Source organism: Ranitomeya variabilis, chromosome 6, assembly GCF_051348905.1.
Source record: "Ranitomeya variabilis isolate aRanVar5 chromosome 6, aRanVar5.hap1, whole genome shotgun sequence".
NCBI classification, from domain to species: domain Eukaryota; kingdom Metazoa; phylum Chordata; class Amphibia; order Anura; family Dendrobatidae; genus Ranitomeya; species Ranitomeya variabilis.
The window spans coordinates 386,881,087-387,025,265 of NC_135237.1; the positions used below are offsets into that span (position 1 = coordinate 386,881,087).

The following is a 144,179-nucleotide window of genomic DNA, read 5'->3' on the forward strand; positions in this document are numbered from 1 at the left end:
CTTCTAGTTGTGCGGTAGGTTTAGTTCATGGTCAGTACAGTTCCCATCTTCCAAGAGCTTGTTCCTATATAGGCTTATGCTATGTTCTCTAGCCATGGAGATCATGACAGTTAGGGTTGCAATTAGGGTTAGGGTTGCAATTAGGGTTAGGGTTAGAATTAGAGTTAGGGTTGCAATTAGAACTAGGCTTAGGTTGCAATTAGGGTTAGGGTTAGAATTAGGGTTAGGGTTGCAATTAGGGTTAGGGTTGCAATTAGGGTTAGGGTTGCAATTAGGGTTAGAATTAGGGTTAGGGTTGCAATTAGGGTTAGGGTTAGAATTAGGGTTAGGGTTAGAATTAGGCTATGTGCACACGGTGCAGATTTGGTTGCGGATCCGCAGCGGATTGGCCGCTGCGGATTCGTAGCAGTTTTCCATCACTTTTACAGTAACATGTAGACCTATGGAAAACCAAATCCGCTGTGCCCATGGTGCGGAAAATACCACGCAGAAACGCTGCATTTTATATTCCGCAGCATGACAATTATTTATGCGAATTCCGCAGCGTTTTAACCTGTTCCTCAATAGGAATCCGCAGGTGAAATCCGCACAAAAAATCTGTGGTAAATTGAAATCTGTGGTAAATCTGCATGTAAAACGCAGTGTTTAGGCACATCAGGGGCTCTGCAAATGCAACTTGACGCCAGCAGACCATTCCATCAAAGTCTGCATTTCAAAACGTCACTACTTCCCTTCCGAGCCCCGACGTGTGCCCAAACAGTGGTTTACCCCCACATATGGGGTATCAGCGTACTCAGGACAAACTGGACAACAAATTTTGTGGTCCAATTTCTCCTGTTACCCTTGTGAAAATAAAACATTGCGGGCTAAAAAATAATTTTTGAGGAAAGAAAAATTATTTTTTTATTTTCACGGCTCTGCGTTATAAACGTCTGTGAAGCACTTGGGGGTTCAAAGTTCTCACCGCACATCTAGATTAGTTCCTTGGGAGGTCTAGTTTCCAAAATGCGGTCACTTGTGGGGGAGCTCCAATGTTTAGGGACACAGGGGCTCTCCAAACGCGACATGGGTGTATGGGTGGATGACAAACTCATATTCAGTGGCCAGTGTCAGGCAGCTGCTACAAAGGCAAATAAAATAATGGGATGCATTAAAAGAGGCATAGATGCTCATGAGGAGAACATAATTTTACCTCTATACAAGTCACTAGTTCGACCACACTTAGAATACTGTGTACAGTTCTGGTCTCCGGTGTATAAGAAAGACGTAGCTGAACTAGAGCAGGTGCAGAGAAGAGCGACCAAAGTTATTAGAGGACTGGGGGGTCTGCAATACCAAGATAGGTTAGTACACTTGGGGCTATTTAGTTTGGAAAAACGAAGGCTAAGGGGTGATCTTATGTTAATGTATAAATATATGAGGGGACAGTACAAAGACCTTTCTGATGATCTTTTTAATCATAGACCGGTGACAGGGACAAGGGGGCATCCTCTACGTCTGGAGGAAAGAAGGTTTAAGCATAATAACAGACGCGGATTCTTTACTGTAAGAGCAGTGAGACTATGGAACTCTCTGCCGTATGATGTTGTAATGAGTGATTCATTACTTAAATTTAAGAGGGGACTGGATGCCTTTCTTGAAAAGTATAATGTTACAGGGTATATATATTAGATTCCGTGATAGGGCGTTGATCCAGGGAACTAGTCTGATTGCCGTATGTGGAGTCGGGAAGGAATTTTTTTCCCCAATGTGGAGCTTACTCTTTGCCACATGGTTTTTTTTTTTGCCTTCCTCTAGATCAACATGTTGGGGCATGTTAGGTTAGGCTATGGGTTGAACTAGATGGACTTAAAGTCTTCCTTCAACCTTAATAACTATGTAACTATGGTGTCCGCTAACGATTGGAGCTTATTTTTCATTCAAAAAGCCAAATGGCGCTCCTTCCCTTCTGAGCTCTGCCGTGTGCCCAAACAGTGGTTTACCCCCAAATGTGAGGTATCAGTCTACTCAGGAGAAATTGCCCAACAAATTTTAGGATCCATTTTATCCTGTTGCCCATGTGAAAATGAAAAAATTGAGGCTAAGAGAAATGTTTTGTGAAAAAAAGTGCTTTTTCTTTTTTACAGATCAATTTGTGAAGCACCTGGAGGTTCAAAGTGCTCAGTATGCATCTAGATAAGTTCCTTGGGGGGTCTAGTTTCCAAAATAGGGTCACTTGTAGGGGAGCTCCGATGTTTAGGCACAAAGGAGCTCTCCAAACGCGACATGGTGTTCGCTAATGATTGGAGCTAATTTTTCATTCAAAAGTCAAATGGCGCTTCTTCCCTTCCGAGCCTTGCCGTATGCCCAAACAGTGGTTTACCCCCACATGTAAGGTTTTGGTGTACTCAGGAGAAATTGCCCAACAAAATTTAGGATCCATTTTATCCTGTTGCCCATGAGAAAATGAAAAAGATTGAGGCTAAAAGAAATTTTTTGTGAAAAAAAAGTACTTTTTCATTTTTACGGATCAATTTGTGAAGCACCTGGGGGATTAAAGTGCTCACTATGCATCTAAGTAAGTACATTGGGGGGTCTAGCTTCCAAAATGGGGTCACTTGTGGTGGAGCTTCAATGTTTAGGCACACAGGGGCTCTCCAAACGCGACATGGTGTCCGCTAACGATTGGAGTTAATTTTTCATTCAAAAGTCAAATTGCACTCCTTCCATTCCGAGCCTTGCAGTGTGCCCAAACAGTGGTTTACCCCACATGTGAGGTATCACTGTACTCAGGAGAAATTGCCCAACAAATTTTAGGATCCATTTTATCCTGTTGCCCATGTGAAAATGAAAAAATTGAGGCTAAGAGAAATGTTTTGTGAAAAAAAGTGCTTTTTCTTTTTTACAGATCAATTTGTGAAGCACCTGGGGGTTCACAGTGCTCACTATGCATCTAAAAAAGTTCCTTGTGGAGTCTAGTTTTCAAAATGGGGTCACTTGTGGAGGAGCTCCAATCTTTAGGCACACAGGGGCTCTCCAAACGCGACATGGGGTCCGCTAAAGATTAGAGCCAATTTTTCATTCAAAAAGTCAAATGGCGCTTTTTCCCTTCCAAGCCCGATCTTGCGCCCAAACAGTGGTTCCCCCCACATATGGGATATCAGCGTACTCAGGACAAATTGTGCAATAACATTTGTGGTCCAGTTTCTCCTTTTACCCTTGGGAAAATAAAAAAAAAATGTTGCTAAAATATCATTTTTGTGACTAAAAAGTTAAATGTTGATTTTTTCCTTCCATGTTGCTTCTGCTGCTGTGAAGCACGTGAAGGGTTAATAAACTTCTTGAATGTGGTTTTGAGCACCTTGAGGGGAGCAGTTTTTAGAATGGTGTCAATGTTTTGGGTATTTTCAGCCAAATAGACCCCTCAAACTGACTTCAAATGTGAGATGGTCCCTAAAAAAATGGTTTTGTAAATTTTGTTGTAAAAATGAGAAATCGCTGGTCAAATTTTAACCCTTATAACTTCCTAACAAAAAAAATTGTTTCCAAAATTGTGCTTATGTAAAGTAGACATGTGGGTAATGTTATTTATTAACTATTTTGTGTCACATAGCTCTCTCATTTAACAGAATAAAAATTCACATTTTGAAAATTGCCAAGTTTTCACAATTTTTGCCACATTTCCATTTTTTTCACAAATAAACACAAAAATTATCGACCTAAATTTTCCACTAACATCAAGCCCAATATGTCATGAAAAAACAGTCTCAGAACCGCTAGGTTCCGTTGAAGTCACAAGTACATATAGCCTCCGAATAGTGTGCGCCTATTGGGCTGCTTCTGTGAAGGAGCATACCACATAGATCGCTGTTTGCCCATGGGGTGCTCCATATCCTGCTCACTATTTGAGGCATTTTTATTTGCTTCCTCGAATGGGTTGTCATGAACGTTTCTAAGGGGGCACATATTATCCATTACCTCAATGACTTCTGATGCCTAGGCCCAGAAGATTCGCCACAGTGTGAATACACGCAGTAGTCCACCTGTGAGAAGGAGAGAGCTGGAGGGAGAGCGGACACCCCAGAGCCGAGAGGTTAGATTGAGAAAGGAAGAAGGCGGTGTAGCCTGCTTCATGGGTGGGGTACTCTGATGAGTAGCAGAAACTGCTACTAGGCCCAAAAGGATTTCCTGGGCTAGATGTAGTTAAAAATTAGTAATTAGATAAACAGGTGGTGTAGCTTGCTTCATGGGTGGGTACTCTGCTGAATAGCACAAAATGCTACTAGGCCCAAAATGATTTCCTGGGCTAAATGCAGTTAAAAATTATTAATTAGATAAACAGGCGGTGTAGCTTGCTTCATGGGTGGGCTACTCTTCTGACTAGCAGACACTGAAGCTTTGGAGCAGACCTCTGAATCCCAGGCCATAGTATGAGTAAACAGCTCTACAGACTCAACCATCTGTGTTACCCCAAGCCATAGTGTATATAATTTCTAAAGGTTAAAAGGGGGGGCGACCCACACCACTTAAGTGGCATCAATTTCGCCAGAGTTTCTTTAAATGGTTGGTGAGGTGATTTTCAAAAATCATCAAGCTTTTGGTCCTTGTGGATCCAGGATTTGTTCATCTTGATGAACTTTAGTCTGGCTACATTGTCACTGGACAGTCGCGTGCGCTTATCTGTCAGCACACCACCAGCAGCGCTGAACACACGTTCAGAGAGAATGCTGGCTGCGGGGCACGACAAGATCTCCAAGGCCTGAGTGGCAAGCTCAGGCCGTTTTTTCTGATTGGAAGCCCAAAATGAGCAAGGGTCCAGTATCACAGTCATGGCATCGATGTTAACTTGGAGATATTCCTGTACCATCTTCTCTAGGCGTTGGCTATGCGTCAGACTTCTTGTCTCCTGTGGCCTTGCAAAGGATGGTCTAAAAAATTCTTGAAATGATTGGAAAAAATTGCTGTTACCACCAGATACGATGTTACTGTTACGGTTTGAGTGATGACTCGACAGTCACACAGTTGGCAAGTTAGAACTCAGAGATTTACTACGTGCACCACTGGTGTTTTGTGGAAAAGCAGATGTAAGATTCTGTAACAGTCTCTGCTGATACTCCTGCATGCGTGAATCCCTTTCCATGGCAGGAATTATTTTACCAAATGTACTTTTGTACCAGGGATCTAAGAGTGTGGCAACCCTGTAGTCGGCATTACTTCGGATTCTAACAATCCGAGGGTCATGTTGCAGGTAGTGCAGCAAGAAGACACTCATGTGTCTTGCGCATCCAGGAGAACCAAGTCCTTGTTGTCTTGGTGGCGGTGAGGTGAGAATCATGCTTCCTTCCTCTGCCCTCTCCCCCCAACGTCGCACAACAGAAATTTGATCAAAGTCTCACTCATCTGATGAATCTTCCATGCCCAGCACCAGTTCGTCCTCCACTTCTTCCTCGGCTCCTGCACCTTCCTCAACAGTTTGGCTGCTACCATGCGCCCTTGGTAATCCCTCTCCCCCACCCTCCAATGCCAGCAGCCTTGGTACTGCTGACCGTCTGGACCTTGGAGATATTATCCCTAGTGTTGAGCATTCCGATACCACAAGTATCGGGTATCGGCCGATATTTGCGGTATCGGAATTCCGATACCGAGTTCCGATATTTTTGCTATATCGGGAATTGGGATCGGAATGCATATTCATGTGTAAAATAAAGAATAAAAATAAAAAATAGGGATATACTCACCCTCTGACGCGCCCTTGTTGTAACCGCTGCAACCGGCAGCCTCCGTTCCTAAGAATGAGCGAGTGAAGGACCTGCGATGACGTCGCGGTCTTGTGATTGGTCGCGTGAGTGGTCACATGAGCGGTCACGCGACCAATCACAAGCCGCCACATCATCGAAGGTCCTTCACTCGCTCATTCTTAGGAACGGAGGCTGCCGGTTAACACCGCTAGGTCCAGGGTCCGCCGGAGGGGTGAGTATATCCATATTTTTATTTTTATTCTTTATTTTTTACATGAATATGGATTCCAGGGCTTGAAGGAGAGTTTCCTCTCCTTCAGACCCTGGGAACCATCCAGGATAGCTTCCGATACTTGTGTCCCATTGACTTGTATTGGTATCGGGTATCGGTATCGGTGATATCTGATATTTTTTGGATGTCGGCCAATACTATCCGATACCGATACTTTCAAGTATCGGAAGGTATCGCTCAACACTAATTATCCCTTCCACATACAACTCCTCCTGTTCCTCCTCCTCATCTTGTCCCACCACCTGACTCCGAATACTGTTTAAGGTGTGCTCCAGCATGTAAATGACCAGAATAGTCATGCTGATAATGGCATCGTCAGCACTAAACATCTTAGTTGCTATTTCAAAACTGTGCACAAGGGTGCATAGGTCCCTGATCTGAGACCACTCCTGCAGCGTGATTTGCCCCACCTCTGGATCTCGTTGGCCCAGGCTATACGTCATAATGTATTGCACCAGGGCTCGTCGGTGCTGCCAAAGTCGCTGCAACATGTGCAGAGTTGAATTCCACCGTGTGGGCACATCGCATTTCAGCCAGTGAACTGGCAGGCCCAACGACTTCTGTAGAGATGTAAGTCGTTGAGCTGCGAGATGCAAACAGGGGAAGTAAGCACACAGTGACCGTGCCCTCTGCAGAAGCCCATCTAGTCTGGGATAGTGGGATAAAAATTGCTGGACAACCAGCTTCAAACCGTGAGCCATACAAGGCACATGTGTGACATTGCCCCGGCGAAGGGCCGCACCCAGGTTTGCAGCATTGTTGCACACGGCCTTCCCTGGCTGCAGGTTCAGTGGAGACAACCATTGATGGAACTCGGTCTCCAGAGCTGACCACAACTCCTCCACTGTGTGACTCACATTTCCCAGACATTTCAAGGTAAACACCACCTGATGCCATTGAGCCCTGGTGACAGCATAGTAAGGAGGTATGCAGGATTCCTTCTACGCAGTTAGAACGCGGGTAGCATTACCAGACAGGGTTTGGGTGCAGGTGGAGGACCGAGAGGAGGTTGAGGAGGCAGAAGCAGTGGAGGAACTTAGAGATACAGAGGATCGACGCGCAACTCATGGGGACAGCAAGACTTGGACAGCAGCCCCTTCTCCTGATGACTCCATAGTTACACAGTGGCCAGTCACCGACATGTAACGCCCCTGTCCATGTCTACCCGTCCAAGTGTCTGCGGTGAAATGCACCCTGTCACACACAGAGTTTCTCAAGGAAGCGGTGATGTTGTGTGCGACATGCTGGTGTAGCGCAGGCACAGCTTTCTTTGAGAGGTAGTGGTAACTGGGCATCTGGTACTTGGGCACTGCGATGGACATAAGGTCTCAAAAATCCTCTGTGTCCACCAGGCGGAAAGGCAGCATTTCTGTAGCCAACAGCTTGCAGATGGTGAAATTCAACCTCTTAGCTTTGTCATGGCTAGGAGGAAATGGTCTTTTACTTGTCCACATCTGAGGGACCGAGGGCTGGCTGCCGTGCTTAGACAGGGTTGAGTAGGGTGTCCCCAGCAAACTGCTGGTCTGTGAGGAAGGTGCAGGCAGAGATATTATGTTGCTTTGATCAAAATGTGGTGGTCTCGATGTTGGAGAGCGCTCAACACTAGCAGGTGTTTCCACTTGCAAATTTACTGACGACCTGCCAATCACACTAGCTGTTGCGGGTAAAGAGGTGGAAGGTCTGCGTCCAAAATCATGTGCGACTGCTGTCCCCACAGTCACAGAGGATGAAGAGGCCGTGGATGCACTTGATGGGACAGACGGTGGTTGGCCCAGCCCACTAGGCTGCATTGTAGCACAGTGAGCTTCCCACTGCAACTTATGCCTTATATCCATGTGACAGTTCATGCATGAAGTACTCAAACTATTCATTTTTTGGCCTCTACTGAGATTTTGGTGACAAATCTTACAGACAACATGAGTTGGGTCATCCTTTGCAATCTCAAAAAATGCCCAGGCTGTGCAAGGCTGAGAGCCCATGCGACCTGAAGAGCCACCACGACTTGTGCTCAGAGGCACAGTTGTGGTTGAGGATGCAGTTGTTGACATGCTTCCAGCACTCTGTCTCTGTCCAGGAAGGCGCAACCTAACCTCGTCGTCAGACTCGTCACTAGCATCCTCCTCCACCTCCTCTGCTGATCTCATGGACTAGCGGACTCTGGGTTGACAGTAAGTGGGGTCTCCAACCTCATCATCATTACCCTGTGTGTTCTCACACCAGTCGTCCTCAGAGCCAACCTCTTCCTGCCCTGACCGAAAAGTCAAGTTTTCGTTCTAATCAGGTATCTCAGTCTCATCATCATCTTCCTCATTGTCTCCACCAACAGGAGTTACAGTTTGGGAACGAGGGTCTACATTATGCTCAGAACCTTCTTCATCTGGGCCTGGATCTGACTCACAAAGATTCTGGGCATCAGTGCAGATCATTTCCTCGTCTGGATTCACAGAAGCTCTGGAGCAGACCTCTGATTCCCAGGCTATAGTATGAGTAAACAGCTCTGCAGACTCAACCATCTGTGTTACACTATACTCAGACGGGCAGCTGGAGACTTGGGAGCTGTGAGGAAGCAAGTGCGATTGGGGTGACACCTCTGAGGACTGGAGTATTTGTGATGTTAAAGTTGAGGTGGAGGAGAGCCCACTTGAATGAGCACTTGATATCCGTTCAAGCACCTGCTGTTTTTGTGCCTCATCTGGAATTTGTAGTGATGCTCGTAGCGATGGTCATAAGAAAGGGATCATATCAGATTGTCCACGAAAAGAAGTAGACATCTTACTTTGGCTGGAAGATGGTCTTTCTTCTGCAGATGTTACTGTTGCTTTACCACCTACCCCACAGACACAACCTTTTTTCCCTTTCTAACATGCCTATTCCCCTTTCCACCAGCAGCAGGCCTTTTGCCACTCGTTTTGGTGCTTTACTAATTGGCAACTCTGTAGTTGTTGGCACAAAAAACGATGGATGGAAACTGAGCAGATCTCAGTGGCCAAACTGTGGTACTAGGCTCAAAACAATTTACTGGGATAGATCTAGTAAAAATTTGGATTCACAGGCGGTGTAGTTAGCCTCACAGGCAGGCTACTCCACTGACGTGCAGACACTGCTACTAAGCCTAACACGATTTACTGGGTTAGATGCAGTAAAAATTTAGATACACAGGCAGTGTAGTTAGTTTCACAGGCGGGCTACTCTGCTGACGTGCAGACACTGCTCCTAGGCCCAAAACAATTTACTTGGCTAGATGCAGTAAAAATTTAGATACACAGGCGGTGTAGTTAGCTTCACAGGCGGGCTACTCCGCTGTTGTGCAGACACTGCTCCTAGGCCCAAAACAATTTACCTGGTTAGATGCAGTAGAAACTTAGATACACAGGCGGTGTAGCTTCACAGGCGGGCTACTCCGCTGATGTGCAGACACTGCTACTAAGCCCAAAACAATTTACTGGGTTAGATGCAGTAAAAATTTAGATACACAGGCGGTGTAGCTAGCTTCACAGGCGGGCTACTCCGCTGACGTACAGACACTGCTCCTAGGCCCAAAATGATTTACTGGGTTAGATGCAGTAAAAATGTAGATACACAGGCGGTGTAACTTCACAGGCGGGCTACTCGGCTGACGTGCAGACACTGCTACTAAGCCCAAAACGATTTACTGGGTTAGATGCAGTAAAAATTTAGATACACAGGCGGTGTAGCTAGCTTCACAGGTGGGCTACTCCGCTGATGTGCAGACACTGCTCCTAGGCCCAAAACGTTTTACTGGGTTAGATGCAGTAAAAATGTAGATATACAGGTGGTGTAGTTAGCCTCACAGGTAGGCTACTCCACTGACGTGCAGACACTACTACTAAGCCTAAAACGATTTACTGTGTAAGATGCAGTAAAAATTTAGATACATAGGCGGTGTAGCTAGCTTCACAGGTGGGCTACTCCGATGATGTGCAGAGACTGCTCCTAGGACCAAAATGATTTACTCGGTTAGATGCAGTAAAAATTTAGATACACAGGCGGTGTAGTTAGTTTCACAGGCGGGCTACTCTGCTGACGTGCAGACACTGCTCCTAGGCCCAAAACAATTTACTTGGCTAGATGCAGTAAAAATGTAGATATACAGGTGGTGTAGTTAGCCTCACAGGCAGGCTACTCCACTGACGTGCAGACACTACTACTAAGCCTAAAACGATTTACTGTGTAAGATGCAGTAAAAATTTAGATACATAGGCGGTGTAGCTAGCTTCACAGGTGGGCTACTCCGATGACGTGCAGAGACTGCTCCTAGGACCAAAATGATTTACTCAGTTAGATGCAGTAAAAATTTAGATACACAGGCGGTGTAGTTAGTTTCACAGGCGGGCTACTCTGCTGACGTGCAGACACTGCTCCTAGGCCCAAAACAATTTACTTGGCTAGATGCAGTAAAAATTTAGATACACAGGTGGTGTAGCTTCACAGGCGGGCTACTCCGCTGATGTGCAGACACTGCTACTAAGCCCAAAACAATTTACTGGGTTAGATGCAGTAAAAATTTAGATACACAGGCGGTGTAGCTAGCTTCACAGGCGGGCTACTCCGCTGACGTGCAGACACTGCTCCTAGGCCCAAAATGATTTACTGGGTTAGATGCAGTAAAAATGTAGATACACAGGCGGTGTAACTTCACAGGCGGGCTACTCGGCTGACGTGCAGACACTGCTACTAAGCCCAAAACGATTTACTGGGTTAGATGCAGTAAAAATTTAGATACACAGGCGGTGTAGCTAGCTTCACAGGCGGGCTACTCCGCTGATGTGCAGACACTGCTCCTAGGCCCAAAACGTTTTACTGGGTTAGATGCAGTAAAAATGTAGATATACAGGTGGTGTAGTTAGCCTCACAGGTAGGCTACTCCACTGACGTGCAGACACTACTACTAAGCCTAAAACGATTTACTGTGTAAGATGCAGTAAAAATTTAGATACATAGGCGGTGTAGCTAGCTTCACAGGTGGGCTACTCCGATGACGTGCAGAGACTGCTCCTAGGACCAAAATGATTTACTCGGTTAGATGCAGTAAAAATTTAGATACACAGGCGGTGTAGTTAGTTTCACAGGCGGGCTACTCTGCTGACGTGCAGACACTGCTCCTAGGCCCAAAACAATTTACTTGGCTAGATGCAGTAAAAATTTAGATACACAGGTGGTGTAGCTTTACAGGCGGGCTACTCCGCTGACGTGCAGACACTGCTACTAAGCGCAACATGATTTACTGGGTTAGATGCAGTAAAAATGTAGATACACAGGTGGTGTAGCTAGCTTCACAGTTGGGCTACTCCACTGATGTGCAGACACTGCTACTAAGCCCAAAACGATTTACTGGGTTAGATGCAGTTAAAATTTAGATACACAGGCAGTGTAGCTAGTTTCACAGACGGGCTACTCAGATGACTACCAGACAATGCTATTAGCCCAAAAGGATTGGCTGAGCTAGATTACACCAAATGCTGTGACAAACACTTGCACAGCAGTGGCACAGACCTGCCTGGCAAAAAGTGCTATGAACTGCTGTAACCTACCCTGAAAAGGGCTGATATTACAACTAGTCCGGTCTCCCAACTCCCTAAACCTATCTCTCAGAAAATTCGCTCACAAAAAAGATTCTTAGGCCGGCGTCACACTGGCGTGTTTTACAGACATATGAGAGGTGCAGAAAATACGGATTGCATACGGTACAATGATTCTCTATGGCCCAGCTCCTATCTGCCGTATTATTCGTATTATACGGTCTTGTACGGCTGTAGAAAATCGCAGCATGCTGCATTTGTCGGCGTATTGCGCAAAAAATCCACCAATGAAAGTCTATGGGGGTGAGAAAATTATGGATTACACACGGACCATGCGTGTGACTTGCGAGAAATACGCAGCGGTGTTCTCTAGAAAAGCCAGCAATTCAGTGCGGTGTACAGTAAAATCACACTGACAGAATAGAATAGAATGGGTAGAATAAATGTGTACACATAGAATAGGTATATATATATATATATATATATATATATATATATATATATATATATATATATATATACACTCACCGGCCACTTTATTAGGTACACCATGCTAGTAACGGGTTGGACCCCCTTTTGCCTTCAGAACTGCCTCAATTCTTCGTGGCATAGATTCAACAAGGTGCTGGAAGCATTCCTCAGAGATTTTGGTCCATATTGACATGATGGCATCACACAGTTGCCGCAGATTTGTCGGCTGCACATCCCAAAGATGCTCCATACAAGGCAGGATGGATCCATGCTTTCATGTTGTTTACGCCAAATTCTGACCCTACCATCCGAATGTCGCAGCAGAAATCGAGACTCATCAGACCAAGCAACGTTTTTCCAATCTTCTACTGTCCAATTTCGATGAGCTTGTACAAATTGTAGCCTCAGTTTCCTGTTCTTAGCTGAAAGGAGTGGTACCCGGTGTGGTCTTCTGCTGCTGTAGCCCATCTGCCTCAAAGTTCGACGCACTGTGCGTTCAGAGATGCTCTTAGGCCTACCTTGGTTGTAACGGGTGGCGATTTGAGTCACTGTTGCCTTTCTATCAGCTCGAACCAGTCTGCCCATTCTCCTCTGACCTCTGGCATCAACAAGGCATTTCCGCCCACAGAACTGCCGCTCACTGGATTTTTTTTCTTTTTCGGACCATTCTCTGTAAACCCTAGAGATGGTTGTGCGCGAAAATCCCAGTAGATCAGCAGTTTCTGAAATACTCAGACCAGCCCTTCTGGCACCAACAACCATGCCACGTTCAAAGGCACTCAAATCACCTTTCTTCCCCATACTGATGCTCGGTTTGAACTGCAGGAGATTGTCTTGACCATGTCTACATGCCTAAATGCACTGAGTTGCCGCCATGTGATTGGCTGATTAGAAATTAAGTGTTAACAAGAAGTTGGACAGGTGTACCTAATAAAGTGGCCAGTGAGTGTATATATATATATATATATATATATATATATATATATATATATATATATATATATATACGTATATATATATATATATACTGTACATATATATGTCAGTGAGACACACACACATATATATATATATATATATATATATATATATATATATATATATTTATATTTCATATAGTTCTAGATAGCATAAAAGCCGGTAATTCAATTGCCGGCTTTTGCTATCTCCTTCACAAACCCAAAAGGATATGAGACATGGTTTACATACAGTAAACCATGTCATATCCCTTCTTTTATTACATATTCCTCTTTACTAATGTAACAAGTGTCTCTGTGTAAAATTTGGGGTCTCTAGCTATTAAATTAACCCCTTAAGCTCCGAGGGTGGTTTGCACATTAATGACCGGGCCAATTTTTACAATTCTGACCACTGTCCCTTTATGAGGTTATAACTCTGGAACGCTTCAACTGATCTTAGCCATTCTGACATTGTTTTCTTGAGACATATTGTTCTTCATGATAGTGGTAACATTTTTTCGATATAACTTGCATTTATTTGTGAAAAAAATGGAAATTTGGTGAAAATTTTGAAAATTTTGCAATTTTCCAACTTTGAATTTTTATGCTCTTAAATCACAGAGATATGTCACACAAAATACTTAATAAGTAACATTTCCCAAATGTCTACTTTACATCAGCACAATTTTGGAACCAAAATTTTTTGTTAGGGAGTTATAAGGGTTAAAAGTTGATCAGAAATTTCTAATTTTTACAACACCGTTTTTTTTAGGGACCACATCTCATTTGAAGTCATTTTGAGGGGTCTATATGATAAAAAATACCCAAGTGTGACACCATTCTAAAACCTGCACCCCTGAAGGTGCTCAAAACCACATTCGAGAAGTTTATTAACCCTTCAGGTGTTTCACAGGAATTTTTGGAATGTTTAAATAAACATGAACATTTAACTTTTTTTCACACAAAATTTATTTCAGCTCCAATTAGTTTTTTTTTACCAAGGGTAACAGGAGAAAGTGGACCACAAAAGTTGTTGTAGAATTTGTCCTAAGTATGCTGATACCCCCCATGTGGGTGTGAACCACTGTTTGGGTGCATGGTAGAGCTCGGAATGGAAGGAGCGCCATTTGACTTTTCAATGCAAAATTGACTGGAATTGAGATGGGACGCCATGTTGGGTTTGGAGAGCCCCTAATGTGCCTAAACATTGAAACCCTCCACAAGTGCCACCATTTTGGAAAGTAGACCCCTTAAGGAACTTATCTAGATGTGTGGTGAGCACTTTGACGCAACAAGTGCTTCACAGAAGTTTATAATGCAAAGCCGTAAAAATAAAAAATCATATTTTTTCACAAAAATGATATTTTCGCCCCCAATTTTTTATTTTCCCAAGGGTAAGAGAAGAAATTGGACCCCAAAAGTTGTTGTGCAATTTGTCCTGAGTACGCTGATACTCGATATGTGGGGGTAAACTACTGTTTAGGCGCATGGCAGAGCTCGGAAGGGAAGGAGTGGCGTTTGACTTTTCAATGCAAAATTGACTTGAATTGAGATGGGACACCATGTCGCGTTTGGAGAGCCCCTGATGTGCCTAAATATTAAAACCCCCGACAAGTGACACCATTTTGGAAAGTAGACCCCCTATGGAACTTATCTAGTTGTGTTTTGAGAGCTTTAAACCCCCAAGTGTTTCACTAGTTTATAAAGCAGAGCCGTGAAAATATATATATTTTTTTCACAAAAATGATTTTTTAGCCCCCAGTTTTGTATTTTATCAAGGGTAACAGCAGAAATTGGACCCCAAAAGTTGTTTTCCAATTTGTCCTGAGTACGCTGATACCCCAAATGTGAGGGGGAACCACTGTTTGGGTGCATGGCAGAGCTCGGAAGGGAAGGAGCGTCATTTGGAATGCAGACTTAGATGGATTGGTCTGCAGGCGTCACGTTGCATTTGCAGAGCCCCTGATGTACCCAAACAGTAGAAACCCCCCACAAGTGACCCCATATTGGAAACTAGACCTCCCAAGGAACTTATCTAGATGTGTTGTGAGTACTTTGAACCCCAGGTGTTTCACTACAGTTTATAACGCAGAGCCGTGAAAATAATTTTTTTTTTTTGCAAAAATGATTTTTTAGCCCCAGTTTTGTATTTTCACAAGGGTAACAAAATAAATTGGACCCCAAAAGTTGTTGTCCAATTTGTCCTGAGTACGCTGATACCCCATATGTGGGGGTAAACCACTGTTTGGGCACATGGCAGAGCTCGGAAATGAAGGAGCGCCATTTGGAATGCAGACTTAGATGGATTGGTCTGCCTAAACATTAAAACCCCCGACAAGTGACACCATTTTGGAAAGTAGACCCCCTATGGAACTTATCTAGTTGTGTTTTGAGAGCTTTAAACCCCCAAGTGTTTCACTAGTTTATAAAGCAGAGCCGTGAAAATATATATATTTTTTTCACAAAAATGATTTTTTAGCCCCCAGTTTTGTATTTTATCAAGGGTAACAGCAGAAATTGGACCCCAAAAGTTGTTTTCCAATTTGTCCTGAGTACGCTGATACCCCATATGTGAGGGGGAACCACTGTTTGGGTGCATGGCAGAGCTCGGAAGGGAAGGAGCGTCATTTGGAATGCAGACTTAGATGGATTGGTCTGCAGGCGTCACGTTGCATTTTCAGAGCCCCTGATGAACCCAAACAGTAGAAACCCCCCACAAGTGACCCCATATTGGAAACTAGACCTCCCAAGGAACTTATTTAGATGTGTTGTGAGAACTTTGAACCCCAAGTGTTTCACTACAGTTTACAACGCAGAGCCCTGAAAATAAAAAAAAAAATGTTCCCACAAAAATAATTTTTAGCCCCCTAAATTTTAATTTTCCCAAGGATAACAAGAGAACTTGGACCCCAAAAGTTGTTGTCCAATTTGTCCCGAGTACGCTGATACCCATGTTGGGGTAAACCCCTGTTTGGGCGCACGGGAGAGCTCGGAAGGGAAGGAGCACTGTTTTACTTTTTCAACGCAGAATTGGCTGGAATAGAGATCGGACGCCATGTCGAGTTTGGAAAGCCCCTGATGTGCCTGAACAGTGGAAACTCCCCAATTCTACCTGAAACCCTAATCCAAGCGCACCCCTAACCCTAAACCCAATGGTAACCCTAACCACACCCCTAACCCTGACACACCCCTAACTCTAATCCCAACCCTAGTCCCAACCGTAAATGTAATCCAAACCCTAACTTTAGCCCCAACCCTAACTTTAGCCCCAACCCTAACCCTAACTTTAGCCCTAACCCGAACTTTAGCTCCAACCCTAGCCCCAACCCTAACCCTAGCCCTAACTCTAACCCTAGCCCTAGCCCTAACCCTAGCCCTAACCCTAGCCCTAACACTAACCCTAAACCTAACCCTAGCCCTAACCCTAACCCTAGCCCTAACCCTAATGGGAAAATGGAAATAAATACATTTTTTAAATTTTATTATTTTTCCCTAACTAAGGGGGTGATGAAGTGGGGTTTGATTTACTTTTATAGCGTTTTTTATAGCGGATTTTTATGATTGGCAGCTGTCACACACTAAAAGACGCTTTTTATAGGAAAAACGTTTTTGCGTCTCCACATTTTGAGACCTATAATTTTTCCATATTTTGGTCCACAGAGTCATGTGTGTCATGGTTCCCAATGGCAGGGGAACGTCAGGACACATAAATAACGAACGAGCTCTTGGGTGATGGAATCTCGAGCTGACCGTGAGCTAAACCTACCACACAACTAGTAGTGGCCGGGGGGCGTGCCTACGTTTTATCCCTAGACGTCTCTCGCCAGCCGGAGAACTAACTTACCCTAGTAGAGGAAAAAACAGACCTGGCTTACCTCTAGGGAAATTCCCCCAAAAAGGAGACAGAAGCCCCCCACATATATTGACGGTGAGTTCAGAGGAAAAGACATACGCAGTATGAAGGTAGGTTCAGCAAAGCGAGGTCCGCTTACTAGATAGTAGAAAGATACAAAAGGGAACTGCACGGTCAGCTGAAAACCCTTTTAAAATACCATCCTGAAATTACTTTAAAACTCATGTGTCAACTCATGACACCGGAGTGGTAATTTCAGCCCACAAGAGCTTCCAGCTACAGAGAAAGACTTAACTGTAAACTGGAACAAAAATGCAAACAAACTTAGGACTAAGAGTCCAACTTAGCTGATCAGTAGTCTAGGAGCAGGAACATGCAACAGAAAGGCTCTGGTTACATTGATGGCCGGCAAGGCAATGACTGAAGAGCAGGAATAAATAGGAACTCCCCACTACTGATGAAAACAGGTGAACTGAGAAAGAAAACACACCCGAGTCACCAGTACCACTAGCCACCACCAGAAGGAGCCCAAAAGCAGATTCACAACAGTACCCCCCCCCTCAAGGAGGGGGCACCGAACCCTCACAAGAACCACCAGGGCGATCCGGATGAGCCCTATGAAAGGCACAAACCAAATCAGAGGCGTGAACATCAGAAGCAGTTACCCAAGAATTATCTTCTTGACCATAACCCTTCCACTTAACCAGATATTGTAGTCTCCGTCTGGAAATACGGGAGTCCAAAATTTTCTCCACAACATACTCCAATTCACCCTCAACCAGCACAGGAGCAGGAGGCTCGGTAGAAGGAACAACCGGCACCTCATACCTCCGCAACAACGACCGATGGAAGACATTATGGATAGCGAAAGAGGCCGGAAGGTCTAAACGAAAGGATACAGGGTTAAGAATCTCCAAAATCCTATAAGGACCGATGAACCGAGGCTTAAACTTGGGAGAAGAAACCCTCATAGGGACAAAACGGGAAGACAACCACACCAAGTCCCCAACACGAAGACGAGGACCAACACGATGACGGCGGTTGGCAAAATGCTGAGTCTTCTCCTGGGACAACTTCAAATTGTCCACCACCTGTCCCCAAATCCGATGCAACCTATCCACCATAGTATCCACTCCAGGACAATCCGAAGACTCCACCTGACCGGAAGAACAACGAGGGTGAAACCCCGAATTGCAAAAGAAAGGAGAAACCAAAGTGGCAGAACTAGCCCGATTATTGAGGGCAAACTCTGCCAACGGCAAAAAGGCAACCCAGTCATCCTGATCCGCAGACACAAAACACCTCAAATAAGTCTCCAAGGTCTGATTAGTTCGCTCCGTCTGGCCATTAGTCTGAGGATGGAACGCAGACGAAAAAGACAAATCAATGCCCATCCTAGCACAGAATGCCCGCCAAAATCTAGACACGAACTGGGTCCCCCTGTCAGAAACGATATTTTCCGGAATACCATGCAAGCGAACCACATTTTGAAAAAACAGAGGAACCAATTCGGATGAGGAAGGCAACTTAGGCAAAGGCACCAAATGAACCATCTTTGAAAAACGGTCACACACCACCCAGATGACAGACATTTTCTGAGAAACAGAGAGATCAGAAATAAAATCCATAGAGATGTGAGTCCAAGGCCTCTTCGGAATAGGCAAGGATAACAACAATCCGCTAGCCCGAGAACAACAAGGCTTGGCCCGAGCACAAACATCACAAGACTGCACAAAAACTCGTACGTCTCGAGACAGGGAAGGCCACCAGAAGGACCTAGCCACCAAATCCCTAGTACCAAAGATTCCAGGATGACCTGCCAACGCAGAAGAATGAACTTTTGGAACTTGGAACTTTTGGAAGTGCATCTGAACAGCAAGGTGGATTGCTGTTGAGGGGTGATAGAGAAAAAAAAAAAAAAAAATCTATAAATCTTCAGCACAGCGAGTGTGAGCGAGCTGAGTGTGACCTGAGCGTAAGTGTGAACGGCGGTAAGTGTGTGACTTGTGATTCAGTGACTTTGGAATCAGGGAGTTTCCAAGGGAGGAATTGCTTCTGTTTTTTTTTTTTTTTTGGTTTAATTAATACTTTGTATTTATTTTTAATTAACGTTTCTGTGTGGTGCAATCCCCATTAGGAAATGTGCTCCACAATTGTTAATGCCATCCAGTGTACATCTTGCCACATGTATGCAGTCCTTGACCAGCCGGTCGAGGGTGCATACTGCTGTGCGAGATGTGAGCACATTGTGCATTTGGAAACCCAGATACTGGATCTAAATGTGCAGCTGGCAACACTGAGATCCATAGACAATATGGAGAGGAGTCTTCTGCTCACAGAGCAGACGCTCAATGGGATAGATGAGGAGGGGGATGGTAGGATGGAGCTGCAGGACAGTGTGGCAGTTAGCTGGGTGACAGATAGAAGGCGGGGTAGAGGGAAGAGTGCCAGGGAGGCTAGTCCTGATCTGGCACACCCCAATAAGTTTGCTAAGTTGGCAGATGAGGGGGGTGCCAGTACAGGGGTAGCACTGCTGCAGCCAGGCATGTCCTCTGAAAGCCGGAGGAGTGACTGCTCCAGTAAGGAGGGAAAAAGGAGAGCAGGGCAGGCCAGACAGGTGCTGGTAGTGGGGGACTCAATTATTAGGGGAACAGATAGGGCAATCTGTCACAAAGACAGGGATCGTCGGACGGTGTGCTGCCTACCTGGCGCTCGAGTCCGACACATCGCTGATCAGGTGGACAGATTACTGGGAGGGGCTGGTGAGGACCCAGCGGTCATGGTGCACATTGGCACAAATGACAAAGTTAGAGGTAGGTGGAAGGTCCTTAAAGATGATTTCAGGGAATTAGGCTGCAAGCAGAAAGCAAGGACCTCCAACGTGGTATTTTCCGAAATACTGCCTGTACCACGTGCCACGCCAGAGAGACAACGGGAGATTAGGGAGGTTAATAAGTGGCTCAAGAATTGGTGTAGGAAGGAGGGGTTTGGGTTCCTGCAGAACTGGGCCGACTTCTCAGTTGGCTACAGGCTCTACGCTAGGGACGGGCTGCACCTCAATGGGGAAGGTGCAGCTGTGCTGGGGGAGAAAATGGTTAGAAGGTTGGAGGAGTGTTTAAACTAGGGATTGGGGGGGAGGGTATTCATTTTATAGGAGGGGAAGATAGTGCAGATAGAGACCTGGGCACAAATAAGGAAACTGGGGGTGGCGGTGGCATGGGGGGTGGGGTTAGAACAGTTAGTAATTTAAGAAAGAATAGAGGTACAGAGAGTAACATCAAGTGCATGTATACTAATGCCAGAAGCCTCGCCAACAAAATGGATGAATTAGAACTAATGTTGTTGGAGCATAATTATGACATGGTGGGGATATCTGAGACGTGGCTGGATGCGAGCCATGACTGGGCTGTTAACTTGCAGGGCTATAGCCTGTTCAGAAATGACCGTACAGATAAGCGAGGGGGTGGGGTGTGTCTGTATGTAAAATCGACCTTAAAACCCATCCTGCGTGATAATATAGGTGAATCTAATGAAAATGTAGAGTCTCTGTGGGTGGAGATAAGGGGAGGGGGAAAAAATAATAAATTACTGATAGGGGTTTGTTATAAATCTCCAAAACTAATGGAAGCAATGGAGAATATCCTCGTAAAGCAAATAGATGAAGCTGCGACTCAAGGAGAAGTCATTATTATGGGGGACTTCAACTACCCTGAAATAGATTGGGGAACAGAAACCTGCAGTTCCAGCAAAGGTAATCGGTTTTTGACAACTATGAGAGACAATTACCTTTCACAACTGGTTCAGGACCCAACAAGGAGGGGGGCACTGCTAGACCTAATATTAACCAACAGGCCAGACCGCATATCAAATATAAGGGTTGGGGGTCACTTGGGGAATAGTGATCACAAAATAATAAGTTTTCATGTAACCTTTAATAAGATGGGTAGTAGGGGGGTGACAAGGACACTAAACTTCAGGAGGGCAAATTTCCAACGGATGAGAGAGGATCTTGGTGCAATTAACTGGGATGATATCCTGAGACACAAAAATACACAAAGAAAATGGGAGACATTTATTAGCATCCTGGATAGGACCTGTGCACAGTATATACCGTATGGGAATAAACATACTAGAAATAGGAGGAAACCAATATGGCTAAATAGAGCTGTAAGGGGCGCAATAAGGGACAAAAAGAAAGCATTTAGAGAATTAAAGGAAGTAGGTAGTGAGGAGGCATTAAATAAATACAGAAAATTAAATACATTCTGTAAAAAGCAAATCAAGGCAGCAAAGATTGAGACAGAGAGACTCATTGCCAGAGAGAGTAAAAATAATCCCAAAATATTCTTTAACTATATAAATAGTAAGAAACTAAAAAATGACAGTGTTGGCCCCCTTAAAAATAGTCTGGGTGAAATGGTGGATGAGGATGAGGAAAAAGCCAATATGCTAAATGACTTTTTTTCATCAGTATTTACAAAAGAAAATCCCATGGCAGACAAAATGACTAGTGATAAAAATTCCCCATTAAATGTCACCTGCTTAACCCAGCAGGAAGTACAGCGGCGTCTAAAAATAACTAAAATTGACAAATCTCCGGGCCCGGATGGGATACACCCCCGAGTACTGCAGGAACTAAGTACAGTCATTGATAGACCATTATTTTTAATCTTTAAAGACTCCATAATAACAGGGTCTGTACCACAGGACTGGCGTATAGCAAATGTGGTGCCAATATTCAAAAAAGGGGCAAAAACTGAACTCGGTAATTATAGGCCAGTAAGTTTAACCTCTACTGTGGGTAAAATCCTGGAGGGCATTCTAAGGGATGCTATGCTGGAGTATCTGAAGAGGAATAACCTCATGACCCAGTATCAGCACGGGTTTACTAGGGACCGTTCATGTCAGACTAATTTGATCAGCTTCTATGAAGAGGTAAGTTCAGGACTGGACCAAGGGAACTCAGTGGACGTAGTATATATGGACTTTTCCAAAGCTTTTGATACGGTGCCACACAAAAGGTTGTTACATAAAATGAGAGTAATGGGGATAGGGGAAAATATGTGTAAGTGGGTTGAGAGCTGGCTCAGGGATAGAAAACAAAGGGTGGTTATTAATGGAGCACACTCGGACTGGGTCACGGTTAGCAGTGGGGTACCACAGGGGTCAGTATTGGGCCCTCTTCTTTTTAACATATTTATTAATGACCTTGTAGGGGGCATTCAGAGTAGAATTTCAATATTTGCAGATGACACTAAACTCTGCAGGGTAATCAATACAGGGGAGGACAATTTTATATTACAGGATGATTTATGTAAACTAGAAGCTTGGGCTGATAAATGGCAAATGAGCTTTAATGGGGATAAATGTAAGGTCATGCACTTGGGTAGAAGTAATAAGATGTATAACTATGTGCTTAATTCTAAAACTCTGGGCAAAACCGTCAATGAAAAAGACCTGGGTGTATGGGTGGATGACAAACTCATATTCAGTGGCCAGTGTCAGGCAGCTGCTACAAAGGCAAATAAAATAATGGGATGTATTAAAAGAGGCATAGATGCTCATGAGGAGAACATAATTTTACCTCTATACAAGTCACTAGTTCGACCACACTTAGAATACTGTGCACAGTTCTGGTCTCCGGTGTATAAGAAAGACATAGCTGAACTGGAGCGGGTGCAGAGAAGAGCGACCAAGGTTATTAGAGGACTGGGGGGTCTGCAATACCAAGATAGGTTATTACACTTGGGGCTATTTAGTTTGGAAAAACGAAGACTAAGGGGTGATCTTATGTTAATGTATAAATATATGAGGGGACAGTACAAAGACCTTTCTGATGATCTTTTTAATCATAGACCTGAGACAGGGACAAGGGGGCATCCTCTACGTCTGGAGGAAAGAAGGTTTAAGCATAATAACAGACGCGGATTCTTTACTGTAAGAGCAGTGAGACTATGGAACTCTCTGCCGTATGATGTTGTAATGAGTGATTCATTAATTAAATTTAAGAGGGGACTGGATACATTTCTGGAAAAGTATAATGTTACAGGGTATATACACTAGATTCCTTGATAAGGCGTTGATCCAGGGAACTAGTCTGATTGCCGTATGTGGAGTCGGGAAGGAATTTTTTTCCCCATGGTGGAGTTACTCTTTGCCACATGGGGTTTTTTTGCCTTCCCCTGGATCAACATGTTAGGGCATGTTAGGTTAGGCTATGGGTTGAACTAGATGGACTTACAGTCTTCCTTCAACCTTAATAACTATGTAACTATGTAACCTCCGAGATGACTCTACTGGTCCAATCATCAGGAACAAACAGTCTACCAGGCGGGCAACGATCAGGTCTATCCGCCTGAAACTCCTGCAAAGCCCGTCGCAGGTCTGGGGAAACAGCAGATAATATCACCCCATCCTTAAGGATACCTGTAGGTTCAGAATCACCAGGGGAATCAGGCTCAAAACTCCTAGAAAGGGCATCTGCCTTCACATTTTTAGAACCTGGTAGGTATGAGACCACAAAATTAAACCGAGAGAAAAACAACGACCAGCGCGCCTGTCTAGGATTCAGGCGCTTGGCAGACTCAAGATAAATCAGATTCTTGTGATCAGTCAATACCACCACCTGATGTCTAGCCCCCTCAAGCCAATGACGCCACTCCTCAAAAGCCCACTTCATAGCCAAAAGCTCCCGATTACCAATATCATAGTTTCGCTCGGCGGGCGAAAATTTTCGAGAAAAGAACGCACAAGGTCTCATCACGGAGCAGTCGGAACTTTTCTGCGACAAAACCGCCCCAGCTCTGATCTCGGAAGCGTCGACCTCAACCTGAAAAGGAAGAGCAACATCAGGCTGACGCAACACAGGAGCAAAAGAAAAGCGGCGCTTAAGCTCCCTAAAGGCCTCCACAGCAGCAGGGGACCAATCAGCAACATCAGCACCCTTTTTTGTCAAATCAGTCAAAGGTTTAGCAACATCCGAAAAACCAGTTATAAATCGACGATAAAAATTAGCAAAGCCCAAGAATTTCTGAAGGCTCTTAAGAGAAGTAGGTTGCGTCCAATCACAAATAGCCCGAACCTTGACAGGATCCATCTCAATGGAAGAAGGGGAAAAAATGTACCCCAAAAAAGAAATCTTTTGAACCCCAAAAATACACTTAGAACCCTTCACACACAAGGAATTAGCCCGCAAAACCTGAAAAACCTTCCTGACTTGTTGGACATGAGAGTCCCAGTCATCCGAAAAAATCAAAATATCATCCAGATACACAATCATAAATTTATCCAAATATTCACGGAAAATGTTATGCATAAAGGACTGAAAGACTGAAGGGGCATTTGAAAGACCAAAAGGCATTACTAAATACTCAAAATGGCCCTCGGGCGTATTAAATGCGGTTTTCCACTCATCCCCCTGCTTAATTCGCACCAAATTATACGCCCCACGAAGATCAATCTTAGAGAACCACTTAGCCCCCTCTATTCGAGCAAACAAATCAGTCAGCAGTGGCAAAGGATACTGATATTTGACTGTAATTTTATTCAAGAGTCGATAATCAATACACGGCCTCAAAGAGCCATCTTTTTTAGACACAAAGAAAAAACCGGCTCCTAAGGGAGATGAAGAAGGACGAATATGTCCCTTTTCCAGGGACTCCTTAATATACTCTCGCATAGCAACATGTTCAGGTACGGATAAACTAAACAAACGACCCTTTGGAAATTTACTGCCTGGAATCAGATCTATTGTACAATCGCAATCTCTGTGAGGAGGGAGTGAACCAAGCTTAGGCTCCTCAAAAACATCACGATAATCAGACAAAAATGCCGGAATCTCAGAGGGAATAGATGATGAAATGGAAACCAAAGGTACGTCCCCATGAGCCCCCTGACATCCCCAGCTTAACACAGACATTGCTTTCCAGTCAAGGACTGGATTATGAGATTGTAACCATGGCAATCCGAGCACCAAAACATCATGTAGATTGTACAACACAAAGAAGCGAATCACCTCCTGATGATCTGGAGTCATACGCATAGTCACTTGTGTCCAGTATTGTGGTTTATTACTAGCCAATGGCGTAGAATCAATACCCTTCAGAGGTATAGGGACTTCCAGAGGCTCTAGATTAAACCCACAGCGCCTGGCAAAGGACCAATCCATAAGACTCAAAGCGGCTCCAGAGTCGACATAAGCATCCGCGGTAATTGACGATAATGAACAAATCAAGGTCACAGATAGAATAAACTTAGACTGTAAAGTGCCAATTGAAACAGACTTATCAACCTTCTTTGTGCGTCTAGAGCATGCTGATATAACATGAGTTGAATCACCACAATAGAAGCACAACCCATTTTTTCGCCTAAAATTCTGCCGTTCGCTTCTGGACAGAATTCTATCACATTGCATATTCTCTGGCGCCTTCTCAGAAGACACCGCCAAATGGTGCACAGGTTTACGCTCCCGCAAACGCCGATCAATCTGAATAGCCATTGTCATGGACTCATTCAGACCTGTAGGCGCAGGGAACCCCACCATAACATCCTTAATGGCATCAGAGAGACCCTCTCTGAAATTCGCCGCCAAAGCGCACTCATTCCACTGAGTAAGCACAGACCATTTACGAAATTTTTGGCAGTATATTTCAGCTTCATCTTGCCCTTGAGACAGGGCCATCAAGGCTTTTTCAGCCTGAATCTCTAAATTAGGTTCCTCATAAAGTAACCCCAAAGCCAGAAAAAACGCATCCACATTGAGCAACGCAGGATCCCCTGGTGCCAATGCAAATGCCCAATCTTGAGGGTCACCTCACAGCAAGGAAATTACAATCTTAACCTGCTGTGCGGGATCTCCAGCGGAGCGAGGTCTCAGAGAAAGAAATAATTTACAATTATATTTGAAATTCAAAAAACGAGATCTATCTCCGGAGAAAAATTCTGGTATAGGAATTCTAGGTTCAGATATAGGAGCATGTATAACAAAATCCTGTAAATCTTGAGCTTTTGTGGCAAGATTATTCAAACCTGTAGCCAAACTCTGAGGATCCATTTTAAGCAGGTGAGATCAGAGCCATTCAAGGGTTAGAAGGAGAGGGAAACAAAGACTGCAATTAGAGCTGAAATGCAACTGATTCAACTATAGAGCAAGCACCAAGGGAAAAAAAAAAAAAAAAAATTTGCAGACTTCTTTTTCTCTCCTTTCTTCTGCCAACAGTTTTAACACTTGGCCGGCCATACTGTCATGGTTCCCAATAGCAGGGGAACGTCAGGACACATAAATAACGAATGAGCTCTTGGGTGATGGAATCTCGAGCTGACCGTGAGCTAAACCTACCACACAACTAGTAGTGGCCGGGGGGCGTGCCTACGTTTTATCCCTAGACGTCTCTCGCCAGCCGGAGAACTAACTTACCCTAGTAGAGGAAAAAACAGACCTGGCTTACCTCTAGGGAAATTCCCCCAAAAAGGAGACAGAAGCCCCCCACATATATTGACGGTGAGTTCAGAGGAAAAGACATACGCAGTATGAAGGTAGGTTCAGCAAAGCGAGGTCCGCTTACTAGATAGTAGAAAGATACAAAAGGGAACTGCACGGTCAGCTGAAAACCCTTTTAAAATACCATCCTGAAATTACTTTAAAACTCATGTGTCAACTCATGACACCGGAGTGGTAATTTCAGCCCACAAGAGCTTCCAGCTACAGAGAAAGACTTAACTGTAAACTGGAACAAAAATGCAAACAAACTTAGGACTAAGAGTCCAACTTAGCTGATCAGTAGTCTAGGAGCAGGAACATGCAACAGAAAGGCTCTGGTTACATTGATGGCCGGCAAGGCAATGACTGAAGAGCAGGAATAAATAGGAACTCCCCACTACTGATGAAAACAGGTGAACTGAGAAAGAAAACACACCCGAGTCACCAGTACCACTAGCCACCACCAGAAGGAGCCCAAAAGCAGATTCACAACACATGTGGGTCTTGTTTTTCGCGGGACGAGTTTTTATTGGTAACATTTTCGGACACGTGACAGTTTTCGATCGCTTTTTATTCCGATTTTTGTGAGGCAGAATGACCAAAAACCAGCTGTTCATGAATTTCTTTTGGGGGAGGCATTTATACCGTTCCACGTTTGGTAAAATTGATAAAGCAGTTTTATTCTTCCGGTCAGTACGATTACAGCGATATCTCATTTAAACAATTTTTTTATGTTTTGGCGCTTTTATGCGATAAAAGCTATTTTATAGAAAAAATAATTATTTTGGCATGGCTTTATTCTGAGGACTATAATTTTTTTATTTTTTTTCTGATGATGCTGTATGGCAGCTCGTTTTTTGCAGGACAAGATGACGTTTTCAGCGGTACCATGGTAATTTATATCTGTCTTTTTGATCGCGTGTTATTCCAGTTTTTGTTCGGCGGTATGATAATAAAGCGTTTTTTGCCTCATTTTTTTTTTTTTACGGTGTTCACTGAAGGGGTTAACTAGTGGGACAGTTTTATAGGTTGGGTCGTTACGGACACGGCGATAGTAAATATGTGTACTTTTATTGTTTTTTTTAATTTAAAGAAATTTATTTATGGGAATAATATATATATTTTTTTCTTTATTTAGGATTTTTTTTTTTAAAGTTCCCAGGCTCGAGTTCATATGAGTTCATCCAGCAGAGGGCGCATCACCACGACTCGAGGTAACTGCAGGACATTCCCCTGCATTCCATTCATTCACAAAGTTTTACAGACAGGAGCACAGCTGCATTAGCAGAGCTCCTGGGTGTAAAATGATTTAACCCCTTCAGATGGATTTACAGCGTGGGACAAGACTGAACGACGGAAGGTATGGAATATTGTTGTTTGTTTTGTTTAACATTATTTCAGGTGGCAAGGGTCTTCAGGTGGATTAAGAGTATAATAAAATATTAAAACACCATGTGTCTTTATTTCATTAAAATACTTTTTAATAATGTGTGTGTGTTTTATTAACCATTTCATTCTATTGGATTAATAATGGATAGGTGTCATAATTGACACCTCTCCATTATTAACCTGGCTTAATGTCACCTTACAATAGCAAGGTGACATTAACCCTTCATTACCCCATATCCCACCGCTACACATGAGTGGGAAGAGAGAGGCTAAGTGCCAGAATAGGCGCATCTTCCTGCCTTTTCTGGGGTGGCTGGGGGCAGATGTTTTTAGCCAGGGGGGTCCTATAACCATGATCTCTCTCTAGGCTATTAATATTTGCCTTCAGTCACTGGCTTTCCCACTCTGGAGGAGAAAATTGTGCGGGAGCCCATGCCAATTTTTTCCGGGATTTAATCCTTTAATTTAATAGCTAGAGACCCCAAATTTTACACAGAGACATTTGTTACATTAGTAAAGAGGAATATGTAATACTAGATGGCAGCCCGATTCTAAAGAATCGGGAGTCTAGAATCCATATATACTTTATTTATTCAAATGTAAGAATAATACAATTAATAAATAATAGCAAGAAAGAACAAAAAATGGCTGCACTCACCAGCTCTTGACAATTCTTGACAGTACAGCACATTTCTGATTGGTCGCTCGCGGCAGGCGGCAACCAATCAGAAAAGTGCCGCACACCACGAAGGCATATATCTTTGTCCACCCTGAGCGGGTGTAGGACGCTGGTGACGTCACTTATCTCCGGACATTATCTCCGGACAAAGCCACGGAAGTTGGCACAAATTGTCGGAAGTAGTATTCTAGGCAATTATATATTAGATTTTAATGTTATCAGTGTTTACCTTTGAACGTTTATATTGTATTGTCCTGTCACCAGCCATGTGTACGATTATCGGCCGAAAGCCTCTCTGGAACCAATAATCACCCCATGTAAAGGTATCTTTACAAGTTAAAGATTCAGAATACTATGACTTTTATCATATCCTGAACAGTCAAGTTTTTTATGAACCGTTAAGGTTTTCTGGTTGAAGTAAAAAAAACTGAGTGTTTACAGTTTGAAACCATAAAATGTTGAAAAATTATGTCATTCTTGAGTATATCACTCAATGGTGCTCATAAACGTGTCAAATTTGATCTATAATATACTTTAATATATGTTACTTTAATCTTTAATATACTTAAGAAGAGGGCCCCAGACATCACACAGGGGGTCTGAAACACCGCACAGTGGTCCAAAATATCGCTGTGCTCTGCCTGGGGCCCCATATGCTGCCTGGGGCCCCTGTGCTCTGCCTGGGGCCCCATATGCTGCCTGGGGCCCCTGTGCTCTGCCTGGGGCCCCTGTGCTCTGCCTGGGGCCCCATGTTCTGCCTGGGGCCCCTGTGCTCTGCCTGGGGCCACTGTGCTCTGCCTGGGGCCCCATATGCTGCCTGGGGCCCCTGTGCTCTGCCTGGGGCCCCATATGCTGCCTGGGGCCCCTGTGCTCTGCCTGGGGCCCCATAGGCTGCCTGGGGCCCCTGTGCTCTGCCTGGGGCCCCATAGGCTGCCTGGGGCCCCTGTGCTCTGCCTGGGACCACTGTGCTCTGCCTGGGGCCCCATATGCTGCCTGGGGCCCCTGTGCTCTGCCTGGGGCCACTGTGCTCTGCCTGGGGCCCCATATGCTGCCTGGGGCCCCTGTGCTCTGCCTGGGGCCCCATATGCTGCCTGGGGCCCCTGTGCTCTGCCTGGGGCCCCTGTGCTCTGGCTGGGGCCCCATGTTCTGCCTGGGGCCCCTGTGCTCTGCCTGGGGCCACTGTGCACTGCCTGGGGCCCCATGTTCTGCCTGGGGCCACTGTGCTCTGCCTGGGGCCCCATAAGCTGCCTGGGGCCCCTGTGCTCTGCCTGGGACCACTGTGCTCTGCCTGGGGCCCCATATGCTGCCTGGGGCCCCTGTGCTCTGCCTGGGGCCACTGTGCTCTGCCTGGGGCCCCATATGCTGCCTGGGGCCACTGTGCTCTGCCTGGGGCCCCATATGCTGCCTGGGGCCCCTGTGCTCTGCCTGGGACCCCATATGCTGCCTGGGGCCCCTGTGCTCTGCCTGGGGCCCCTGTGCTCTGCCTGGGGCCCATGTTCTGCCTGGGGCCCCTGTGCTCTGCCTGGGGCCCCATATGCTGCCTGGGGCCCCTGTGATCTGCCTCGGGCATCATATGCTGCCTGGGGCCCCTGTGCTCTGCCTGGGGCCCCTGTGCTCTGCCTGGGGCCCCATATGCTGCCTGGGGCCCCATATGCTGCCTGGGGCCCCTGTGGTCTGCCTGGGGCCCCATGTTCTGCCTGGGGCCCCTGTGCTCTGCCTGGGGCCACTGTGCTCTGCCTGGGGCCCCATATGCTGCCTGGGGCCCCTGTGCTCTGCCTGGGGCCCCATATGCTGCCTGGGGCCCCTGTGCTCTGCCTGGGGCCACTGTGCTCTGCCTGGGGCCCCATAGGCTGCCTGGGGCCCCTGTGCTCTGCCTGGGACCACTGTGCTCTGCCTGGGGCCCCATATGCTGCCTGGGGCCCCTGTGCTCTGCCTGGGGCCACTGTGCTCTGCCTGGGGCCCCATATGCTGCCTGGGGCCCCTGTGCTCTGCCTGGGTGTAGGACACTGGTGACGTCACTTATCTCCGGACATTAGCTCCGGACATTAGCTCCGGACATTATCTCCGGACATGAGCTCCGGACATTATCTCCGGACATTAGCTCCGGACAAAGCCACGGAAGTTGGCACAAATTGCAGGAAGTAGTATTCTAGGCAATTATATATTAGATGGGCATTTCCTGAAGGAAATACATGGTGCTTGAACAGCGCTACCAGATTTACAGCAGCACTTTTCACACACGGGACTGGGGGGCGCGCTTACTTTTGCACCCGGGGCCGGGGGCGCGCTTACTTTTGCACCCGGGGGCGCACTTACTTTTGCACCCGGAGGCGCACTTACTTTTGCACACGGGGGCGCACTTACTTTTGCACCCGGAGGCGCACTTACTTTTGCACCCGGGGGCGCACTTACTTTTGCACCCGGGGGCGCACTTACTTTTGCACCCGGGGGTGCACTTACTTTTGGGGCCGCACTTACTTTTGGTGGGCGGGGCTCCTCGGCCTCCGATTTGGTTGGTGGGGCCCCTCGTCCTCCGATTTGGTGGGTGGGGACCCTCGGCCTCCGATTTGGTGGGCGGGGACCCTCGGCCTCCGATTTGGTGGGCGGGGACCCTCGACCTCTGATTTGGTGGGCGGGGACCCTCGGCCTCCGCTTTGGTGGGCGGGGACCCTCGGCCTCCGCTTTGGTTGGCGGGGCCCCACGGCCTCTGATTTGGTGGGCGGGGTCCCTCTGCCTCCGCTTTGGTGGGCAGGGCCGCTCGACCTTCGATTTGGTGGGCGGGGCTCCTCGGCCTCCGATTTGGTTGGTGGGGCCCCTCGGCCTCCGATGTGGTAGGCGGGGCCCCTCGGCCTCCGCTTTGGTGGGCGGGGCCGGGCCTCTCAGCCTCCGCTTTGGTGGGCGGGGCCGCTCGGCCTTCGATTTGGAGGGCGGGGCTCCTCGGCTTCCGATTTGGTTGGCGGGGCCCCTCGGCCTCCGATTTGGTTGGCGGGGCCCCTCGGCCTCCGATTTGGTGGGCGGGGACTCTTGGCCTCCGATTTGGTGGGCGGGGACCCTCGGCCTCCGATTTGGTGGGCGGGGACTCGGCCTCCGATTTGGTGGGCGGGGACCCTCGGCCTCCGATTTGGTGGGCGGGGCCCCTCGGCCTCCGATTTGGTGGGCGGGGCCCCTCGGCCTCCGATGTGGTGGTCGTGGGCCCCTTGGCATCCGCTTTGGTGGGCGGGGCCGGGCCCCTCGGCCTCCGCTTTGGTGGGTGGGGCCGCTCGGCCTTCCATTTGGTGGGCGGGGCTCCTCGGCCTCCGATTTGGTTGGCGGGGCCCCTCGGCCTCCGATTTGGTTGGCGGGGCCCCTCGGCCTCCGATTTGGTGGGCGGGGACTCTCGGCCTCCGATTTGGTGGGCGGGGACCCTCGGCCTCCGATTTGGTGGGCGGGGACCCTCGGCCTCTGATTTGGTGGGCAGGGACCCTCGGCCTCCGATTTGGTGGTCGGGGATCCTCGGCCTCCGCTTTGGTGGGCGGGGCCCCTCGGCCCCCGATTTGGTGGGCGGGGTCCCTCTGCCTCCGATTTGGTGTGCGGGGACCCTCGGCCTCCGATTTGGTTGGCGGGGCCCCTCGGCCTCCGATTTGGTGGGCGGGGACTCTCGGCCTCCGATTTGGTGGGCGGGGACCCTCGGCCTTCGATTTGGTGGGCGGGGCTCCTCGGCCTCCGATTTGGTTGGCGGGGCCCCTCGGCCTCCGATTTGGTTGGCGGGGCCCCTCGGCCTCCGATTTGGTGGGCGGGGACTCTCGGCCTCCGATTTGGTGGGCGGGGACCCTCGGCCTCCGATTTGGTGGGCGGGGACCCTCGGCCTCCGATTTGGTGGGCAGGGACCCTCGGCCTCCGATTTGGTGGTCGGGGATCCTCGGCCTCCGCTTTGGTGGGCGGGGCCCCTCGGCCCCCGATTTGGTGGGCGGGGTCCCTCTGCCTCCGATTTGGTGTGCGGGGACCCTCGGCCTCCGATTTGGTGTGCGGGGACCCTCGGCCTCCGCTTTGGTGGGCGGGGCCCCTCGGCCTCCGATTTGGTGGGCAGGGACCCTCGGCCTCCGCTTTGGTGGGCGGGGCCCCTCGGCCCCCGATTTGGTGGGCGGGGTCCCTCTGCCTCCGATTTGGTGTGCGGGGACCCTCGGCCTCCGCTTTGGTGGGCGGGGCCCCTCGGCCTCCGATTTGGTTGGTGTGGACCCTCGGCCTCCGATTTGGTGGGCGGGGACCCTCGGCCTCCGATTTGGTGGGCGGGGACCCTTGGCCTCCGATTTGGTGGGCGGGGACCCTCGGCCTCCGATTTGGTGGGCGGGGCCCATCGGCCTCCGATGTGGTGGGAGGGGCCCCTCGGCCTCCGATTTGGTGGGCGGGGACCCCCGGCCTCCGATTTGGTGGGCGAGGCCCCTCGGCCTCCGATTTGATGGGCGGGGACCCTCGGCCTCCGATTTGGTGGTCGGGGATCCTCGGCCTCCGCTTTGGTGGGCGGGGCCCCTCGGCCCCCGATTTGGTGGGCGGGGTCCCTCTGCCTCCGATTTGGTGTGCGGGGACCCTCGGCCTCCGCTTTGGTGGGCGGCGACCCTCGGCCTTCGATTTGGTGGGCGGGGCCCCTCGGCCTCCGATTTGGTTGGTGTGGACCCTCGGCCTCCGATTTGGTGGGCGGGGATCCTCGGCCTCCGATTTGGTGGGCGGGGACCCTTGGCCTCCGATTTGTTGGGCGGGGACCCTCGGCCTCCGATTTGGTGGGCGGGGCCCATCGGCCTCCGATGTGGTGGGAGGGGCCCCTCGGCCTCCGATTTGGTGGGCGAGGCCCCTCGGCCTCCGATTTGATGGGCGGGGACCCTCGGCCTTCGATTTGGTGGGCGGGGACCCTCGGCCTCCGATTTGGTAGGCGGGGCCCCTCGGCCTCCAATTTGGTGGGCGGGGACCCTCGGCCTCCGATTTGGTGGGCGGGGACCCTCGGCCTCCGATGTGGTGGGCGGGGACCCTCGGCCTCCGATGTGGTGGGCGGGGACCCTCGGCCTCCGCTTTGGTGGGCAGGGCCGGGCCCCTCGGCCTCCGCTTTGGTGGGCGGGGCCGCTCGGCCTTCGATTTGTTGGGCGGGGCTCCTCGGCCTCCGATTTGGTTGGCGGGGCCCCTCGGCCTCCGATTTGGTTGGCGAAGCCCCTCGGCCTCCGATTTGGTTGTTGGGGCCCCTCGGCCTCCAATTTGGTGGGCGGGGACTCTCGGCCTCCGATTTGGTGGGCGGGGACCCTCGGCCTCCGATTTGGTGGGCGGGGACCCTCGGCCTCCTATTTGGTGGGCAGGGACCCTCGGCCTCCGATTTGGTGGGCAGGGACCCTCGGCCTCCGCTTTGGTGGGCGGGGCCCCTTGGCCTCCGATTTGGTGGGTGGTGTCCCTCTGCCTCCGATTTGGTGTGCGGGGACCCTCGGCCTCCGCTTTCGTGGGTGGGGCCCCTCGACCTTCGATTTGGTGGGTGGGGCTCCTCGGCCTCCGATTTGGTTGGTGGGGCCCCTCGGCCTCCAATTTGGTGGGCGGGGACCCTCGGCCTCCAATTTGGTGGGCGGGGACCCTCGGCCTCCGATTTGGTGGGCGGGGACCCTCGGCCTCCGCTTTGGTGGGTGGGGCCCGTCGGCCTCCGATTTGGTGGGCGGGGCCCCTCGGCCTCCGATTTGGATGGTGTGGACCCTCGGCCTCCGATTTGGTGGGTGGGGACCCTCGGCCTCCGATTTGATGGGCGGGGACCCTCGGCCTCCGATTTGGTGGGCGGGGCCCCTCGGCCTCCGATGTGGTGGGCGGGGCCCCTCGGCCTCCGATTTGGAGGGCGGGGACCCCCGGCCTCCGATTTGGTGGGCGGGGACCCTCAGCCTCCGATTTGGTGGGCGGGGACCCTCGGCCTCCGATTTGGTGGGCGGGGACCCTCGGCCTCCGATTTGGTGGGCGGGGACCCTCGGCCTCCGATTTGGTGGGCGGGGACCCTCGGCCTCCGATTTGGTGGGCGGGGACCCTCGGCCTCCGATTTGGTGGGCGGGGACCCTCGGCCTCCGATGTGGTGGTCGGGGCCCCTCGGCCTCCGCTTTGGTGGGCGGGGCCGGGCCCCTCGGCCTCCGCTTTGGTGGGCGGGGCCACTCGGCCTTCGATTTGGTGGGCGGGGCTCCTCGGCCTCCGATTTGGTTGGCTGGGCCCCTCGGCCTCCGATTTGGTGTGTGCTCTGCCTGGGGCCACTGTGCTCTGCCTGGGGCCCCATATGCTGCCTGGGGCCCCTGTGCTCTGCCTGGGGCCCCATATGCTGCCTGGGGCCCCTGTGCTCTGCCTGGGGCCCCTGTGCTCTGCCTGGGGCCTCATGTTCTGCCTGGGGCCCCTGTGCTCTGCCTGGGGCCACTGTGCTCTGCCTGGGTGTAGGACACTGGTGACGTCACTTATCTCCGGACATTAGCTCCGGACATTAGCTCCGGACATTATCTCCGGACATTAGCTCCGGACATTATCTCCGGACATTAGCTCCGGACAAAGCCACGGAAGTTGGCACAAATTGCAGGAAGTAGTATTCTAGGCAATTATATATTAGAAAAGAAGGGATATGACATGGTTTTCTGTATGTAAACCATGTCTCATATCCTGTCGGGTTTGTGAAGGAGATAGCCGGCAATTGAATTACCGCCCTTTATGCTATCTAGCGCTATATGAAATATAAATATATATATATATATATATATATATATATGTGTCTCACCGACATATTTATATATATATATATATATATATATATATATATATATATATATATATAGACTGTATATATGTTTTTAAGAATATTTGATCCATGATATGTCCATTTTGCAAGCCTGTGCAAAAAAATCGCCGTACGGAAGCCTTACGGATGCCATACGGATGACACACAGATAAATTTGTGCATAAAAATCACATCCTCGCATTGAATACGGAACAGTGTTTTGGGACAATTACTGCGTATTACGGCCGTAAAAAAACGGACCGTATTTTAATACGCTGAGTGTGACGCCGGCATTAGACTGTATAGCGCCCACAGCAGCAGCTTTGCTGTCTAACACTAAGCTGCAGCAGTGAGGAAATGGTGGCGATGGGGAAAATGGCTGGTTCTTATAGGGCAAGGACATTATTTCAGCACAGCTCTATCCCCCGCCCACTATACACTGAAACAGTCTATTAACATTGATAAGCAGTTTTAGTCTGAAAATCAAGTTAGGCTTTTGGTGAACGAACAGTTATCGAACAGAAACTCGAACAGCCGAATTTTAAGCAAACCTTTCGAGTTCGTCGAACGACTCGAACACCGCCCAAAACAGCTGGAATTAAAAAATGGCGAACAGTTCGACTCGAACACTGCTCATCTTTAGGAAGGAGCACCGTTTTACTTTTCAATGCAAAATTGGCTGGAATTGAGATTGGACGCCATGTCACATTTGGAGAGCCCCTGATGTGCCTAAGCAGTGGAAACTACCCACAAGTGACCCCCTAAAGAACTTATCTAGATGTGTCATGAGCACTTTGAACAAACAAGTGCTTCACAGAAGTTTTCACCCTCAATTTTTTATTTTCTCAAGGGTAACAAAAGAAATTTGACCCCAAAAGTTGTTGTGCAGTTTATCCTTAGTATACTGATACCCCATATGTGGGAGTAAACCACTGTTTGGGCGCATGGCAGAACTCGGAAGGGAAGGAGCACCGTTTGACTTTTTCAACACAGAATTGTCTGGAATTGAGATCAGACGCCATATTGCGTTTGGAGAGCCCCTGATGTGCCTAAACAGTGGAAAAACCCCACATATGACCCCATTTTGAAAACTATACTACCTAAGGAACTTATCTAGATGTGTGGTGTGCAGTTTGAACCCCAAACTGTTTCACTAAAGTTTATAATGTAGAGCCATGAAAATTAAAAAATCATTTTTTTTCTACAAAAATGATCTTTTAGCCCACACTTTTAAATTTTCCCAAGGGTATCCGGAGAAATTGGACCCCAAAAGTTGTTTTTCAATTTGTCCTGAGTACGCTGATGCCCCAAATGTGGGGGGACCACCGTTTGAGCGCATGGCAGAGCTCGGAAAGGAAGGAGCGCCGTTTTGGAATGCAGACTTTGATGGAATAGTCTGCGGGCGTCATGTTGCGTTTGCAGAGCCCTTGATGTGCCTAAACAGTAGAAACCCCCCACAAGTGACCCCATATTGGAAACTAGACCCCCCCCAAGAACTTATCTAGATGTGTTGTGAGAACTTTGAACCTCCAAGTGTTTCACTAAAGATTATAATGCAGAGCCGCAATACTAAATATGTGTACTCTTATTGCTTTGTTTTTTATTTACATAAAGAAATGTATTTATTGGAACAACATTTTTTTTCTTTATTTAGGAATTTAAAAAAAATATATTTTTAGACAGTAAAAAATGTATTTTTTTAACTTTTTTACATTGTCACAGGGTGGGCATCACTGTATAAAGTCAGATCGCTGATCTGACACTTTGCACAGCGCTATGTCAGATCACCGATCTGACAGGCAGAGGAGGCTTGCCGCTGTCTGCTCTCAGCAGGCACTGAGAAGCCACCTCCCTGCAGGACCTGGAATCACCCCGAGGCCACATTGGATCTGGAGGCCTGCAGGGAGTAGACCCTCGGAACAACACGATCACATCACGTTGTTCTGAGGGTCTCAGGGAAGAATGCAGGGAGCCCCCTCCCTGCGCAATGCTTCTCTATGCCACCAGAACGCTGCAATCTTGTTTGATCGCAGTGTATCGGGGGTTAAAAGTGCCTGGTGTCAGCTGTGATAATCAGCTGACACCCGGCCGCGATCATCCGCGCTTCCCACGGGAGCGCGGCTGATCGCGTGTGACATACTATTCCATTCATGGGAATTAGGACCCTGGTCACATGGACAGAATAGTACGTCCAATGGCAGAAAGGGGTTAAAAATGGAATTGTCAAATGCATGTTATATATGCAAATATTATCCACTTCATATACAATTCTTAACTGTATATCACTCATGCATTATACATAGCAAACAACAATCAGATTCAATCTGCTTGTACTAATAGAATCAAGGACGGATATACTATGAAAAATACATCAGGCACTTCTTTCATTAGGGAAGTAGTCACAACATGAGGATGTATAGAAATATACAAGTAAGTGTGTGTGTGTAAGAAAGAGTAAAAGCTCTCCCCGTGCAATGCATCATAATAATGTCCTCTACGAGCTGGAACCTCCCATTCAAGTCACAATTATTCAACACAGTTGTACCTTGCAATGCCTTTGTTTGCAAGGGAAAATAAAATTATGATTTGTATGCTGAGAACCTTTCTGTGAATACATCTCCAAGACCAGAGCTCATTGAGTACAATTTAAATAAAATATCTAGATGCACTGATGCACAAATACACCAAGGAATACGCCTTATTTGGTTCGAGTTTTCCTTGCAAAATCGCCTTGCTACATCTACTTCAAGATGTTTTCTTTAGAAACCATTAATCCATGCAAATTGATGCCGAGTTAGACATTATCCATCCATGAAACATGTCTGCGTGATCACATCAAAAATCCCCCAGGGAATCCTATAGGACGTTTCCATGAAAACCAATTGTCAGGAGGCCAGTGAAATATCATCACACAGGTACATACTGTAATAAAACCAAGTTGACATCTCATCCAGCTATGCATGGCTTTATCGGATTTATTGTAAATGTTTTCAATGTGTCTTTTTCAAAGTGTCCCATATGAGGTAAGAATGTCATGAAGAATCTACCCATTAAATGTCACTGTATGTTGCATCAGAAAAGTGACTGAAAGCTTTCATTTCTTATTTAGCATCTTCAAATGAGATGTGCTGCACTGTATACACAATACCAAAGAAACCTAATGTATCTTGTGTACTTTTTATTCACAATACCGGCACTGAAGACCTCAGGGAATTAAAGAAACTCATATTGCAGGATTTTGAGGTGCCCATAAATTCTGTTATAGTCTGTGAAAACAGGACACTTTTTCTAGTATTCCAAGAATTTGATGTGTCCCTGATATTTTGAAGCTTGAGTAGTACAACTTATTGTGATTCTTGTTATCATCATTTAAAATTTGATTGTAAATATCTCAAGCTATAGATAAACATAACTCAAAATCTTTATGATTGGCTATGGATCACCAATGTGTTTGCAAGAAAGTTTTGGTCTATTCCTGATTTGTTAGTGAGTTGTCTAAAAACAAGGTGATTTCAGGTTACCTACTCTATCATACTGTTGGAACAAAGTGAATACAATGCAAAATATAATCTTACACATTCTATAGGTAGAAATATTTTAAAAGGTTTTCCGGAATTTTTTTATTTTTTTACTGTAGGACTAAGAACTATCAGGCAGATAGCCTGACAGCCTAATTCCCTGAATGTCCTAGCCATCACTAGCTCAGAGTGGTCACAGACCACTCCTGCTGGCAATTCTGCAGCTTCACGTCAACAGAGCTGCTCTTTGGGGCTACACTGTAGATGGGGCATGACTGCCGATGTCATGCTGATTGATAGCCAGCTGAGGCAGGATACAATCAGTTGTCAATCAGCATGACGTCAGCAGTCACATCCCTTCAACAGAGCTGCTGTTCGGGGCTGCACTGTAGATGGGGCATGACTGCTGATGTCACGCTGATTGACAGCCAGCTTAGGCAGGAGACAATCAGTTGTCAATCAGCATGACGTCAGCAGTCACACCACGTCAACAGAGATGCTGTTTGGGGCTGCGCTGTAGACGGGGCATGACTGCTGATGTCATGCTGATTGATAGCCAGCTGAGGCAGGAGGCAATCAGTTGTCAATCAGCATGATGTCAGCAGTCACATCCTGTCAACAGAGCTGCTGTTTGGGGCTGCGCTGTAGATGGGGCATGACTGCCGATGTCATGCTGATTGATAGCCAGCTTAGGCAGGAGACAATCAGTTGTCAATCAGCATGACATCAGCAGTCACACCCCATCAACAGAGCAGAGCGGTGGAGTAGCTGATGCTCCTTCGCCATGAAATCACTGTAAACCGCAGAATCACTGTAAGGAGTGGTCTATGACCGCTCTAACCCGGCAGAGATTGGCTGTGGGCAGAATAGGTAAGTAGTTGGCAACTACCTGCCCCTAAGTTCTTAGGCCCATAGTACAAAAACAAAATATTCCTGGGTAACTCCTTTAATATTAAAGAGACTGTAAAGGGCACAATACAAATTAGACTAATCTTGGCAGACACCTCCTATATCGACGGGTCTAATGTGTTTGAGGACCCCCTCGCCTCTCCTGATAGATGATTTCATACTGACAATCCTCTTTCTTCTATGACTGATAATGCAGAAGCGAGAGAACAGAAGAGACAACATAGGAGTGAGAGAACAGAATAGAGGACACAAGATGACCCAGTGCTCCTGTGAATGGGAGAGTTGGGATGGTATCTGCTGACATTCATCTGAAGTGTGTGGGTGACTCTTCTGATCTCACTAATTAGGATTGGTTCATGCAGTGTTCCCCAATAGGGTTGAGCGACTTTCATTTTTTTAAGATCGAGTCGGGTTTTGCGAAACCCGACTTTGTCCAGAGTTGAGTCGAGTGCAGTCGGCCGATTATCGCTAAAAGTCGGGGATGGACCGAAACACGAAACCCAATGCAAGTCAATGGGGAAGCATAGTCGACAGTGAGTGGAGGCCAGGAAAACACCTACAGTGCCCATTTTAATGCCCAAAACATCCATTCTTGTTTCTGAAGCTAGTCAATCTTAATTAACTTTATAATAATAGTTGGGCATTGGAAATTGGGGGTCATTTGGCAAAAGTTGTGGGGGGTAGGGCTGGTTCAAGGTTTTAGTGGGCCCAGGAAACGTGGACTACGTCACGGCGGTGGAGCAGTGAGAGGTAAGTTTGCAAGTGCTGTGATCCTAAGCAAGCAGGGGGGGCCCACTCGTTGGTATTGGCACTGGCACAGGGCCCCTCAAAGTACAGCGGTGTGTTTGCACGGCGGGGGCGCCTCCCACCAGCAGCAACACTTTTGCGTACCCTGAGGGGCCCTGTGCCAGTGACGTCGCCAACGAGTATGCCCCCCCACCTGATGAAGGAACCTGCACTTTCATCTGCACCTTCCTCTTTGTCCCTGTGTAAGGTGGTATAACATGCGGGAAGGGGAACCTTTCAGCAGGGTCAGATTCTGGATGTGTAGAGTGCAAGGGGAATGTAGTGGTCTAGGTCAATGTACCAGCAGACTCATCTAGCAGTGGCTGGGCAATGGGCAGGATGAGGAGGAAACACAGATATAGGGCCAAAGAATAAAGCAGGCTAAAGGCAGTTCAAAATTGGTAACAGGACTAAACAGGCGGCATTGCTTTGTTCAGTGGAGTAGCAAACCCAGGAGCAGCAGACACTGTTTTAAGGGCCCAACCACACTAGTAGGCCAAATGCAGTTTAATATCTGCTACTATAGGCCAAAAGCCTAAAGACTGAAGCTCAGCTTTATACAGTGGAGGACAACACCAGGGAGCGGCAGACCCCGTTAGTAGGCCGTAACCACCAAGCTTTTTAAAAACAGCACTTAATGAGAGCCAGAAGGTTGAAGCTCAGCTTTATACAGTTGAGGACAAACACCAGGGAGCGGCAGACACCGTTAGTAGGCCCTAACCACCAATTTTTTTAAAAACAGCACTTAATGAGAGCCAGAAGGTTGAAGCTCAGCTTTATACAGTTAAGGACAAACACCAGGGAGCGGCAGACACCGTTAGTAGGCCCTAACCACCAATTTAAAAAAAAAACAGCACTTAATGAGAGCCAGAAGGTTGAAGCTCAGGTTTATACAGTTGAGGACAAACACCAGGGAGGGGCAGACACCGTTAGTAGGCCCTAACCAAAGTTGAAGGCCAAATGCAGTTTAATATCTGATACTATAGGCCGAAAGCCAGAAGGTTGAAGCTCAGCTTTATTCAGTTGAGGACAAACACCAGGGAGGGGCAGACACCGTTAGTAGGCCCTAACCACCAAATTTTTTAAAAAACAGCACTTAATGAGAGCCAGAAGGTTGAAGCTCAGATTTATTCAGTTGAGGACAAACACCAGGGAGGGGCAGACACCGTTAATAGGCCCTAACCAAAGGCCTAAAATAACAAAAGATAGGCTCATGGCAGTTTTAAATCGGTTACATGGATACACAGGCAGCATTGTGGTCAGTGGAGGAGTATTGCAAGGAGGGACCGCAGACAGGCTAACGAAGGCCTAAAATAACAAAAGATAGGCTCATGGCAGTTTTAAATCGGTTACATGGATACACAGGCAGCATTGTGGTCAGTGGAGGAGTATTGCAAGGAGGGACCGCAGACAGGCTAACGAAGGCCTAAAATAACAAAAGATAGGCTCATGGCAGTTTTAAATCGGTTACATGGATACACAGGCAGCATTGTGGTCAGTGGAGGAGTATTGCAAGGAGGGACCGCAGACAGGCTAATGTAGGCCCGCAGACAGGCTAACGAAGGCCTAAAATAACAAAAGATAGGCTCATGGCAGTTTTAAATCGGTTACATGGATACACAGGCAGCATTGTGGTCAGTGGAGGAGTATTGCAAGGAGGGACCGCAGACAGGCTAACGAAGGCCTAAAATAACAAAAGATAGGCTCATGGCAGTTTTAAATCGGTTACATGGATACACAGGCAGCATTGTGGTCAGTGGAGGAGTATTGCAAGGAGGGACCGCAGACAGGCTAACGAAGGCCTAAAATAACAAAAGATAGGCTCATGGCAGTTTTAAATCGGTTACATGGATACACAGGCAGCATTGTGGTCAGTGGAGGAGTATTGCAAGGAGGGACCGCAGACAGGCTAACGAAGGCCTAAAATAACAAAAGATAGGCTCATGGCAGTTTTAAATCGGTTACATGGATACACAGGCAGCATTGTGGTCAGTGGAGGAGTATTGCAAGGAGGGACCGCAGACAGGCTAATGTAGGCCCGCAGACAGGCTAACGAAGGCCTAAAATAACAAAAGATAGGCTCATGGCAGTTTTAAATCGGTTACATGGATACACAGGCAGCATTGTGGTCAGTGGAGGAGTATTGCAAGGAGGGACCGCAGACAGGCTAACGAAGGCCTAAAATAACAAAAGATAGGCTCATGGCAGTTTTAAATCGGTTACATGGATACACAGGCAGCATTGTGGTCAGTGGAGGAGTATTGCAAGGAGGGACCGCAGACAGGCTAACGAAGGCCTAAAATAACAAAAGATAGGCTCATGGCAGTTTTAAATCGGTTACATGGATACACAGGCAGCATTGTGGTCAGTGGAGGAGTATTGCAAGGAGGGACCGCAGACAGGCTAATGTAGGCCCGCAGACAGGCTAACGAAGGCCTAAAATAACAAAAGATAGGCTCATGGCAGTTTTAAATCGGTTACATGGATACACAGGCAGCATTGTGGTCAGTGGAGGAGTATTGCAAGGAGGGACCGCAGACAGGCTAACGAAGGCCTAAAATAACAAAAGATAGGCTCATGGCAGTTTTAAATCGGTTACATGGATACACAGGCAGCATTGTGGTCAGTGGAGGAGTATTGCAAGGAGGGACCGCAGACAGGCTAACGAAGGCCTAAAATAACAAAAGATAGGCTCATGGCAGTTTTAAATCGGTTACATGGATACACAGGCAGCATTGTGGTCAGTGGAGGAGTATTGCAAGGAGGGACCGCAGACAGGCTAACGAAGGCCTAAAATAACAAAAGATAGGCTCATGGCAGTTTTAAATCGGTTACATGGATACACAGGCAGCATTGTGGTCAGTGGAGGAGTATTGCAAGGAGGGACCGCAGACAGGCTAATGTAGGCCCGCAGACAGGCTAACGAAGGCCTAAAATAACAAAAGATAGGCTCATGGCAGTTTTAAATCGGTTACATGGATACACAGGCAGCATTGTGGTCAGTGGAGGAGTATTGCAAGGAGGGACCGCAGACAGGCTAACGAAGGCCTAAAATAACAAAAGATAGGCTCATGGCAGTTTTAAATCGGTTACATGGATACACAGACAGCATTGTGGTCAGTGGAGGAGTATTGCAAGGAGTGACCGCAGACAGGCTAACGAAGGCCTAAAATAACAAAAGATAGGCTCATGGCAGTTTTAAATCGGTTACATGGATACACAGGCAGCATTGTGGTCAGTGGAGGAGTATTGCAAGGAGGGACAGCAGACAGGCTAATGAAGGCCCGCAGACATGCTAACGAAGGCCTAAAATAACAAAAGATAGGCTCATGGCAGTTTTAAATCAGTTACATGGATACACAGGCAGCATTGTGGTCAGTGGAGGAGTATTGCAAGGAGGGCCCGCAGACAGGCTAACGAAGGCCTAAAATAACAAAAGATAGGCTCATGGCAGTTTTAAATCGGTTACATGGATACACAGGCAGCATTGCGGTCAGCGGAGGAGGATTGCAAGGAGTGTCTGACACAGTTAGTACTCACTCACAAAAAATAAATAGATGTTAATGTCTCGCAAAACAACAACAAAAAAAGTGTGGCATACTTAGGTACAGGAGTGGGCTCATCTGCTGAGTTTCTGACAAAGTAATTTGGCAGTAAGTATTTACTGGTGTCAATATAGGACACTGACCCAGACTACTTTAACTAGCATCATAGATGTCAACAAATTGGTATTGTCAGTGCCAGGCATTGAATGATATCAGCGCATAGACTAAACATTGGTGGAGCTGTGCGAGATAATTTTGCATGCGTTAGAGCACAGTTTGAGCTGGGGGGGTGAACTCTCTTGTGGCCGGCGGTACCGTCCCAGGGCCCCTCATGTTACAACGGTGTGTCTGACGTTGGGTGCCCACCGCCAGAGACACTTCATTGTACTATGAGGGACCCAGTGCCAGTGCCGTCGACCAAAAGCGGGCACACCCACCTCTTCAGACAAACAGCACTGTAACGGGTGCTTGCGCCAAGTGGCGAGACCACGGCCCCGTGGGGGGAATTTTCCCATTGAGGGAGGTGTAAACATGTCATATGCTGGATAAACAGCTGCTGCAAATTAAGAGATTGGAATACTCAGTAAGACCAGTCCACAAGCAAGACCTTTTTATAGGAAAGCTAGGTGTCAGCCGGGAAAGGTGGGGCAAAATAATTTGAAATCCAGGAGTGGTTCATTTTAATGAAGGTGAGATCATATACATTTTGGGTAGCCAGACGATTCCTTTTTTCGGTTAATATTGAACCAGCAGCACTGAATATTCTTTCTGATAGCAGACTAGCTGCTGGGCAAGCAAGCTCCTGCAATGCATATTCTGCCAATTCAGGCCAGGTGTCTAATTTGGATGCCCAGTAATCAAATGGGAATGACGCTTGAGGGAGAACATCGATAAGGGATGAAAAATAGTTAGTAACCATACTGGACAAATGTTGTCTCCTGTCACTTTGAATAGATGCTGCAGTACCTGTCCTGTCTGCGGTCATTGCGAAATCACTCCACAACCTGGTCAGAAAACCCCTCTGTCCAACGCCACTTCTGATCTGTGCACCTCTAACACCTCTGCCCTGTAGCCCCCTGCAGCTCGTGTGAGAACCATCACCGGCGCTGTGTGCTGGGAATGCCTGAATCAAACGGTCTACAAGAGTTGCTTGTTTGGTTGCTAATATTTGTTCGAGGTTCTCATGTGGCATAATATTTTGCAATTTGCCTTTAGAGCGAGGGTCAAGGATGCAGGCCAACCAGTAATCGTCATCGGTCATCATTTTAATAATGCGTGGGTCCCTTTTGAGGATACGTAAGGCATAATCCGCCATGTGGGCCAAAGTTCCAGTTGTCAAATCTGCGGTTGTGCTGGTTTGAGGGGCAGTTACAGGCAAATCTACGTCACTTGTCTCCCTTAAAAAAACAGAACCCGGCCTTGCAATGCCACTAATTTCTGTTGGCCCAGGAGAAGCTTCCTCATTAAAAAAGTACTCATCCCCATCATCCTCCTCGTCCTCCTCATCCTCTTCGCCCGCTACCGCGTCCTCTACACGGCCCTGACCAGACAATGGCTGACTGTCATCAAGGCTTTCCTCTTCCTCGGCTGCAGACGCCTGCTCCTTTATGTGCGTCAAACTTTGCATCAGCAGACGCATTAGGGGGATGCTCATGCTTATTATGGCGTTGTCTGCACTAACCAGCCGTGTGCATTCCTCAAAACACCGAAGGACTTGACACAGGTCTTGTAGCTTCGACCACTGCACACCTGACAACTCCATGTCTGCCATCCAACTGCCTGCCCGTGTATCCTCCCACAAATACATAACAGCACGCCTCTGTTCGCACACTCTCTGAAGCATGTGCAGTGTGGAGTTCCACCTTGTTGCAACATCGATGATTAGGCGATGCTGAGGAAGATTCAAAGAACGCTGATAGTTCTGCAAACGGCTGGAGTGTACGGGCGAACGGCGGATATGCGAGCAAAGTCTGCGCACTTTGAGGAGCAGGTCGGGTAACCCCGGATAACTTTTCAGGAAGCACTGCACCACCAGGTTTAAGGTGTGAGCCAGGCAAGGAATGTGTTTCAGTTGGGAAAGGGCTATGGCAGCCATGAAATTCCTTCCGTTATCACTCACTACCTTGCCTGCCTCAAGATGTGCAGTGCCCAGCCATGACTGAGTTTCTTTCTGCAAGAACTCGGACAGAACTTCCGTGGTGTGTCTGTTGTCGCCCAAACACTTCATTGCCAATACAGCCTGCTGACGCTTGCCACTAGCTGTCCCATAATGGCACACCTGGTGTGCAACAGTGGCAGCTGCAGATGGAGTGGATGTGCGACTGCGGTCCGTGGACGAGCTCTCGCTTCTGCAGGAGGAGGAGGAAGAGGAGGAGGGGGGGCGAACGCCTACAGCCAACTCTTTCCTTGACCATGGGCTAGGCAGAACGGTCCCAATATTGCTGTCCCCTGTGGACCCTGTATCCACCACATTCACCCAGTGTGCCGTGATGGACACGTAACGTGCCTGGCCATGCCTACTGGTCCATGCATCTGTTGTCAGGTGCACCTTTGTAGTCACAGACTGCCTGAGTGCATGGACGATGCGATCTTTAACATGCTGTTGGAGGGCTGGGATAGCTTTTCTAGAAAAGAAGTGTCGACTGGGTAGCTCGTAGCGTGGTACAGCGTAGTCCATCAGCGCTTTGAAAGCTTCGCTTTCAACTAACCGGTAGGGCATCATCTCTAATGAGATTAGTCTAGCAATGTGGGCATTCAAACCCTGTGTACGCGGATGCGAGGATGAGTACTTCCTTTTCCTAACAAGAGTCTCATGTAGGGTGAGCTGGACTGGAGAGCTGGAGATCGTGGAACTAGCGGCGGTGCCGGTGAACATGGGTGACTGAGAGAGGGTTGGAGATGGAATTCTTGCCGGTGCCCTACATGCAGTGTTTCCTACTGCAAACCTGGTGATTCCCTGACTGCTTTGGCCTGGCGACGAAAGCTGCACAGATACTGCAGGTGGTGCGGGAAATGGTGGGTTTACAGTGAGGGAAGGGATGTAGCGTTGCTGACTAGCTTCATTGGCCGAGGGTGCTGCAACCTTTAGGGACGTTTGGTAGTTAGTCCAGGCTTGCAAATGCATGGTGGATAAGTGTCTATGCATGCAACTTGTATTTAGACTTTTAAGATTCTGACCTCTGCTTAAGGTAGTTGAACATTTTTGACAGATGACTTTGCGCTGATCATTTGGATGTTGTTTAAAAAAATGCCAGACTGCACTCTTTCTACTATCGGATACCTTTTCAGGCATTGCAGACTGAGCTTCTTTAACCGGATGGCCACACTGTCCTCCAACTGGTTTTGGTTTTGCCACGCGTTTTTGGCCAGATACGGGCCCGGCAGATGGAACCTGTTGTGATGTTGATGCCTGCTGTGGCTCCTCCTCCTCCGCTTCAGAACTACTGCCGCCTGCACCCTGTTCCCCCAATGGCTGCCAATCGGGGTCAACAACTGGGTCATCTATGACCTCCTCTTCTATGTCGTGTGCAACTTCGTCTGTGTCACCGTGTAAGCCGGTGGTATAGCGTTCGTGACGGGGCACCATAGTCTCCGCTGGGTTTGATTCTGCCTCAGTACACTGCGAGGGCAATGTTCTAGTCTGAGTCAAAGGAACAGCATAGTAATCTGGCTGTGGCTGTGCATCTGTGCACTCCATGTCCGATTCAACTTCTAATGGGCATGGCCTGTTAACTGTTTCACTGTCTAACCCAGGAATGGTATGTGTAAAGAGCTCCATGGAGTAACCTGTTCTGTCGACTGACGCATCCTTCACTGTTGTTCTGGGTGAAGGACACAAGGAAGCGACTTGCTCCTGACCGGGAGCATCCACTGACGATGCACTGCTCTGACATTTGGCACTTTCCGAGGAGGAGGCGAAAGAGCTAGAGGCAGAGTCAGCAATGAAAGCCAATACTTGTTCCTCCTGCTCCGGCTTCAAAAGTGGTTTTCCTACTCCCAGAAAAGAGAGCGTTCGAGGCCTTGTGTAGCCAGACAACGAACCTGGCTCAACAACTCGAGACTTAGGTGCTGTACTGCTTTTACCACGACCACCTGATGCTCCACCACCACTACCATCATTACCAGCTGACAATGACCGCCCACGGCCACGACCTCTTCCACTAGACTTCCTCATTGTTTGCAAAATGTAACCAAAGTAACGGTATTTGTTACTGTAAAACAACTTATAAGGTGAACTCAAACTTCTGTTGGATTTATATATACCTTTATAGGTGCCTGACACTGAAAGGAAAATCAGGCCCAATGTTACACACTAGGTTTTCTGTGCCCCAATAATTTGAGACAGATGGCACACACAGGACCAGCACTCAAGCAGAAATGCCAATCTTAATCTCCCACTATTTTTTTTTTTATGGGAGAATTTAAAAAAAAAAAAAAAAAACAATATTACACACTAGGTTTTCGGTGGCACACAATGAGAGACAGATGCCACACACAGGACTGGCACAGAGGCAGACTTGCCAATCTTTATCTCCCAGACTCCCACTACTATTTTTTTTTTTACAGGGAGAATTTACCCCCCCCAAAAAAAAGGCCCAGTATTACACAGTGGTTTTCGGTGGCACACAATGAGAGACAGATGCCACACACAGCAATGGCACAGAGGCAGACTTGCCAATCTTTATCTCCCACTAATTTTTTTTTTTTCAGGGAGAATTTACCCCCCCCCAAAAAATGGCCCAGTATTACACAGTGGTTTTCGGTGGCACACAATGAGAGACAGATGCCACACACGGGACTGGCACAGAGGCAGACTTGCCAATCTTTATCTCCCACTAATTATTTTTTTTTTTTACAGGGAGAATTTACCCCCAAAAAATAAATGGCCAAGTATTACACAGTGGTTTTTGGTGGCACACAATGAGAGACAGATGCCACACACAGCAATGGCACAGAGGCAGACTTGCCAATCTTTATCTCCCACTAATTATTTTTTTTTCCTGGGAGAATTTTAAAAAAATATATATATATATATATTACACACTAGGTTTTCTGTGGCACACAATGAGAGACAGATGCCACACACAGGACTGGCACAGAGGCAGACTTGCCAATCTTTATCTCCCACTAACAATTTTTTTTTTTACAGGGAGAATTTACCCCCCCCCAAAAAAAATGGCCAAGTATTACACAGTGGTTTTCAGTGGCACACAATGAGAGACAGATGCCACACACAGGACTGGCACAGAGGCAGACTTGCCAATCTTTATCTCCCACTAATTATTTTTTTTAAAAGGTAGAATTTACCCCCCCCAAAAAATGGCCCACTATTACACAGTGGTTTTCGGTGGCACACAATGAGAGACAGATGCCACACACAGGACTGGCACAGCGGCAGACTTGCCAATCTTTATCTCCCACTAATTATTTTTTTTACAGGGAGAATTTACCCCCCCCCAAAAAAAGGCCCAGTATTACACAGTGGTTTTCAGTGGCACACAATGAGAGACAGATGCCACACACAGCTATGGCACAGAGGCAGACTTGCCAATCTTTATCTCCCACTAATTTTTATTTTTTTTTACAGGGAGAATTTACCCCCAAAAAATAAATGGCCAAGTATTACACAGTGGTTTTCGGTGGCACACAATGAGAGACATATGCCACACACAGCAATGGCACAGAGGCCAACTTGCCAATCTTTATCTCCCACTAATTTTTTTTTTTACAGGGAGAATTTACCCCCCCCCCAAAAAAAATAGCCCAGTATTACACAGTGGTTTTCGGTGGCACACAATGAGAGACAGATGCCACACACAGGACTGGCACAGAGGCAGACTTGCCAATCTTTATCTCCCACTAATTATTTTTTTTTTTACAGGGAGAATTTACCCCCAAAAAATAAATGGCCAAGTATTACACAGTGGTTTTCGGTGGCACACAATGAGAGACAGATGCCACACACAGCAATGGCACAGAGGCAGACTTGTCAATCTTTATCTCCCACTAATTATTTTTTTTTTACAGGGAGAATTTACCCAAAAAAATAAATGGCCAAGTATTACACAGTGGTTTTCGGTGGCACACAATAAGAGACAGATGCCACACACAGGACTGGCACAGAGGCAGACTTGCCAATATTTATCTCCCACTAATTATTTTTTTTTTACAGGGAGAATTTACCCCAAAAAAATAAATGGCCAAGTATTACACAGTGGTTTTCGGTGGCACACAATGAGAGACAGATGCCACAAACAGCAATGGCACAGAGGCAGACTTGCCAATCTTTATCTCCCACTAATAATTTTTTTTTTTACAGGGAGGATTTACCCCCCCAAAAAAATGGCCAAGTATTACACAGTGGTTTTCGGTGGCACACAATGAGAGACAGATGCCACACACAGGACTGGCACAGCGGCAGACTTGCCAATCTTTATCTCCCACTAATTATTTTTTTTTTAAAAGGGAGAATTTAGAAAAAAAAAAAAAAGGCCCAGTATTACACAGTGGTTTTCGGTGGCACACAATGAGAGACAGATGCCACACACAGGACTGGCACAGAGGCAGACTTGCCAATCTTTATCTCCCTGCAGTAATCTCAGGAAAGTATGGCAGGCAGCTATAAAAAGGACAGCTGCACACAAAAGTGTGGACAAACACACAAGATAGCTGTGCAGAAAGGAAGGAACAACAGGATTTGTGCTTTGAAAAAAGCAGTTGGTTTGCACAGCGGCGTACACAGAAAGCAACGCAGCTATCAGGGAACCTTCTAGGGCAGCCCAATGAGCTACAGCGCTGAGGAAAAAAAAATGTAGCTTCCAATGTCCCTGCAAACAAAAGGTGGTGTTGGATAGTGGAAATCGCTACAGCACAAGCGGTTTGTGGCTTTATGTACCCTGCCTAACGCTCTCCCTGCTTCTGAAGAAGCGGCAGCAACCTCTCCCTATGCTCAGATCAGCAGCAGTAAGATGGCGGTCGGCGGGAACGCCCCTGTATAGCCCCTGTGACGCCGCAGAAAGCAAGCCAATCACTGCAATGCCCTTCTCTAAGATGGTGGGGACTAAGATCTATGTCATCATGCTGCCCACACTCTGCGTCCACCTTCATTGGCTGAGAAATGGCGCTTTTAGCATCATTGAAACGCGACTTTGGCGTGAAAGTCGCGTACCGCATGGCAGACCCCACACAGGGATCGGGTCGGTTTCATGAGACGCCGACTTTGCCAAAAGTCGGCGACTTATGAAAATGAACGATCCGTTTCGCTCAACCCTATTCCCCAACTCTGGTCCTCAAGAGCCACCAACAGGTCATGTTTTGAGGATATCCTTAGTATTACACAGGTGATTGAATGCTTGCCTGTCCATGTGATGCAATTATCACCAGTGCAATACTAAGGAAATCCTGAAAACATGACCTGTTGGTGGCTCTTGAGGACCGGAGTTGGGGAACACTGGGTTAGAGAGATAAAAGGTGATTATTGATAAGATATGGGCTCTCAATACATCGTTTTAAGGGGAATATTTTTTATGTAATGTTTCCACTGAAGTCCAATGTTTAGCATTTATCTGAATGTTGGGGCAGTGCAACAGTTAATTCAGAATGGAGAATGGCTTTTACATGAAGTGGTATGATAATTGAAAACATGATTTAAAGATGAATGCTTTGATGAAAATGTTCTTCAGATCATGGCCAAATCTTTGTGTCTATGTCACCTTTAGGCTCTGCCTGTATTCTCCTATTTCCTCTTGTTTGACGATGTCTGCAGTAGGTAATAAATGTGCTGAGGATTCTGTGAATAGAACTGCTGGCGTATTTATTCAAGGACTCTCTCCTACGTTTGTTTTTCCAGCTCTTAAATACTTAAGGACATTATAGGCTCCAACTCATTTAGCACAGGGCAATGATACATCCCGCTGTGGTGGGTGAAACTTGCAGACATTTATAACTGATGATAGGGCTGACTGCAGCATACATCATCATGGCAGCGATGAAGCTATAGGCTCTGTTCGCATTGGGGAAAAGACTTAATTAAGGATTAGAACTTCCCCACTCAAAACACCAAGAGGCATATTTAACTCTAACTGCCAATTCCTAACACTAGATGTCGCCACTAAACCATCAATGAGTGAGCCTTACACAGCTTTTCCATTTAATTGGGAAGTAACAGAAGGTTCAATAGTCTTGATAAATAAGTCATTTGCCAAAACGAACAATGAAGCATTGTGCTCGAACGATAACAGTTCCATATTCAGCATTCTTCATACATTGCCAAAAATAGAAAACAGAAGACATTTCCACTGCACTGATTATCAATGCCTATAATTGCCCTGACCTATTACTTGATAACTGCTAGGGTCAGCAGTGCGGCCATAACATATTATTTGTGTCTTGTGGAAGATTATTATTGTTTGTATGCTGTGCCTACCATAGACATTGCTTCTGAAACCGACAGGATTTCCCCTAGTGATCTCTTTATAGATAATAATAAGTGACCATGTGAATATCAGGAGGATAATATGTGCAAAGCTGCAAAAAAAAAGGCATGAACTCCATAAGGGGGAAAGAGTGGGAGAGGAAATGACAGCTATGTAAAGTAAGTGAAGGGAGGGAGAGGGAGATCTGGAGGCAGAGGAGGGAGATGGAGACTATTAGCAATGGGCGGGCGAGAATGAGGAGACTCCTGTTTTGCTGTGTGTTTGCCAGCACAGCCCCAGCTCGTTGTCGCTAAGCCATACAAGTTCATAGGCAAGCTAGCAGCCAGCCTGATTGCCACTGGCACACAATGGACCTTCCAGGTAACACTTTTCTTCATTGTATCACTGGCCAGTGTGAATGCTGTCATTTGGGCTTGTATGGGTAGCCTTAAAGTTCAGGATGTGACTTGTTAAGGGTGTCATACAGCTAGCCAGCTTTCTTTCAGCTTCACAGATAGATTCCATTAGAGGAAAATTGATTTGTTTTAGTTTTTGACAGTGATTATTTCGAGTTTATTGATTTTCTTCCTGGGCATATACAGCAAAAGGAGAACTGGCCTTTAAATCAGGTCATAAGAGGAAGGTGATGAAAAGTTTATCAGCCAGGGGAAGGTCTGGGTCATCCATGGAGACATTTACCATGAGTGTACAGATCCTCTAAGCCCATGGAAGCTGTAGTGTGCTGGCATTGACCAGGCAGCCAGAGAGTGATGGTGTTACCTGCACATGACAAGCAATAGTATAGAGACAGTCTCCTCTTAGATCCAGATACGAAGCAGCTGAAAAGCTAACAGGCTTCCAGTAATTCAATTGTACTTTTATTCAAAGGTTCAGCACAACGAGCAAACTGAGCAAGAGAAGCCAAGCAAGGGGCTACAGGCGACCGAAGACTACCAAGAGCATCTTGTGGAGTGCCAGGCTGCCAGCTCAGTGCTGTGGCAGGATGGATCTATGGGGCAATGCTGCAGGTGACAGGAGAGCTGCCGTGAAGCCTTTGAAGTGGGAGCAGAGCTTCCCGAGAGTTGCTAAAGTGCTGCTGTCCATGGTGCTAATGCTGCAGGCGCCACCTACAGTCAGTGCTCAGAATGACACAGAGCCCATCGTGCTGGAAGGAAAGTGCCTGGTGGTCTGTGATTCCAACCCGTCGTCAGATGGAGCAATTACATCGTCTTTGGGTATATCAGTGCGTTCCGGGAGTGCCAAAGTGGCTTTCTCTGCTATCAGGAACACCAACCATGAGCCCTCTGAGATGAGTAACCGCACCATGACTATTTATTTCGATCAGGTACATTGAACTATTATAGCATATTGCAATGTTGCATACTATACGGTCATATTCACACTTATCTTGAGCTTGTTACGCTCTCAGCCTATTAGCAAAGCTCATTAAATGCCTGTGTCTCAATATGGAGGTTAAAAAAAGAATGAATGTAACAATGATTATGCATAGAAGAAGTCTTTTCACAATGAAATGTAACGCTGCTTGGCACATACAAGAGGCTGCAGGTCAGATCTGTAGAACGGATCTGTAGAATAGATCTGTATAATAGCTCTGTAGAATAGATCTGTAGAATAGATCTGAAGAATAGATCTGTAGAATAGATCTGTAGGATAGATCTGTAGAACAGATCTGTAGAATAAACCTGTAGAATAGATCTGTAGAATAGATCTGTAGAATAGATCTGTAGAATAAACCTGTAGAATAGATCTGTAGAATAGATCTGTAGGATAGATCTGTAGAACAGATCTGTAGAATAGATCTGTAGAATATATCTGTAGAGCAGATCTGTAGAATAGATCTGTAACATAGATCTCTAGAATAGATCTGTAGAATACATCTCTAGAACAGATCTGTAGAACAGATCTGTAGAACAGATCTGTAGAATAGCTCTGTAGAATAGATCTGTAGAATAGATCCGCAGAATAGATCTCTAGAATACTGTAGATCTGCAGAATAGCCCTGTGCCAGCGCAGACTTCCCCTGACACACATTGTGCAGAGCTTTAGCAGGATAATGGAGAAAGCGAGGACATGACACCTAGCCCACAATTTTCATCGTGACAGCTTGATAGTTCACCTTTGACTTTCCTAAAGTTTTCTTGTCTTCCATCAATGTTCCTTCCCCTCAATGATCTGTTGATGGAGAAGGCAGGGAAGAGCTGAGCTGATCTGAGAGTCTTTCCCGACCTCTGTTCTTGATATATGATGCGTGGAGACACCGATGCAGTGAATGACAGAATTATGGAAATTGTTCTTTTCTCAGTAAATGGCAACAAATGTCCTTTTTTTTTTTGCAGCATTTGCTTAATAACTTAGGCATCTTTAATCTTCACCTGTAATGACAATGCTTTCCATATTAATACCGTAAATCAGTAAATCTTGTATTCAGCATTAGTTTCAACATACTATTAACCCCTTCTTGTTAAAGTGTGTTTGTATCCACCCAATGTAACATGCTGCACCATCCATTCTTTATTGCCGGGGATTAGGGCATCTTATAAAGCACCTTCCTCATTTTGTTCTGAATAGCTTTTAATAATCTGATCCACAAGTACAATGGAACCAGGGTATGAGAAATGTTCTATGTGATGCATTTACTATGAGTTCACCTTAAATTCTTCTGGTTAATCAGTAAAGACATTAGTAATTATTGTCGGAAAGTTTTCCTTTTCTAGTAATAATTCTCTAACAGCTTCTTGTGATTGGACAAATAAGGATTTCTTTTAAATATTATTATTTTTTTAACCCCAGCATATACTCTGTGCATGAGGGTCACAAATAAATGCAGAGTTTGTGCCTCTGTAGAATAGTGGATGCCTCCTTCACACTTTACCGGCCGACAAATGGAGATGCAGAAAAATCACCTCTGCTTTTGGGCTTGTGATGTATTTTAGGATGATCCCCCTTTGCCCTTACATTGGCAGTTTCCTGGCTTATATTTATCAGTATGTTTAAACATCAGCTAAAGTAATGAATGGCCAGTCTCTTCCAGCACCTTGGTTTTTCACTTTAATATAGACGAAGAGATTGATTGGCTTTTAGAGTTACAAAAAAACTCCTATGAAACGCTCCATGAGTAGCCTTCACAGAGCAAGTGTGATTTATACAGACGATAGTGGCTGTCACCGTGTTGCTCCTTCACACCATGATTTACAACCTACATCTTCACCTTTTTCTAGGTGCTAGTAAATATTGGGAACCATTTTGACCTTGCATCCAGTGCATTTGTAGCGCCAAGGAAAGGAATCTATAGCTTCAGTTTTCACGTGGTCAAAGTGTACAACAGACAGACTATCCAGGTGAGTGATCTCATATTCTACTCATTAGATCAGGATAATATTTTATGTTGTGTTTTAATGATACATATGGAGGAAGACAAAGCACTATAACCTTAATATCCATATATATAAATATACCAGCATTAATGGGAATAATGGGAGTTTAGATGTTCTGTACATTAACAGATGCACTGAGAAATGGAGGTGGGTAATAGAAAAGCCCATATTGCAAATGTCCTCTAATAACCCTACAGCCAAATAGATGATCATGTGAAATTAATAATTTAGCTGTTATATAGGATAGGCAAATTTCAGAACAGCTTTTCAATAAATGACCCTGTGTATTGTTTCTTTTCCTTTCCAGGTAAGTCTGATGCAAAATAACTACCCGGTAATTTCAGCCTTTGCTGGGGATCAGGATGTTACCAGAGAAGCTGCCAGTAATGGGGTCCTACTGCATATGGAGAGAGCTGATAAAGTGCACCTAAGACTGGATAGAGGCAACCTCATGGGAGGCTGGAAATATTCGACCTTCTCTGGCTTTTTAGTATTTCCATTATAATGAGAGAACAGCAAAGATCGGACAGTCCATACAGCCATTAATGTGGTGGAACAAGATCTTATCTCCAACATCCCTCCCAGATTGTCTCTGTAGAAGAACGAATTCTCTTCTAGGTAAAATATTTACTATGATATTGACATTTCCTTGGGAAACTGCTCCTCTAATTAGGTTTAGACGACAGTGATCTTTAGGATAAATGAAATTATCGACCTGAGCAATTTGTACCTGTGATTGTAAAGTCAATATCGGAATTTATTGTGGGGATCATTGACTTTTTTGTTGTTGTTCTGAGACGAGTAATCGGACCCACACACAGTTGATAGGAGGCATCACAAAAGAGAAGATTCCAAATCTGTGTCCTTGCAATGCTTCTTTTAGTGTTTGTATAGCCTTAAGAAAACGAATGGCTTCAAGTCTCAGTAATGTATATTTTTGGGGGATTTCTGGACATGACTGTGTCAAGAAGTGCTTTATACAAACAAGCGACATTTGCACGATTGGAATTACCTATTTCGTTTTGTGTTGTTTGTGTATTTCTTGATATCCTTTTGTTTTATTTTTTTTTTCCTTTTCAGGGTGCTGAGATGTAAATTAGGTTGACCAATACGATAACGTATATAGCTGTAAAGCAGAGTAAAGCTTATCGATTAAAGCTGTCTTCTTTTCAAGTCTTTGCTTCAGTGCACACTCTTTTGACTTGAGACTGGAGCAAGTGGAAGCGCATATGTTCTCCATTGTCAGGTGTCTCCTTCCATAGAAAGCTGTCAATTGTGGACATCACACCATTGCAGCAGAACCCTCTGTCCTCCACCAGAGGCTGACATCTTCATCATTTCACTCTACTTGCTTCTTTCTCAAGAATCCACCTTTACAAGTGTCTGAGAATTCCAGCACCATCACAGTGGACAGCTCCCTGGGGCAGCTCCTTCCTTACCATAATCCATATTCCTTGGGGAGCAGTTTACTACTTTTTAGTGTCACATATACAAGTCCACTAACATTGGTGAATGGGTTGACATTACTGTCCAAAGTGCTAAGTGCAGTGATTTGCCACCTTGCAAATGGTAGCAAGGGTTCATGAGAAAAATGTCAGTCTCATGGTGACCATGAACAGTTGGTATGACTAAGCAGTCCTTCTAATAGTAGACTTTTAGACTCCCAGAAGTCTTTGATCTTACAAGAAGATGACAAGGCTTTGCTGCAAGACAAAATGTATTATTCATCCTTACAGGAAAGGAGAGTATGCCCTAGATACAGAGCATCTGTTGAACCATTTTTAGGAAATGGTCACAAAAGTATCAATTGAATCCTTATGTAGTGATAACAATTGTACCGTAAATTGGTAGGGCCAATATGTGATGTGAAAAACCCATAATCCTTAGCAGGGGAGCAAATTCCTAATATAGAAAAGCCGTATTAATGGACTTAATTTATAGTTATTATCTATGCCTCATGCCTGCCCAGAACAGCTACCGCTGTATTTCTTCCGTCTACATGACAGGTAATATTTAAATGATATGAACCACAAAGCTGAAAGCCTCTTGCATATTTCATTGTATAGATTTGTAGATCAATAAAAATGTTGTATCTATGACATTTGTTTTATTCAGGATATTACTCTAAAAGCCTTTTTTCTTTATTGAAGTCAAGCATCCAAGGCCTCTATCTATAGGCAGTGAAGGCAATTGCTATGTTTTTATTACTAATTATGCCTATCATTTATTATATAGATATGCAAATGTTTCTCATTTGTAATATATAGAAGTTATTTTCACAAGCTAATGAATTTATTGTAGAGTAACCATGAAATCATACATGCAGGTCAACCAAAATTCTAAGTATGCATCATAGTTCTGAGTAGCATACTCAATCTACTATAATCTATATTTACTAGTGATAGCCTCCTTATTATAAAGAAATGGATTGTTTATGAATGGACCAATATACTTTATCTATTTTAATATTTGATTTTACTAATTAAGAAGTAGCACACTGTACAATGAGGAATATAAAGCATCTTGTAATGCTGTGTAAATAATATAATTACCATGGGTATACTGTATGTATTTACAGTTGAGTGATAAAACATTTTATTTTCTATGTGTAGAAAAAACTGAAAAAAAGGGAGTAACGCAATTTGTAATGAGGCAATTTTGGGCAATAATTTGACATCTGTTTAACACTTCCCTCTGGCTCATTAGATTTGTAATATTTTTATATAATATATTACTTAATGTAGAGTATCGCATAACAGATAGGTCGACCCTGCAATCCTTATTACTGATGTTTTGTAACTGTATCCATGTTGTTTTGCATCTGTTTGTCTCTGTCTGTCTACCTATCTATATATCATCATTACTTTGCGTATATATATATATATGTATATATATATATACATATATATGCACATATATTTATATGTTTATAAATATATATTCATGAACATATATTTATATATGTATATATATATAAACACAACAAAATATAAATAATTATATATATATATATATATATTATGTACAGTTCCAAATTGCAGCATAATATTTGCAAGATCTTTGCATTATAAAGCAGTAATGTTTGGTTAGAGAAATTCCATGACTGTTATTGAAAGTGGTGAAGTGATCAATTCTACCTTACCATGTTAATCCAAATGGAAGAATGTTCTGTTTCCTTGCGTTCAGTACATCTCATTTGATTATTAGTTATAATTTTTGTTGCTGTTGGTTTTTTATATTAGGGGTTGGGAGTGATAATTGCATTTCATACACTTTACTACCAATATGAAAACTGTTGGTAATTTTGAAATGGGCCTATACTTTTTTTTTAACCATCTTTACTTTTTTCAATACAGCTCTTTAGATAATTCATTATTGCAGTAAAAAGGTTGTTCAGACTACATAGGGTCTGCAAGAGCATTTGATCAATTTCTGGTTGCCTGAGTTGGGAACACCCAAGAACTGTTTGTGTCTTGGCCAAGGTTTTTAGATATAAGGGTAGTCTTTGCTCGAAATCTTTGCCGTAAGTGTGAGAAAGCCTAGTTATAACTATAATACTGTTTATGGAATGTGACAATGGAAAAACCATCAATGTCTCTGCATTTCCAAATAATGATATAGATTATAAATTGCTTATTATTGGTGTTAATGTAAAATATTGGCCTAAAGACTCATCTTGAAGGAGTAGGTGGTACTTCTTTATAAGTGTACTGTATCATACTGTATAGTAGCTTTATATTTTTATTACTCAACCTAAAGAGTTTTCATAGTTTCATGGCACATTGAGCAGTTGACGTGTCCTAGAAGCAATGCCTACATTCAGGCCCATACCATGTATTAACGTATATATATATTTTTATCACATTTAGGTCAGTTGATTTTTTTTTTTATTGAACCTTGGCATGTCATATCAGACCCATATAAACCTAACCTATTTTTTCACAGTAATATTATAATTCCTAATAACCTAAAAATGTCAGAGATTTTCCTTAGCTTTCCTTAATACTGCTATCTAAACTAACCACATTTCTATACTGGAAGAGAATCCTGTTATGTTTTCAAAGAATAAGCTGTCAAAATAGCATATCAACAATTTCACGTAATTCAACATTATTGTATTCTTGAATTGACACTGCTCCATGAACAACGATACTTTTACGGCAGTAAATTCACACTTATGTCCTTACATTGTAATCAGTTCTAGCCAACATCTATTGTCTAGGTTTACTTATTCTCAGAAAATCTACCCTATCCTTTTGCCATATTTACTACCATGTGCGTACCTTCGCACGTCAAGCACTTAGTATTCTCTATAAATATATTTAGAATTAATTTTCCAATTATTCAGAATAATGTCTTAATATTTACTTACATTGTAGAATACTATTCAGCAATTAATGACTCCTCATATCGTTCTACATAATATTACGATCTTCTACATTTCTTGAATCGCAGGTTTATTTTGATAGCACATTTACACAGTTTTTATATCAGTAAATCTAATCTTATCATATGGATTGGTAGACAGGGTAACTTATTTTTTTAAGATGTTATATGTATGCTAGAAATGAATCACAACAGCTGAGAGTTACTTTTAATGTGAATTGTAAATAGATAGATCAAATAGACCTAAATTTGCCATCAAAATTATTCAGCCCTCACCGCTAATTTAGTTTAATAGTAACATTTAAAAACTTTCTGTTGTTTGCTATAAACTAATAAAACAAGAACAAGTTTAAAAGCTCCACACAACTAATATAACAGGTAAAATATCAAGTAATTTCCCAAAATGTATTATGAAACGTCACTGCTAATGACTACTGCAGTCTCAGAATTATTCAACCACTTAATGAAATGCGCACATAAGTATTTAAGCAAGGCAACCTTTGGCTGTTAAGACTTGCTGCAAATATAATGTATAGTCAGACACCATCTTATTTCAATGATCCTGATGAATTTTAGCCCGTTCCTCATGGCCAATGGCCTCCAGTTGTCTAATGTTCTTGGATGGTCAACAAAGTGGGTGGGAATAAAAAGCAATGAAAAGAATATAAAATCATAGCAAAGGATTGTAAACCAGAGTAGAAGCATAGTTTGCATGTTTAAAGAGTAGCTGTTTTTACTCTTAGTACTTGTGAAAATAAGTAATTTTGTAATATATCTTATCCAAGAAATCTGTTTTTTTCTCCCTCAGGACTGATAATTCATTCTCAATATTCATAATTCACAGAAACATCTTTATTCAGTGAAGACAGAATGTTACATTACTGAGATAGGAGATGACAATTACTACTGATAAGATTATTTGTAGACAGAATGGAGAGGAGCTCTGCATGTAGCTCCTCCCTCCTCCTCTTTCATCTCTACATAGAATCTTAGCAGTGTTAACCTACATCTCCTCAGAAGTGGGAAAGTCTGTCTTCACTGAATTAAGATTTTTCCCTTAAATTGAGAATTTTGAGAATGAATTATTAGTTTTGTCAGAGAAAAAAGTGGATTTCTCTGATTAGATATGTTACAAGGTTGCCTATTTTCACTTGTATTATTTATTTATGAAATAAAAAATAAAATAAAGGTTACTTTTGAAAGTTGAAAGAACACTGGCTATGTTGTCCGGGCATGGCAGAGAGAGGAAGCTGTGACTAGCTGCCACCAAGTCCAAGTGGTCAAAAACCTTGCAGTGACAGCAAAAGACGTACCACAAAATCCGGTAGCAGTAGACACTCAAGTTTTAGTTTTGCACATTAAAGCTAAATGATGGTCTCCAAACCAGTATCCAAAAGATAAATGTCAGGCCGCACGCTAAATCAACATTGTCTCTGTGGACATAAGGGCGCACGTCCTCACCAGGGGGTCCATCCCAGACGAAAGATCCAAATTAAAATGAAGAAATGGACAGCGCCACACCAGGAAGTGAAGAAAAGCAGCTCACATTTTATTCAGGAGGCAGAATAAAATGTGAGCTGTTTTCTTCACTTCCTGGTGTGGCGTTGTCCATTTCTTCATTTGAATTTGGGTCTCCAAACCAGAACTCCATGATGTACAGCTCTACTGACCCAAAACCAAAAGCATAATTGGCTACAATTTGACCATAACTATATAAATACGCCACAAAGGTTTTCTGTATTCTGTTCTGTGAAGTGATTCAAAACTGAATCTTTTTTGGGCCTATGAAACAAACGTATTTTAGAAGGAGGAAGGGTGAAACATTTATTGAAAAGAACACCCTGCCTACAGAATCATGGTGATGGCTGGATGATGCTCTGCGGTTGCTTTGCTTCTGCTGGCACTGGAAAGCTCCTTCATGTGGAGAGCAAAATGGATTTAATCAAGGATCAAGAACTCTTAGATGAAAACATCTTATTTTAGACCTTGCAGAAGGACAATAATACCAAGTATTATGTACTTCAAAGTCCATCAGGGCTTAGATTCAGAAGACGTCCTTAAAGATTTTGCACTGGTCATTACAGTTGCCTGACTTTGAACCCCATAGAAATCTTTAATGGAAAATGAAAAAGGCAGTTGCACTTGAACCCAAAAATATTAGTAAATTAAACACCACTGCTCATGAGGAATGGGTGGAGGCATCTCAGGAACACAGACAGAAGCTGGTGTCTGGTTTTGCGTTATTTGCAGTAGGCAGTAGCAGCTAAATGGTGATCTTCTAAATACTTAAAAAATGTATCTTGCTGCCCTACTCCACAGGTCAGACATTTGAAGAATACAGGAGTTTGTTGTCATATGCAGTGCAGAAACAGTACTTGTCTGAAATACCTGCAGATTACTTAATGTTACTGAATTATTGGTAGCCTCCTGGACCACCTTTCTAGATAATACCACTGTTGTGCCAAATGTAAGACACTTCTTGATGATCATCTTCACAGTATTCCATTATATACTGTGTCTAATGCCTTGGAAATTTATTTGTACCCTGCTCCTGGTGTATAACGTTCAACAAAGAGATATTTTGCTGCATTGTAAGCTGTTTACAGACTTTGGCTTTTGCTGAGATTAAATTATTCTTCATGGTATTATTTTTTTTGCATGTCAAAATCCTGGTATTTTGTGTGTAGACTTTCTATATCCACTACATATATACATTACATAAAGGTAGTACACTGTCGTGGAGAAAAATACATTACATTCGCCTGCATATACACATGCAGTGTGGCAATAAGTATCTTTGATGCACTGCTGATTTTGCAAGTTTTCCCACCTACAAAGAATGGAAAGGTCTATATGTTTTTCTTAGGTACACTTAAATGTGAGAGACAGAATATAAAAAAATCCAGAAAATTAATTTGTATGACTTTTACATAATTATTTAGCACTTTATTGCATAAATATGCATTTTAATAAGTTTCTGATACAATAGAAAAACACAGTACTTAACATTTGGTACAAAAACCCTTATTTGCAAATACAGAGGTCAGACGTTTCCTGTAGTTCTTTACCATTTTTGCACACACTGCAGTAGGGATTTTGGCTCACTACTCCATACAGATCTTCTTTCAGGTTTCAGTTCTGTCATCTGGCAATATTGAGTTTCAGCTCTCTCTAAAGATTTTCTATTGGGATAGGCCACTCCAGGACCTTGAAATTCTTCATTCTTCATGTTGAAAGACCCAGCCATGACTCATCTTCAATGCTCTTAATGAGGGAAGGAGGCTATTGGCCAAAATCTCGCAATATATGACCTCATCCATCCTCCCTTCAATGTGGTGGAGTCGTTCTGTCCCCTTTGCAGAAAAGCACCCCAAAGTATGATGTTTCCCCCACAATGCTTCACTGTTGGGATGGTATTCTTGGGGTTGAACTCATTGTTCTTCCTCTAAACACTGCAAGTGGAGTGGATACCAAAAAGTTCTATTTTGGTGTAATCTGATCACATGACCTTCTCCTATGCCTCATTTGGATCATCCAAATGGTTATTGGCAAACTTCAAGCGGGCATGGGCATGTTCTGTCATGAGCAGGGGAACTTTTATGCCCTGCGGGACTTTAATGAATGAAGGCTTAGTGTGTTACTAACAGTCATGTTTGAGACTGTTCCCAGCTCTCTTCAGGTCCTTGACCAGTTTCTCCTTTGTAGTTCTGGACTGATTCTTGACGTTTCTCAAAATAATCCTTGTCCCACAAAGTGAGATCTTGCATAGAGCCCCAGAATGAGCAAGATTGACAGTCATCTTGTGTTTCTTCCACTTTCTAATAATTGTGCCAGCAGTTATTGCATTCTTACCAAGCTGCTTGCGTATTGTCCTGTAGCCCATCCCAGGCTTTTGCAGGCCAAATGTTGTCCCTGATGTCTTTAGACAGTTCTTTGGTCTTAGCCACGGTGGAGAGGTTGGAATGTGATTGATTGTGTGGACAGGAGTCTCTTATACAGCTAACACATTCAAAATGGGTGAAAGTAATATAGGCAATGAGTGCAGAGTAGGAGGGCTTCCTAAATAAAAGCTAACAGATTTGCGAGAGTCAGAATTCTTACTGGTTGGTAGGTGACCAAATACTTATTTCATGCAACAAAATTAAATGTATTTAAAATCATGTAATGAGATTTTCTGGTTTTTATTTTTAGATTCTTTCTCTCACAGATGAAGTGTACTTACCATAAAATTTACAGACCTCTCCGTTCTTTGTAGGTGGGAAAACTTGCAAAATAGGCACTGATTCAAATTCTAATTCCCCACAGTATATAAGTATATAGGTACAAATGTATATACTGTATATATATATATATATATATATATATATATATATATATATATATATATATATATATATATATATACAGATATATGCTCCATGTAGCACACAAGAAAGGGAGAAAAATGCTACAGAGTAAAAATGGTTTCAAGAATGCAAAATGTTCAAAATGTGTTAAGTCTGCTGTTAAGAATTCACAAAATGCAAAGGGAACAAACAAAAATAAAATCTAAACCAAATCAATATTTGGTTATCAATTATTATAGCTTAATGTCATATATATTATTATTATTTATTATTATAGCGCCATTTATTCCACGGCGTTTTACATGTGAGGAGGGGTATACATAATAAAAACAAGTACAATAATCTTAACCAATACAAGTCACAGCTGGTACAGGAGGAGAGAGGACCCTGCCCGCGAGGGCTCACAATCTACAAGGGATGGGTGAGAATCAGTAGGTGAGGATAGAGCTGGTCGTGCAGTGGTTTGGTTGATCGGTGGTTATTGCAGGTTGTAGGCTTGCCAGAAGAGGTAGGTCTCCAGGTTCTTTTTGAAGGTTTCAATGGTAGGTGAAAGTCTGATATGTTGTGGTAGAGAGTTCCATAGTAGGGGTGATGCGCAAGAGAAATCTTGTATGCGATTGTGGGAAGAGGAGATAAGAGGGGAGTAGAGAAGGAGATCTTGTGAGGATCGGAGGTTGCGTGCAGGTAAGTACCGGGAGACGAGGTCACAGATGTATGGAGGACAGAGGTTGTGGATGGTCTTGTATGTCATGGTTAGGCTTTTGTAATGGAGTCTCTGGGAAATGGGGAGCCAGTAAAGGGATTGACAGAGGGGAGAGGCCGGGGAATAGTGGGGGAACAGGTGAATTAGTGAGGCAGCTGAGTTTAGAATAGATTGGAGGGGTGTGAGAGTGTAAGAGGGGAGGCCACAGAGCAGGAGGTTAGAGTAGTCGAGGCAGGAGATGATGAGGGCATGGACTAGGGTTTTTGCAGATTCTTGGTTTAGGAATGTACAAATCCGTGAAATATTTTTGAGTTGAAGGCGGCAGGAAATGGAAAGGGCTTGGATATGCGGTTTGAAGGAAAGATCAGTGTCAAGAATTAACCCGAGGCAGCAAGCTTGTGGGACTGGGGAGAGTAGGCAACCATTTACTGTAATGGATAGGTTTGTTGGGGGGTCGCGTGAGATGGGGGAAAGACAATGAATTCTGTTTTGTCCATGTTAAGTTTTAGAAATCTAGCAGAGAAGAAGGATGAAATATCAGACAGACATTGAGGGATTCTGGTTAGTAGGGTGGTGATATCTGGTCCAGAGATGTAGATCTGTATGTCATCAGCATAGAGATGATACTGAAAACCATGAGATTCTATGAGCTGTCCCAGGTCAAAAGTGTAAATGGAGAAGAGCAGGGGCCCTAGAACTGAACCTTGCGGGACTCTGACAGATAGGGGGCGAGGTGAGGAGGTGGTGTGTGAATGGGAGACGCTGAATGTTCGGTCAGTTAGGTATGACAAGATCCAGGATAGGGCCAAGTCTGTGATGCCAAGCTATGAGAGGGTCTGTAGTAATAGGGAATGGTCCACTGTGTCAAAGGCAGAGGACAGGTCCAGGAGGAGGAGGATAGAGTAGTGTCGCTTGCTCTTGGCGGTTACTAAGTGACCTTAGTTAGGGCAGTTTCAGTGGAGTGGTGTGACTGGAAGCCTGATTGTAAGTGGTCGAAGAGGAAGCAGGAAGAGAGATGGGAGGACAGTCCAAGATGGACGTGTTGTTCCAGTAGCTTTGAGGCATAGGGGAGAAGTGATATAGGGCGATAGCTAGATACAGAGGATGGGTCAAGAGAGGGCTTTTTGAGGATAGGTGTGATTGAGGCATGTTTAAAGCTTGAGTTGTTAGTGATAGGTTGAAGAGATGGGTTAGAGTTGGGATGAAGACTGTGGCAAGGTTTGGGATGAAGTGGGAAGGGATCAGGTCAAGTGCACAGGTGGTGAGATGCGATCTTGAGAGTAGAGTGGAGAGTAGATCTTCTGTAATGGTGGAGAAGTTGGTTTTGGAGGTGGAGGGCTGGGTAGTTGGGAGGAAGGGCTCTGGGGGTTGTCGACTAAAACTGTCTCTGATGTTCTCAATCTTCTGCTTGAAAAATGAGGCAAAGTCTTCAGCTGAGATGAGTGGGGAGGGAGGAGGTGCTGGGGGACGGAGGAGAGAGTTGAAGGTGTTGAATAACTGTTTAGGGCTGTGAGACAGGGAGGATATGAGAGATGAGAAGTAGGTTTGTTTTGCTGTGGCGAGTGTGGTCTTGAAAGTAGTGAGGGACTGTTTGAATGCGATGAAGTGCTTGTTGGAGTGGGATCTTTTCCATCTCCGCTCAGCAGCCCTGGAAGTTCGCCTCAGTTCTTTGGTCAGGCTGGTGTTCCAGGGCTGTCTTTGCGAGCTTTGGTATGTGTAAGTGGGGCAAGAGATTCCAAAGCTGTAGCTATTGTGGTGTTATATAGAGCGGAAGCGTCATCCGCATTGTGTAGGGAACAGTATACAGTATATATGCTTTGATAGATAAAAATAGAAAAAAGTGGCAGAATTCCAATATTTATGGACTGTATTTAGCCCATAAGTCATAGCAGTGTTTCGGTTTAAGTGAACCTGCTTGCTTTTGGTAAATAATGGGGCACTGCCTACTTTTTCTATTTTTCTATACATTTTTACAAAAGATGAATGTTTTGTATGGCAGGTTTTGCACCCACATTGCATTTTTGTTGTGTGCTGTTCCAATATCTATTTTAGATGCAAAGATCGATAGATATGTGAATTCGTTCATGTAAAAAATTTTGAATTCACTAATCTCTTAAAATTAAATTAATTTGATTTGTGCTAATCATCTAAAATGGCCACTTCTACACAAAGCAGAGGTTTGCATTAATCACAGAATGCTCACATGACCTCAGGTACAGATGGGTTGTTAATAGTGTTGAGCGATACCTTCCGATATTCAAAAGTATCGGTGTCGGATTGGATCGGCCGATATCCAAAAAATATCGGATATCGCCGATACCGATACCCGATACCAATACAAGTCAATGGGACACAAATATCGGAAGGTATCCTGGATGGTTCCCAGGGTCTAAAGGAGAGGAAACTCTCCTTCAGGCCCTGGGATCCATATTCATGTAAAAAATAAAGAATAAAAATAAAAAATATGGATATACTCACCTTCGGACGGGCACTGGACCTTAGCGGTGCAACCGGCAGCCTCCGTTCCTAAGAATGCAGTGAGTGAAGGACCTTCGATGACGTCACGGTCATGTGAGCGGTCACATGAGCGGTCACGCGACCAATCACAAGACCGCTACGTCATCGCAGGTCCTGTACACTCACTGCATTCTTAGGAACGGAGGCTGCCGGTTTATTTTTTACATGAATATGGATCCCAGGGCCTGAAGGAGAGTCTCCTCTCCTCCAGACCCTGGGAACCATACACTGGGAACTTCCGATTCCGATTCCGATTTCCGATATCACAAAAATATCGGAACTCGGTATCGGAATTCCGATACAGCGAATATCGGCCGATACCCGATATTTGCAGTATCGGAATGCTCAACACTCATCTCACAAGATATAGCAGAGCCAATCAGGAAAGATCATAGCCTTTATAAAAGCAGATGCAAGGAATGCAGAAGCCATTAGGAGCAATTTTGTATTGAATCTGTATAGTAAGAGGATATCACAGCTCCCAGCTTAGCAGTGGAGATATGGAGAAAATATCATAAAACAGTGAATTAATGGTAATTACCAGATCGTTTATCACAGCACAACAGTGCAGAAAGGTTTTTGCAATAGAACAATGAATAATAGTTACAATTCATTTCCCCTAGCCACATATTCTGCTAAGGTCACTTTAACTTTACTAAGGCTAGGTTCAGATTGCGTTAGGGCAATCCGTTTAGCGCTAAGCGCTAGCGGAGTGCGGTAACACAATGTCTTTTCGGGGTCGCGTTAAACGTCCCCGCTAGCGCAGATCCCCGATCTGCGAGAGCGGGGAACGGACCTCGGGCGCGCCGCGGACGCTGCAAGCAGCGTCCGAGGCGCGCTACAAAAGACCGGCACATCGCTAGCGCGTGCCGAAAATGACACGCGCTAGCAATGCGCTTTAACATTGCCGGCAATGGGAGCGCTAACGGACGCGTTGCACGGCGTTAATTTCCCCGTGCAACGCTGTCCGTTAGCGCTCAGCCATAAACGCAATGTGACCCTAGCCTAAGGCTGACTTTTTGTATTAAAGTGTTTGAATGGGGAAACTTCATACATGCCTTTTCAGGGAAATTGGAGATGTTGCAGTAGTTTTGATTGGCTGCTACTTAATTTGTAGATAATTGACTTGTTAGGGAAATATTGGCAAAGCTATAGAATTTGAATTTCAAAAGGTTGATCTCTCTCTCATATTTATATACTGTATATACCTATGAGAGAGATCTATCTTTTGAAATTCAAACATAAATTCAAATACATGTATATATATATATATATATATATATATATATATATATATATACAGTACTGACCAAAAGTTTGGACAAATCTTCTCATTTCAAGGTTTTTCTGTATTTTCATGGCTATGAAAATTGTACATTCACACTGAAGGCATCAAAACTATGAATTAACACATGTGGAATTATATACTGTACTTAACAAAAAAGTGTGAAACAACTGAAAATATGTCTTATATTCTAGGTTCTTCAAAGTGGCCACTTTTTGCTTTGATGACTTCTTTGAACACTCTTGGCATTCTCTTAATGAGCTTCAAAAGGTAGTCACCGGGAATGGTCTTCCAACAATCTTGAAGGAGTTCCCAGAGATGCTTAGCACTTGTTGGCCCTTTTGCCTTCACTCTGCGGTCCAGCTCACCCCAAACCATCTCGATTTGGTTCAGGTCTGGTGACTGTGGAGGCCAGGTCATCTGGCGTAGCACCCCATCACTTTCCTACTTGGTCAAATAGCCCTTACACAGCCTGGAGCTGTGTTTGGGGTCATTGTCCTGTTGAAAAATAAATGATGGTCCAACTAAACGCAAACCGGATGGAATAGCATGCCACTGCAAGATGCTGTGGTGGCCATGATGGTTCAGTATGCCTTCAATTTTGAATAAATCCCCAACAGTGTCACCAGCAAAGCTCCCCGACACCATCACACCTCCTCCTCCATGCTTCACAGTAGGAACCAGGCATGTAGAGTCCATCCGTTCACCTTTTCTGCATCGCACAAAGATACGGTGGTTGGAACCAAAGATCTCAAATTTGGACTCATCAGACCAAAGCACAGATTTCCACTGATCTAATGTCCATTCCTTGTGTTCTTTAGCCCAAACAAGTCTCTTCTGCTTGTTGCCTGTCCTTAGCAGTGGTTTCCTAGCAGCTATTTTACCATGAAGGCCTGCTGCACAAGGTCTGCTCTTAACAGTTGTTGTAGAGATGTGTCTGCTGCTAGAACTCTGTGTGGCATTGACCTGGACTCTAATCTGAGCTTCTGTTAACCTGCCATTTCTGAGGCTGGTAACTCGGATAAACTTATCCTCAGAAGCAGAGGTGACTCTTGGTCTTCCTTTCCTGGGGCGGTCCTCATGTGAGCCAGTTTCTTTGTAGCGCTTGATGGTTTTTGCCACTGCACTTGGGACACTTTCAAAGTTTACCCAATTTTTCGGACTGACTGACCTTCATTTCATAAAGTAATGATGGCCACTGATTTTTCTTTACTTAGCTGCTTTTTTCTTGCCATAATACAAATTCTAACAGTCTATTCAGTAGGACTATCAGCTGTGTATCCACCAGACGTCTGCATGGTCCCAACCCCATTTATAAGGCAAGAAATCCACTTATTAAACCTGACAGGGCACACCTATGAAGTGAAAACCATTCCCGGTGACTACCTCTTGAAGCTCATCAAGAGAATGCCAAGAGTGTGCAAAGCAGTCATCAAAGCAAAAGGTGGCTACTTTGAACAACCTAGAATATAAGACATATTTTCAGTTGATTCACACTTTTTTGTTAAGTATATAATTCCACATGTGTTAATTCATAGTTTTGATGCTTTCAGTGTGAATGTACAATTTTCATAGTCATGAAAATACAGAAAAATCTTTAAATGAGAAGGTGTGCCCAAACTTTTAGTCTGTACTGTATATATATATATATATATATATATATATATATATATATATATATATATATATGTATATATATAACTACCTACCTTATTGCTGGAGAAGCAATCAGTTCCTAACAATCTTCTCTATACATTATTCAATGTGTCCTGTCAATACTCACATACATTATTTATAAGCTCTCTTTACATTAACCTGTTTATACATTGCACCCATTGTGTGTAATCTATGTTTCTTCAGCTATTCAAAAACTAGAAGTCTAAACATGCCATTTCATCTCTCATAGACCACCCCAACAGCTCAAAGGTCATATATTTTAGATTTTTAGATTAGTAATGCATTGTAAACATATGAAGCATAGACAATTACTGTACATAAATTGTATATTGCATTGTCATGTTTTTTTGGTTTGTTCACAATATTGAAGAAAAGATTTTTGCAAGATTTCAATTCTATTGTGATTACTAGGTTCTGTAACCACTATGGCACTGAGCTACCAGCATAAACTTAATTATGGCTCTACTCATGAAAGAGTTGAAAGAAGTGCTGTACTCTGTATGGTCTTGAGTGAATACCTCCCGAGTAAACCCAATCAACAACCCAATCATAAAGTTTATAGCTATGCTAAAAATCTCCAGATTATTCATAGGCTATGTTCATACATTGCTTTCCTAATACATTTTTTCCGTGGTTTTTTTTTGTTTGTTTTTTGTTTTTTGCTTGGTAGCAACACAGAATTTTACAATAACAGTAAAATGTATTAACCCCTTCCCGACCTTTGACGCCACGTAGGCGTCATGAAAGTCGGTGCCAATCCGACCTGTGACGCCTATGTGGCGTCATGGAATGATCGCGTCCCTGCAGATCGGGTGAAAGGGTTAACTCCTATTTCACCCGATCTGCAGGGAGAGGGTGAGTTGTACTTCAGCCCAGGGGGGGTGGCTTTGCCCCCACGTGGCTACGATCGCTCTGATTGGCTGTTGAAAGTGCAACAGCCAGTCAGAGCAATTTGCAATATTTCACCTATGAAAATGGTGAAATATTGCAATCCAGCCATGGCCGATGCTGCAATAGCATCTGCCATGGCTGGAAATCATGTTCTGCCCCCCCCACCGCCCCCGATCTCCTCCCAGTCCTCCGTTCTGTCCGATACGCCCCTCCGTCCCCCTGTCCGCTCCCCCGTGCTCCTGTCCGCTCCCCCATCCTACGATCCCCCCCCTGTGCTCCAATCCACCCCCCCACCCCCCCTCATACTTACCGAGCCTCCCGAAGTCGGTCTGTCTTCTCCCTGGGCGCCGCCATCTTCCAAAATGGCGGGCGCATGCGCAGTACGCCCGCCGAATCTGCCGGCCGGCAGATACGTTCAATGTACATTTTGATCACTGTGGTAAACTTATCACAGTGATCAAAATAAAAAAATAGTAAATGACCCCCCCCTTTATCACTCCCATAGGTAGGGACAATAATAAAATAAAGAAAATATTTTTTTTTCCACTAGGGTTAGAACTAGGGTTAGGGTTAGAACTAGGGTTAGGGTTAGAACTAGGGTTAGGGTTAGAACTAGGGTTAGGGTTAGGGGTAGGGTTAGGGGTAGGGTTAGGGTTAGGGTTAGGGGTAGGGTTAGGGTTAGAACTAGGGTTAGCGTTAGAATTAGGCTATGTGCACACGGTGCGGATTTGGCTGCGGATCCGCAGCGGATTGGCCACTGCGGATTCATAGCAGTGTTCCATCAGGTTTACAGTACCATGTAAACCTATGGAAAACCAAATCCGCTGTGCCCATGGTGCGGAAAATACCGCGCGGAAATGCTGCGCTGCATGTCAATTCTTTGTGCGGATTTCGCAGCGTTTTACAGCTGTTCCTCAATAGGAATCCGCAGGTGAAATCCGCATAAAAAACACTGGAAATCTGCGGTAAATCCGCAGGTAAAACGCAGTGCCTTTTACCTGCGGATTTTTCAAAAATGGTGCGGAAAAATCTCACACGAATCCGCAACGTGGGCACATAGCCTTAGGGTTAGGGTTGGAATTAGAGTTAGGGTTGGAATTAGGGCTAGGGTAGGAAATAGGATTAAGAATAGGCTTGTGGTTAGGGTTATGGGTAGGGTTAGGGGTGTGTTGGGGTTAAAGTTGTGGTTAGGGTTGGGGTTAGGGTTGGGATTAGGGTTAGGGTTGTGGTTAGGGGTGTGTTGGGGTTGGGTTGTGATTAGGGTTATGGCTAGAGTTGGGATTAGGGTTAGGGGTGTGTTGGGGTTAGGGTTGGGATTGGGGTTAGGGGTGTGTTGGGGTTAGTGTTGGAGTATTAGGGGTTAGTATTATAGTGTTGGAGAATTGAGGGGTTTCCACTGTTTAGGCACATCAGGGGTCTCCAAACGCAACGTGGCACCACCATTGATTCCAGCCAATCTTGCGTTCAAAAAGTCAAATGGTGCTCCCTCCCTTCCGAGCCCCGACGTGTGCCCAAACAGTGGTTTACCCCCACATATGGGGTACCAGCATACTCAGGACAAACTGGGCAACAATTATTGGGGTCCAATTTCTCCTGTTACCCTTGTGAAAATAAAACATTGCTTGCTAAAACATAATTTTAGAGGAATGAAAAATGATTTTTTATTTTCACGGCTCTGCGTTATAAACTTCTGTGAAGCACTTGGGGGTTCAAAGTGCTCACTATACATCTAGATAAGTTCCTTGGGGGGTCTAGTTTCCAAAATGGGGTCACTTGTGGAGGTTTCTACTGTTTAGGCACATCAGGGGCTCTGCAAATGGAATGTGACGCACGCAGACCACTCCATCAAAGCCTGCATTTCAAAACGTCACTACCTCCCTTCCGAGCCCCGACTTGTGCCCAAACAGTGGTTTACCCCCACATATGGGGTATCAGTGCACTCAGGACAAACTGGGCAACAATTATTGGGGTCCAAATTCTCCTGTTACCCTTGTGAAAATAAAGAATTGCTTGCTAAAACATCATTTTTAAGGCAAGTAAAATGATTTTTTATTTACACGGCTCTGCGTTGTAAACTTCTGTGAAGCACTTGGGGGTTCAAAGTGCTCACCACATATCTAGATAAGTTTCTTGGGGGGTCTAGTTTCCAAAATGGGGTCATTTGTGGGGGGTTTCTACTGTTTAGGCTCATCAGGGGCTCTGCAAATGGAATGTGACACACGCAGAACACTCCATCAAAGCCTGCATTTCAAAATGTCACTACCTCCCTTCCGAGCCCTGACTTGTGCCCAAACAGTGGTTTACCCCCACATATGGGGTATCAGTGTACTCAGGACAAACTGGGCAACAAGTTTTGGGGTTCAATTTCTCCTGTTACCCTTGTGAAAATAAAAAATTGCTTGCTAAAACATCATTTTTAAGGAAAGAAAAATGATTTTTTATTTTCACGGGTCTGCGTTGTAAACTTCTGTGAAGCACTTGGGGGTTCAAAGTGCTCACCACATATCTAGATAAGTTTCTTGGGGGGTCTAGTTTCCAAAGTGGGGTCACTTGTGGGGGGTTTCTACTGTTTAGGCACATCAGGGGCTCTGCAAATGGAATGTGACGCACGCAGAACACTCCATCAAAGCCTGCATTTCAAAACGTCACTACCTCCCTTCCGAGCCCCGACTTGTGCCTAAACAGTGATTTACCCCCACATATGGGGTATCAGCGTACTCAGGAGAAACTGGACAACAACTTTTGGGGTCCAATTTCTCCTGTTACCCTTGGGAAAATAAAAAATTGTGGGCTAAAAAATCATTTTTGAGAAAAGAAAAATTATTTTTTATTTTCATGGCTCTGCATTATAAACTTCTGTGAAGCACTTGGGGGTTCAAAGTGCTCACCACACATCTAGATTAGTTCCTTGGGAGGTCTAGTTTCCAAAATGGAGTCACTTGTGGGGGAGCTCTAATGTTTAGGCACACAGGGGCTCTCCAAACGCGACATGGTGTCCGCTAACGATTGGAGCTAATTTTCCATTCAAAAAGTCAAATGGCGCTCCTTCCCTTCCGAGCCTTGCCGTGCACCCAAACAGTGGTTTACCCCCACATATGAGGCATCGGCGTACTCAGGAGAAATTGCCCAACAAATTTTAGGATCCATTTTATCCTGTTGCCCATGTGAAAATGAAAGAATTGAGGCTAAAAGAAATTTTGTGTGAAAAAAAAGTACTTTTTCATTTTTGCGGATCAATTTGTGAAGCACCTGAGGGTTTAAAGTGCTCACTATGCCACTAGATAAGTTCCTTGGGGGGTCTAGTTTCCAAAATGGGGTCACTTGTGGAGGAGCTCCAATGTTTAGGCACACAGGGGTTTTCCAAACGCGACATGGTGTCCGCTAACGATGGAGATAATTTTTCATTCAAAAAGTCAAATGGCGCTCCTTCCCTTCCGAGCCTTACCATGTGCCCAAACAGTGGTTTACCCCCACATGTGAGGTATCGGTGTACTCAGGAGAAATTGCCCAACAAAATATAGGATCCATTTTATCCTGTTGCCCATGTGAAAATGAAAAAATTGAGGCTAAAATAATTTTTTTGTGAAAAAAAGTACTTTTTCATTTTTACGGTTCAATTTGTGAAGCACCTGGGGGTTTAAAGTGCTCACTATGCTTCTAGATAAGTTCCTTGGGGGGTCTAGTTTCCAAAATGGGGTCACTTGTGGGGGAGCTCCAATTTTTAGGCACACGGGGGCTCTCCAAACGCGACATGGTGTCCGCTAAAGATTGGAGCCAATTTTTCATTCAAAAAGTCAAATGGCGCTCCTTCCCTTCCGAGCCCCGCCGTGCGCCCAAACAGTGGTTTACCCCAACATATGAGGTATCAGCGTACTAAGGACAAATTGGACAACAACGTCCATGGTCCAGTTTCTCTTTTTACCCTTGGGAAAATAAAAAAATTGTTGCTAAATGATCATTTTTGTGACTAAAAAGTTAAATGTTAATTTTTTACTTCCATGTTGCTTCTGCTGCTGTGAAACATCTGAAGGGTTAATAAACTTCTTTAATGCGGTTTTGAGCACCTTGAGGGGTGCAGTTTTTAGAATGGTGTCACTTTTGGGTATTTTCAGCCATATAGAACCCTCAAAATGACTTAAAATGTGAGGTGGTCCCTAAAAAAAATGGTTTTGTAAATTTTGTTGTAAAAATGAGAAATCACTGGTCAAATTTTAACCCTTATAACTTCCTAGCAAAAAAAAAATTTGTTTCCAAAGTTGTGCTGATGTAAAGTAGACATGTGGGAAACGTTATTTATTAACTATTTTGTGTCACATAACTCTCTGGTTTAACAGAATAAAAATTCAAAATGTGAAAATTGCGAACTTTTCAAAATTTTCGCCAAATTTCCGTTTTTTTCACAAATAAACTCAGAAATTATCGACCTAAATTTACCACTACCATGAAGCCCAATATGTCACGAAAAAACAATCTCAGAATCGCTAGGATCCGTTGAAGCGTTCCTGAGTTATTACCTCATAAAGGGACACTGGTCAGAATTGCAAAAAACGGCAAGGTCATTAAGGCCAAAATAGGCTGGGTCATGAAGGGGTTAAAAAACTCACTAATGATATGTGCTCATGGCGTCTATATCAGGAAGCTTCACCAGTGACTTTGCTGTTTTTCCACCTCTGCCATTGGCAGATTTTGATCTATCCTCTCAGTATGTGAACATGAAGAATGCGCATGTCCCTACATTTAAGTGCTCCAGTGTTTCTGTACTCTGAAGCAGTTAAAACATGTGACATAAAGATGAAACATGTGCCCAGCAAAGTCGCTTTGCTGTTCACTGTTTATTTATTTTATGGAACACTTTTGCAGACTTTTGTTTTTTTTCTTGTGTATTTTTACCTGTTTTTAAAAAACGCAGCATGTTAATTATTTCAGCATTTTTGCTGCAGTTTACCTCCATTGAGATCAATATGGTTGAGCAGTAAAAACCCATCAAGAATGCATAAAAATGCACCTAATTTTCTCTGTGGAAACAAAAGGAGAAATGATCCAGCTGAAGGCGAAGGCGGTTCAAACTTTGTGTAACTTTATTGGACAACTGAAACTGTATAACATTCTTCAAAAAAATCTTTGTATAGCAAACACCTGGCACACTTGTGAGGACGATCAATGCGTTTCAACTATGGAGTCTGACTCATGATTTTTTTGAAGAACGTTATACTGCTTCAGTTGTCCAATAAAGTTTCACAAAGTTTGAACCGCCTCCGCCTTCAGCTGGATCATTTCTCCTTTTGTTTCCATTTGGTGTGGGCGCTCACCCCGATCCGTGCTGGGCGTTGGCAGGTCTGGGGATTTCTCTGAAGATCGGTAAGCTAACTATATTTTTCTTTTCATTTTCTCTGTGGTTTTTCTTGAGGGAAAAAAAAATCAGGAGTGTATATAAACAGTTTAGACCTAAAGAGATTGTCCAACACTTAGATCCAGCAGAGGCGGTGCCAGAGGACAAAGCTGGCTGCAGTAGTGGTGTTTGGAAGTTACTAGAATGGATCTAGCCTGGCTCTGGTGGGAATGGTCAAATGACTAGAGTGTGTCATAGACACATGCAATAACATTCTCCTGTAGTTACTTGACTTTTGCAACCTTTCATAGGATGCAGCAGTCCTGGAAACTTCAAAACAGAGTAGAGATTTCTTTTGGTGCCAGCCCAGGCATTTGGAGTAGTTTGCACTGGATCCACGGATGTGTTGAAGGATGTTTATGCCTCTATTTTTTATTTTAAAACCATTCATGCCTAGAAAATTAAAGAAGCACTGAGAAAACCCTTTACAGGATCTATTGTTAACTGGGTCTTTTCAGGAGGTATTTACTCATAACAACTAATATGGCTGACAGGAAACAGCCCACAAAGTGTTGGCGATCAAAATGGTTCAGGAAAATGATACGGCTTTAATTGCTAAGTGGGAATTCTATTTTTTGTTAAAAAGGTCCTTTAACTGTACTTAAAAATTTTAAGATATTTATTTTTTAAAATGTTACTACATACTAAGAAATAAACAATTGAAAGTATACATCCAAAGCCTGACAACTCTAATTTAGATAATCATGTATAGCGCAGAAATAACATGGTTAAAATAATTATGGAAAATGTTATTAGAAAATCTTTTTTTTCCAGTTTTTATGTACATTTTATTAAAATTATTTTTCTTGTTTGCCTCCTTTAACAACTTGTGGGTTGCCCATGTACGGGCAGTATTACTGAGCAGTGATGTTCTAAAATGTTATTGCAGAGTTAGCAGCTGCACAAGATTTTGGAAACGTGTGGAAACGTGGAACCATCTATCACACATAACTAGACACTTGATTGAAAAGGCAGAGAATTTTTTTTTACCATCTCCGTCTTCTTGATTGCTGAACGCAGAGCACTGAACAAGCATTATGTATACTGAATAGGAACCACTATCTTGTGATCACAAGGGGCATGGATGGAGCAGGAGCTGTTGTGTATCTGTACGATAAATAAAAATAATTGTTACAGATAGAAGAGCAAAATGTAAATACAATTTAGTGGTCCTATTTGGTCATTAAAAAAATTATAAAAATGGTAAGAAGCCGACACATATTTCCTTCTTTTCCGCTGATATTGCCAGATATTAACAAAAGATGTAAATAACATAAAAATGATGCCCAACAAATCATGACAAAAATTGAAAAATTATTTTAATATTTCATTAGAATTTTTTTTAGAGCTCTTAAAACCATATCTATGATAAAAAAAGTGAAAATGTCAGGAATGGGGGAAAATGACCTTGTTTTAAACTCGTGAAAGACAATTTGATAAAATATTACTGTAAAGCGCTGCGGAATATGTTAGCACTATGTAAAAATAAAGATTATTATTATTTATTATTATATTACAATGAGTTTTGCCATTAAACTCTAAATCTGATATTGTAAGCTGAATGTGATAATGATGTTAAAAGTAACAAAAAGGGAAAAAAAAAACTGTAAACTTCAACAATGAGTAGAAATATAAGCATATTTAAGCAGAATGCATACTTTTACAGTGTCATATTTATAGTGCTATGGATGTATACTTCACTACGTGTTTTATGGGATATCCACATTTAATCAGGCTGCATTTCCATAGTAACAACCTCAACAAGATAAACCATTCTTTCAAAATTTCTCTTGACCTAATATTCATTTCCAAAGTTTTTTGCATTTATATTTTTTAGGCAATTGTTCTATATTTCAAAGAGCTTGTTGAATTAATCAGGTTGTACTTCCCAGAATTTAGATGCAAGCAACGATGGTATGTTCTTTAAAAAAGAAATCTTACAGTCTCATTTACTGTACTTTATTGTGTTGAAATACCATTGCTACCTGAAGGTAAACAAACATAGAAGCACCCATCTACTTTCAATCATGATTTTGTCTAAATATGTAATAAAATTCTATACTGATTAATTTTATAATATACCTTTCTGGGATTCAAAGCAACTACGAGTTGACACTTACAGAATATGTGCCATATTAGATGAAATATATGTAACTTAGATATTATTTTAAATACCCCTAGTAGTGTCTGCATTAAATAAGAAAATAAGAAGCCAGCGCCCTAAATAATCGCAAATCAAAGGTTTGCATTTCAGTTCACAGAATATCCTGTGAACTTCAATACACTAATTTAATTTGCAATTATTTGTAGTGCTACCGTCTTAACTTTATGGACTGTTTTATAGGTGATTTTTGCACACAGTCAACTATATATACTATAACCATGCTGAGCTTCGACTTCAGGAAAAAATAATTGTGAAATTAGGGTTCTGAACATTAATCTAGGCATTTTTTGCATCTGTATGCAGTTTTTAACCTACACTGTCTTTGAGACTTATCTCAAGTAGACAAACCCATTCCAGTAAGGCCCCTTTCACACATCAGTTTTTTTCCGTCAATCCATCAGTCACAATCCGTTGACTCGACAGATAGACGGATCAGTCGCAGATTGTGAAAAAGTGATGCGGCGGATTCGTTTTTGCGACGGATCCAACTATCGGATCTGGCTAAATAAATTGGAGCATGCTCAGTAAAAAAAAAAACAGAATCCATCGCTGAATTCCCTCATTTGACGGATCCGTCGCCCATAGGCTTCCATTCAAGCTGGCCGTCGCTGCCCGTTTTTTCGACGTACACAAAAAATGTTACTTTGTCCATTGTCTCCAGCCGTTGGACAAACAATTTTCGACGGATCCGGTGAACGACGAATGAAATGGGAGGCCATCGTCGCAATCTGTCGTTAATACAAGTCTAGAAGAAAAAAACAGATTCGGCAGCATCAGTCGCCAGTTTTTTTTTTTTTTTTTAATTCAATGGATTGCGACTGATAGCAAAATACTGATGTGTGAAAGGAGCCTAATACATGCTGGATGTAATTTTTGTGCATTGATGATGCTTCTTTCTTCACTAGTTCTCAAGTACTAGCAAAGCTTCATTTATTTACATCTTTCTTCTACAGGTTATTTTCTTCCTTCACTTCACTTCTCTGGTGTCTTCCATGCATACCTCTGAGTGGTCAGTCTTATCCCTCCTCCCCCTTTGATGATCTTTGTTTTACTCTGAACATGTGTTCTGGCCAAACATGCTCTCACAGCTGAACCCACTTACCAACACATATATTCACATGCAGCTGTCTACTCCAGACGTAGTCTGCTCCATTCATCTTTTAACTTCCATCTTTTAAATTACATCTTTTTAACCCCTTCCTGACATCCGACGTACTATCCCGTCGAGGTGGGGTGGGCCCGTATGACCGCCGACGGGATAGTACGTCATACGCGATCAGCGGCGCTCACGGGGGGAGCGCCGCCGATCGCGGCCGGGTGTCAGCTGATTATCACAGCTGACATCCGGCACTATGTGCCAGGAGCGGTCACGGACCGCCCCCGGCACATTAACCCCCGGCACACCGCGATCAAACATGATCGCGATGTGCCGGCGGTGCAGGGAAGCATCGCGCAGGGAGGGGGCTCCCTGCGGGCTTCCCTGAGCCCCCCGCAGCAACGCGATGTGATCGCGTTGCTGCGAGGGTCTTACCTCCCTCCCTGCAGCTCCCAGACCCGGATCCAAGATGGCCGCGGATCCGGGTCCTGCAGGGAGGGAGGTGGCTTCACAGACGCCTGCTCAGAGCAGGCACTGTGAAGCAGCCTGCACTTTCCTCAGATCGGTGATCTGTCAGAGTGCTGTGCAAACTGGCAGATCACCGATCTGTATTGTCCCCCCCTGGGGCAAAGTAAAAAAGTTAAAAAAAATTTTTTCCAAATGTGTAAAAAAAAAAAAAAAAAAAATATTCCAAAATAATGAAAAAAAAAATAAAATATTATTCCCATAAATACATTTCTTTATCTAAATAAAATAAAAAAAACAATAAAAGTACACATATTTAGTATCGCCGCGTCCGTAACGACCCAACCTATAAAACTGCCCCACTAGTTAACCCCTTCAGTAAACACCGTAAGAAAAAAAAAAAAAAAAACGAGGCAAAAAACAACGCTTTATTACCATACCGCCGAACAAAAAGTGGAATAACACGCGATCAAAAAGACGGATATAAATAACCATGGTACCGCTGAAAACGTCATCTTGTCCCGCAAAAAACGAGCCGCCATACAGCATCATCAGCAAAAAAATAAAAAAGTTATAGTCCTGAGAATAAAGCGATACCAAAATAATTATTTTTTCTATAAAATAGTTTTTATCGTATAAAAGCGCCAAAACATAAAAAAATTATATAAATGAGATATCGCTGTAATCGTACTGACCCGACGAATAAAACTGCTTTATCAATTTTACCAAACGCGGAACGGTATAAACGCCTCTCCCAAAAGAAATTCATGAATAGCTGGTTTTTGGTCATTCTGCCTCACAAAAATCGGAATAAAAAGTGATCAAAAATGGTCACGTGTCCGAAAATGTTACCAATAAAAACGTCAACTCGTCCCACAAAAAACAAGACCTCACATGACTCTGTGGACCAAAATGTGGAAAAATTATAGGTCTCAAAATGTGGAGACGCAAAAACTTTTTTGCTATAAAAAGCGTCTTTTAGGCTGGTTTCACACTTGCGTTTTTATCTGCATGCGTTTTTTAAAAAAACGCATGTGTGAAAAAACGCATGTAAACGTGGTAAAACGCATGCGTTTTTAGACGCATGCGTTTTTATAGAAAAACACAAGAAAACAAACAAAAAAAAAAAACCCTACCCCTAACCTGAAATACGTGGCACTAAAATATACGTTTATATACGTATATAAGTGCCACGATATTTCAGTGGCCACGTATATAAGTGCCACGTATATAAGTGCCACGTATATAAGTGCCACGTACTTAAGTGCCACGTACTTAAGTGCCACGTACTTAAGTGCCACGTACTTAAGTGCCACGTATTTACGTGCCACGTATTTACGTGCCACGTATTTAAGTGCCACGTACTTAAGTGCCACGTACTTAAGTGCCACGTATTTACGTGCCACGATATTTCAGTGCCACGTATAACCACATAGTTATAGTATTTATAGTACGTGGCACTGAAATACGTGGCACTGAAATATCGTGGCACTGAAACACGTGGTACTGAAACACGTGGCACTGAAACACGTGGCACTTAAATACGTGGCACTTAAATATGTGGCACTTAAATACGTGGCACTTAAATACGTGGCACTTATGACTGTCAGAAAATGTTCATTAAACTGTTAGAGGTGAGGTTAGGGGTAGGGTTAGGGTTACCGTTGGGATTAGGGTTAGGGGTGTGTTTGGGTTAGGGTTTCAGGTAGAATTGGGGAGTTTCCACTGTTCAGGCACATCAGGGGCTCTCCAAACGCGACATGGCGTCCGATCTCAATTCCAGCCAATTCTGCGTTGAAAAAGTAAAACAGTGCTCCTTCCCTTCCGAGCTCTCCCGTGCGTCCAAAAAGGGGTTTACCCCAACATATGGGTTATCAGCGTACTCGGGACAAATTGAACAACAACTTCTGCGGTCCAAGTTCTCTTGTTATCCTTGGGAAAATAAAAATTTGGGGGGCTAAAAATCATTTTTGTGGGAAAAAAATATGTTTTATTTTCACGGCTCTGCGTTGTAAACTGTAGTGAAACACTTGGGGGTTCAAAGTTCTCACAACACATCTAGATAAGTTCCTTGGGAGGTCTAGTTTCCAATATGGGGTCACTTGTGGGGGGGTTGTACTGTTTGGGTACATCAGGGGCTCTGCAAATGCAACGTGACGCCTGCAGACCAATCCATTTAAGTCTGCATTCCAAATGGCGCTCCTTCCCTTCCGAGCTCTGTCATGTGCCCAAACAGTGGTTACCCCCCACATAGGGGGTATCAGCGTACTCAGGACAAATTGGACAACAACTTGTAGGGTCCAATTTATTCTGTTACCCTTGTAAAAATACAAAGCTGGGGGCTAAAAAATCATTTTTGTGAAAAAAAAAAAGAATTTTTATTTTCACGGCTTTGCGTTACAAACTGTAGTGAAACACTTGGGGGTTCAAAGTTCTCACAACACATCTAGATAAGTTCCTTGGGAGGTCTAGTTTCCAATATGGGGTCACTTGTGGGGGGTTTGTACTGTTTGGGTACATCAGGGGCTCTGCAAATGCAACGTGACGCCTGCAGACCAATCCATTTAAGTCTGCATTCCAAATGGCGCTCCTTCCCTTCCGAGCTCTGTCATGCGCCCAAACAGTGGTTACCCTCCATATATGGGGTATCAGCGTACTCAGGACAAATTGGACAACAACTTTTGGGGTCCAGTTTATTCTGTTACTCTTGTAAAAATACAAAAGCTGGGGGCTAAAAAATCATTTTTGTGAAAAAAAAAAAGAATTTTTATTTTCACGGCTCTGCGTTATAATCTGTAGTGAAACACTTGGGGGTGCAAAGCTCTCAAAACACATCTAGATAAGTTCCTTAGGGGGTCTAATTTCCAAAATGGTGTCATTTGTGGGGGGTTTCAATGTTTAGGCACATCAGGGGCTCTCCAAACGCAACATGGCGTCCCATCTCAATTCCAGTCAATTTTGCATTGAAAAGTCAAATGGCGCTCCTTCCCTTCCAAGCTCTGCCATGCACCCAAACAGTGGTTTACCCCAACATATGGGGTATCTGCGTACTCAGGACAAATTGCACAACATTTTTTGGGGACCAATTTCTTCTCTTACCCTTGGGAAAATAAAAAATTGGGGGCGAAAAGATCATTTTTGTGAAAAAATATGATTTTTTATTTTTACGGCTCTGCATTATAAACTTCTGTGAAGCACTTGGTGGGTCAAAGTGCTCACCACACATCTAGATAAGTTCCTTAGGGGGTCTACTTTCCAAAATGGTGTCACTTGTAGGAGGTTTCAATGTTTAGGCACATCAGGGGCTCTCCAAACGCAACATGGCGTCCCATCTCAATTCCAGTCAATTTTGCATTGAAAAGTCAAATGGCGCTCCTTCACTTCCGAGCTCTGCCATGCGCCCAAACAGTGGTTTACCCCAACATATGGGGTATCTGCGTACTCAGGACAAATTGCACAACATTTTTGGGGACCAATTTCTTCTCTTACCCTTGGGAAAATAAAAAATTGGGGGCGAAAAGATCATTTTTGTGAAAAAATATGATTTTTTATTTTTACGGCTCTGCATTATAAACTTCTGTGAAGCACTTGGTGGGTCAAAGTGCTCACCACACATCTAGATAAGTTCCTTAGGGGGTCTACTTTCCAAAATGGTGTCACTTGTAGGGGGTTTCAATGTTTAGGCACATCAGGGGCTCTCCAAACGCAACATGGCGTCCCATCTCAATTCCAGTCAATTTTGCATTGAAAAGTCAAATGGCGCTCCTTCCCTTCCAAGCTCTGCCATGCGCCCAAACAGTGGTTTACCCCAACATATGGGGTATCTGCGTACTCAGGACAAATTGCACAACATTTTTTGGGGACCAATTTCTTCTCTTACCCTTGGGAAAATAAAAAATTGGGGGCGAAAAGATCATTTTTGTGAAAAAATATGATTTTTTATTTTTACGGCTCTGCATTATAAACTTCTGTGAAGCACTTGGTGGGTCAAAGTGCTCACCACACATCTAGATAAGTTCCTTAGGGGGTCTCCTTTCCAAAATGGTGTCACTTGTAGGGGGTTTCAATGTTTAGGCACATCAGGGGCTCTCCAAACGCAACATGGCGTCCCATCTCAATTCCAGTCAATTTTGCATTGAAAAGTCAAATGGCGCTCCTTCCCTTCCAAGCTCTGCCATGCGCCCAAACAATGGTTTACACCCACATATGGGGTATCAGCGTACTCAGGACAAATTTTACAACAACTTTTGCAGTCTATTTTCTCCTGTTACCCTTGGTAAAATAAAACAAATTGGAGCTGAAATAAATTTTGTGTGAAAAAAAATTAAATGTTCATTTTTATTTAAACATTCCAAAAATTCCTGTGAAACACCTGAAGGGTTAATAAACTTCTTGAGTGTGGTTTTGAGCACCTTGAGGGGTGCAGTTTTTAGAATGGTGTCACACTTGGGTATTTTCTATCATACAGACCCCTCAAAATGACTTCAAATGAGATGTGGTCCCTAAAAAAAATGGTGTTGTAAAAATGAGAAATTTCTGGTCAACTTTTAACCCTTATAACTCCCTAACAAAAAAAAATTTTGGTTCCAAAATTGTGCTGATGTAAAGTAGACATGTGGGAAATGTTACTAATTAAGTATTTTGCGTGACATATGTCTGTGATTTAAGGGCATAAAAATTCAAAGTTGGAAAATTGCAAAATTTTCAAAATTTTCGCCAAATTTCCGTTTTTTTCACAAATAAACGCAAGTTATATCGAAGAAATTTTACCACTATCATGAAGTACAATATGTCACAAGAAAACAATGTCAGAATCGCCAAGATCCGTTGAAGCGTTCCAGAGTTATAACCTCCTAAAGGGACAGTGGTCAGAATTGTAAAAATTGGCCCGGTCATTAACGTGCAAACCACCCTTGGGGGTGAAGGGGTTAATTACTTTGAATTAAAGAGAATTGGACTGGAATTGACTGGAAGGTAACGGAATAGCAAACCTCCACAATGTTTCTTTTTTTCTCTTTCACTCAAATACTACTTTCCTTCTTACAATCTCCTGCAATTCCTCCACCTAGTAAAGAACTAGTCAGTTCTCCCTCCATCCTCCCCAGCCATCTGCTACTCCTCATCTCTGGTGATGTATCCCCAAATCCCGGCCCTCCTCAACACATCCCCACACTCATTTCTAATCCCCTGCCACGATCCTCTGCACGTTTTCCCAACCATAATAACCTCATATCCATTCATCCAGCCCCCACTCCCCCGGTCCCTCTTCCTGGAGCACTATGGAACACACGCTCTGTGTGCAACAAGCTGCCATTTATCCATGACCTCTTCACTTCATTACCAACAAACTCTCCTTCCTTGGCATCACTGAAACCTGGCTCAACACCTCTGACTCAGCCTCTCCGGCTGCGCTTTCATATGGCGGATTCCACCTCTCTCACACCCCTCGCCCCAGCAACAAACATGGTGGAGGGGTTGGTTTGCTCCTGTCTGACTACTGCTCCTTTACTCCAATCCCGTTACCACCCTCAGCTGCTCTTCCCTCATTTGAGGTGCACACCATCCTCATCTTTCCCCCCTCCAACCTCCAGCTGGCTGTCATCTACCACCGCCCAGAACTAGCCATCTCCACCTTTCTCGACCACTTCACCACCTGGCTACTTCATTTCCTCTCTGCTGACATCCCTACAATCATCATGGGTGATTTCAACATCCCCATTGACACTTCCACCTCAGCTGCCTCTAAACTTTTATCACTGACTGCCTCCTTTGGCCTCACTCAATGGTCCTCTGAGGCCACTCACAAAGATGGCCACACGCTGGACCTCATCTTCACCCACCTCTGCTCTCTTATCTCACTAACTCTCCCCTCCCCCTGTCTGACCACAACCTACTGACGTTCTCTTCCCTCTCCTCTCCCAGTGTGCAACCCCCACTCCACAAACTCACTCACCTTCGTAGAAATCTCAAACACCTCAATTTACAATCCTTCTCGGAGTCCCTTCTCCCTCTTACAGACATAGCCTCCCTACATAACACAGATGCTGCTGCCACATTTTATAACATCACAATAACAGCAACACTCTATTCGGCCCCCCCACTCATGCATAGCAAAACACATACACTCAACAGGCAGCCCTGGCTGACCAGCCTGACCAAAGAACTGAGACGGACCTCCAGGATCGCTGAGTGGAGATGGAAGTGATCTCGCTCTACTAACCACTTCACTGCATACAAGCAGTCCCTCGCCAGCTTCAAGTCCATGCTCACTGCCGCAAAGTAAACTTCTCATCTCTCATATCCTCCCTGTCTCACAACCCTAAACAGCTTTTCAACACTTTCAATTCTCTACCACGTCCCCCCGCACCTCCTCCCTCCCCTCTCATTTCTGCTGAAGACTTTGCCTCTTTCTTTAAACAGAAGATCAATACGATTAGAGGAAGCTTCGGCCCAAAGCACCCAATGCCCCTCTTAGCTGCTCAACCCTGTTCCCCCAAAACCAGCTTCTCCATCATGACAGAAGATCAGCTCTCCGCCCTCCTGTCAAGATCACACCTCACCATTTGCACGCTTGACCCGCAACGTCCCACCTCATCCCTAACCTAGCCACGGTCTTCATCCCAACCCTAACGCACCTCTTCAACCTCTCACAACAGGTGTCTTCCCCTCATCCTTCAAGCATGCCAAGATCACACCCATCCTCAAAAAGCCCTCCCTCAACCCATCCTCTGTGCCTAGCTATCGCCCGATTTCTCTTCTCCCTTATGCCTCCAAATTACTGGAACAACACATCCATCTTGAACTGTCCTCCCTCCTCTCCTCCTGCTCCCTCTTTGACCAGTTACAATATGGCTTCCATCCCCATCACTCAACTGAAACTGCCCTAACTAAAGTCACCAATGACCTACTAACTGTCAAGAGCAAGCGACATTACTCTGTCCTCCTTCTCCTAGACCTGTTTTCTGCCTTTAACACTGTGGACCACTCCCTTCTGCTACAGATCCTCTTATCTCTTGGCATCACAGACTTGGCCCTATCTTGGATCTCGTCATATCTGACAGACCAAACATTCAGTTTTTCCTTCCCCCACACCACCTCCTCACATCACCCCTTGTCTGTCGGTGTTCCTCAAGGCTCTGTTCTAGGACCCTACTCTTCTCCATCTACAACTTCAGCCTGGGACAGCTCATAGAATCCCACGGTTTGCAGTACTATCTCTATGCCGATGAAATGCAGATCTACCTATCCGGACCTGACCTCACCTTACAAAAATCCCACACTGTCTGTCTGCTATCTTGGCCTTCTTTTCTGTTTGCTTTCTAAAACTGAACATGGACAAAACAGAATTCATCATCTTGCCCCATCTCACTCTACCCCTCCACCAGTCCTATCCATCAATGTTAACGGCTGCTCACTTTCCCCAGTTCCACACGCCCGGTGCCTCGGGGTGATCCTCGACCCTGCACTCTCTTTCAAGCCACATATTCAAGCCCTTGCCTCCTTCTGCCGTCACAAACTCAAAAATATTTCCCAAATCGGCACATTCCTTGACCACGAAACCACAAAAATACTAGTGCATGCCCTTATCATCTCCCACCTTGACTACTGCAACCTCCTACTCTCTGGCCTCCTCTTTATCACTCTGGCACCACTCCAATCCATCCTACACTCTGCTACCCGGCTAATCTACCTGTCTCCCCGCTAATCCCCAGCCTCTCTCCTATGCCAAGCCCTTCACTGGCTTCCTATTGCCCAGAGACTCCAGTTCCCAACCCTTACAATGACATACAAAGCCATCCACAACCTGTCTCCTCCATACATCTGTGACATGGTTTCCTGGTACTTACCTACACGCAACCTCCGATCCTCTCAAGATCTCCTTCTCTACTCCCCTCTCATCTCTTCTTCCCATGACAGCATCGAAGACTTCTCCCGTGCTTCCCCCATACTCTGGAACTCTCTACCCCAACACATCAGACTCTCGCCTACCATAGAAACCTTCAAAAAGAACCTGAAGACTCACCTCTTCCTACAAGCCTACAGCCTGCAGTGATCCTCAACCTACTGAACCACCGCACAAACAGCTCTACCCTCTCCTAGTGTGTCCTCACCCATCCCCTGCAGACTGTGAGCCATCGTGGGCAGGGTCCTCCCTCCTTATGTACCTATGTGCCTTGTTTCTAACTCATGTTTAATGTATTTGTCTATATTTGCCCCCTTTTCACATGTAAATCACCATGGAATAAATGGTGCTATAAAAATGTATAATAATAGTAATAACAATTTTGCTGTAATTCCCAACATTCTCACTATGCAATTTTTGCGATGGGTGCTCTACTATCTTTACGCTCATACAAAGCCAACGTGTTTTTTCTTTCTTCAAGAAAACTGTCCAGTGTGTACTTTCCTCTCTATTTTCAACCAGTGTGAACAACCTTCCCAATAAAATAATTGAATACAACCTTCTCAACTTTATGATTTACAGGGTGGGCCATTTATATGGATACACCTAAATAAAATGGGAATGGTTGGTGATATCGACTTCCTGTTTGTGGCACATTAGTATATGGGAGAGGGAAAACTTTTCAAGATGGGTGGTGACCATGGCTGCCATTTTGAAGTTGGCCATTTTAGATCCAACTTTATTTTTTTCTATGGGAAGAGGGTCATGTGACACATCAAACTTATTGAGAATTTCACAAGAAAAACAGTGGTGTGCTTGGTTTTAACGTACCTTTTTTCTTTCATGAGTTATTTACAAGTTTATGACTGCTCATGAAATGTGTTCAAAGTGCTACCCATTGTGTTGGATTGTTAATGCAACCCTCTTCTCCAACTCTTGACACACTGATAGCAACACTGCAGAAGAAATGCTAGCACAGGCTTTCAGTATCCATTGTTTCAGATGCTGCACATCTCATATCTTCACAGCATAGACAATTGCCTTCAGATGACCACAAGGATAAAAGTCTAAGGGGGTCAGATCGGGAGACCATGGTGGCCATTCAACTGGTCCACGACAACCAATCCACTTTCCAGGAAACTGTTCATGTACCAATGCTCGGACCTGACACCCATAATGTGGTGGTGCACCCATGATAACATGCTCAGAAGTTGACACAAATGGGTTTGAATGGCTACTATAGATAACATCCTCACATGTGACCTGTTTTCTTGTAATCAGTGTGTGCATAAAAGCTGAGAGAGTTTCTGGGATCCAGACAGACTTTTGCATCTTTCATCCAGCCACTGACGTTTCTGGATTGTGAGTCATGGGGAAAGCAAAATAATTGTAAATGGATCTACGGGAAAATGTAGTTGAACTGTGTAAAACAGGAAAGGGATATAAAAATATATCCAAGGAATTGATAATGCCAGTAAGCAGCATTAAAATGTTCATTAACATATGGAAAATCAGGGGCTCTGTAAAAACAAAAACACAGTCAGGCAGACCAACAAAAATGTCATCCACAACTGCCAGGAAAATTGTTCGGAATGCAAAGAAAAACTCACAAATAACATCAGCTGCAATACAGAACTCTCTGAAAATTAGCAGTGTGGCTGTTTCAAGATGCACAATAAGGAGGCACTTGAAGAAAAATGGGCTGCATGGTCGAGTCTCCAGAAGAAAGCCATTACTGCACAAATGACAAAAAGTATCTCTCCTACAATACGCAAAACAGCACAGAGACAAGCTTCAAAAATTCTGGAACAAGGTACAGTAATTTGGAGTGATGAGACCAAAATTGAACTTTTGGCCACAACCATTAACGATACATTTGGAGAGAGGTCAACAAGGCCTATGATGAAAGAAACACCATTCTTACTGTAAAGCACAGAGGTGGATCCCTGATTATTTGGGGATGTGTGAGCTGCAAAAGTACAGGAAACTTGGTCAAACTTGAAGGAAAAATGAATGAAGCACGTTATCAGAAAATACTTGAGGCAAATTTGCACTCATCAGCCTGGAAGCTGTGCATGGGACATACTTAGACGTTCCAACATGACTATGATCCAAAACACAAGGCCAAGTTGACCTGTCACTGGCTATAGCAGAGCAAAGTGTAGGCTCTGGAGTGGCCATTTCAGTCTCCTGACCTCAATATCATTGAGCCACGCTGGGGAGATTTCAAGCACGCAGTTTGTGCTATACAGCCCAGCAATTTAAAGGAACTGGATGCTTTTTGCTAAAGAAGAGTGGGCAGCTTTAGCATCGGGGAAAATAGAGAACCTCATCCACAACTACCACAAAAGATTTCAAGCTGTCATTGATGTTAAAGGGGGCAATGCACGGTATTAAGAAATAGGGTATGTGAACTTTTGACCAGGGTCATTTGGATTTTTTGGGTTGTCATTATGATTTAAAAAGAGAAAATACAGTAGTTTGACAATAAATGGCTTCACCCAACCACTAACCATGAATGGAGAAAAAGTTTTGGTGTTAACATTTATATTCTCTGAAAAAAGGCCAAGAAAGTAAAAATTCTGCCGGGGTATGTAAACTTTTGAGCACAACTGTGCATTTATATAAATCATACACACAGCATAGCAAAAAACAGGAAATTAATCATGTACATTTATATATTCACATTATTGCTTTTCTGCTTTGTGTTGTGCAGTGTATATGATTTTGGAGCAGTTGTACAGGAAAGGGGCAAGTGACATATCATGCATTTAGGTAGCCTAGCTGGTGGCTCTGATTAGTATCCCTGAGTGAGGGAGATGGTGGTCCTTGACAACTGATGGTTCTCATGTAATGAAAAGTGCATGATGCCTTGAGGGGTGGGAAGTGCTTCATATTTGAGCAGCAAATGTGAGACTAGCAGTCATACTGAATCAGGCTTTTCCCCCATTCCGTATCAGTAATTAAGAAGCAGGTGGAAACTAAGCGGTGCTTTACAGTTAGTAATTATTAGTTTGGGCATGTGCAAACTTTTCAGCAAAAGGTGTCGCCATGACTAAGTTTAAGGACTAGTGGGAGTCTTTTTTGGATAAAAATACAAGCTGGTCATAAGGAGGAACAGCTACTGTGTAAGACTAGAACAAGAAGTATGGCAAACTTTGGCTGCAATAGTACAACTACCTGCCAGTCTGAGACCACGTGGGGCAAAACTGCATGAGACTGCAGTGTTTGAGGGTCACTTATGTGAGGTAAAAGTAGAGAATCTCTAAAGCCCATGAAAAGACTCAAGGAGACAAACAGGGGAGAAGATCTTTTTGCCCATCAAGAAACAGACATGAGGTTACAACTCCTGTGGGAAATTACATCCTCTCAGCAGCTGGGAGTTAATGAGCAGTCATCTATGTGACTTGGTAGGCCTGAGTGTGAAACTAAGGAACCATGTTAGAGTAGTGTCTGGAGTGTTTTGAGTGTAGAATCATACAGTACATAAATACAGAGTATATAATTCTATTTAAGTAATGTTAAAGCTGAAAATCTCAAACTAGAAGAGAATGTAAGTAAAAGATCTTGTTGATTTTACATCTGCTTTGTTACTTTTCTGTCAGGAAACCTGTAGGAAGCCTGGTCATATCTACAGAGGACATGCAGATGTCTGATGACCTTCTTACAAGTTGCTTAATTTCGCATTTACATTTTTAGTGCAAAACATGTTTCTAACATTCAACCAATTTCACTATAAAATGGACAAAAATGATAGGAGAAAATGTAAAGATCATATTCACCCAAAATTATAATATTGCTGTATTTTGTCTTAAATTTTGAAAATGAAAGTGTTAACAGAATATGAAGACGAACAAAGACGATTAAAAAACTCACTCAGTGATTGAACAACATGTTATCAGAGAAACATCTGTAAACATGCTGTTCTAACTACTCTGCCGATGCAGTCAACCACAAAACTCATTGGACAGTTGACAGAAGAAGATGCTGTGCTAGATCCAATGAGAGAAAGCAGGTTTGTATGACTTTGTTTGCATTTTTCACTACTCCATGCCCGGAATAAAGTTTTTATTTAGCATGAACAACATTAAAGGTTTTGAATTTGTGGAGCAAATCCAATAATTAATGTTATTATGACCACTGTGTGCTTTTTTAAATATTAACACTCATAGATTTAATGCATTCTGTAAACTAGTGTGACCAATTGAAACAGGTCTGATTAATTAACCCTTCTAGTTTGTCCTTGCTGCAAGATAAATTAATTTCTTCTGTCCCACTCTTAGCACTAGAGTTTGTTTCAATGAACCTCACCACATCAAAACAAAAATGTTGAACACCTAGCCATATTATTAATTGTTTTCCTTTTTTTTGCATTGTTCCAGGTCTCATATGTGTTATTATGTTTATTTTTCTTCCTCTACCTATAAAATAAATTGTGGTGCTAAATGTTGAGGGCGTTCTAGGACTGTACAGTTAACTCCATGCATGTGACTTACGAAAAAAAATGGTAATCTGCAATGAAATGTATTTTCCTAGCTAATAAATTTGTCATTCTGGAGGGTAATTTTTCAAGGAGACTTTTAACAGGTGATATTCCAGTTTAAACTCTTTTGAAATAAAGATGAATATATACATAAAGTTTCCAGTCCTTAACGACCAGAGGTATTTTCGGTTTTGTGTTTTCGTTTTTTTCTTCCCCTCTTCCAAGAGCCATGACTTTTTTATTTTTCTGTCAATATGGCCATGTGAGGGCTTTTTTTGCAGGACAAGTTGTATTTTTGAACAACACCATTGGTTTCAACATATCGTGTACTGGAAACCGGGAAAACAATTCCAAGTGCGGCAAAATTGCAAAAAAAAGTGCAATTTCAGAGTTTTTGTTTTTTTAACCATGTTCACTAAATTCTAAAACTGACCTGCCATTATGATTCTCCAGGTCATTACAAGTTCATTGACACCAAACATGTCTAGGTTCTAATTTATTTACAAGGTGTAAAAAAAATCCAAAGTTTGGTAAAAAAAATTTGGGTCTGGGTGCAAGCCGAGCTGACATTTTTATTGATACCATTTTGGTGTAGATACAATCTTTTGATTGCCCGTTATTGCATTTTATTGCAATGTAGTGGCGACTGAAAAAACATAATTCTGACGATTTTCATTTTTTTCTCATTACACCGTTTAGCAATCGATTTAATTTTTTTTTATATTGATAGATCGGGTGATTCATGTCAACTGTATAGATCAGCTGTCATTTGCCTAGAAAGATGCGGAGTCAGCGCTGGAGCCCGCACCAAACATGGAGAGTCCAACATCGGTGTACTATTACGCCTGATGTCGGAAAGGGGTTAATTAAGGCCACATTCACACTTACAGTACTTGATAAGTATTTTACATTCGTATTTGTAAGTCAAAACCAGGAATGGAACAATCAGAGGAAAATTATAATAGAAAAACTTCACCACTTCTGCATTTTTCACCCTCTCCTTGTCTTTGCTTACAATTACTGATGTAAAATACTGACCATATACTGAATGTGTGAACATAGCCTAATGGAAACATCTGCCCTTTCATGAAATGGAAGTTCACTGTTTGGAAACTAGGCCTGACGCTGGATGGAATGCAGCACTAAGTCAGATGACAAAGTTTGCAATGGATCAGTATAAATCCACATTACGTCTCATTCACATGCCTGTATTTAAACAAGAATGTGAAAAATGGTGCCAATATCATCTGTGTTTTGGATCTGCAGCTCATCAGTGTACAGCCCATGTGTATGTTTTTATCATCAATGTGCATCAGTGTTTTTCACAGATGAATAAATAAATAAATAAATTACAAAGCTTCTATCCTTTACAATACTGACAGCACACGGATAAAACAATGATGCCATCCATGTGCTGTATATGTTTTTCATGGACCTATTGACTTGTATTGGCACATGTTATCCATACTGCTGGAAAAACTGACATGTCTCCATGTGAAAAACATGGACATGTGAACAGCAGCATAGATTATAATGGTTACATCTAAAAAAAAATGGATACAATATGCATGTGCAACACAATCGTCTGAATGAGGCCACAGAATGAAAACAAAATCATGGTAAGTGGAGGAAGACAAACTAGGAGTAGGTTTTCAAAAACTGCCAAGCTCATGTTTACTCATATAATAGTGTTGAAAAACAGTGAATGGTGATTGAGAGAAAACATCCAGAAGAAAGGGATCCTATGGACACAAATACATGAACATACTGTATCATTGATGAAAAGAGTCAGAGGAGGACGTGAAGAATAGTTCTGATGAACATGCAGTGCACATTCAAGCAAATTATACCTGTATACAATTCTAGTGCTACAACTATCATGTATTATTATTATTATTATTATTATAGCGCCATTTATTCCAAGGCGCTTTACATGTGAGGAGGGGTATACATAATAAAAACAGGTACAATAATCTTGAACAATACAAGTCACAACTGGTACAGGAGAAGAGAGGACCCTACCTGCGAGAGACCACAATCTACAAGGGATGGGTGAGGATACAGTACGTGAGGATAGAGCTGGTCGTGAAGTGGTTTGGTCAATTGGTGGTTACTGCAGGTTGTAGGCTTGCCGGAAGAGGTAGGTCTTCAGGTTCTTTTTGAAGGTTTCGATGGTAGGTGACAGTCTGATATGTTGTGGTAGAGAGTTTCAGAATATGGGTGATGCACGAGATAAATCTTGTATGCGATTGTGGGAAGAGGAGATAAGAGGGGAGTAGAGAAGGAGATCTTGTGAGGATCGGAGGTTGCGTGCAGGAAAGTATCGGGAGACGAGGTCACAGATGTATGGAGGAAAGAGGTTGTGGATGGCTTTGTATGTCATGGTAAGGCTTTTGTACTGGAGTGTCTGGGTAACGGGGAGCCAGTGAAGGGATTGACAGAGGGTAGAGGCCGGAGAATAGCAGGGGGACAGGTGAATTAGTCGGGCAGCAGAGTTTAGAATAGATTGGGAGGGGTGCAAGAGTGTTAGAGGGGAGGCCACAGAGTAGGAGGTTACAGTAGTTGAGGCGGGAGATGATGAGGGCATGGACTAGGGTTTTTGCAGATTCTTGGTTTAGGAATGTACGGATCCGTGAAATATTTTTGAGTTGAAGGCGGCAAGAAGTGGAAAGGACTTGGATATGCGGTTTGAAAGAGAGATCAGTGTCAAGGATTACCCCGAGACAGCGAGCTTGTGGGACTGGGGAGAGTGGGCAGCCATTTACTGTAATGGATAGGTTCGTTGGGGGGTAGTGTGAGATGGGGAAAGACCATGAATTCTGTTTTGTCTATGTTAAGTTTTAGAAATCTAGTGGAGAAGAAGGATGAAATAGTGGATAGACATTGAGGGATTCTGGTTAGTAGGGTGGTGATATCTGGTCCAGAGATGTAGATCTGTGTGTCATCAGCATAGCGATGATACTGAAAACTGTAAGATTCTATGAGCTGTCCCAGGCCAAAAGTGTAAATGGAGAAGAGTAGGGGCCCTAGAAGTGAACCTTGTGGGACTCCGACAGATAGGGGGCGAGGTGAGGAGGTGGTGTGTGAATGGGAGACGGTAAATGTTCGGTCAGTTAGGTATGACGTGATCCAGGATAGGGCCAAGTCTGTGATGCCAAGGGATGAGAGGGTCTGTAGTAAAAGGGAATAGTCCACTTTGTCAAAGGCAGAGGACAGGTCCAGGAGGAGGAGGATAGAGTAGTGTCGCTTGCTCTTGGTGGTTAATAGGTCATTGGTGACCTTAGTTAGGGCAGTTTCAGTAGAGTGGTGTGACCGGAAGCCTGATTGTAAGCGGTCAAAAAGGGAGCAGGAAGATAGATGGGAGGACAGTTCAAGATGGACGTGTTGTTCCAGTGTTTTGAGGCATAGGGGAGAAGTGATATAGGGCGATAGCTAGATACAGAGGATGGGTTAAGAGAGGGCTTTTTGAGGATAGGTGTGATTGAGGCATGTTTAAAGCTTGAGGGGAAAACATCAGTTGTTAGTTATAGGTTAGTTATAGGTTGAAGAGATGGGTTAGGGTTGGGATGAAGACTGTGGCAAGGTTTGGGATGAAGTGGAAAGGGATCGGGTCAAGTGCACAGGTGGTGAGATGCGATCTTGAGAGTAGAGTGGAGAGTTGATCTTCTGTAATGGTGGAGAATTTGGTTTTCGAGGTGGAGGGCTGGGTAGTTGGAAGGAAGAGCTCTGGGGGTTGTCGACTAAAACTTTCTCTGATGTTCTCAATCTTCTGCTTGAAAAATGAGGCAAAGTCTTCAGCTGAGATGAGTGGGGAGGGAGGAGGTTCTGGGGGATGGAGGAGAAAGTTGAAGGTGTTGAATAACTGTTTAGGGATGTGAGACAGGGAGGATATGAGAGACGAGAAGTAGGTTTGTTTAGCTGTGGCGAGTGTGGTCTTGAAAGTAGTGAGGGACTATTTGAATGCGATAAAGTGCTTGTTGGAGTGGGATCTTTTCAATCTCAGCTCTGCAACCCTGGAAGCTTGCCTGAGTTCTTTGGCAGGCTGGTGTGCCAGGGCTGTCTGTTGATTTTGTGGTATGTGTGAGAGGGGCAAGAGATTCCAAAGCTGCAGCTATTGTGGTGTTATATAGAGCGGCAGCGTCATCTGCATTGTGTAGGGAACTTATGTCTGTGAGAGGGAGGAGGGATTCAGAGAGTGAATGTAGATCAAGTTGTTTAAGATTTCTGCGAGGGTGTGCAAGTTTGTGGGGTGGGGATTGTAGACAAGGAGTGGAGAGGGAAGAGAATGTGAGTAGATTGTGATCAGAAAGAGGAAGAGGTGAGTTAGAGAGGTTAGATAGGGAGCATAGGCAGGTGAAGATGAGGTCCAATGTGTGACCATCTTTGTGAGTGGCTGCAGAAGACCAATGAGTGAGGCCGAAGGAGGAAGTGAGAGATAGAAGTTTAGTGGCATCTGAGAGGGAAGTGTCAATGGGTATGTTGAAGTCACCCATGATGATAGTGGGGATGTCCGCAGAAAGGAAATGAAGTACCAGGTGGTGAAGTGGTCAAAGAAGGTGGTGGCTGGCCCTGGGAGGCAATAAATGACAGCCAGTTGGAGGTTGGTGGGGCATTGAAGTGCACAGAGTGCACCTCAAAGGAAGGGAGGGTAACAGAGGGTGGCAGTGGGATTGGAGTGAAGGAGCAGTTATCTGACAGGAGAAAACCAACTCCTCCGCCATGTATAAATATTCATCTCATCATTTGCAGCACAAATGGGCTATAACAGTAGATGATCACTTAAAATGGCATTATTGTCTAATAAAAACAAAAAAACTAGACTCTAATAGGCAAAAAAAATGTCAAAATTAAATTACTGAGCAGTGGATAGTAATAGTCTGGTTAGATACATCAAGATTTCTGTTGCATCATAATGACGGGAGTATCAGAATTTGGCACAAGCAACATGAACAAATAAACTCTCAATTCTTGCTCTTTGCCCTGGAAATGTGTTTTTATTCTGGTGAACCTTTAATATCTAATTCTGAATGAATATGTGTCTAATAACATTTTAGGTACCTTAAGGCTGCCGTCACACTAGCAGTATTTGGTCAGTATTTTACATCAGTATTTGTAAGCCAAAACCAGGAGTGGAACAAATAGAGGAAAAGTATAATAGAAACATATGCACCACTTCTGCATTTATCACCCACTCCTGGTTTTGGCTTACAAATACTGATGTAAAATACTGACCAAATACTGCTAGTGTGATGGCAGCCTAAAATTAAGCCTTTTGCCTTATGTTTACTTTTTTAGTAATAGTTATGCATTGAAAATTGGGGGCTATTTGGCAGGAGTTGTGAAATGTGTGTACTTTTAGAGTTATTATTTTTGTGGTTACTAAATGTTTTTTTTTTGCACCTGGTTATGTGTACTCTCTTTTACTACATCCCTATGAAGGTCACAGATCACATTTAGAGCACTGAAATGGAGAAAATTAGATATTATAAGCATTTTTATAGCCTACGCCTGACAGGCCCATTGTACCTGAACTCATTAGTGAAGACATTGTGCCTGACAGAGGGTTAAGTAAAAAGATAGGCTACATGCCTCTGTACAGAGACACAGAGAGACAGAGGGAGCGAGACAGCCAGAGATTCTGCTAAGACATCCAAACATCCAGGGGATCCTACAGGTTAGCTGCCAATTCATCAGGGCTCAATCATACGGGACACAGATCTATCATTCTACAGGAAACAACCTAGGGGACCTCATCTCTGGTTGGAAAAATACAGATCTGCTCCATTGACCATCGCTGAACCATGGATACATTTGGAGAAAGCCAGGATTGGGACTCCGCAGTTGCCTGGCTCCATTAAAATGTTCAGAGAAGCCAGGTTGTGACCCTCCAGTTAAATGGCCTTGTACCTGAATGGACTGTAATATTATGCTTGTCATTACCTCCTCTCTGTGTACGTGCCATAGATGGGGAAGTCAACTCTGGGAGCTCTGAAGTAACAGCTGTCATTATCTCAGCAAGTCAGTGGAATGGTGAGACTTTGCAATGTGCACTATCTTGGTGGTATTCAGCTTGGACTGTTCTACATCTTATCTTCCTGTTATGATTTTCAATAAAGCATTGTCACACTGTTTTACCCTAACCCTGTGTTGTCTGAGTAGCATTGTACCCATGCTAAAAGAGAACGAGCTTTCGGTGGGATGATCCCTGGTTCATGCGGGTGTGGCTAGCAGACCTGGGCACCCGCAAGCCCTTCATGTCTCCACATTATGGTTGCAGCAGTGGGATACTACACAGCTGCTTCCAATTCATTATCATTATGGCTCTATCATGAGGGACATGGGTCAACATGTCACGCACAGTGTAGGAAAGACTAAGTGCAACACGAAGGGAAGAACGGAAGGGAGCCCAACACTAGGGACAGTGGAAGTGGGGACCCCTAGGCAGATCTAACGTCTCCCTATCTGCCCTAAATCTCCCTATATAGGTCCTGCACCTATCGCTGAGCAGGATTCTAATTCCTGCCTGACCCTGGCGATAAGCCTTGCTTAGGGAAAACAGGATGAGCGCTAGTCAATCCACACTACCACTAAAGACAGCTGGGATAGACAAACAAGGGGAACACTTATCTTGAGAAGACTCAGAGATGTAAGACAGATGTCCTCCAGCAATACCAAAGAGAAAGAAAGCCGACTGCTATAGCTCCAAGCCTAAACAGGGGGAAATAGAAATATCACTGGTGATTCCCAACATTCGGCTGGAAGTCTATAAACAATACCGGTCCAGGTGTGTCAATTAGAGCTGGAGAAAGCTTGCCACTGGGTTAGAGTCAGAAGGGTTAAGAAAGCATCTGCTAGACCAAACGCGGCGGAGACCTTCTGCAGCTAGAGGTAGTGCGACTGTGCAGCTTCTGACACACTTTGAACAGTACCCCCCTTCGCCGAGTGGCCTCTGGACACTTATGATTAGGTTATCTGGATAAGTAATAATAACAATCTTTATTTTTATATAGCGCTAACATATTCCGCAGCACTTTACAGTTTTTGCACACATTATCAACACTGTCCCCGATGGGGCTCACAATCTAAATTCCCTATCAGTATGTCTTTTTTTTTAATGTGGGAGGAAGCCGTAGTGCCCAGAGGAAACCCACGCAAACACAGAAAGAACATACAAACTCTTTGCAGATGTTGTCCTTGGTGGGGTTTGAACCCAGGACTCCAGCTCTGCAAGGCTGCTGTGCTATCCACTGCGCCACCGTGCTGCCCACAGTGGTGGTGGTGTGATATCAATGAATCAGCCTGAGGGCATTCACCTCTGATGCCAAGACCCACATACTGGACCATAACCCTTCCAGTGCACCTAGTATAGCATGGAACGATGTTGGAAGCTAAAATCTACAATCCTCTAAATCTGAAACTTGAGATTTCCATCAACCATTATTGGGGGTGGCAGAAGGGGTGAGGGCTGAAGAGGTTCCACATACTTCTTGTTCAAAGACCTGTGGAAGACATTGTGGATCTTAAGAGCCTGAGGTAACTCAAGACGAAATGCTGCTGGATTAATGATGGCAGCTATTTTATATGGACCAATAAATCTAGGTCCCAACTTCCAGCAAAGAATCTTCAACCTGATATTCCTGGTAGACAACCAAAGTTATTCACATTCAGGTCCAGACCTGGCAAGCGTTTTATGCCAGCCATACATTTGTACTTGTCTCCCATAATCTTCAAAATTACTCAGAACCCCCACCACACAGAGGAGCGCTTCAAAGCAAAATGTTCCTCTTCCGGAACTCCCAAAACCCCTCCCCAACTAAAAGTACCAAACTGCGGATGGTAACCGTATGCACCAAAGAACGGTGACCTGCTGGTATTTTCTTGACAATGATTACACTGGTCAACAGCATTTTTGGTGCCAAAGATATTTCATCGAATTTAGGGTATTTTTGGGGTGCAGATTCTGAATATGTCATCAGTTTTGCCAGATTGGCTCAAGTTTTTGAGATTTTTGGTATCTTATTTATAGCACTTGTTGGTAAATGCGACGCATCATCTCATTAATTTCTTTGGATTAGTACTTGAACTGAGCAGTTCTCAATATAGTTTTGTGTTAATTAGTGTTCTAAAAGTTTGTTCATAGCTTGATTTTTGCACTAACTTTATGTTGTTGTCTGTTTTCCAGTGAAAAGCATGAACTCATCAAGAAGAAGTTGTCTTAACGATCCAGACTCATTCTGTTACATTTGTGGTGAATACACACTGCCAAAACATAGAAGAAACATAACAGACTTCGTAAAAAAAGTGTATTTTGCCTATTTTGGGGTTATGCTTGGGGACCAAGACAAGTTTTGGGCACCACACATAGTGTGCAAAGCATGTATCGAATTTTTACGAAAATGGAGCAAAGGACAAAGAAAAAGCTTCAAATTTGGTGTTCCAATGGTGTGGAGAGAGCCAAAAAATCATCATGATGACTGTTATTTATGGTAAACACAGGTACAGGCACATCTTCAAAATGAGGGACAGGCCTTCTTGCAGATTCCATGTTACTCCCATTTTCGTTTCTTATGCTTATTGAATCCTTGCACTTGCACTGCACAGAAATAACAGTCATCATGATGATTTTTTGGCTCTCTCCACACCATTGGAACACCAAATTTGAAGCTTTTTCTTTGTCCTTTGCTCCATTTTCGTAATAATTCGATACATGCTTTGCACACTATGTGTGGTGCCCAAAACTTGTCTTGGTCCCCAAGCATAACCCCAAAATAGGCAAAATACACTTTTTTTACGAAGTCTGTTATGTTTCTTCTATGTTTTGGCAGTGTGTATTCACAAATGTAACAGAATGAGTCTGGATCGTTAAGACAACTTCTTCTTGATGAGTTCATGCTTTTCACTGGAAAACAGACAACAACATAAAGTTAGTGCAAAAATCAAGCTATGAACAAACTTTTAGAACACTAATTAACACAAAACTATATTGAGAACTGCTCAGTTCAAGTACTAATCCAAAGAAATTAATGAGATGATGCGTCGCATTTACCAACAAGTGCTATAAATAAGATACCAAAAATCTCAAAAACTTGAGCCAATCTGGCAAAACTGATAGCATATTCAGAATCAGCACCCCAAAAATACCCCAAATTCATTAAAATATTTTGGACACCAGAAAAAATTTTTTTTTTTGTTGACCTGTGTTATTGATAATGAATTCTGCCAGTGGTAAGTAGGATGCCCAATCCTCCTGATTTTCGGGGACAAAACACCTGAAGGTGTCCAAATTCTGGTTAATGCACTCGGTCTGTCCATTCAACTGTGGATAGAAGACAGAGGAAAAGGACAGGTGCAGGGGCTGGCTGGCAAATTTTAGCCTGGGGGGCAAGCACACAGCAGTGGCCCATGAGTCGCGGCCCATCCTTAAAGGGGTTGTCGGATCTTAAGCAACATGTCTACAGTCACTATGTGTGAATCCTCATATCGTGCGCACTGAGGATTCTCTGGTGCCGGCACCGGGAACAGGCGGTCTTGTTACTGCAAGCATGCAAATATATATTTATTTATTGACACACACAGTCCTACTCTATAGTGACAGTCACACACACAACCCCACTGTATAATGACAGGCACAACCCCACTGTATAATGACAGGCACAACCCCACTGTATAATGACACACACGCACAACCCTACTGTATAATTAATGACACACACACTGCCCCACTGTATAGTGACACGCACACACACTGTATAGTGACACGCACAGCCCCACTGTATAATGACACGCACAGCCCCACTGTATAATCTCACGCACAGCCTCACTGTATAATGACACACAGACAGGGCCGGACTGGGACAAAAAAACAGCCCTGCCACACAAATCCCACCAGCCCACATACTATAACACTCCCCATCCCGATCAGTGAATTTTGCTATGCTTTGTCCTGCCCCTCAACACTCCTCTTAAAGGCGTTATTTGAAGAGCCACATGTGAATGGCGCCGCAGTGCGCATGATCGACCACAGGTCCATGTACATGGTGCTCTTTACACTGCAGGCAGGTGCCGGGGACACCCTGGGGACGAGGAGAGCCCAGAGGATGGCAGAGGACTGAGGAGCACAGCGCCCAGTGACCACTCTGCAGAGGAGTCACAGCAGAGGTGGCATCTCCCTCACAGGGGACCAGCGCTCCTCCTGCCGCCCAGCAGTCTCTGCTCCGGAGCCGGGCGCCACCTCCTCTTCCTTCATTAGCATCCCCGGCGCCTGCGCTGTATGTTTGAAGGGCAGCACAAACTGCACATGCCCGAAAAAAAACTTACAGCGCAGGCGCCAGGGACGCTAATGGAGGAAGAGGAGGTGGCGCCCGGCACGCAGAGTACTGAGTGATGGCTGGAAGGCGTTTGTGTCAGGGGGGAAAGGACATGCCCCCCTGACAAACTACAGGTATGACAGGCAAATTCGAAAAACGATTACGGTATTTCACCCGAACTAAAAGAGCCACCTTCACAGAATGCAGCAGTAGTGCTGCACAAGTGGCTCTTTTAATTAAAAACACCTGGGGGGGTTACAGGTTCCCTTTAATACAGGTGCTCATTAGGGTGGAATCACAGCAGCATATGGCATTGGATGTGATCTGCCAATGATACTTGGCTCTTGCTCTGCTGTGAGTGTGAGCCAAGTGTCCGTGCTCTAATGCTCTCGCAGCACAGGTGTGGAGGAGACGGAGAAATGAATTTCTCCATCTCCTCAATGGTCTGACTCGCCGTGTATCAGACTGCAACATCTGCTGAGAAAAAAAAAAACTACTGCACACAGACAGCAAGTGAGAAGAGAATCGTACTACTTTTGTGGAAGAAAATGGAACAGTTTTTTTTTTTTATACTCTTTATTAGTCCATGTGGCAACATTTCACTTCCATATCAGAGAAATGTGCAGTTATGGATCCGAAATGTTGCCACATGGGCCAATAAAGAGTACGCTACTTTTCTCACAATTAATCAGAGTGATAGATAGACAGATACACACACATACATAATAAGAATAGATACTGAGAATTACACCATTTATGCAGGACAGTAGAAGTATACACAGCTCCCAATATACCGTATATACTTGAGTATAAGTCGACCCAAGTATATGCCGAGGCACCTAATTTTGCCTTAAAAAACTGGGAAAGCTTATTGAGTCGAGTATAAGCCAGGTATGCATTGTCCCCACATCCCCGTCCTTGTATGCATGGCTCCCCCGTCCCTGTCCTTGTATGCATGGCTCCTTATCCCCGTCCTTGTATGCATAGCTCCTCATCCCCATCCTTGACTGCATGGCTTCCCCGTCCTTATATGTATGGCTCCTTATCCCCGTCCTTGTATGCATAGCTCCTCATCCCCATCCTTGTCTGCATGGCTCCCTCGCCTCTTATTCCCATTTTTGTATGCATGGCTCCTTATCCCCGTCCTTGTATGCATGGCTCCTTATCCCCGTCCTTGTATGCATGGCTCCTTCATTGTTCATGTATGCATGGTTCCGATAAAAAAAAACAAAAAAAAAAAAAAACACCCTACTTACATTCCCTGCATGCCCTCGCGCAGCATCTCGTTCTGGTGCCAGCAGCTCCTGTAGCCGGGTGATCACGTGTCCCCCACTCATTAAGGTAATAAATATTTACCCACGCCTATGGGAGTGGAGAGGGGTGAATACTCATTACCTTAATGAGCGGAAGACACGTGATCGCTCGGCCTGAAGAACTGCTGGCGCCGGAACGAGATGCAGCGAGGGTGCGCAGGGAAGGTAAGTGGGATGTGTGCTAGAAGGCTGTGGCTGTGAACGCTATAAGAGAAATGAATATTCACTGCCAGCGCAGTGAATATTCATTCCTCCTTAGCAGCAGCCCAGGCTTTAGCCACAGCCCCCACCGTTTTTTTGGGACAATGACTCGTATATAAGCCGAGGGGGGTGTTTTCACACAAAAAAAAAATATGCTGAAAAACTCGGCTTATACACGAGTTTATATGGTATACTACAATCTATTAAATACACAGCGGCATATTATATACCGTGTTAAGGAATATAGAGCAGTGTATATATTATATAGTGTATAGATGTGGCAGCAGTGTATATATAGTGTGAATTCCACACTATATACATAGCGCCATACTATATAAACATCTCTCTCTCTCTATATATATATATATATATATATATATATATATATATATATATATATACACACATATACAAACACACACACATCTCTACAATATACGGTAATTAGGACAGCATTATACTATACTAGATGGTGGCCCGATTCTAACATATCTGGTATTCTAGAATATGTAGGTAGTATATAGCACAGCCCACGTACTATTTTGCACAGTCACGTAGTATATAACACAACCGGCGAAGTATATAACACAGCACAGCGCACGCAGTATATAGCACAGCCACGTAGTATATTGCACAGCCACGTAGTATATTGCACAGCCACGTAGTATATTGCACAGCCACGTAGTATATTGCACAGCCACGTAGTATATTGCACAGCCACGTAGTATATTGCACAGCCACGTAGTATATTGCACAGAGCACGTAGTATATTGCACAGAGCACGTAGTATATTGCACAGAGCACGTAGTATATTGCACAGAGCACGTAGTATATTGCACAGAGCACGTAGTATATTGCACAGAGCACGTAGTATATTGCACAGCCATGTAGTATATTGTACAGCCATGTAGTATATTGCACAGCCATGTAGTATATTGCACAGTCACGTAGTATATAACACATAGAAGTAGTATATAACACAGGTTACGTAGTATAAAGCATAGCGATTTAGTGTATTGCCCGGCTACATAGTGTATAGCACAGAGATGTAGTATATAACAGAGCCCACGCAGTATATAGCAATGTGGGCACTATATGCGTGGTAAAAAAAAAAAGAATTAAAATAAAAAATAAACATATGCTCGTGTTCCGAAGGCCCCTTTAAGTCCTGGCGACTCTGCGGTGCACGCGGCGGCTTCCGGTCCCAGGGTTGCTATGCCCTTAGGACCTGGGATGACGTCACGGTCACATGACGTCATTCCAGGTCCTGCGTGCATAGCATGCACTGCCATGGACAGCGGGCGACGTCGGAAGGTGAGAATAACCATTTTTTTTTAATATTATTATTATTATTTTTAACATTAGATCTTTTTACTATTGATGCTGCATGGGCAGCATCAATAGTAAAAAGTTGTTCAGACATGGTTAATAGCTGCGTTAACGGAGTGCGTTACACCGTGGCATAACGCGGTCCGTTAACGCTGCCATTAACCCTGTGTGAGGGCTGACTGGAGGGGAGTATGGACGGGACACTGAGTGCAGGGTAGTAAGCAGCGGCCATTTCGCTGCTGGACTGTGCCCGTCGCTGATTGATCGTGGGCGTTTTGCCAGGACCAATCAGCGACTTGGATTTCCGTGACAGACAGAGGCCGCGACCAATGAATATCCATGACAGACAGACAGACAGACAGAAAGACGGAAGTAACCCTTAGACAATTATATATATATATATAGATTATGATGCACACATCACATAGGAGACACCGCGACTGCTGAATATATATTACATTGAAACTACTGTATATACAATATATAGCTGATACTGCGACCGATGTGTATAGTTGTAGTATCACCTATATATTGTGTGTGATACTGTGACTGGTGTACACACATTATATAGATGAAACTGAAAAAAAAAAAAAAATATATATATATATATTAGACACAGATAGATAGTGCGACTATACACAGCAGTATCACCTATACAAAGTATATGCAGTAGTCTATACATTATACAGGTGATACTGCAAATGTTGGATACACGATATATAGGCGATACTGCTACTGCTGTATAATGATAGTATCACCTATATATCATGTATACAGCAGTCTATACTGTATATATATACACACATTATATAGGCAATACTGCTACCAATGTGTATATACGTTACATATAGGTGATACTGTTGTGTATATATGTACGTGTTTGTGTATATACACACCAGTATCGCCTATATAACGACATATATACACAGCAGTATCACCTATATACACATCAGTGTACACATCAGTAGCGGTATTGCCTATATCATGTGTATAGACTGCTATATATACATTATATAGGTGATACTGATGTATATAATCACTATACCACCTATGTAATGTATGTATAGCAGTCTACATCTTATATAGGTGACACTGCTACTGATGTGTACATACGTTATATAGGTGATACTGCTGTGCATACATGTACATATATGTGTATACATACGTGTGTGTGTGTATATACACACACACACTGCAGTATCACCTATATAACGTATATACGCATCAGTAGCAGTGTCATCTATATAAGATATAGGCTGCTATACATACATAATATAGGTGGTATAGTGATTATATACAGCAGCATCACCTATATAATGTATATATATATAGCAGTCTATACACATTATATAAGTGCAACTGCTGTACATACATTAAAAAAATCATCTTGGGACTCACCCAGGTCCCTGAGATGGGGGGGGAGGTGGGGAGGATGAAGAGCTGAGGTGGGTCGGGTCCTGTCCAGCGTCGGCGGTGAAGACGATCCCAGGCATTGGTGAGCAGCAGTCTTCTCCGACGCTGGTGCAGGCCAGCCAGCGTCAGACAGTCAGGTGGAGGCGCCCTATGCGCGCCGGACTTTTCAAATATCTCCATGTGCGCGCGTGGTCTCCTGCTTGCCCGCGCTGACACTGGCAGCAGACGAGCACGCGCAGGACTCAGGACCGCGGCCGTGCTCGCGCACTAGCGTGGGCCGCCGCGGCACTTATCGGCTCGGGCAATGCGCGCACACAGGACCTGGCTGAGTTTTAAAGGGCCGGCTGGAGGGATTCGGAGCACTATGTATTTAAATCGCTGCCGGTCCTCCAGCGGCCCTGTGCACCTGCTCAGGCACCAGCCCGGGGGGCATATGCATTCATGCAACCCGGGCCAGTCCGCCCCTGGACAGGTGTACCCCCAGTTGAGAACAGAACGCCCTCCAGTACTTGGAAACAAGCTGGGTCCCCAAGTTCTGACACCAAATATGAGGGAACCCTGTGAAGCTTCACGATCTCATTTATAAACACCCGATTCAGGCTCTTGGCATTCAGAAGTGCTGGTAATGCGACAAAATAAACCATTTTACTGAACCGAACTGCAACTACTAAAACCACAAAAGGAGGAAAAAGAGGAAGAAAACTCCACTATTATAGAAGAAACAACAGAGAAACAGGCAAAGGTGCTTACCTGTCTAGGCCCTGAATCAAATGCACTACCATGGTGCAGCAGGCCCAAGTAAAGATGGCAACTACACAGGTGCGGTAATACCAAATGAGACAGCCAGCCTACTATCAGGGATTGGCCGTTTGGCACACCAGGGGAAACAAATAATCTGCATTAGTGTTCACAGAGAGATTGCAAAGCATCTGGATCATAGCCTATGGCTGCCCAGTGCTAATTGTAATGTGTCCTGTGTGAACAGAGGCCACAGTCTGCAAAGCCATCGGAAAGAACAGAAAGACAGGCAAAGGTGCTTACTAGTGATGAGCGAATAGCATTGTTGCTTGGGTCTCCCAGAGCATGCTAGGGTGATCTCCGAGTATTTGTTAGTGCTCGGAGATTTCGCTTTTGTCGCTTCAGCTGCATGATTTACGGCTGCTAGACAGACTGAATACATGTGAGGAATGCCTGATTGTTAGGGAATTTCCACATGTATTCAGGCTGTCCAGCAGCCAAATGGCCAATCCCTGATTGTAGGCTGCCTGACTCATTTGGTATTATCGCATCTGTGTAGTTGCCATCTTTACTTGGACCCGCTGCACCATGATAGTGCATTTGATTCAAGGCCTAGACAGTTAAGTAGCACCTTTGCCTGTTTTTCTGTTTTATCCTCTTTTTCCTCCTTTTGTGGTTTTTGCTGTTAGAGTAGGACTGGAAAGTGTGGGGACCCTTGACGTGGGTTGCCAGCTTATGTATTGTGGCCATAATATTAACTAATACCTTACATATTTTGATATTTTTTTGTGCAATTTATTTTTATTTTTATGGGTGCAGTTGGGCCCAGATGGTTTTGTAAACTGTGGCCTCTGTTCACACCGGACACATTACAGTTAGTACTGGGCAGCCCACCACATGACGTTACTAATAGGCTATGATGCAGTGTGAACACTGCGGCAGATTATTTGTTTGCATTGGTGTGCCAAACGGCCTATCCCTGATTGAAGGCTGGCTGTCTCATTTGGTATTACCGCACCTGTGTAGTTGCCATCTTTACTTGGGCCCACTGCACCAGTGCATTTGATTCAAGCACCTTTGCCTGTTTTTCTGTTGCTTCTACTAAAACCACAGTCTTGCCTGCAGATACCAGTAGGTCAGAAATAAAATCCATAGACAAGTGTGTCCATGGTCTACTAGAGATAGGTATTTGAAGAAGGGTACCAGACGGACGGGTAGGCAATACTTTAGAATGTGCGCAGATACTACAAGCAGCTAATTGTTCAACCATATCCTTATGCAACCCTGGCCATCAAAAACAATGAGAAAGGGGGTCCGCATTTGCATTACCACCTGGATGACCAGCAAGCACAGATTTGTGATGTTCCCCAATTACTTTGTGGCTCAGATTTGGTGGCACAAATAACCTTCCTGGAGAGCAGGAGGCCGGGGCATTCCCCTGAGCTTCCAACACCTCACCCTCCAGCTCAGGGTACAATGCTGAAATGACTACCCCCTTCTGCAAAATCGGGACAGAGTCATCATGGTCACCACCACCAGGGAAGCTCCTAGTAAACCTAGTAAAAAACAGGGACCATATACCTTGCCTAGGGTTGAGACGTTTAGCCGATTGATATTGATATGACAAGTTCTTATAGTCAGGGATAACAGTAATGTTGCCATTCCTCAAATGCCAATTTAATTACCAAAAGCTCCCTATTATCCACATCATAATTTTTCGCCGCCAAAGATAATTTTTTTAGAACAGAAGGCTCATGGACACCATTTACCAGGGGATGGACCCTGAAACAGCGCCACCCCAACCCCCACCTCCGACGCATCAACCTCCAAAACAAAAGGCTGGGAAGCATCAGGTTCACTAAGTATAGGAGCCATGGCAAAACAGCTCTTAAGAGAGGAAAAATCCCGCAGGGCATCGTCCGACCATTTGGAAAAGTCCGACTCCTTCCTTGTCATGTCAGTAAGGGGTTTCACAATTACTGAATAATTCCGGATGAATTTCTGATAAAAATTAGTAAAGCTCAAAAAATGTTGAAGGGCCTTCAAGTTATCGGAACGGTCCCAGTCAATGAGAGCACGGATCTTCTCCGGATCCATCAAAAAACCTAAAGATGATAGCAGGTACCCAAAAACTGCACTTTCTGGAGGGCGAAAACACATTTTTCTAATTTGGCATGTAATTAATCTCTTAATATTTGCAACACCTGTTTAAGATGCCCCTGATGTGTCTCAAAATCAGGAGAGTAAATCAAACTATCCTCTTCATAGACCACCACAAACTTATCCACCAAATGATGGAAAATGTCATTGCTGAAATGCTGAAATACTGCAAGTGCATTGGTCAGACCGAAAGGCATGACCAGACTATCACAATGGCTCTCAGGGGTATTGAACACTGTTTTCCATTCATCCCCTTCTCTGATTCTTACTAGGTTGTAGCCCAGGCCCCCCTTAAATCCAACTTGGAGAACACCTTAGCTCGCACAACCTGGCTGAAGAGGTCAGGAATCAGAGGAAGAGGGTGTGGATCTTGCACTGTAATTTGATTTACTTCCTGTAAATCTAAACAGGGGTGTTGACAGCCATCTTTTTTCTTCATGAAGTGAAAACCTGTCTGCAACCTGGCAAAGATGAGGGTCTGATTTGTCCATTCTCCAGACTTTCCGCAATGAAATCCTTAAACAGTTCTCATGGCAGTATTCTCCCCACTCAATGATCTCCCTGGCTTGCTAATCCACCAACGGATTATGTTTCACCAACCAGGGAAGACCCAATACAATTGGGGTGGAAAGACCATTCAGGACACAGCGAGGAATGATTTCAGAATGAACCGACCCCACCCTCAGTCTTATATTTTGCACAATTTGAGTGAGAACTTTCTGTGTAAGTGGCGCTGAGTTGATAGCGAAGATGGGAATGGGTTAGTTAAAGTACATCAAACAAGCCTGTGAGTTCTGGCAAACTCAGCATCAACCATGCTGACTCCAGCTCCACTCTCAACAAACACAGAAATCTCCTCAGTCTTGCTTTCCAGCACCACCTCTACTGTCAGGACAAAATGGAGACTGAAGGTTAACGATAGATGCACCTCTTGCTTATTCCACTTCAGACTATCAAGGGTTAAACAAGTCTCCTTTTGTTTAGGCATCAAAGGACAGACCTCAATAAAATGTCCCTTTTTTCCCACAAAAAAATCACTCCCTTTTTTGTGACAATACCAGGAAATGAACAATGCAGAGACACCGCCTAACTGAATGGGTTCCTCCACTCTCTCCCGTACTGGTTCACCACTAGACTGCTCCCCTGGCTAAGGGGCAGTATCCTGAAAAAGAGGCTCCGGAGAAGGTGGTCGTATTCACCTATCTGGAAGGCATTTGTCAACATGCATAGTTAATGACATAGTGGCCTACAGGGACTCAGGGGTTTCATAGACCACCAAGGCATCTTTCAACCTTTCAGTGAGACCCTGAAGAAATTGGCTTCTGAGAGTCAGGTCATTCCACATAGTTTCAGTTGCCCACCTGTGGAATTCTGAGCTATACAATACAACTGACTGATATTCCTGCTGAAGGCGACGTAACCTGGACTCAGCCATGACGACTCAGTCAGGGTCATCATGGATAAGGGCTAGAGCCCAAAAAAATCCCTCCACAGACAGGAGGAAAACTGAATCATGCAGCAAAAAGAAGGCCCAGTACTCCGGATCTCCATGTAGTAGAGCGATCACAATACCAACTCGTTGCTCTTCATTTCCTGAGTAGTGAGGAAATAGTTTAAAATAAAATTCTTTAAACACAAAAAATTTGTCTCTTCCTCCAGAAAACCTGTCTAGGAGGGCAACCTTGGGTTCAGGTTGGAACGGCCTACCTGCAGAGACCCCAACATCAGCGACCTGCAGCCACTGTCGCTGCTGCTGAACCTCATATCGAAGGTCATTCACCTCCAGAGACAGATAGCATAGCTTCTCTGTCATCCCTGTGACCGGAACCATACCAAGAGAGAAAAGGAAAATAAAAGCACACCCGAAAAAACACACACAAATAAAACCATGTGTCAGTTTTTTTTTCCCTTAAATATGCACTGTTAGTGATAATGTTACTCACAGTGTAGGAAAGACTAAGTGTAACACAAAGCGAACAACGGAACACTAGCCCAACACTAGGGAAGGGGGAGTGGGGACCCCTAGGCAGATCTAAAGTCAACCTGTCTGCCTTAAACGTCCCTATATAGGTTCTGCACCTATCGCAAAGCAGGAACCTAATCCCTGCCTCATGCTGGCGATAAGCCCTGCTTAGGGAAGGATGGGATTTCACTACACAATCCCCACTACCACTAAAAACTGCTGGGATAGACAAACAAGGGGAACACTTATATTGAGAAGACTCAGAGATGTAACACAGACGTTCTCCAGCAACACCAAAGAGGAAGGTAGCTGACTGCTAAAGCTCCGATTAATACCATAATCTGAAAAGGAGAGGGTTTAATATAGGCAGAACATAAGCACTTCGATTATAGATGCTGAATTGAATTTACCTATTGAGGTATGAAGTGACACGTTAATGGGTGACGATAAAAGAGATCTTTATTAACAAAATAGTTTAAAATTACAATACTTAAAAAGACAGGATGATGTAAAACAATTGGACCTCCAAAAAAATTTACCTCAATAGGTAAATTCAATTCAGCGTGCTAAAGCTCCGAGCCTCAACAGGGGGAGATGGAAGTATCACCAGTGATTCCCAGCAGCAGGCTGGAAGTCTATAAACAACCCTGATCCAGGTGTGTCAATTAGAGCCAGAGAAAGGTTGCCACTATGTCAAAGAGTAAGAATGGTTAAGAAGGTGTCTGCAAGGCCAAACGCAGAGACCATCTGCAGCTAGATGCAGTGCGATTGTCTGCAGCTTCTGACTCACTAGTGACACTATCATTCTACAGGAAACAACCTAGGGGACCTCAGTTGTGGTTAGAAGAATACAGATCTGCTCCATTGACCATCGCTGGACCATGGATATGCTTGGAGAATGCCAGGTTTGGGACTAGCTGGTCGCCTGGCTCCATGGAGATGCTAGGATAAGCCAGGTTGTGACCCTCTCCCTCTAGTCAACTGAACCTGTGTACCTAAATGGACTGTCATTTTCCTAAGCTTGTCGTTACCTCCTCTCTGTGTGTGTGCCACAGGTGGAGTAGTCGACCATGAAAGATGAAGACAAGTTGTGACCCTCCATTCAACTGGCCTTGTACCTGAATGGACTGTCATCTTCCTATGCTTGTCATTACCTGCTCTCTGTGTACATGCCACAGGTCAACTCAGGGAGCTCTGAAGCAACAACTGCCATAATCCTGGTGAGTCAGGGAAGGGTGAGACTCTGTAATGTGAACCATCTTGGGGTATTTTGCTGGGACTGTTCTTTGCGTTATCTGCCAGTTTTATGATTTAATAAAGCATTGCCACACTGTTTTACTCTCACCCTGTGTTGTCTGAGTAGTGCTATGCCCACGTTGAAAGGAGAGCGAGCGTTTAGCGTTATGATCCTTGGTCCTTGCAGTTCCGGCTAGCAGATCTGGGTGCCAGCTGACCCCCTGTGTCTTCATAATTTGTGATAAAACTGTGTTTTAGTGACAAATCAGAAAATCAGATTGGACTGGGGGTCCCCAACTAAACTCTGACACTTCAATCAATGAACTTTATTCTGACAACTCGTCAGGATTATTCTTATTACAGGAAAACAAAAAATCACCAAAGAAAAGCAAAAAATACGAAAGTAGGAAACACCAGGAATGATCACTTGTCACAGGACAGCATTTTAGTTGTGAACTTCCAGTCCAATATCCTCAATCTATCCAAATTTTCTATTACAGCTGAACAGGTCCATGTTCTTTCATATGGACTTAATTTTGTGCTGGAAAACAATTTCAATCTATTTGGAACATTATTAGACATCAATAGATTCATTAGGAACTTAACTGTTACAAGACATTTTTGCACGGAAGGCTGTCAGCCAATTAGAGGAGGATAGGTCACAGTGTGGCAATTAGTGTCATTTATTCAACTTTCCCAAACAATATGCACTCCTTAATTTAGAGGAACATTCAAACAAAGGAAGACTCTGTTGTCACTGAGTACACTAACCAGGCCCAGGCTTTTAAAACAATCAATACATACTTTTACCAGGTTCAATCAAGAACAGAATCAATGTACTGTTTCCAAGAGGTGATGCAGACAGAACTGAAGAACGTACATGCATCTGTTAGTTCCAAGATGTCTGATAAAGGTGGTTTAGTGGTCATGATGGACTTCAATATTTACAAGTCCCAAATGATTGAAATGCTGGCAGTTGTACACACCTACCAGAAATTACTTGTAATCTTCTACCTTCTTTGACCAAAGAAACCCAACAACTTATACAGGAAGGCTTAGCTTTGGGGGGTAATTACAACCAAGCAGAAGGACTACTTAATTGTTGAACATTCTTTATTGCACTCCATGCATGGTCTCCCTAAAGTGTACAAAGTCATGAACCCACCCCCACAAGACCCATTGTCTCTGGCATTGGGTCAGTTACAGAACATCTGGGGGAGTGGCTTGATTCCCTTTTACAACCCTTGGTACAGAGAACACGGTGGTTTCTAGAAGATTTAAGTTATGTATTGGATTAACTATCACATTTTGAATGGTTTTCTAACTACACATGGCTAAGTTGTGATGTTGTATCCTTGTATACATTCATCCCATATGTTGTATTTGAAGCACTAGAATTACATATGATTCATTTCAATGACTACATCTGACCTGAGTTTATTTATCATACATGTTACACGTTTTTAATGAATAACACCTTTTTCATGTACAACAAGGATTTTTTCCTCCAACGCAAAAGTGTATCAATGGGGGCTAAGTATTCTCCCTTGAGTGCCAACTCGGTCTTGTCATTTTGGTAGACAAGGTGGTTGTATATCTCATAGTAACATAGTAAGATAGTTAGCAAGGCCGAAAAAAGACATTTGTCCATCCAGTTCAGCCTATATTCCGTCAGAATAAATCCCCAGATCTAGGTCCTTCTAAGGAACCTAATGACTGTAAGATACAATATTGTTACGCTCCAGGAAGACATCCAGGCCTCCCTTGAACCCCTCGACTGAGTTCGCCATCACCATCTCCTCAGGCAAGGAATTCCAGATTCTCACTACCCTAACAGTAAAATATATCTTCTATGTTGGTGTTAAAACCTTCTCTCCTCCAGACTCAAAGAATGCCCCCTTGTGACCGTCACCTTCCTTGGTATAAACAGGTCCTCGGAGAGATATTTGTATTGTCCCCTTTAGGGTTGAGCGAAACGGGTCGGCCATTTTCAGAAGTCGCCTGTGTGGGGTCGGCCATGAGGTCGGCGATCTTCTGAATCTGGTATCGGAATTCCGATACCGAGCTCCGATATGTTTGCGATATCGGGAATTGGTATCAGAATCCATATTTAAGTGTAAAATAAAGAATCAAAATAAAAAATATTGATATGCTCACCCTCGGACACGCCCTGGTACTAATCGGCAGGCTTCCTTCCTAAGAATGAGCGCGTGAATGACCTGCGGTGACGTCACGGCTTGTGATTGGTCGCGAGCGGTCACATGGACAAGCCGCGATGTCATCTAAGGTCCTTCACGCGCTCATTCTTAGGAAGGAAGGCTGCCAGAAAGAAGCCGGGCGCGTCCGAGGGTGAGTATATACCTAATAGGAATATACTCACCCTCGGACGTGCCCTACTTCTTTCCGGCAGCCTTCCTTCCTAAGAATGAGCGCGTGAAGGACCTTAGATGATGTCGCGGTTTGTCCATGTGACCGCTCGCGACCAATCACAAGCCGCGACGTCACCGCAGGTCATTCTTAGGAAGGAAGCCTGCCGGTTAGTACCAGGGCGCGTCCGAGGGTGAGTATATCAATATTTTTTATTTTGATTCTTTATTTTACACATTAATATGGATCCCAGAGCCTGAAGGAGAGTTTCCTCTCCTTCAGACCCTGGGAACCATAGTATCCCATTGCACTGCATTGGGTTTCGTGTTTCGGCCGACCCCGACTTTTTTATAGGATCGGCCGATTTCACTCGACCCGACTTTTGAGAAAGTTGGGTTTCGTGAAACCCGACCCGATCCTATAAAAATAAAAGTTGCTCAACCCTAGTCCCCTTATATACATACACATGGTTATTAAATGGCCCCTCAGTCATCTTTTTTCTAGACTAAATAATCCTAATTTTGTTAATTTCTCTGGGTATTGTAGTTTCCCCATCCCCTTTATTAATTTTGTTGCCCTCCTTTGTACTCGCTCTAGTTCCATTATATCCTTCCTGAGCACTGGTGCCCAAAACTGTACACAGTACTCAATGTGCGATCTAACCAGGGATTTTTACAGAGGCAGCACAATGCCCTCATCATGTGTATCCAGACCTCTATTAATGCATCCCATGATTCTGTTTGCCTTGGCAGCCGCTGCCTGGCACTAGCTGCTCCAGGTAAGTTTATCATTAACTAAGATCCCCAAGTTCTTCTCCATGTCAGATTTACCCAGTGGTACCCATTCAGTATGTAATGGTGATAATGATTCCTTCTTCCCGTGTGAATAGTTCACAGAAAAAAACCCAATTGCTCTATAAAACCTATTACTTTATTAATACAAAATACCGGTGCACTACACAATACCATAACCAAGAAAATACAACAATATTAAAAATAGAAAAAGGCCTAAAAACAACCCTGCCTAGCAGCGGAGGTTGGCACCCTATGTCCTGCGCAATGGTGCCCCCGCTCAACGTCGGCTCACCCTTCTAATCCCTGTACACCCTATAGGAAACAGGGAGAAAGCACCTTATTAAAGTGTGATACCCTACATGGACTCTTGCTCTTGACAGAGAACATTTTTCAGATTAAGAAGCGCTCTGATTTGATTTCCAGCTTACCTAAAAATATGCCAGTTATTTTCAAACCAGTTTTATCTCTTTGTTACAGCTCTCAATTGAATGCGATTAAAAATATTGTACTAAAATATCTTCCTTTATTGCAGAAAGATGTTATATTGTCAAAAATCTTAGATTCAGGTTGTGCAGTGGTAGCCATAAAAGCAAATGCATTAGGGAACACTCTTTCTTCTAACATCTTCAAACTTACTAACCAATGCTATATGTAGCTTAATTTTAAAGGCTTTTTATAAATGTTGGTTGAATAATTGCAGAATGTGTCGATATACCATGGTCGCTAAACATTTTTTTAATAGTGACTATTCCGAAATTCATGCTATCAAACTATACATTTATTGTAGTAGTGACAATGTGGTATATGTCATTAAGTGCACATTATGGGACAAAATGTGTAATACTCTAAAAACTCTCTAAATGAACATTGTGTTAAATATACTGTACATCTGTATATAAATTATGCCCAAAAAGGTTATAGTAACAACTCTCTGAGATACACATATAAAGAGAAACCAGAGTCAATGCTACTTGATAAAAACATATAGTTTATTGAAAAAACAATAACAAACACAAATATACATACATAATGGGCAAAAATGATCAAGGTGATACAGTGACAGTGATCCAGAGAAGATGGACCCAGGGGCACTACTAATGTAGAAACCCAAATGGTTTAGCAGTAAGTCCTAATGATTACAAGGACTAGAGACTATCCTGGGAGCCAGTCTTCAAAGTAAAAGGAACCGCATCCAGTCCAGGTGATAAAAAAATCCAATATCTTTATTCTGCCATAATGTGACGTTTCAACCTAAAAAGGTCTTTATCAATAACTTTTTAGGTTGAAACGTTGCATTATGGCAGAATAAAGATATTGGATTTTTTTATCACCTGGACTGGATGCTGTTCCTTTTAGATTGAAGACTGTTTATTTCCAGTTGGGTCATTGGACTGGAGCGTGCATCCTACTATTGATGTGCTGTGGGCTGCCTTTTTTATCATTATCCTGGGAGCCAGGTCAAGATAATTATCTGTTAATACAGTGGCTCCCATTCCCTCAGCGTACCAGTTCAAATTACTAATACTGACCTACAAAGCCAACCATAAACTGTCTCCTCCATATATCTCTGAACTAATCTCCCAATATCTTCCCTCACGTAACCTCTGATCCTCCCAAGACCTTCTTTTCTCCTCCACACTTATTCACTCCTCATCTAATCACTTCCAAATCTTCTCACGAATATCCTCCATCCTCTGAAATTCTGTGCCCTATCATGTCTGACTATCAACCAAATTCAGATCCTTCAGACGGAACCTGAAAATCCACCTCTTCCAGAAACAGCCTGCGATGACCACGCTGTCTCTTCACCTCTACCGGAGCTACCACTTCACCAACACCGGTGCTAATGCAACCACCCAACCTACTGACTCCTTCCCCACCATCCTGTAGAATGTAAGCCCGCAAGGGCAGGGTCCTCTCCCCTCTGTATCAGTCTGTCATTGTTAATTTGCTTACAATAAGTGATATCTGTAATTTGTATGTAACCCCTTCTCATGTACAGCACCATGGAATTAAAGGTGCTATATAAATTAAAATAATAATAATAATAATAATACAGACAAAAATCCACACAACATAGGTCAGAGCAACAGTATACATGTCTACCTAGGACCAGGTCTGCCATTGTGTGTGTGTCCTCTTAGAAAGATCTGGTGATATTTTATGCCAATAAGTGCCAGCAAATTATATCTCAGAGTGATCCTGAGTGGATATTTGGATGACAAATACAAAATGAGACATTTTTAACCCCTTCATGACCCAGCCTATTTTGACCTTAATGACCTGGCCATTTTAAGAAATTCTGACCAGTGTCCATTTATGAGACAATAACTCAAGAACGCTTCAATGGATCCTAGCAATTCTGAGAATGTTTTTTGTGACATATTGAGCTTTATTTTAGTGGTAAATTTAGGTCAATAATTTTTGCGTTTATTTGTGAAAAAAAAAGAAATTTGGCAAAAATTTTGAAAATTTCGCAATTTTCAAATATTTTTATTTTTATTCTGTTAAACCAGAGAGTTATGTGACCCAAAACAATTAATAAATAACATTTCCCACATGTCTACTTTACATCAGCACAATTTTGGAAACACAATTTTTTTCTTGCTAGGAAGTTATAAGGGTTAAAATTTGACCAGCGATTTACAATATTTACAAAACCATTTTTTTTAGGGCCACTCCACATTTGAAGTCAGTTTGAGGGGTCTATATGGATGAAAATACCCAAAAGTGACACCAATATAAAAACTGCACCCCCTCAAGGTGCTCAAAACCACCATTCACCATGCACCATTAACCATTCAGGTGCTTCACAGCAGCAGATACAACATGGAAGGAAAAAAAATCAACATTTAACGTTTTAGTTACAAAAATGAAATTTAGCAACAATTTTTTTTATTTTCCCAAAGGTAAAAGGAGAAACTGGACCCAAAAAGTTATTTTAAAAGTTGTCCTGAGTACTCCGACACCCCACATGTGGGGGGAACCACTGTTTGGGCGCACAACAGGGCTCGGAAGGGAAGGAGCGCCATTTGACTTTTTCAATGAAAAATTGGCTCCAATCTTTAGCGGACACCATGTCGCAATTGGAGAGCCCCTGTGTGCCTAAACATTGGAGTTCTCCCACAAGTGAGCACATTTTGGAAACTAGACCCCCCAAGAAACTTATCTAGATGTGAGCACTTTCAACCCCCAGGTGCTTCACAAATTGATCTGTAAGCATGAAAAAGTACTTTTTTTCACAACAAAAATTTTAGCCTCAATTTTTTCATTTTCTCATGGGCTACAGGATAATATGGATCTTAAATTTTGTTGGGCAATTTCTCCTGAGTACACTGATACCTTACATGTGGGGGTAGACCACTGTTTGGGCACATGGGAAGGCTTGGAAGGGAAGGAGCGCCATTTGACTTTTTGAATGAAAAATTAGCTCCAATCGCTAGCGGACACCATGTCGCGTTTGGAGACCCCTGTGTGCCTAAACATTGAAGTCCCCCCACAAGTGACACCATTTTGGAAACTAGATTTCCCAAGGAACTTATCTAGATGTGTGATGAGCACTTTGAACCCCCAACTGCTTCACAGAAGTCTATAACGCAGAGCCATGAAAATAAAAAATCATTTTTCTTTCCTCAAAAATTATTTTTTAGCCCTCAATTTTTTATTTTCACAAGGGTAACAGGAGAAATTGGACCCCGAAGTTTGTTGAACCGTTTGTCCTGAGTACACTGATACCTCATATGTGAGGGTAAACCACTGTTTGGGCGCATAGCAGAGCTTGGAAGGGAAGTAGTGATGTTTTGAAATGCAGACTTTGATGGAATGGTCTGCGGGTTTCATGTTAGGTATGCAGAGCCTCTGATGTGCCTAAACAGTAGAAACCCCCCACTATTGACCCCATTTTGGAAACTATACCCCCTAAGAAACTTATCTAGATTTGTTTTGAGCACTTTGAACCCCCAAGTGCTTCACAGAAGTTTATAACGCAGAGTCAAGAAAATAAAAAATCATTTTTTTTCCTCAAAAAATTGCGGGCTAAAAAATCATTTTTATTTTCACAATGGTAACAGGAGAAACTGAACCCCAATCGTTGTTGTCCAATTTGTCCTGAGTACGTTGATAGCCCATATGTGGGGGTAAACTACTGTTTGGGCACACGTCGGGACTCATAAGGGAAGTAGTGACATTTTGAAATGCAGACTTTGATGGAATGGCCTGCGGGCATCATGTTGCATTTGCAGAGCTCCTGATGTGCCTAAACAGTAGAAACCCCCCACAAGTGACCCCATTTTAGAAACTAGTATCTCCAAGGAACTTATCTAGATGTGTGGTGAGCACTTTGAACCCCCAAGTGCTTCACAAAATTTTATAACGCAGAGCCGTGAAAATAAAAAATAATTTTTTTCCCATAAAAATAATTTTTAGCCACCATGTTTTTACTTTTCCAATGGTAACAGGAGAAATTAGACCCCCAAACTTGTTGTGCAATTTTTCCTGAGTACGCTTATGCCCCATATGTTTGGGTAAACCACTGTTTGGGCGCACGTCGGGGCTCGGAAGGGAGGGAGCATCATTTGACTTTTTGAATGCAAGATTGGCTGGAATCAATGGTGGTGCCATGTCATGTTTGGAGACCCCTGATGTGCCTAAACAGTGGAAACCCCTCAATTCTAACTCCAAAACTAACCCAAACACACCCCTAACCCTAATCCCAACTCTAACCATAACCGTAATCACAGCCCTAACCCCAACACACCCCTAACCCTAATCCCAACCCTAACCCTAACCACAACCCTGACCCCAACACACCCCCAACCCAAGTCCCATCCCTAACCATAACCCTAACCACAAGCCTAACACCAACACATTCCTAACCCTAATCTTAACCCTAATTCCAACCTTAACTCTAGTTCCAACCCTGACCCTAAGGCTATGTGCCCACGTTGCGGATTTAAGTGCGGATTTTTCCACACCATCTTTGTAAAATCCGCAGGTAGAACGCACTGCATTTTACTTGCAGATTTACAGCAGATTTCCAGTGTTTTTGTGCATGTAAAATGCTGCAGAAACCGCATAAAGAACTGACATGCTGTGGAAAATACAACACAGCATTTCCGCGTGGTATGTTCCGCACCATGGGCACAGCGGATTTGGTTTTCCATATTTTTACATGGTACTGTAAAAGTGATGGAAAACTGCACGAATCCACAGAGGCCAATCCGCACCCTGTGCACATAGCCTAATTCTAACACTAACCCTAATTCTAACCCTAATTGCAACCCTAACCCTAATTCTAACCCAAACCCTAATTGCAACCCTAAAACTAATTCTCACACTAAACCTAATTGCAATCCTAACCCTAACCCTGATTCTAACCCTAACCCTAATTGCAACCCTAAACCTTATTCATTCTAACCCTAACCCTAGTGGAAAAATAAAAATAAATATATTTTCTTTATTTCATTATTTTCCCTACATATGAGGGTGACAAAGGGGGGCTTTATTTACTATTTTTTTTATTTTGATCACTGTGATAGGTTCTATCGCAATGATCAAAATGTGCCTGGAATGAATCTGCTTGTGAATGAAACAACACCGTGAGCACAGCTACGAAGTGGTGCTATAGTTAGGCTCCCACACCATATACTTAATCAACATAAAACTTAGCACTCAACTTAGGATGCTTGGAACAGAAGAATTTATTTTGCAGTATACTCAAAACGTTTCGGTTCAACATGAACCTTCTTCAGTTACTACAAAATGTAAAAAGTGCAAATAAATATAAAAAAACAAAATAACCAAAGTATGTACAAAAAGGAGAAACAATCGGTCAAATACAGTGTAATCATACAAGATACTCAGCGGAAGTGAATCTGGCAGAGAATATAAGCCAAAATCCGAGCACAATCAAATATAGGTGTAAGGAAGAGAGGAAGTGCAGGACAAACGTTAGATACGTGTCCGCGTGGTATAAGGTAACTAGAGAACATACCGTATACGGAATACATGTGATGAATGGGGCCGGAAGTCAGTGGGCCACACAAATTCTATTCTGGGGGCTGTGGAAAGTAACGGGGTAACCAGAGGGTTAAACAAAGGACAACTGAGGGAGAAATATAGATGGATATGCTACTTACACCACAGCCGAGGTATGTAGAGAGAAGTGCTGTAGGAATTAAAAATAATAGTAGTAAGTGGGTGAAATGGAGGTAAAAGCATTAACCGTGCGAGGAGGGGTTAAATTACCTTTAGGAGAGCGAGGTGTAGGTGTGCATGCCGCCAGACGCGGAGTCCACCGCTAGTCTGGGGATGTAGACTCCAAATGGAGCTTAAGAAGGGAAGGGGCGGGACACCTTAGCCAGCAAACCAATGAGTGAGGAGCCCTGGCCGGGAGTGACATATCGCTTTAAAAAAAAAAAAAGCAATGTTGTAGGTGGGGAGCGAACTAAAATAAAACCTGGCTGGAGGCTGGCAACCGCAAATGGATGGGGATATGAAAGTAGCTAGGGGAACAGGTGACATGAGATGTATGGTGGGGACAAAGTGAGAGGGGTGTAGCAGGGAGCAGATGTGGGCAAGAGGGTGGGCGGAGCATACACTTCTATGGAGAAATGTGAACCATGTATAGCAAAAGAAGTGCCCATAGTCTGCTAAGGTGAAACTAGGTGCAAACTACTATCCAGATGTTGAGAGGAGTAGCTGTGCCCAATGCTGTAGACGTGCAGGAGGAAATTTGTGCTGGTGACTTCCAATCATATTAATATAAGCGGCTCTAGTAGAGAACAGAAGAACATATTAGTATGCAAACACAACAAGCATTAAGCATGTAAAGAGAGCACCTAATAAATATGACAAATAACCAAAATGACAACAGAGGAGAGAGCACGTTAAATAAATGCTGATATTTCATATTCCCTATTCAGGCCCCTTGGACTCATGGTGTCAAGAGTGTGAATCCAGAAGGCCTCACGTTTTCTCAAAGTAAGAATCCTGTTACCACCCCTGCGTGGGGGTGGCATGTGTTCAATAATTTGGTATCTCAGCTGGGAGATATTATGTCCCTTGGTGATAAAATGATGCAAGATAGGGAGAAGAAGATTCTTACATCTGATGGTACTTTAATGTTTGGAAATTCTGTCTCTAATGGGTTGAGACGTCTCCCCCACGTACAGCAGGCCACATGGGCACTTGATAAGATAGACGACAAAAGACGAGTCGCAAGTAAAGAAACCTTGTACTTTGAACTCTTTGCCCGATAGGGGATGTATAAATTTCTCCCCTTTGAGGACATTGTTACACTGGGCACAGTGTAAGCACGGGAAGGTCCCTACTTTGGGTCTGTGTATAAAACTCTGCTTCTCACGGGGAAGTTTAGGGCCAATGTCGGCCTTTACAATGTTGTTTTTAATATTGCGTGGTCGCTTGAAGCATGGGAGGAAGGGTTGTCCGAACTCCGGGACGTCCGGATGAGCAGTAGACAAAAGAGACCAATTTTTACGGATAGCCTTGTGGATGATGTACGGGAAAGGATGGAATGTATGTACAAACGGTATACGCTTGGAATTATTGCGTTGGGCTCTATTAGAGGGCACCTTAGCCTCATTCAACATGGTGGAAGGATAACCCCTTGTAAGAAATTTGTCTGTCATTTCCACTAGGCGTAGGTCCCGAGTGGCAGGGTCAGATACAATGCGCTGTACTCGATGAAATTGTGACTTGGGGATAGATTTTTTTGTGGCAGGAGGATGTAAACTCTGGAAGTTAAGAAGACTATTACGGTCAGTCTGTTTGATATAGAGATCCGTGGTAAGGGTGCCATTGGAATCTTTAATAACCAAGGTGTCTAGGAAGCTGACCCGTTGTTGGTCATGTCCCATGGTGAAGGAAATGCCTGGCCAGGAGAGATTAAGGAAGTCCAGAAAAAGCAAGAGGGACTCTAATGTGCCCCCCCAGATGCAAAAGACATCATCTATATAGCGTTTCCACACAATTATGTGGTTACGAAATAGGTCATTGTCATATATGATAGTTGCTTCGAAGTCTGCCATATAGGCGTTAGCATAGGGGGGCGCCACATTAGAGCCCATTGCGGTCCCGCATATCTGTAGGAAAAAATCATCTTGGAAACGGAAGTAGTTAGAGGTAAGTACCAGTGTGAGGAGGTCAACGCACATCTGGATCTGGTCCGGATCCATGTTTGTAGTAGACAGGAGTCTCTGTGTGGAAGCTATACCCTCTAGATGGGGGATGGAGGTATAGAGATCTTTTACATCCAGAGTGACAAGTAGGGCATCAGTAGGGATGGAGCCGATTTGGCGTATGGTGTCCAGAAAAGCGTTGGTATCGAGTAAAAAAGATGGTGTCTGTTTGATCAGAGGGGTAAGAATTTTTTCTAAGTATATTGCTAATGGTGACAGGATGGAGTCGGTCGATGCCACGATCGGTCTCCCCGGGGGATTTTGTAGATTTTTGTGAATTTTGGGGAGGGTGTAAAACACTGGAGTGATGGGGTTATGGTTGGTAAGGAAATCGCAGATTTTTTGGTCTAGGACACCAAGGGAGGAATATCTATGAAGGATCACCTCGATTTCGTGTCTAATGATATAAGAGGGGTCCTTATTTAGGGGACAGTAGACTGACCGGTCACTTAATTGTCACGTGATTTCTGCCAGATAGAGAGATTTGTCCATCACCACCAAAGCACCCCCTTTATCCGCCGGTTTTATAATTATGGAGTTATAATTTTGCAGGGCCGGTAGAGCATGCCGTTCCTCCAATGTAAGATTGGATGGATAAAACAGGGCCCCTCTTTCAATGTCATGTCGCAATGTTTGAAAGGAATTATGTACAAATGTCACAAAGGTTTCAACCGCATGTGAGGTATGGGGTGGACGAAATGAACTCTTACTGCGTAGACCCAAACTAATAGCTGAAAGGCATTTGGGGTTAGTGGTAACTGGGGGACTAGGTCCAGAAGAAGGGATGGAGGAAAAATGTGCCTTAAGTCTAATCAACCTGAAAAAACGTTGTAAATCCATCTCAAGATCAAACGTCCGACAACGGTAAGAGGGGCAGAATGACAGCCCCTTCTGTAGTAAACAATGTTCTGAAGGGCTCAATGTTCTTGATGAAATGTTAACTACCAAATTGTCCATACCTTGGAACGGGTGATGCGCCCCGAGTCCTGGTCCCTTCTTATGTTTCTGTCCCCGTCGCGTTTTCGTCTGAAGTTGGGACGGCTGCGTTGACCTAAAAAAGGAACTGCGGTAGCAGAGATTAGTCCTTGCTCCTGGTCGGAGCCGGAGGTGGAGAAGTCGGAAGAAGTATGTGGAGGATGACGTGTAGTAATGCGCCTTGAACTGTCCTGCCATCTGTATACGCGGTTCAGTCTATAGTCCTCGGCGTCCCGGGCAAACTTGTTCCATTTTCTTATTTCGATATCTCGTTTGTGGCGGTTGATGCGATCTTCAATCTCAGATTTTAGAGTAGCAAGTTCCTCCGGAGTGCCTGTTGTTGACAGCTGGGCCTCAATGACCTTAATTTTATCAGAGCTAGAAGTGATTGCTTTCTGGAGAAATTCAACAGTTAGGGTTATGAGGTCAAGAGAGCACTTGTTCAATATCTGTTCGAATTTGGCACAAAACTCAGGTGATTCATGGAACAATGTGGGACGCAGAGGAACCCGTAAGCCTCGTGGAATGCGTTGTACCCTCAGGTATTCCGAGAGGGTGGCACAATGTAGTTTGATGTTGGTGGCGAATCTTAGTTCGCGCTCAAGATCCCTGCCCCGGGTCTCACTCGGGGGAATTAATAGAAATTCACTGGAGATTTTAGACTGTGCGAGGATGTTGGCTGTTTCCTCTGCGTTGTAGGAAAATGTGGTAGTGGTGGACATGACCGAGTAGCGTGCTAAACACGTAAGGGAACTTGTGTGTGAAACAACACTGTGAGCACAGCTGCGAAGTAGTGCTATAGTTAGGCTCCCACGCCATATACTTAATCAACATAAAACTTAGCACTCAACTTAGGATGCTTGGAACAGAAGAATTTATTTTGCAGTATACTCAAAACGTTTCGGTTCAACATGAACCTTCTTCAGTTACTACAAAATGTAAAAAGTGCAAATAAATATAAAAAAACAAAATAACCAAAGTATGTACAAAAAGGAGAAACAATCGGTCAAATACAGTGTAATCATACATGATACTCAGCGGAAGTGAATCTGGCAGAGAATATAAGCCAAAATCCGAGCACAATCAAATATAGGTGTAAGGAAGAGAGGAAGTGCAGGACAAACGTTAGATACATGTCCGCGTGGTATAAGGTAACTAGAGAACATACCGTATACGGAATACATGTGATGAATGGGGCCGGAAGTCAGTGGGCCACACAAATTCTATGCTGGGGGCTGTGGAAAGTAACGGGGTAACCAGAGGGTTAAACAAAGGACAACTGAGGGAGAAATATAGATGGATATGCTACTTACACCACAGCCGAGGTATGTAGAGAGAAGTGCTGTAGGAATTTAAAATAATAGTAGTAAGTGGGTGAAATGGAGGTAAAATCATTAACCGTGCGAGGAGGGGTTAAATTACCTTTAGGAGAGCGAGGTGTAGGCGTGTATGCCGCCAGACGCGGAGTCCACTGCTAGTCTGGGGATGTAGACTCCAAATGAAGCTTAAGAAGGGAAGGGGCGGGACACCTTAGCCAGCAAACCAATGAGTGAGGAGCCCTGGCCGGGAGTGACATATCGCTTTAAAAAAAAAAAAAAAAAAAAAGCAATGTTGTAGGTGGGGAGCGAACTAAAATAAAACCTGGCTGGAGGCTGGCAACCGCAAATGGATGGGAATATGAAAGTAGCTAGGGGAACAGGTGACATGAGATGTATGGTGGGGACAAAGTGAGAGGGGTGTAGCAGGGAGCAGATGTGGACAAGAGGGTGGGCGGAGCATACACTTCTATGGAGAAATGTGAACCATGTATAGCAAAAGAAGTGCTCATAGTCTGCTAAGGTGAAACTAGGTGCAAACTACTATCCAGATGTTGAGAGGAGTAGCTGTGCCCAATGCTGTAGACGTGCAGGAGGAAATTCGTGCTGGTGACTTCCAATCATATTAATATAAGCGGCTCTAGTAGAGCTCTAGTAGAGCCGCTTATATTAATATGATTGGAAGTCACCAGCACGAATTTCCTCCTGCACGTCTACAGCATTGGGCACAGCTACTCCTCTCAACATCTGGATAGTAGTTTGCACCTAGTTTCACCTTAGCAGACTATGGGCACTTCTTTTGCTATACATGGTTCACATTTCTCCATAGAAGTGTATGCTCCGCCCACCCTCTTGCCCACATCTGCTCCCTGCTACACCCCTCTCACTTTGTCCCCACCATACATCTCATGTCACCTGTTCCCCTAGCTACTTTCATATCCCCATCCATTTGCGGTTGCCAGCTTCCAGCCAGGTTTTATTTTAGTTCGCTCCCCACCTACAACATTGCTTTTTTTTTTTTTTTTTTTTTTTAAAGCGATATGTCATTCCCGGCCAGGGCTCCTCACTCATCGGTTTGCTGGCTAAGGTTTCCCGCCCCTTCCCTTCTTAAGCTCCATTTGGAGTCTACATCCCCAGACTAGCGGTGGACTCCGCGTCTGGCAGCATGCACGCCTACACCTCGCTCTCCTAAAGGTAATTTAACCCCTCCTCGCACGGTTAATGCTTTTACCTCCATTTCACCCACTTACTACTATTATTTTAAATTCCTACAGCATTTCTCTCTACATACCTCGGCTGTGGTGTAAGTAGCATATCCATCTATATTTCTCCCTCAGTTGTCCTTTGTTTAACCCTCTGGTTACCCCGTTACTTTCCACAGCCCCCAGCATAGAATTTGTGTGGCCCACTGACTTCCGGCCCCATTCATCACATGTATTCCGTATACGGTATGTTCTCTAGTTACCTTATACCACGCGGACACGTATCTAACGTTTGTCCTGCACTTCCTCTCTTCCTTACACCTATATTTGATTGTGCTCAGATTTTGGCTTATATTCTCTGCCAGATTCACTTCCGCTGAGTATCATGTATGATTACACTGTATTTGACCGATTGTTTCTCCTTTTTGTACATACTTTGGTTATTTTGTTTTTTTATATTTATTTGCACTTTTTACATTTTGTAGTAACTGAAGAAGGTTCATGTTGAACCGAAACGTTTTGAGTATACTGCAAAATAAATTCTTCTGTTCCAAGCATCCTAAGTTGAGTGCTAAGTTTTATGTTGATTTGGAATGAATCTGCTGGCCAGCAGATTCGGCAGGAGCACTGCGCATGCACCAACCATTTGGAAGATGGTGGCGCCCATCACTGAAGAAGGATGGACGCCGGGAGGGACACTGGGACTCAGTAAGTATGGGGTGGTGGGGTCAGACAGCGGGGGGGGCAGAGGGGAGGATGAGGGGAGAGGAGGGCAGCAAAGGACAGGATGGAGGGGAGGAAAGACTGATGGTGGCAGCAGATCACCGCTGTCAGTCGGTGGCAGGGGCAGATCGTGGTCTCCAGCCATGGCCGATGATATTGCAGCATCGGCCATAGCTGGATTGTAATATTTCACCAAGCTTCATAGATTAAATATTACAAATTGCTCTGATTGGCTGTTTCACTTTCAACAGCCAATCAGAATGATCATAGCCTTGTGGGGGCAAAGCCACTCCCCCTGGGCTGAAGTACCACTCCCCCGTCCCTGCAGGTTGGGTGAAATTTTAATTAACCCTTTCACCTGATCTGCAGAAACGCGATCCTGCCATGAAGCCACATAGGCGTCACAGGTCGGATTGGCACCAACTTTCATGATGCCTACTTGGCGTCACAGGTCTGGAAGGGGTTATTTAAAAAAACTGCAAAAAGGATAGTGATTAGAGATGAGCGAATATTTCAATATTCAGTTCGGATCACGATCGCCGAATTTGCAATATTCGTTGATTTAATTGCCAAATATAGCTGAACGGCATTGGAGTCGATGGGAGGCAAAAAAATATGCATACCCAGAATAAACGCCAGTGTTTCCCATGCTGTGTGACAGCATAGAAAACACTGGCGTGGCATGTCTGATCGGCGATAGCATTACCGCTGGTAGATTGTTACTGCCATGAGAATGCTGCTGGATCATACTGTCAGATGTTGGTATGACTGTTGTGAATTCTGCTCTTGGGCTCCCTCCGGTGGTTATAAGTGGTAGCGCTGCTGTCTCTGGATCACAGAATTCATCAGGTGTGTCCACTTTTTGCAATTCTGACTGGGCTATTTAGTCTTGCTTGACCCTTTAGTCAGTGCCAGTTGTCCATTGTTCCTGGAGGATTCACATCCCTGCCTGGTCTCTCCTGCTTTGCTGTTCATTTCAACAAAGATAAGTTCTGGCCTTGATTTTTGCAGTCCACATGCTGTGGGCCTTATTGTTCAGTTCTTTTCTATGTTTTTGTCTTGTCCAGCTTGGTCTGTATAAGGATTTGTTTAGCCAAGCTGGTATCTCTGGAAATGCAGATATACCCTCCATATCTTTAGTTAGATGTGGAGATTTTGTATTTTCTGTGGTGGATATTTTCTAGTATTTTAATCCTGACCGCATAGTACTCTGTCCTATCCTTTCTATTTAGCTAGAAGTGGCCTCCTTTGCTAAATTCTGATTTCAGTCTGTGTATGTTTTTTCCCTCTCCTCTCACAGTCAATATTTGTGGGGGGCTGTCTATCCTTTGGGGATTTTCTCTGAGGCAAGATAGTTTTCCCTTTTCTATTTCTAGGGGTAATTAGTTCTCCAGCTGTGTCGAGATGTCTAGGGAGTGATGGGTACATTCCACGGCTACTTCTAGTTGCGGTGTTAAGTTCAGGGTCTGCAGTCAGTACAGGTACCACCTTCTCTAGAGTACGTCTCATGCTGCTCCTAGGCCACCAGATCATAACAGTACAACTGGCCCACAATGAGTTAACCGCATCTCAGAAGAAGGGAAGGAAAGTGCTGAGCCATTTTTTTCTCTGTAGTCTGTTGTGTTTTTTTTCCATCTTTACCTCTGAGTGGCTCAGGAGTTTGGCGCTGGCATGGATGTTCAGGGATTGGCTTCTCGTGTGGATCAACTTGCTGCTAGAGTACAGGGTATTTTCGATTATATCGTTCAGACTCCGGTTTTAGAGCCTAGAATTCCAACTCCTGATTTGTTTTTTGGGGACATGTCCAAATTTTTGAGCTTTAAAAATAACTGTAAACTGTTTTTTGCTCTGAAACCCCGTTCCTCTGGTGATCCCATCCAGCAGGTTAAAATTGTTATATCTCTGCTGCGTGGTGACCCCCAGGATTGGGCATTTGCCCTGGAACCTGAGAATCCAGCTTTGCTTAATGTAGACACCTTTTTCCAGGTGCTTGGGTTATTGTATGATGAACCTAATTCAGTGGATCATGCTGTGAAGACCTTTTTGGCCCTGTGTCAGGGTCAAGAAGCGGCAGAATCATATTGCCAGAAATTTAGAAAATGGTCTGTGCTGACTAAATGGAATGAGGATGCCTTGGCAGCAATTTTCAGAAAGGGTCTTTCTGAATCCGTTACAGATGTTATGGTGGGGTTCCCCACGCTTGCTGGTCTGAGTGATTCTATGTCTCTGGCCATTCAGATTGATCGGCACTTGCGCGAGCGCAGAGTTGCGCACACTATTGCATTGTCTTCCGAGCGGAGTCCTGAGCCTATGCAGTGTGATAGGATTGTGTCTAGAGCTGAACGACAAGGATTCAGACGTCAGAATAGGTTGTGTTTTTACTGCGGCGATTCTGCTCATGCTATTTCTGATTGCCCTAAGCGTACCAAGAGAATCGCTAGTTCTGTTACCATCAGTACTGTACAACCTAAATTTCTGTTATCTGTGACCCTGATCTGCTCATTATCGTCATTTTCTGTCATGGCATTTGTGTATTCAGGCGCCGCTCTAAACTTAATGGACTCAGAATTAGCCAGACGTTGTGGTTTCCCCTTGCAGCCTTTGCAGAGTCCTATTCCTTTGAGGGGCATTGATGCTACACCGTTGGCTAAAAATAAACCTCAGTTTTGGACACAGCTGACCATGTGCATGGTGCCAGCCCATCAGGAAGAGTGTCGTTTTCTGGTGTTGCATAGTTTGCATGATGCTATTGTGCTGGGTTTCCCATGGTTACAGGTGCATAATCCGGTATTAGATTGGAAATCTATGTCTGTGACTAGTTGGAGTTGTCAGGTGGTTCATGGTGACGTTCCTTTGATGTCAATTGCCTCCTCCCCCTCTTCTGAAATTCCTGAGTTTTTGTCAGATTTCCAGGATGTATTCAATGAGCCCAAGTCCAGTTCCCTTCCACCGCATAGGGACTGTGATTGTGCTATTGACTTGATTCCAGGCTGTAAGTTCCCTAAGGGCCGACTTTTCAACCTGTCTGTGCCAGAACATACCGCCATGTGGAGCTATGTTAAGGAATCTTTGGAGAAAGGGCATATTCGGCCATCTTCTTCACCATTGGGAGCAGGTTTTTTTTTTGTTGCCAAGAAAGATGGCTCCTTGAGACCCTGTATTGATTATCGCCTCTTGAATAAGATCACGGTCAAATTCCAATTCCCTTTGCCTTTGCTTTCTGATCTGTTTGCTAGGATTAAGGGGGCTAGTTGGTTTGCTAAGATTGACCTTCGAGGGGCATATAATCTTCTTCGTATTAAGCAGGGTGACGAATGGAAAACTGCGTTTAATACGCCCGAAGGCCATTTTGAATACCTTGTGATGCCATTCGGACGCTCTAATGCTCCATCTGTGTTTCAGTCCTTCATGCATGATATATTTCGGAATTATCTTGATAAATTCATGATTGTATATTTGGATGATATTTAGATTTTTTCAGATGATTGGGAGTCTCGTGTGAAACAAGTCAGGATGGTATTTCAGATCCTTCGTGATAATGCCTTGTTTGTGAAGGGGTCTAAGTGTGTCTTTGGGGTGCAGAAGGTTTCTTTTTTGGGTTTTATTTTTTCTCCCTCATCTATAGAAATAGATCCGGTTAAGGTTCAGGCCATTCATGATTGGATCCAGCCCACATCCATGAAGAGCCTTCAGAAATTTTTGGGCTTTGCTAATTTTTATCGCCGTTTCATTGCCAACTTCTCCAGTGTGGTTAAACCCCTGACCGATTTGACGAAGAAAGGCGCTTATGTGACGAATTGGTCCTCTGTGGCTGTTTCTGCCTTTTAGGAGCTTAAACGCTGATTTACTTCTGCCCCTGTGTTGCGTCAGCCGGATGTTTCTCTTCCTTTTCAGGTTGAGGTTGACGCTTCTGAGATTGGGGCAGGGGCCGTTTTGTCTCAGAGGAATTCTGATGGTTCCTTGATGAAACCGTGTGCCTTCTTTTCTCGAAAGTTTTCGCCTGCGGAACGCAATTATGATGTCAGCAATTGTGAGTTGTTGGCTATGAAGTGGGCATTTGAGGAGTGGCGACATTGGCTTGAGGGGGCCAAGCACCGCATTGTGGTCTTGACCGATCATAAGAATCTGATTTACCTCGAGTCTGCCAAACGGCTGAATCCTAGACAGGCCCGATGGTCCCTGTTTTTCTCCCGTTTTGATTTTGTAGTCTCGTATCTTCCGGGTTCTAAGAATGTTAAGGCTGCTGCCCTCTCTAGGAGCTTTTTGCCTGATTCTCCTGGGGTCCTTGGGCCGGTCGGCATTCTGAAGGAAGGGGTGATTCTTTCTGCCATCTCCCCTGATTTACGACGGGTTCTTCAGGAATTTCAGGCTGATAAACCTGACCGCTGTCCAGTGGGGAAACTGTTTGTTCCTGACAGATGGACTAGTAAAGTGATTTCTGAGGTTCATTGTTCTGTGTTGGCTGGTCATCATGGGATTTTTGGTACCAGAGATTTGGTTGGTAGGTCCTTTTGGTGGCCTTCTTTGTCACGGGATGTGCGTTCTTTTGTGCAGTCCTGTGGGACTTGTGCGCGGGCCAGACCTTGCTGTTCCCACGGTAGTGGGTTGCTTTTGCCTTTGCCGGTCCCTGAGAGGCCTTGGACGCATATTTCTATGGATTTTATTTCGGATCTTCCGGTTTCCCAGAGGATGTCGGTTATCTGGGTGGTTTGTGACCGGTTTTCTAAGATGGTTCATTTGGTACCTTTGCCTAAATTGCCTTCCTCTTCTGATTTGGTTCCGTTGTTTTTTCAGCATGTGGTTCGTTTGCATGGCATTCCGGAGAATATTGTGTCCGATAGAGGTTCCCAGTTTGTTTCTAGGTTTTGGCGGGCCTTTTGTGCTAGGCTGGGCATTGATTTGTCTTTTTCTTCCGCATTTCATCCTCAGACAAATGGCCAAACCGAGCGAACTAATCAGACTTTGGAAAATTATTTGAGATGCTTTGTGTCTGCTGATCAGGATGATTGGTTGGCTTTCTTGCCATTGGCCGAGTTTGCCCTTAATAATCGGGCTAGTTCTGCTACCTTGGTTTCACCCTTCTTTTGTAACTCTGGTTTTCATCCTCGTTTTTCTTCAGGGCAGGTTGAGCCTTCTGATTGTCCTGGGGTGGACTCTGTGGTTGACAGGTTGCAGCAAATTTGGGCTCATGTTGTTGACAATTTGGTGTTGTCTCAGGAGGGGGCTCAGCATTTTGCTAACCGTCGTCGGTGTGTTGGTTCCCGACTTCGGGTTGGGGATTTGGTCTGGTTGTCTTCCCATCATGTTCCTATGAAGGTTTCTTCCCCTAAGTTCAAGCCTCGGTTTATTGGCCCTTATAGGATTTCTGAGATTATCAATCCAGTGTCTTTTCGTTTGGCCCTTCCAGCCTCTTTTTCCATCCATAATGTTTTTCATAGATCTTTGTTGCTGAAATATGTGGTGCCCGTTGTTCCCTCTGTTGATCCTCCTGCCCCGGTGTTGATTGATGGGGAGTTGGAGTATGTGGTTGAGAAGATTTTGGATTCTCATTTTTCGAGGCGGAAGCTTCAGTATCTTGTCAAATGGAAGGGTTATGGCCAGGAGAATAATTCTTGGGTTGTTGCCTCCGATGTTCATGCTGAGGATTTGGTTTGTGCCTTTCATTTGGCTCGTCCGGATCGGCCTGGGGGCTCTGGTGAGGGTTCGGTGACCCCTCCTCAAGGGGGGGTACTGTTGTGAATTCTGCTCTTGGGCTCCCTCCGGTGGTTATAAGTGGTAGCGCTGCTGTTTCTGGATCACAGCATTCATCAGGTGTGTCCACTTTTTGCAATTCTGACTGGGCTATTTAGTCTTGATTGACCCTTTAGTCAGTGCCAGCTGTCTATTGTTCCTGGAGGATTCACATCCCTGCCTGGTCTCTCCTGCTTTGCTGTTCATTTCAACAAAGATACGTTCTGGCCTTGATTTTTGCAGTCCACATGCTGTGGGCCTTATTGTTCAGTTCTTTTCTATGTTTTTGTCTTGTCCAGCTTGGTCTGTATAAGGATTTGTTTACCCAAGCTGGTATCTCTGGAGATGTAGATATACCCTCCATATCTTTAGTTAGATGTGGAGATTTTGTATTTTCTGTGGTGGATATTTTCTAGTATTTTAATACTGACCGCATAGTACTCTGTCCTATCCTTTCTATTTAGCTAGAAGTGGCCTCCTTTGCTAAATTCTGATTTCAGTATGTGTATGTTTTTTCCCTCTCCTCTCACAGTCAATATTTGTGGGGGGCTGTCTATCCTTTGGGGATTTTCTCTGAGGCAAGATAGTTTTCCCTTTTCTATTTCTAGGGGTAATTAGTTCTCCAGCTGTGTCGAGATGTCTAGGGAGTGATGGGTACATTCCACGGCTACTTCTAGTTGCGGTGTTAAGTTCAGGGTCTGCGGTCAGTACAGGTACCACCTTTTCTAGAGTACGTCTCATGCTGCTCCTAGGCCACCAGATCATAACAGTACAACTGGCCCACAATGAGTTAACCGCATCTCAGAAGAAGGGAAGGAAAGTGCTGAGCCATTTTTTTTCTGTAGTCTGTTGTGGATTTTTTTCCCTGTTTACTACGGTTGAGCTACTTTCATTTTTTTAAGATCGAGTCGGGTTTTGCGAAACCTGACTTTGTCCAAAGTCGAGTCGAGTGAAGTCGGCCGATTATCGCGAAAAGTCGGGGATCGACCGAAACATGAAACCCAATGCAAATCAATGGGGAAGCATAGTCGGCAGTGAGTGGAGGCCAGGAAAACACCTACAGTGCCCATTTTAATGCCAAAAACATCCATTCTTGTTTCTGAAGCTTGTCAATCTTAACTAACTTTATAAAAATAGTTGGGCATTGGAAATTGGGGGTCATTTGGCAAAAGTTGTGGGGGGTAGGGCTGGTTCAAGGTTTTAGTGGGCCCAGGAAACGTGGACTACGTCACGGCGGTGGAGCAGTGAGAGGTAAGTATTTCAACTTTGCAAATGCTGTGATCCTGAGCAAGCAGGGAGGCCCACTCGTTCGCATTGGCACTGGCACAGGGCCCCTCAAAGTACGGTAGTGTGTTTGCACGGCGGGGGAGCCTCCCACCGGCAGCGACACTTTTGCGTACTCTGAGGGGCCCTGTGCCTGTGACGTCACCAACGAGTATGCCCCCCTACCTGTTGAAGAAACCTGCACTTTCATCTGCACCTTCCTCTTTGTCCCTGTGTAAGGTGGTATAGTATGTGGGAAGGGGTACCTGACTTTCAGCAGGGTCAGATTGTGGCTGTGTAGCGTGCAAAGGGAATGTAGTGGTCTGGGTCAAAGTACCACAAGACTCATCTAGCACCGGCTGGGCAATGGGCAGGATGAAGCGGAAACACTGATATAGGCCCAAATAATAAAGTGGGTAAAATGCAGGTCAAAATTGGTAACAGGACTAACCAGGTGGCTGTCATGATCTCAATGGCAAGAGATCATAGCATCAGCATATAAAGGAACTAGCTCTTGGAAGATGGGAACTGAGCTGACCATGAACTAAACCTAACGCACAACTAGCAGTGGCCGGGTAGCATGCCTACGTTGATTCTAGATGCCCAGCACCAGCCGGAGGACTAAATAATGCTAGCAGAGGAAAATATTAGTCCTAGCTCACCTCTAGAGAAATACCCCGAAAGGAGACAGAGGCCCCCCACATGTATTGGCGGTGAATTAAGATGAAATAACAAACGTAGTATGAAAATAGGTTTAGCAAATTTGAGGTCCACTTACTACATAGCAGAAGACAGAAAGGACACTTTCATGGTCAGCTGAAAACCCTATCAAAACACCATCCAGAAATTACTTTAAAACTCTGGCATTAACTCATAACACCAGAGTGGCAATTCCTGTTCACAAGAGCTTTCCAGACACAGTAACGAAACTACAGCTGTGAACTGGAACAAAAATGCAAAAACAAACATGGACAAGAGTCCAACTTATCTAGTAGTTGTCTAGGAGCAGGAACAAGCACAGAGAGGCTTCTGATAACATTGTTGACCGGCAAGCAACTAACAGAGCAGCAAGGTTATATAGCGACTCCCACATCTTGATGGGAACAGGTGAACAGAGAAGATGAAGACACCAGTTCAATTCCACCAGTAGCCACCGGGGGAGCCCAGAATCCAAATTCACAACAGGTGGCATTGCTTAGTTCAGTGGAGTAGAAAAACCAGGAGTGGCAGACAGACACCATTAGTAGGGCCGAACCACACTGGTAGGCCCTATGCAGTTTAATATTACAAATGAAGGCCGAAAGCCTGAAGATTAAAGGTCAGGAAAATAACACAGGACAACACCAAGGTGCGGCACACACCGTTACTAGGCCCAACCAAAGTAGTAGGCCAACTGCAGTTTAATTATTTAAAATGTAAGCCGAAAGCCTGAACATTGAAGGTCGGGACAACAAAACAGGAGAAAACCCAGTAGCATTAGACACCGTTTTAAGGGCCCAACCACACATTTTAAAAACAACTACTTAACGAGAGCTTTAAGATTGAAACTCAGCTTTATACAGTGGAGGACAACACCATAGAGCGGCACACACCGTTAGTAGGCACCAACCACCAATTTTTAAAAACAACTACTTAATGAGAGCCTGAAGGTTGAAGCTCAGATTTATACAGTGGAGGACAACACCAGGGAGCGGCACACACTGTTAGTAGGCCCCAACCACCAATTTTTACCAACAAATACTTAATGAGAGCCAGAAGGTTGAAGCTCAGACAAGGAAACCTGGAGGAGAACACCAAGGAGGAGGAGAACACTCAGGAAGAGGAGAACACCCAGGAGCGGCAGACACCGTTAGTAGGCCCCAACCACCAATTTTTACCAACAAATACTTAATGAGAGCCAGAAGGTTGAAGCTCAGATTTATACAGTGGAGGACAACACCAGGGAGTGGCACACGCCGTTAGTAGGCCCCAACCACCAATTTTTACCAACAAATACTTAATGAGAGCCAGAAGGTTGAAGCTCAGATTTATACAGTGGAGGACAACACCAGGGAGCGGCACACACCGTTAGTAGGCCCCAACCACCAATTTTTACCAACAAATACTTAATGAGAGCCAGAAGGTTGAAGCTCAGACAAGGAAACCTGGAGGAGAACACCAAGGAGGAGGAGAACACCCAGGAGCGGCAGACATCACTAGTAGGCCCCAACCAAACTAGTAGCCCAAATGCAGTTTCCTATTTTTTTAAAAAGCCCGAAAACCTGAATTGAGGACAATTTTAATTAGGGACTGCAGAAAGACTTAGTAGGCTGTCCCCTGTGGACCATGCATCCACCACATTAACCCATTGCGCCGTAATGGACACGTAACCTTCCGTGGCCATGCCTACAGGTCCATGCGTCTGTTGTCAGGTGCACCTTTGTACTCACAGATTGCCAGAGTGCATGGACAATGCGGTCTTTTACATACTGGTGGAGGGTTGGGATGGCTTTTCTCGCAAAAGAAGTGTCGACTGGTTAGCTTGTAGTCCATCATGGCTTTATTAATATTAAATAAAATATATAAATAGGCTCTATGAACTTTTAAATAGGTTCCAGGGGTACACGGGCAGCATTGGTGTGGTCAGCGGAGGACGATTTCGAGGAGGTACCGCAGACAGGCTTACTGGGCCTAAAATAAATAAAAATAGGCTCTATGCAGTTTTAAATAGGTTACATGGGTACACAGGCAGCATTGGTGTGGTCAGCGGAGGACGATTGCGAGGAGTGTCTGACACAGTTAGTACTCCCAAAAAATAAATAGATGTTAATGTCTCGCAAAACAACAAAACAAAAAAACAAAAGTGTGGCATACTTAGGTACAGGGGTGGGCTCATCTGCTGAGTTTCTGACATAGTAATTTGGCAGTAAGTATTTACTGAATAGAAAGAAAGCTATCTGCACTGGATTAGAGTTTAACCCTTATATATGAAGAGACCCAAAGGACTAATTCCTAAAAAATAAATACTAGGACCAGAAAATAAAAAATACAAAATATATATACCTGATAGGGTTTCTTCTATGGAATGTGATATCCCATAATTGGAGCCACTCCAATGAAGACCAAATAGAATCAAAGCTGTGTAGAGTCTTTCTGAGCTGGTAAATCCGGCCGCCGTTTAAGATGCACAGTCCTCTCAGGGGCCTCGCACTTACGTCTCCCAGGGGGAAAAAAGGAAGTCCAGAAAATGCCGGGTGTTGCCTTTTAGAGTAGCGAGTTGCAGGAACTGCCCCGGCCGGTGGCAGTGAGAAATCCTGCACTCGCCGTGCTCTGAAGTCGGTCAGTATTGCTAGGCTTAGCCGCTCAATACTCTGCCGCAGCAGGACCTTGTGTGACGTCAAAGTCACGTGATGCCTCACATGACGGGCTATGGAAAGAAACTAGGGCCAAAATCCTACGCGTTTCGGAGCCAAAACGAGCTCCTTCATCAGTAAGTATTTACTGGTGGCAATATAGGACACTGACCCAGACAGTATTTTAACTAGCATCATAGATGTCAACAAATTGGTATTGTCAATGCCAGGCATTGAATGATGTCAGTGCATAGACTAAACATTGGTGGAGCTGTGAGAGATAATTTTGCACGTGGTAGAGCACAGTTTGAGCTGGAGGGGGTGAACTCTCTTGTGGCCGGCGGTACCGTCCCAGGGCCCCTCATGTTACAACGGTGTGTCTGACGTTGGGTGCGTGCCACCACCGCCAGAGACACTTTATTGTACTATGAGGGACCCAGTGGCAGTGCCGTCGACCAAAAGCGGGCACACCCACCTCTTCAGACAAACGCCACTCTAACGGGTGCTTGCGCCAAGTGGCGAGACCACGGCCCTGTGGGGGGAGTTTTCCCATTGAGGGAGGTGTAAACATGTCGTATGCTGGACAAACAGCTGCTGCAAATTAAGAGATTGGAACACTCAGTAAGACCAGTCCACAAGCAAGACCTTTTTATAGGAAAGCTAGGTGTCAGCCGGGAAAGGTGGGGCAAAATAATTTGAAATCCAGGAGTGGTTCATTTTAATGAAGGTTAGATCATCCACATTTTGGGTAGCCAGACGAGTCCTTTTTTCGGTTAATATTGAACCAGCAGCACTGAATACTCTTTCTGATTGCACACTAGCTGCTGGGCAAGCAAGCTCCTGCAATGCATATTCTGCCAATTCAGGCCAGGTGTCTTATTTGGATGCCCAGTAATTAAATGGGAATGACGGTTGAGGGAGAACATCGATAAGGGATGAAAAATAGTTAGTAACCATACTGGACAAATGTTGTCTCCTGTCACTTTGAATAGATGCTGCAGTACCTGTCCTGTTTGCAGTCATTGCGAAATCACTCCACAACCTGGTCAGAAAACTCCTCTGTCCAACGCCACTTCTGATTTGTGCACCTCTAACACCTCTGCCCTGTAGCCCCCTGCAGCTCGTGTGAGAACCATCACCGGCGCTGTGTGCTGGGAATGCCTGAATCAAACGGTCTACAAGAGTTGCTTGTTTGGTTGCTAATATTTGTTCGAGGTTCTCATGTGGCATAATATTTTGCAATTTGCCTTTATAGTGAGGGTCAAGGATGCAGGCCAATCAGTAATCGTCATCGCTCATCATTTTAATAATGTGTGGGTCCCTTTTGAGGATACGTAAGGCATAATCCGCCATGTGGGCCAAAGTTCCTGTTGGCAACTCTGCAGTTGTGCTGGTTTGAGGGGCAGTTACAGGCAAATCTACGTCACTTGTCTCCCTTAAAAAACCAGAACCCGGCCTTGCAACGCCACTAATTTCTGTTGGCCCAGGAGAAGCTTCCTCATTAAAAAAGTACTCATCCCCATCATCCTCCTCGTCCTCCTCCTCCTCTTCACCCGCTACCGCGTCCTCTACACGGCCCTGACCAGACAATGGCTCTGTCATCAAGGCTATTCTCTTCCTCGGCTGCAGACGCCTGCTCCTTTATGTGCGTCAAACTTTGCATCAGCAGACGCATTAGGGGGATGCTCATGCTTATTATGGCATTGTCTGCACTAACCAGCCGTGTGCATTCCTCAAAACACTGAAGGACTTGACACAGGTCTTGTAGCTTCGACCACTGCACACCTGACAACTCCATATCTGCCATCCAACTGGCTGCCCGTGTATCCTCCCACAAATACATAACAGCACGCCTCTGTTCGCACAGTCTCTGAAGCATGTGCAGTGTGGAGTTCCACCTTGTTGCAACGTCGATGATTGGGTGATGCTGGGTAAGGTTCAAAGACCACTGATAGTTCTGCATAGGGCTGGAGTGTACGGGCGAATGGCGGATATGCGCGCAAAGTCTGCGCACTTTGAGGAGCAGGTCGGGTAATCTCGGATAACTTTTCAGGAAGCACTGCACCATCAGGTTTAAGGTGTGAGCCAGGCAAGGAATGTGTTTCAGTTGGGAAAGGGCTATGGCAGCCATGAAATTCCTTCCGTTATCACTCACTACCTTGCCTGCCTCAAGATGTACAGTGCCCAGCCATGACTGAGTTTCTTTCTGCAAGAACTCGGACAGAACTTCCGCGGTGTGTCTGTTGTCGCCCAAACACTTCATTGCCAATACAGCCTGCTGACGCTTGCCACTAGCTGTCCCATAATGGCACACCTGGTGTGCAACAGTGGCAGCTGCGGATGGAGTGGATGTGCGACTGCGGTCTGTGGATGAGCTCTCGCTTCTGCAGGAGGAAGAGGAGGAGGGGGGGCGAACGCCTACAGCCAAGTGTTTCCTTGACCGTGGGCTAGGCAGAACTGTCCCAATATTGGTGTCCCCTGTGGACCCTGTTATGTCTGGACCTGGTGGTTAGGAGCACCTGGAATGACCTGATAGTCAAAACTGCAAAATAGAGCGAGCTCTGGGAAGTGGGAGCTCTGCTGACCGCAGCCCTAATCTATTATCACACACTAGAATTAGCCGTGGATCGTAACTGACTCTGCCTAGACGACTCTTCACAGCCTGAGAGGTAACTACCCCTAAAGAGAAATATAGCCTCACCTTGCCTCAGAGAAATTCCCCAAAGGAAAAGAGCAGCCCCCCACATATATTGACCGTGAGTTAAGAGGAAGGCACAAACATAGGAATGAGACAGGTTTCAGCAAAGGAGGCCAGACTTACTAAATAGACAGATGATAGATAAAGGGATCTTTGCGGTCAGCACAAAAAACTACAAAAAGCCACGCAGAGTGAGCAAGAAACCCCCCGCGCCGACTCACGGCGCGGTAGGTGCCACTCTGCAACCCAGAGCTTCCAGCTAGCGAGACAATATCACGATAGCCAGCTGGACAAAACTTAGCAGGTACTCAGAAATATATTCAGCACACAAATGAACAACAAATGAGCTTAACAGGGACTTAGCTTCTGCTGAAGTACACAGGTCATCAGGAGATCCAAGTGAGATCTGAACCAGTACAGATACATTGACAACTGGCATCAGGTAACGATCTGAGCAGAGTTAAATAGAGGAACCAGCCCAGTCCTAAACGATGCAGCTGAGGAAGCCACCTCCAGACCAGCAGCTCCACTTTCAGCCACCAGAGGGAACCCACGGACAGAACTCACAGAAATACCATTCCTGACCACAGGAGGGAGTTCGAGAACAGAGTTCACAACAGGACCCTGCATCCACCACATTCACCCAGAGTGCCGTGATGGACACGTAACGTCCCTGGCCATGACTACTGGTCCATGCATCTGTTGTCAGGTGCACCTTTGTAGTCTCAGACTGCCTGAGTGCATGGACGATGCGGTCTTTAACATGCTGTTGGAGGGCTGGGATGGCTTTTCTAGAAAAGAAGTGTCGACTGGGTAGCTCGTAGCGTGGTACAGCGTAGTCCATTATCGCTTTGAAAGCTTCGCTTTCAACTAACCGGTAGGGCATCATCTCTAATGAGATTAGTCTAGCAATGTGGGCGTTCAAACCCTGTGTACGTGGATGCGAGGATGAGTACTTCCTTTTCCTAACAAGAGTCTCATGTAGGGTGAGCTGGACTGGAGAGCTGGAGATCGTGGAACTAGCGGTGGTGCCGGTGGACATGGCAGACTGAGAGAGGGTTGGAGGTGGTATTCTTGCCGGTGCCCTACATGCAGTGTTTCCTACTACGAACCTGGTGATTCCCTGACTGCTTTGGCCTGGAGACAAAAGCTGCACAGATACTGCAGGTTTTGCGGGAAATGGTGGGCTTACAGTGAGGGAAGGGATGTAGCGTTGCTGACTAGCTTCATTGGCCGAGGGTGCTGCAACCTTTAGGCACGTTTGGTAGTTAAATCAAAAATTCCGAACCAACACTACACCCACACCAACAAGTTTTATTGGGGTGCCAGGATATGTAACGGTTCAGTGCCTATATTATAGGAAAACCAAAAGAGGAATAAAGCACCAAAAGAACCAAATAATCATAGAAAGTATTTATTAATTAAAAAGGGTAACAGATAACCATAAAAACACAGGAGATGACAGGGAACACACCACAAAAGGGTGGCAGGGTGGTCACTAGCAGGCAAACAGGTACCACTAAAAAGGTGAGCGCTAAAGTCATTGGCAAACATGCAAGTGGAAAAACTGGACCCAAAAGGTGTATCTATGGATCACTACACCGTGTAACAAGTTCCATATACACAAAGGTCACAGGCAGCTTGCCACTAAATATAAAGAGAAGTGCGCAACCATATAACAAGTATAAATAGCAAAGTTTACCTGCAGGACCACGATGCCACCCACCGTGGTCCTGCAGGTAAACTTTGCTATTTATACTTGTTATATGGTTGCGCACTTCTCTTTATATTTAGTGGCAAGCTGCCTGTGACCTTTGTGTATATGGAACTTGTTACACGGTGTAGTGATCCATAGATATACCTTTTGGGTCCAGTTTTTCCACTTGCATGTTTGCCAATGACTTTAGCGCTCACCTTTTTAGTGGT

General features: G+C 44.3%; 1 protein-coding gene across 1 annotated transcript; it reads left to right on the forward strand.

Moving 5' to 3' along the window:
* Positions 1 to 52,538: 52,538 nt before the first annotated feature.
* CBLN2 (cerebellin 2 precursor) lies at positions 52,539 to 56,863 on the forward strand. The gene is made up of 4 exons (XM_077270105.1): positions 52,539 to 52,676; positions 53,184 to 53,640; positions 55,535 to 55,654; positions 55,998 to 56,863. Exons 2-4 carry the CDS (start codon positions 53,299 to 53,301, stop codon positions 56,193 to 56,195), a joined length of 660 nt encoding a protein of 219 aa, XP_077126220.1. The 5' UTR covers positions 52,539 to 52,676; positions 53,184 to 53,298; the 3' UTR covers positions 56,196 to 56,863.
* The last annotated feature ends 87,316 nt before the right edge of the window (positions 56,864 to 144,179 follow it).

What these genes read in the sequence shown, in the direction of transcription:
- CBLN2 (XM_077270105.1), top strand. Translation starts at nt 53,299, where the DNA reads ATGGATCTATGGGGCAATGCTGCAGGTGACAGGAGAGCTGCCGTGAAG. An exon ending in TGACTATTTATTTCGATCAG is followed by an intron (nt 53,641 to 55,534) that starts GTACATTGAACT and finishes ACCTTTTTCTAG; the next exon opens with GTGCTAGTAAATATTGGGAA. An exon ending in ACAACAGACAGACTATCCAG is followed by an intron (nt 55,655 to 55,997) that starts GTGAGTGATCTC and finishes TTTCCTTTCCAG; the next exon opens with GTAAGTCTGATGCAAAATAA.